This window comes from Mus musculus, chromosome 4, assembly GCF_000001635.26.
Source record: "Mus musculus strain C57BL/6J chromosome 4, GRCm38.p6 C57BL/6J".
NCBI classification, from domain to species: domain Eukaryota; kingdom Metazoa; phylum Chordata; class Mammalia; order Rodentia; family Muridae; genus Mus; species Mus musculus.
Window position 1 is genome coordinate 133,281,595 of NC_000070.6, and position 141,928 is coordinate 133,423,522.

The window sequence follows — 141,928 nt, forward strand, 5'->3', positions numbered from 1 at the left end:
GTCTTCCATTTCTGTAAACCGAGTGCCTAGCTAGTATAGTGCATAGTGTTTTTAAACTAATGTTCACTAAACCAGATTCGTATAACAAATACTTACAGGCTTGGCATAATATTTTGGTAACAGATTGTCTGAGCAAAGGGACCTAGCTTATCATTTGCTACTTCCTTCCTTGTGCTCCTAGCCCTTTTAAGGGGTTCCTAAAGGCTGTTGGGCACAGTGCTTTAGTAGAACCCTAGCTTGCTTCTTACAGCATGCATTATCCGTGCTTTGCCTTCAGTAGCTACAGAAGCCAGGACACGAAGGTCGTGTAGCTGGAGAGAGAAGCCAGCGCCATCACTGACTCCTGTGAGGGCTTGTCTCCCAGGCTTGGCTTCCACTACCACCCCCTCACAGGGCCCCTCCTCTCGTACACATCACCTCAGTTCTCACCCAGGGCTCCCTGGCCTGTGTCCTTTCCTCCTCTGCCTGTCTCCCTTGCCCCCCCCCCCCAAACCAGATGGATAATCTCCATCAAAGACTATCTCTGCCTCCCAGGCTCAGAGGATCACAGCGGGGCCTGGAAGAAGCTCCTCTTACACAGAGAGTTTGTTTGAGGATTGGTGGGGTTCAGAGCCACCCCTCCCCCAACACATACACTACCGAAAATAGGAATGACCATCTGGATCCATTTATGGGGCTGCCTGGGGGAGGGGTGGGTGGGATGGCAGAGTGGAAACTGTCAGGCTGGTAAACCTTAGAGGCTAAGATGCTGCTTGTTAGAAGACTAAGCCTAGGGCGCTCCCTCTCCCAGTGCGAGTCTCCTCAGCTGACTCCATGTAGGACTCCCCAGGGCTCACAAGCCTCCTCCCTTGGGCATTTCAGTCACTCTGGCATCCAAAGTTCTCCCTGGGCTGATCCCAAATTTCCTTTCCAGACTCACCTCTGTGTCCTTGTGATTTTATGGCACTGGCCTCCCCGTACCTTATACCTCCTGTCCTTGCTTATGTCATTCCAATCAGGAATACCCTTTGCCTCCCTGTCCTGCACCACGTTCAAGGTTCCAGCCTAATGCTTCCTTGGTGCTTCCAGAGCACGAAGGCTGTTTCCACCTATTGAATATTCATGTGTACTTGCATTAGCATTAGCTGTTTACCGGGCTGTCTCCCCCTGGAGCTTGTAAACTCCTTGAGAGAGGGACTGACTGGATCTACTGGTCCCTAAAGTCAGCTGGGTGAGAGGGCTTGTTCAAGGACTGCCCCAGGAGCTATTTGTTGACCATATATGGTCTCCTTTCTGGGGAAGCTGCATCTCAGACAGTAAACCTGCAAAGGTGACATGGGACAGAGCCGGGGACTGCCGTGGCTGCTGGTTGGAGGGTCTCCTGGACCACATCCATGGTGTGGTACACCAGGGGGCAGTGTCTTTGATTTTGTGGATTTTTCAGTCTTCCTGTTCAGCTCCATCATCACACCTTGCCTCCTGGAGACTGGATGCCTTTCTTTCTCCCTCTCACCTCTCCTTCTCCCTGTTTCTCCCTCTCTTCCTCTCCCCTCCCCCTCCTTTTTTCACCTTGCCATCCCCATTCGGGCTGTGAAACTTTCCACAACTGAGAGGGGACTGAAGGGGGCTGGCCAGTCATTTAATGAAGAAACCATTTGGCAACTAAGTCTGACTCTTCAGGTATCATAGTACAACTTCCTATTCTCCTCCCTTGTAGGGGCAAATGTACCCCAGGAGGTTACAGACTGTACAGCTAGGGCCAGAATCTAAGTCTCCTACTTCAGGATGAATAGCAAAGCATGGCATTAAACATGTGGACTCGGGAGATGGCCAGTGGGTTTAGGGTCTGAGGCCTAGCTGTCAGGAGCTATTGAAAGCAACCAAAATAGGGCATCAGTTTTCTCCTACCTACAGGAGGAAACAGCTGGAGTATTGCTCATTAGGTGTAGATCCTCTGTGGCATAGACGAAGCCATGGATTCAGCCCCCGTAAAACTGGGCATGGAGCTAGGTGGGGTGGTGCGCACCTTTAATCCCAGTGCTCTGGAAGGAGATGCAGAAGGATCTCTGGAGTTTGGGGCCAGCCTGGTCTACATATCGTGTTCTAGATAACCAGGACTGCAAAGAGAAACCTGTTTCAAAAAACAAACAAACAAACAAACAAACAAACAAAAATACTGGGCATAGTGACACAAGCCTGCAATCTCAGTACCAGGAGATCTTGACTGGAAAGAAAGAAAGAAAGAAAGAAAGAAAGAAAGAAAGAAAGAAAGAAAGAAAGAAAGAAAGAAAGAAAGAAAGAAAGAAAGAAAGAAAGAAAGAAAGAGAGAGAGAGAAAAGAGAGAGAGAGAAAGAAAGAAAGAAAGAAAGAAAGAAAGAAAGAAAGAGAGAGAGAGAAAAGAGAGAGAGAAGGAAAGAAAGAAAGAAAGAAAGAAAGAAAGAAAGGAAGGAAGGAAGGAAGGAAGGAAGGAAGGAAGGAAGGAAGGAAGGAAGGTAGGTTGTGTACATCTTGTGCCATCGTTCTCTGGTTGTCCTGGAACTTGAGGAGACTCCCCTGCACCTCTAGACCATGAAGGCGTTTCCCCAACTGAAGCTCCTTTCTTTGTGATAACTCCAGCCTGTGTCAAGTTGACACACAAAACCAGCCAGTACAAGGATTCAATGTTAATCAGCAGCGATTAAAACTGTGCGCCACTAGTGAAAAACCCTTACCCACCTATTCGCTCACCATCATTTAGGGCCTCCTTACAATGAAGGAAGATAACCAGATAACACTCTCCGTTTTGCTGCAAGAATACATCCAAAGAGTGGCGGGGGTGGGGGTAGGGGGATGGGGTAAGGGGTGGGGTCAGAAGTGTACAAGATGGACTTGTCTGAGGTATAAGCACAGATTGGAGTCCAAGCCACATTTGCCTGTCTCTACCAGAAAGGGAGAATAACAAGAACAGAGAGAGTAAACTGAAACGGGGAACTACCATTTACTAGGACTAGGACTTATTCTCCTTTAAAGAAATGTGGCAGCAGAGGGCAGAGCAGTCCTGCCTTAGAGCGGGATGCCTTCTGTAGCATTTGGCCTGAGTCTGGATAGAGAGCACCTAGGCGTCTCTGAACTCAGAAATCCGCCTGCCTCTGCCTCCCGAGTGCTGGGATTAAAGGTGTGCGCCACCACGTCCAGCTTGAAGCAGCCTTTTGTCAGGGATTGTTACTAAGACTTTGTGGGCTTGTTCCTTTGAAGGATTCTCAGAGCCTTTCTGTAACTTAGTCTGGAGACCTGTCTGGCAAACCAGACGTTCTCCCAGGGCTGAGAATTGCTTAGGTGGTGGTTCCTTCTAGACATCCCTTAGATCAGATAAGAGGTTTTGGTATGCGGAAGTTGACTTACTAAAAGTGCTTTTTGTGCAACAATAAAAAGCATAAAAGGCACTTCCAGGAAGCTGGGGGTCAGTCTAAGAGGGGCATCCCTGCTGCTTTAGAAGCCTAAGCTCACCCTGCAGTGTCTCTTTCCAATCTTCCTGCCTTAACCCTGAATACCAACAGCCTTCTGCCTGCCCCGTGTCCACATTGCTATCCTTAGGCCTGAGCCTGACACACGGTCGGAGACATCGATTGAACAGTACCTAAGGGGATCTTGTTTCCCATTGAAGGCCAATGCTCAGGGGCCAAATACAATCCCCTAACTTGCTATTCCACAACTCCCAGATAATCTGGAAGCTCTGAGCTGGCAGGAACAGTCAGGAACCAGGAATCAGGAACCAGGAACGAGGTCTATTGTGTGCATTCTTATTGAGCTAGTGGCCAGCCCAATGCCAGGCATACCGAAAAGCTGAAACACATATCAGGAGTACTAACATAAGAAAATGTAGTGTTTTAGTGAAGATAAAAACCCAGGGCCTTGGGCATGCTAAGACAATGACTTAACATTTTTGTTATTTTGCCTGTATGTTTATCTGTGCACTGTGTGTGTGCTTAGTGTCCTTAGAGGCCAGAAGAGCACGTTGGATCCCCTGGAACTAGAGTTACAGATGGTTCTGAGCCACCACATGAGGGCTGGAAGTGAGATGGAGTTCCCTGAAAGAGGAATTCACCAACTGCTGAGCCATCTCTCCAGTCCCTAGAAAATGACTCAAGGAACTTAACCAGGAACCAGAGATCAGGGATTTTTGCCCCAGCCATTGCTTCATTTGCTATGTGGCCTGGGGCCACTCACTCTTTTCCTCCTCGTTCTCTTTGGAATTCATTGTCTATGCTCATATAGTTTGAACATGGCCAGATTATTGTTCTCACCTCTGGCTTCCCCATAGAAAGAACATGAATAGGTTCAAAGAAATACATAGCTTGCTGGGCTCCACTTCAGCCAAATCAATACAGAAGCTCTGGGTAGGGGACAAGGGAAATATTTAAGAGACCCTAGGCAGTCCTGATTATGGCCAGGCCTGAGACTCACTGAACTAAGAAACTGTTAGGTTCTGCAACCACATTTTGGCATCACCTGTACGGAGCACCATGGTAGCTCTCTGGGGCTACACCTGCCCACACATCAGTTTGTGATGTCTGCTTTGCTGTGTCTTTCCGCCACGTGGGCTTATCTGAACCTCCAGGCTGCCTTATCAGCAGGGCCAGTGAGGGCTTTGGAAGAGTCACACGTGTGCAGAGCTTTAAAAATGGAACTCCACCAATCTCCCTTTCTTTCCTGTCTGTATACTTTTGTCCTTCCAGAACCCCATAGCTAGAATTGTAAAATGCGTCACCTTTACTGATTTCACAGTGCCTTTATTTCATGCACATTAAAATATTTTATATGTATTATGGGTGCTTTGTCTGCACAGGTCTATGTACCACATGTGAGCCTGGAACCCTCTGAGGCCAGAATAGAGCTTGGGATCTCCTGGGTCTGTACAGATGGTTTGGGGCTGGCTTGTATTAGGTGCTGAACCTGGCCAATCTTCTGGAAGAGCAGCCAGTGCTCTGAACTGATGTGCCATGTCTCCAGCCCCTCCCACTTTTTTTTTTTCCTGAGATGGGATAGATCCTGTATCTGCTGACCTTGAACACTGAGCTCCTGGCATGCTCCTTCCGTTTCCTTGCTAGTGTGACCACTGGTGCCAGCCACAGCACACGGCCAGATCTGTTACCTCTCTTGTTACTTACAGAGATTTGCCTGCCTCTGCATCTTGAGTACTGAGGTTAAAGGCTTGCCACGCCTGGCTTTTTTTTATTTTCATGTGTAGGAAAAAGGGTGTGTCCCCCCCCCACCCCTTCAGGGAGATTCCATTGTATGGTTGTATCTGCTTGTAACTAGTTTATCCTCTGACCTTTGGAAGTACTCTCTGGGAGATTGCAGCTTAGACAAACATGAACCAAACATCTATAAACATCCAGGCATGTGGTTTTTGTACAGATGATTTTGCCTCATTTTGGTGAATGCCAAGAAGTACATCTGGTTTAATTCCAGCACTTGGGAGGCAGAGGCAGGTGGATTTCTGAGTTCGAGGCCAGCTTGGTCTACAAAGTGAGTTCCAGGACAGCCAGGGCTACACAGAGAAACCCTGTCTCAGAAAACCAAAACCAAACAAAACAAAACAAAAAAGTTCATCTGGACGGTGTAGTAGACTACGTTTGGCTTTGTAAGAACTGCATTCTCTCCCTAAAAGTGAGTATATTACTTAAGTGGTGTGGTAGCCACTGCTTATAATCCCAGCATGTGGGAGACTGAAATAGAAGGTTCACAAATCTGGGCTACATGAAGTTCCAAGCCAGCTTAGGCTATGTAGAAGGACCCTGTTTCTGATTATAATTTTGCCTTTTTAGGAGCAACGGATCAAGCTACAGTTGCCCCACATCCTTGCTAGCCTTTCGTATTGCCCATTGTTTCAGCCCTCCTGATAGATGTGGAGAGTGTTCTGTTATTTTGCTATTCTGTAGGGACGTGTTGACTTTTTAAAGATGTAATGACTGTTGACTGTTTTTTAAGATAGGGTCTAAGATGCACTGGCTAGTCTGGAACTCTGTATATGGACCAGGGTAGCCTCAAATTCAGAGATCCTCCTGCCTCTGCATCTTTTTTTTTTTTTTTTTTTTCCTAGACAGGGTTTCTTTGTGTAGCCCTGGCTGTTCTGTTACTTGCTCTGTAGACCAGGCTGATCTCAAATTTCTTAGAGATCCGCCTGCTACCATGCCTGTCAGATTAGATATGCGTATAGCCAGAAAAAGGAGTCTAATCCCCAGCAATTAGAGTTGACAGCCACCATGTAGGTGCTGTGAGCTGAACCCAGGTCTTATGGAAGACAGCCAGTACTCTTTTTTTTTTAATTACGTATTTTCCTCAATGACATTTCCAATGCTATCCCAAAAGTCCCCCATACCCTCCCGACAGCCAGTACTCTTAAGCACTGAGCCACTACCACTCCAGCTCCTGTATCTTTGAGTTCTCCCAGAGAACACCTTTGAGACAAGGTCTTGTAGCTCAAGCTGGCCTTGAACTCCTGACTCTTGCTTTTATCCCCAGCTGCTGAGACTACAGGCACAAATGTCCTACCACGCCCGGCTCAGAACAGATGAGCTCTTTGGAGTGGAGTGTGACGGCTCATGCCTACAATTTCAGTACTTCAACTTGCAGAGAGTACCAGGCTGGCCTGGGCTACAGTGAGACCATCTCAAGAGATAAAACAAAAATAGCAAGTTGGGCTCAGTGGTATATACCTGTAATCCCAGTACTTGGGAGGTCAAGGCAAAGATCAGGGAGTTCAAAGCCAGCCTAGGCTATGAGAGACCCTGTCTCAAAATGTAGGACCTGCGTATTTCAGACTCAAATCCTTTCCCTAGTGTTTTGGCACTATTTCCTCATAATCTCTGGTTTGAGTCTTCATTCACTAACAGTGCCCTTTGCCGAGCCCAAGTTTTTAAGTTGGATGAAGTCTTACTACCGACTGTATCCATTGACACCTTACTTTTGATGTTACATCTAAAACCTCAGAACAGAACTCAAGTTCACATGGCTTTTCTTGTTATTTTCTACCTGTCTCACTCTGTTGGACAGTTGGGCAGATGTATGTGAAACCCAGAAGATGGCATCAGATTCCCTGGAGCTGGAGTCTGGGTTTCTGAGCTGCCCAGGGAGGACGCAGGGAACCTGCAGGAAGTGCTCTTAAATGATGAGCCACCTCTCTACCCCAATTGCTAAAGACAAAAAAAAAAAAAAAAAAAAAAGGTAGCCAAGAGGGAGATGGCAGTGGTGCATTCCTTTAATCCCAGCAGAGGCAGACAGATCTGAGTTTGAGGCCAGCCTGGTCTACAGAGTGAATTCCAGGACAGCCAGGGCTACACAGAGAAACCTTGTCTTTTTTTTTTTTTAAAGATTTATTTTAGGTATTGAGTACACTGTCGCTGTCTTCAGACACACCAGAAAGGGGCATCAGATCCCATTACAGATGGTTGTGAGTCACCATGTGGTTGCTGGGAATTGAACTCAGAACCTCTGGAAGAGCAGTCAGTGCTCTTAAATGCTGAGCCATCTCTCCAGCCCCAAGAACCCCTGTCTTGAAAAACAAAACCAACAACCAACCAAAAAAAGCAAAACAGAAAGAAGTGAAGAGTGCACTTTGGCAATAGTGAAACTTTTCTGTGTGGCGGTGTAATAAAGATATATATATATATATATCGTAAGTATTTGTCTGTAATCTGTACAGGGCAATAATAAAAACAATACTGGCTCATTCACAGTAACACACATGTCAAGGTGGCACTGTGACATGGGTCTTGACGGTGCTAACTTTATCCACAGCTAATCCATCAATGCTGGGTTATTAAGAGAAGCTGCCTGACTGGAGGAGAGAGCTCCCTGGGTGTTTTCCTTTGTGTCTCTGCACTCTGGTTACTGTGAGGTGGGTAACTTCCCTCTGTCCCACCAGGTGTTTGCCTTGCCACACACACGCTGAAAGGCAATGGGACCATTTGACCATCACCTAAAGCCTATGAAACCATAACCAAAACAAACCATCCCGGGCTTAAGTTGATTTTCTCAGGTATTTTTGTCATAGCATTGAAAAAGTGACCAGTATGTAGACAAGCTCAGGGTACATATAACAGAGACCTAGCCAGGGAGAGAGGCACACGGAACTCACTGCGCTTTTGGTTTCTGTGCACAGTACACATGTGCATTGTGTGTGCGCACACATACATGTTGTATAGTCAGAAGCTGATGTTGGGTGTCCTCTTCTACTGCCCTTGGGTTTGGTCTTTTTATGGGACCTGGGGCTTATTGGCTCAGCTGCACTTCTGACTAGCAAAGGAACTTCCTGTCTCTGCAACCCCAGCCCTGGGACTACAGTTGCATCTGGGTCCTCATGGATCTTATCAAGTCATCCCATGACCCCTCAACTTTCCATAACCCTAAAACTATTCTAGGAAAAAAAATGGTTAAAGCCATCAACTAAGAGGAGAAAAAAGAGCACCAATGGCTAAGAAAAGAAGGCTACTGGTAAAACTGAAGACTTTCTTCCTCACTGAGCACCGTGGCGCTTAATCCCAGCACCAGGGAAGCAGAGGCTGGTGGATCTGTGTGTTCGAAGCCAGCCTCTGGTCTATTATGAATTCCAACACAGCTTCTCATTCACTCACTCTACTTTTTTTGGTTTGTTTTTTGTTTTTCCAAGACAGGGTTTCTCTGTACAGCCCTGTTCCTGTCCTGGAACTCACTTTGTAGACCAGGCTGGCCTCGAACTCAGAAATCTGCCTGCCTCTGCCTCCCAAGTGCTGGGATTAAAGGTGTGTGCCACCACCGCCTGGCTTAACTACTTATTTTTATTTTGTGGGTCTAGGTGTTTGTCTGCACATATATGTAGTGCCCACGAGGCCAGGAGAGAATGTTGGGTCCCCTGGAACTGGAGTTAGAGATAGTTGATTTGTATGCTAGGGACAGAACTTAGGTTCTCTGCAAAAACAAGTGCTTATAACTGTTCCTATCCTCTTGGTAAATTCTAATGGCTCCTTGTCATGGGAGCAAGCTCTAGTCTCTCACTGAGGATACGGATTGTCCCCTCCAGCCCACTATCTCTACCCCCCCCCCAGCCCCAATCTATCACTTCAGATCTCCAAACACAACCCTGCATTGCACTTCCTCGCCCTGGGACACTGCACCTCTCTTGCAGTCTGGAAACGCCTTGAAGCTTGTGGAGACTTTATTTGGGAACACAGGGTCTTTGTCTAGACCTGATGAGGCACAGCCAGCTATCCCAGCTTGGCTCTTCCCACAGCTACAAAGATTTTGTTGTTGTTGTTGTTTATTTTTTTGAGACAGGGTTTCTCTGTGTAGCCCTGGCTGTCCTTGGAACTCACTCTGTAGACCAGGCTGGCCTTGAACTCAGCCACAAAGATTCTTAGTTTCACAGTAGAACTGTTCTCGTGGCACTAGCAACCCCTAAACTGTATCAAGGATCTTACAGTGCCCTGGCAGGGTGCTGACAGCGAAGAGGAATGTTTTAAGTCTACTGACCATTACGAGAACAGTCAGCTTGAGGAAGCCTGCAGTCTAATTATGAGACTACATCACACTGCTTTTGACGATACCCTTTCAAGAAGCTGGGTTTTAGCTGGCTTTAGTAACAATACCTTTAACCCAGCACTGGGGAGGCAGCTGTATCTCTAAGTTCAAGATTCCTGGTCTACCAGGACAGCCAGAGCTACATAATACAGTGGCCCTGTCTCAAAAACAAATTTGGGTTTTTAGCAGTCACTTTAGTAAAAATGAATTGATGTGGAGTTGGAACTATGAGAGGTGGTATCTGCTTTGAATAAAAGTCTGAGAGGCTTCGAAGCACCCAGCAAGCACACAGATGCCAACTGGAACTGGCTATCAAAAGATAGGGCAAGGGTGTGACTCAGTGGAAAGTGCTCTGGGGTCCATCCCTACTGTGCAATAAACTGCATCACATTAACTAGGTGTGGTGGTGTATGCCCATGATCCCAGCACTCAGGGGACAGAGACAGGAGGATCATAAGTTAAAGATAACTATTGACTACCTAGTGAATTCAGAGAGCCTGTCTCAAAAGTGTCTCCTAATTTATGTGTATCATTTTTTTAAAACATAACTAATTTGCTAGGCCATAAAAACTCCTAAGCTTAAATACTTAATAAATTGAGCTCAGCTTTTTTTTTTTTTGCTTAGGAGGACCTATGAAAAATTACTATGATGATACTGTTATGAGCCAAGAAATTCTGGAATATTCTGGTTTAAGAAATCACCAGGGGCTGGTGAGATGGCTCAGTGGGTAAGAGCACTGACTGCTCTTCTGAATGTCCTGAGTTCAATTCCCAGCAACCACATGGTGGCTCACAACCATCTGTGATGGGATCTGATGCCCTCTTCTGGTGTGTCTGAAGACGGCTACAGTGTACTTAGATATAATAAATAAATCTTAAAAAAAGAAATCACCAGATAATCTAGGACACAAAACAAAAACAAAGCCCAAAGCAAAACTAAAACTAAAACTAACCCCCAGGTAGTAGGCTACAGACATACTTTTGTCTGTAGTACAGTAGAAAGGTACCTGCAGGGAAGGGTGAACACGACTGTGCAAAACATTCGCTTCTTGTAATACATAAGAACCGTGCACACCGTGGATCATAGGACGGGATGTGCACCTGCCTTGGGTTCCAGTTTAAAGAATCTGAAAACTACCAAGATTTGAAATCCTTCATTTCCAAGGGGAGAAAGCCCGAGAGTAAAAGCTGATGATGTCCAATCACAGCTATCGGCCGGCCGTGGGCTTTGTACCAGGCCTGCTGGGTTGAACGACCCATGCAAGGCAGGTCTCACTCTGCTCAGCAGAGGTGTGGTTGCTCCATGTCACAGAGCCATGGTGGGGAGGGCCCCAACAAATGCCACCAGTCACAGCTAGAACAAAATGGTTTTAATCAATTGTGTCACCCTCACTCTCCTGGGAGCAGAGCAACAAAAGGCTCGGCTCCTGCCCCAGAGGACAGTAAGGCTTATGTGTCTCTCCACACTGCAGGGTCCAGGCTAGGCAGGCGGGCGGGAGACAGGAGGATGGACAGGGGGGATGGCAGGTGGCTTGAACACAGGAAAGCAAAGGGACCCTGGCTAGTTCTTGTGCCCCAGGGCCCAGCTCAACACTCTCGCTACCCCTCCCTGGCTTGAGAAAGGTCATGAGGAAGAGACAGGGGAGCAAGTCCCAGCAGCAGGAGAAGCAGCAGAGCAGCTGTTTCCTTCACCAATAAATACACTTCATTACCAAGCTAGGAGAGAGGGTGGGAAGAGGACCTGGGGTGGGCAGGAAGGGGGAGAAGCTGCCACCTGTGTCGCTGAGATTAAAGCAATGAGATGGTGCCAGACCCCCCACCACTAGCCTCACCCCCCTCGTCTCCTTAAAACTGTGAAAAAGCTTTTAACATGGCCCTCCAGTCTCCAGGGCTGCTCAGAAGCTAGACTGAGAGGAGGCACCTGGCAGAGACAGGGGTGAGGGAGGGAGAGAGGACAGGAGAGAGAGGGAGGGATGGAGGGAGGGAGGGAAGGGAGGCTGCTTCTCCCCAGAGGCTGCAGCTGGAGGGCTGCCGCCCAGAGGAAGCACACAGGGCTGGGGGAGGCTGGCATGAACCAACTCCCGGCTCCAGAGCAGGAACCAAGGGGCCAGAGGGAGAGGGAGGCTTGGTGGTGGAGTGGCCGCTGTGTCCAGTGTAAAGCTCGGGGCTGCTGAGGGGGGATGGCTGAGCTAAGGACTTTCCCAACCCCTCCCCCCAGAGCAGCAGGGGACAGAGAAAAGCCATCACTTCTTTGGTCTTTGTGGCGGCTCAGCATGTGGGTGGGAAGGAGGGCGGAGAGGGTGCAAAGGGTCCTTAGGAAGAGCCACCTCAGCAGGGTAGGCCTGGCGGGGAGCTCTGGCAGAAAGGTCACAGTGAGGCCGAGAAGCGCCCCAGGAGAGCGGCCATGGCGCGTAAGGACTCGAATGGGCAGGTGGGTGGGGAGGGAGGGACCCCACCCCGTCACACTGTAGGAAAGGCAAGGCCCTCAGAGACAGCGAGACAGCCTAGGACAGGCCAGGAGCGGGGGAGGAAGCTCCACTGCCCCCAGGCAGGTGGCCTGACCTTGCCACTGCGGGATCCTGTTTCCTATGCTTCCACCCGAACACTGGTGGCTGTGGAGGGACCTTCCGGAAAGACCACAGGGGAGCTAGCCCGGGAGTCAGGAGAGTGGCAACAACAGGCCAGGCAAGCCTCGGCCAGCAGGGAGTTCCACTCCCTTTCTGTTGCCCGCGGAGGGGCTGGGCAGTCCGTAAAGACAGCTTCAGCTCTTGCCTCTCCACTGGAGGCTGAAGGATTTTGAGAAGGGCCAGAGCCTTCCAGAGACACCGAAGCAGGAGGTAAGGGCATACGGAGGGGCTTCCCCTCCTACTTTTCTGCTGGGGCTGGGGACAGTCAAGGGACAATCAGCCCGAGAGTCAGAAAGCCAGCAAGTTGCAGCAATCCCCACCCACAAAGTCAAACTAACAAACAAAACAGGGGGGGGGGGAGAATGAAAAATGGGGGTGGGAAAGACAAACCAAAACAGAGCCCAGCCCTCTGATCTCCTGCACAGGGCTGGGTACTGGGGCCAGGAGGGTCTAGCTGGGCCGGCACTGCACCTGGCCCTCTGCGCTGTCCTCGTCATCAGAGGCCCCGGCGCCCCCGCTGCTCAGGCCTGTGATCCGATAGCCCATGTCCAGCAGCATCGCCTCCAGGGGGTTGGCATTCATGCGCCGCTGGTTGGCCTGAGATGCACCCTCCATATCTTCCACAACTCGGCCTGTGAGGTCTTCACTCTGTCAAGAAAAGGCAGGTCTAGTGAGCTCAGGGTGGAGGGACCAGGGTGGAGGGACAGGCATGAGGGAGGCACAAGTGCTGTGGCATATGCATAGGGGCTAAGGAGGGAGGCACACACTGGGATATAATATATGAGGCCATGTAAGAAGAGCACACTGGGGTATCTAAGGTTAGGCACATGGGGAGAAGCGTGGCTGCAGGAATACAAGCCAGGGGGTGCCTCACCTGGGCTGGGCTGTCCCCCACCTCTAACATCCCTTTACACTTTCTCCCCCAGGGAAAGGGGTCCTCTTTATAAAAGTTACAGCAAACCGGTCCTGGATTTATTGAGACCCACCATGTGGACTTCAGTCTGCTAGCTGTCTCTGGAAGGCTTACCTGCCCATTGGCATTGAGAGCAGAGGAGGCCACACTGGCCTAAGTGCTCTGTGCCCAAGATTGCAAAGCAATCAACTCCAAAGTCTACGCACCCCCCACCCCCAATCCTTTAACAGCTTCTGCAGGACCCCTCGCAGTAGCATATGAAGCCTGAGGTGTTCCCACACGAGGCTGGTCTAGTTCTGTTCCTCCCCTTGCACACCTGCTCTTGGTATACGGGCATTTCGCCTTCAAGGCTAGTTCAAGGATACGCCCCAAGAATGCAAAAGCCAATCTCACCCCAGAAACGTCCACTGCATTAGAGCTTCCTAGGGCCTGGGGCTCCCACTTTGCGGCTTATCTTTCCTGGCAGTCTCTAGCCTGTACGGCTGCCCTCCCTTCCCTGGCACTGAAGCCCAGCTCCAAGCAGGCCCTATGCTCCTTGTGGCCTCACCTCTGGTCGTGGGTTCCACAGTCGCACAACAGGGTCGATGCCACTGGTGGCCAGGAAGCAGTAGCTGGGATGGGGCTGCAAGCAGTTGACAATGGACTCATCCCCCTGCAGCACTCGGACGAGGTTGGTGGTCTCCTTTTCCCAGATGAAGAAGGAGCCGTCATCAGAGCCGCTGACAATGTACTGAGCATTGCTGGTGAGGGGCAAAGGACGGGAGGTCAGGAGGGAGACTGAGGCTGAGGGAAAGGCTGGAGGGAAAGGGTGAGGCCTGGGACTACTCAGTTCCTCACAGTCAAGGGGCTACCCTCGACTCAGAACTCTCCTAAGCAAATGAGTTCCCACTTCCAAGCTGCATATACCAGTCATGATTGTACGAAAACCCAGCATCAGCTGCTGGGCATGGTGGTGCACTTTCAATCCCAGCACCTGGGAGGCAGAGGCAGGCAGATCTCTTGAGATTTTAAGGCTAGCCTGGTCTACAGAGTGAGTTCTAAGACAGCCAGGGCTACACAATAAAACCCTGTCTCAAAAAACAAAAACAAAACAGAACAACAACAACAACAAAAAACCAACATCAGTGCTGTCTGGGTCCCTCCAATGTGGCACGACAGTATCCACGAGGTCATTATTATCTCACTGGTGTAGGGCCATCTCTTGTATCTATCTCTCCAAAACTTCTTGGACGCCGACTAGCAAATCCTAAGTCCATTCATCCATAATATAGGCCTCTCACACTGTTGACAGTCAGAGGGGGTTTTGGAGAGAGACCCTCTGGATGTAAGTCCAAAGGGTATAAACAAAGCAAGGGTGGGGTTTGGGGTGGGAGTGTCTGAGAACACAGGCTGTGTCCCCTAGTCCCCAGGGCACGGTCTCAGATGCCCAGCCTCATAGTTCTAGCCTCCCTTTCAGGAGCAGACAAAAGCTCCAAGTGTCCAGATAAAGCCAGCAAGCTCTGGGCCACTGGACAGAGTGGGGAGGGGCAGAGGGAACTTCCCAACACAGCACTGATGCTGCTCAGCCCGGTCTGTTATGATTCCACGAGTGGTGTGGCTGCTTTCACTGTACAGACAAACAAACAGAGGCTACTGGAGGAACCTAAGGGTATAGAGGCAGTGCCAGACCACGAGTACCCTCAAATTATGTCTCCCACGTGGCGCAACCCCTCAAACCCTGCTGTCAACTGGGATGTGTGCCCTCCTCCTGCTCAGGGCCTCAGACCTGCCAAAGAAATTGGCCTCCTTGATATCCGTGGTGGTGTTGCAGTGCCCACAGTAGCGGAACTGATAGTCGTAGCTCCGTTCCCGTAGCACCATTTCGTCTTCTGAGATGGAGTCCTTGCGACTTGTGCTTCGAAGGCGAACTGGACCACCACCACCACCAGCTGCCTTCTTCTCCTCTGGGGCCGAAAGCAAGGAGAGATGAGAAAGAGGTGAGGAAGGAGAGATGTGAGGGAGGTGGGAGGCTTCCCTTCCCTCCCCCCCCCTCAGTGTCTCCTCTACCCCTGTGCTACAGTTTCCAACCCAGACCAGGCAATGCCAGGCCATCTGCCCCCAGGTTTACTCCCAAGAACTAAGAGAAGTCCGTAGGAATTTGCATCGCTGGCGTCAGCCTGAACACTACTCATGGAATGAGCGAATCCCGTGGCTAGTTATCTGCCTCCAGTGAGATCTATCCCACATAGTTCTCATAGTTGGAGACTCTCATAGTTGGTCACCATGACCCAGCTCGTCCTACAAATCTACAGAGGCACTGGGAAGGCTTGGTGTGCCCTTTGCAGACAAGACCGGTTTGGAGGCTGTGCTGGATCCATGGCCACACAGTTCGACCTGGTAGAGCTAAGCTGAGAACTAAGGCACTGTCCTAGACACCATGCCTGCTGCCCATGGCCAGACTGAGACAAAGACAACAAACAGCACTTGCCTCTGCCCAGTGTGCTCTGCCAAGGCCCGTCTGGGGACAGGTGGGAAGGCCCAGCTAGAGCTCACACAGCCTGACTGGGCTCTACCTGGTGCCTTGAATGCTAACATTAACTTTCAACAGAGTTTCACTGGGAGATGCTGACCGTCTCCTTCTTCAGCCATGAAAAGTGAGTTTCAGGGGTCAGACTGTCTTAAGTCCATGGAGTTTCATAATCAGCATCTGAAACCAGGGCTTCTAGATCAAAGCGCCAGGGCCTTTCTGGGTAGGGAACGGACAGCTGCGTCTCCTGGGCACACACTCACCACCATCACTTTTGGAGAAAAGGGCAGCTGTGATGTCCCGGCCTAATGCGTCACATGCACTGCTGTGGGCCTGCTCTGGGAACTTCCCTTTGAAGTCATCCAGGCACTCCAGAGCCTCGGCCACATACTTCAGTTCAAAGAGGCACCGGGCCAGACGGAAGTGTGCCTTCAGGTGGCAAGGGTTTAGGGAGATGGCCTTGAGGCAGTCCCGGAGGGCATCATAGTGGTCCCCGTCCCTGAGAAGGTACAGGAACATAGCTTAGAGGTGAGAGAGGCCCTGTGGCAGATACAAGGTTCCCACCATCTTCTGTGGCTACTTCTAGGCCATCTCTGACAACCCTCAGGGTGAGGAGATAAGGAGATGAAGCCTTGGCGAAGCCCACTGCTCCCTCCCTGGGAGCAGGAGTAAGCTGAGGCTCAAGCCAGGAGCCTGAGGCTTGGCGAGTAAAGAGCAGTGTCGGGCTGCCCTCTGCTGGGCGTAGGCTGCAACTGTGCACTGTTCACCTCAGGCACCCGCAGCTCTGCAGCAGAAGGCCTGGCATCCTGCCCACCGCAGACTCCCCAAGCCCTCCTTCTCTTTTCCTTCATCCACCTCCTCAAATCCCCCTGCTGGTCTTCAAAGCTATGTCCAAGGCAGGGGGCCCTCAAGGACAGTTCTGTGGCCTGGAGAAGCCAGAAGTGTTAGGCCAGGGACTCAGGGTCTGACCAGCATGCCCTCAGCCAGACCCCCCTCTGTCCTGGCTGACTGATCTGCAGCAGCTGTGGCCTCCACCTCCTGGGGCTGGAGGATGGGGCCTGACTGTCTGGCAAAGTCAGCTCTCTGGAAGCTGATGGTGAGGGGGCTGTGCACACCAGGAGCTCCAAATCCTCTCTACTCTTTTCTCCAATGGACAAGTATGGATAAAGGGGAGTGTAGGCTTTCTGTTGGAGGGGTAGAGGGAGACGCCCTCTTTTCCAGGCCCACCTCCCTGTTGCCAGAAACCCAATTTGGTTTCTCATCTGTACAGCCAAGCAGCAATGAGAGTCACTTTCCCCTTTAGAAACCTGTAAATGTTTGTATTTTCAATGCTGGGGATTGAACCTCCCCGCTTCCTACTGGGCTGGGGTGGGTCTACTATGCTTACAGCAAGCAGCACTCACTAATGCCAAGGGTCCCTTCACCAAGGGCACAGGTCACAGGTGTCTCCTGACCTCTCTCGCCATACAGTCAGGAGGAGCACCCAGCCCTTGGAGTAGCCACTTAAGACTCTAACCGACAGCTAAGCAATGTGGGGCAGGCAGGAAGCAGAGCTGCTTTGATGGTGTGCTCTGCGTCAGAACGAGTGCCTATGACGAAGGAGCAGGCGCTGTTTGGAAACCCAGTTACTGCCTGCAAGGTGCCCCTTTCTGAGCTCCTAGCAAGAGCCAGACCAGAGACCAGCCAGGAACCAGAGGGTGGTCTGTTTCCAGGAGCAGATGGTAGCCCTGGGGAGGCTGGCCTGGGACAGAACGTGACATTCTAGGGGTCACTGGCAGGCATGTGGGGATGGGGAAAAAAAAAGAGCAGGCTGGCCCCAGGGCTCACCCATCCTAGATGTACTGCCAGATCAATCTCCCTGAAAAGACAGCCCTCTGCACGTCCTCGCTCAAAGCTCTCCAGTAGCTGCCCATCACACACTGAATCAAGGCCAAATGCCACCCTCTGCATTCCAAGCCCTTTCCAGGCAAGCCCCAGGCTACCTCACAGACTCATCCCCTGCCAGTCCTTTCCAGAACCCTCTGCTCCAGCCAAATGGATTTGCTGTTCTGAGGCAGGCTCTTCAGTCAGTCCCCCGCCCCCACGCCTTTGTTCACACCATTTCCTCTCCCTGCAGTGTCCTTCCCCACAGTCCTCTCCTCCCCCTCATCTCCTTGTCTGAGCTGCCCACATTTAGAGCCCATTCAGACACGACATCTTTCTGAGGCTTCCCTGATCCTGAGCTGAGGTGACTCAACTCTTCTTGGTAACCCACAGCACTATACCTGACCATTTCCAAGACTTACTGCTTCCTGCATCTTTCCTATTTCATGCCGAACTATGCCAGAGAGTTTATTCTCGTTCAGTGGCTGGGCACTCTGGGGCACAGGGACTCAGAGTGATAGAACTCTGTCTCCCCAGTACCTAGCACACAGTGGGAACTCAGAAAACAAGCTGTGAATTCAGAAATCACCAACTTCTCTCAGCAAAAATACAGACACGAAGCTGAGCTCTCAGCCAAGTCAAGATGAAGGGGTTGTCACACCCTACCCAACCAGTGTAACAGAGGTGACACAACTCAGATGGCTGGGCCCCAGATAGTCCTCTTTTGAATGTGGGTGCCCCTTGATCCCTGGGGAAAGTCCCGAGGCTTCAGCTAACTGCTCTGTGTGTGGCATCTCCCCCACTCCCATCCTGCTGACTTGAGTGGGTTCCTTAAGCTTCCCCAGGCCTGCCTAGTTTCAGCCAGACGATGGCACACCAGCTGGCCTGTCTGTCTGGGCAGAGCCGACGGATGCCAGACGGAGCAGAAATGGCTGTGGGCCCAGCTCTATCCATCTCTAGTCTTGGCCCTGGCTGGGGGATGGGGTCTGCCTGCCTGCCTGTCTGATGGTGCTGCAGGCAGGGCTGGGACACTGATGATCTCTGCAGATGTGGGGCATCTTAGGATCCTGACCTGCCTATCCCATTATCACAGGCCAGTGTATGTCTGAGGTCTAGCTCGTATGTGGTCCAGTGATGGGTGTAAGAACCCAGAAAGCAGATTGCAGGGCCATTCAGCCTCAGACTCATTTTATAAAGGTACAAATGAGCTCTCCAAGCTCTGCAGTCGGATCTATCAAGGTCCCACTCTTCTCTCAAAAGTCCAACCCAAGCCTCAACTCTCCAGTAATTAGTATCACCACCCCTCTTAATCCCTACTTCCATTCACACCTTATAACAAAGCAACGTGTGAATCTCCCTCCCACACACTAAATGTCTTGTGCTACCTCAGCCTTAGGTAGAAAGGAGGGGGCCTATGTTCAAGAGGCCCCAAGAGCTGGGATGCCAATGCCACCTTCTGTGGATGCCCTAGCAACTTGGTCTCATGGCCCAGGTGCTTCAGCCCTTGTTCTGACCGAGAAACCCCTGCGGTTCCCACTCACCACTTGCGCTTCATGTAGGCGGCAGCTCGGTTGCCATAGAGCATAGCGTTGTGCGGGGCCTTCTGCACAGCCTGGCTGTAGAGCTGGATGGCCTGGGTCCACTGCTGGCAGGCGAAGGCTTCATTGGCCTGCTGCTTCACACGCTCCAGGTATGGGGGCAGCTCCACCTGGGGGCTGCGAGGGAAGGAGAGCCAAGTCAGACCACTTAAAGATTAGTAGCCCTACCCAAGGGCCACGCATGGTTTTGTGGACCCTGGCACCTCACTGCCATCTAGGAGATGGGGCCACTTTCATGCTGAGCTTGGGCCATTATCTATTACCATGAAAGAATATGCATAATTCCAAGTGCTTTGAGCCAGTAAAGGAGCGGCAGGAAAGCCATTACCAACCAAATGCTGGGGTTCGGGTGACAGCCACTGGTGCCACCTTCATCTGCACTGAACTAATCTTGTGACCACTCTACTTCCTCCTATGGGAAAAGTCTGTCTCAAGGACGAGACAACAGAGGGGTGGGAAGAGAACAGAGGCAGGGATGTACTGTAATGGGAACTACTGTAATGGGACGGATTATCTGCATGGGAGACCAAGTCAATACTCAGAGGCAGCTAGCCTCTGGACCCTTACCCCAGGGCTGGGGCAGAAGGACAAACTTCAATCTGGGTATGTTTGGCAGCCTCTCAGATAGAAGCTGCCTTTGGAACACTAGCTGCCCTCTAAGAAGCCCCTCTGGCCCAACCTCTACCATCTGGGATTCACAACTGGGTTGAGGTCAGGAGGGAGGGTTTTTTGTTTGTGTGTGTGTGTGTGTGTGTGTGTGTGTGTGTGCGTGCACATGCATACATGCATTGTATGTGTGTGTTTTGTTGAGATTTTTGTATTATGGATGTTTTTCCTCTATCAATGTCTGTGCACCAAATGTGTGCAGTGCCTGAGGAGGCCAGAGGAAGGCACTAGATCCACTGGAAATGGAGCTACAGACAGCTATGGCAGCTGTATAGGTTCTGGGAATGGAAGCTGGGTCCTCTGAAAGAGCAGCCAGTGTTCAACTGCTGAGTAGTCTCTCTCCAGCGCCACGAAGACAGGCTTATAGGGCATGCTTATCTCCCCGTCCACACACTGTCACTGAGACTGAAGGCCACTGAGGTCAGCTGGCCTCACCTGATGCACCCCTTGCTCTCTGGCAGCCGGAAGCCGTTGCTGTGAAGGTGTAGGCCATTCGACACGCCGTTGGACACCCCGTTAGTAGACATCTTGCCGTTCTGGACTTCTGGAAGAATGAGAAGAAAGTAAGAGTGATGCCTGAGGAGGAGGGCTTCACTTCTCTGCATCCCTTGGCTTCCATCATGGGACCTGATGGCTCCACTGTGAGACTATTCTCCCAGGTCAGATCCAGTCCCAGAAAACAAGTCAGGACAGGCAGGCAGTGGAATAAAGAAAAGCCCGTGCGCCCTCTGCTGGCTACAGAGGGTACAGCTCCTTTCTGTCTGCCATTCCCCACAGCTGAGGTCGGGGAGGGAATGAGGGGAGAAGAGGTTGGGGCTCAGCTGTGAGCCACAGGGAGAAATCCATGAACCAGGGTGAGAAGGGAAAGGGCAGCTACCTCAAGTGCTTAAGAGCCAGGGCACTGGAAGGGCCCATCTTCCATAAGCCTTGGACAGAGCTCTGACCCGTCTGACTATCCTTCTGATAAGGCCAGGGTAGAGATCTTCTCTTTTGGAGTGTGTAGACACAGGTCAGAGTAACGAGTGGGCTTCTCCTCAGAGGGACATAAGTACACAAGCCTCCACCCACCCCGTCATGGGTTCCCCAAGGGAGAACTTACCCACGGAGTGGCATTTTCTAGGCAAGAGGAAGGTATATGGCCGTTGCTTGTAAGTCAAGTCAAACAGATACACCTAGGATTGGGGAGAGATGGAGGCCGTGAGGCAAGGATGTGGCTGAAGCCTCGGTCAGATCTGGGCAGCTTTCAAGATCAGACTCCTCAACTCCCAGTGAGCACTGAGCACGGAGCCATAGAGCTCGCCAGATGGGACCATGAAAGGAACTCTAAACAGGAAAGTCCTCCAGGCTTTTGAGTCTTGGGGTGGGCGGGCTATGTGACTTACACAAAGCCCTTGCTGACACTGGACCTTCCCTGGGAGCACATATTTAAATCTGAAAGATCCTCAAAGGTGCAAATATCTTGTTTTATAGATGAGAAAAATGAGGTCTCAGAGAAGGGAAGCTACTAAAAGAGACACTGCCAATTTTCTCCTGTCAGTCAGCAAGTGTCATCTGTTATCTGAGTGCTTGCGCCTCGGTGCTTATTCTGTTCCAGAGCTCTGCTGGGCGTATGACCAAGGATAAGCTTTGACTTCTGATCCTCTGGTGTTTACCTCTCGCACAGTGGGACTTGAAGGCACAAATCACCATCCCTGTTTCCTGGCTTGTGTGGTGCTAGGGCTCAAGCTCAGGGTTTTGTGCACGTTAGGTGAGCACTCTGTTCAGTGACTAACACCCCTAGTCCTCTTCATTAGGCTGTGAGCGTGTGGTGTACCGGGAATCCCGGCAAGCACACACTACAGTGCTCATGGATGTCAGGATCGCTTCCTTCCGTTTGTTTTCCATCACTCCTGTTAGACTGGAATTCACTATGTAAGCAAGGCTGGTCTTAAACTCTCAGAGATCCACGTGCCTCTGCCTCCCAAGTGCTGGGAATAAAAAGTGTCCCAGAGGGGCAGCTGGAGAGTGGGTTCTCTCTTCTGCCTCAGGGTTTGGGGACTAAACTCAGGTTGTCTGGCATGAACAGCATGTTTACCTGAGGAGCCACTTTGCAGACCTTCTAGAGCATTCTTAACCAAAATGCCATGTCTGTCTAGTTCTCTAAAGAGAAGGCTAGGTTAGGGTAATGCTGGTCCCTCACATGTCACATGTCATTTACAAAGAAGATGTTACTTTTATCTGCCAAGACAGGGACTGTGGGTGAGAGTCTCACCAGGCAGGGGACCTACCTGCTCTCCTCCCATGTTGACTAGCAGCTCTGTGCCATTGGGGCTGAAGGTCACATAGGTGGCAACCAGCACTCTCAGACGGCTGTTATAGTCAGGCAGCTTCACCGGCAGGTGACCTGCCAAGAAGAGCACACGACCCTAGGATGAGACTTCAGCCCCTACTTAGAGAGCCAGGGCACGGTGTAAAGACAGCCAAATGGGAAAGGCTAGCCACCGACTGCATGGAGGCAGCTAGCTACAAGTGTTGAGCCTCAGGATAGTCAACAGGTCAGCAGCCTCAGGCTTGCCCTCGGTCATTTTGTGTGTGACACAGGGTCTTGCTGAGAAGTCCAGACTGATTTTATTATTAGCTCTTTCAGATTAATGTTGCGATTTTGAGCCTCCTGTCTTAGCCTCTCGAGTTCTGGGATTACAATCCCATTTTTAAAGAGAAGAAACTCCTCAGAGTTAAGTGATTTGTTGACAGTTACACAGCTGGTCAAAATGAGGAGTGAAGAAGAAGTCTAGACCCACCTGATTCTAGCCCCCAACCCCCAACCCCCAGCCCCCAGAAGTCCCAGAAAGAGCCAAGGTCCTGGCAAGAGCCAGGCTGGGCCCTACCTGCGACATAATACTGCGCTGCACCGTCCGGAAGGGGCTTCTGTCGGTCACAGAAGGTATGCACGCCTGCGGAAGGGCTCTGCCTCATGCTCTTTCTGATGGACGGAAAATTGGACAGGTTAAAACTGGCTAGCTATCCCTGGCTAGCTGGATCACACTCCAGAGAGAAAACCCAGGGTTATGTCCCTAGAGGTACAGAAGGACAGAAGTTGTCTTTCTTCCTGCTACAAGTGGCTCCAAGTTTGCTCTTTTAGATGGCTGTGGACATAGCCACCAGTGAAAGTAGGGCAGGCTAGACCTGTCCTAGGGCCAGGGATAGCCAAGGCTGTGAAGGATGCTTGCATTCTCCCAAGAGACTGCCCTCTCTCCCTTCTTTCTCTGAGACAGGGTCACATGAGCGGAGGCTGACTTCAGACTCAGCTCTGTAGAAAAGGACAGTCTTGAACCTCTGATCCTCTCTCCCTACGTCTCAAGTGCTGGGATTGCAGTAGTGTGCGACCATTCTCGATTTGACTTTTCCTTTTCTGTTTGTTTGTTTATTTACTTATTGTATGTAAGTACACTGTAGCTGTCTTCAGACACTCCAGAAGATGGCATCAGATTTCGTTACAGATGGTTGTGAGTCACCTGTGGTTGCTGGGATTTGAACTCAGGACCTTTGGAAGAGCAGTCAGCTCTCTTAACCGCTGAGCCATCTCACCAGCCCCCTCCTTTTCTGTTTTAAATATATATTTTATTTAAAAAATTCTGTGACTCTGTCTGAGTGAGGGTCTGAGCATGTGAGTGCAGGCACCGGAGGCAGCCAGATCCCCTGTGGCTAGAGTAGGGAGCTGCCAAGTGGACGTGGGAACCAAAAATATTAACCACTGAGCCATCTCGCCAGCCCCAATCTTTCAGTTTTTTTTTTTAAATAAAATAGGGACAGGCATGTAGTTCAGTGGTAGAGCACGTGTCTAGCACGTACAAGGCCGCATGATCTATCCCAGTATCATAATCAGCAAAACTGTATGTACAAAATATTACATGTGTAAGACCCTAACTCTGGGGTCAGGCATGCTGGCATGATCTTAGTACGTGGGAGGCAGAGTAGATCTCTATGAGTTCAAGGCCAGCCTGATTTACATAGTGGGTTCTAGGCCAGCCAAGATTATATAAACAAAACCCAGCGGTGGCGATCCACGCCTTTAATCCCCGCACTTAGGAGGCAGAGGCAGGTGGATCTGTGGTTTCTAGGCTAGCTTGGTCTACAGAGTGAGTTCCAGGCAGCCAGGGGCACACAGAGAAAAAGAAGGAAAAAGACTACATAATAAGAGATCTTGTCTCAAAAAAAAAAAAAAAATCAAGAAAAGGGAGCAGGAGGAGGAAAACACAAAAACCAAGCCTGACTCGGGCGCTAAACCGGCTTAGCTTGCAAATCTGATGGCCAGCGTTCCATTCCCCAGGACCCACAGGGTGGAGTCAGAGAACTAGCTCCCGAAAGGGCCTGTGACCTCTACGCATGCACCATGGCACATAAAGCTACCCCTGTCCCACTCTGCCCCCAGCCCCGATAAATGGTTGTAACTAAAAAGACTGTCACTCTATACGGATACTAACAGCACTGGGGTAACTAGCAGGAAATATACAGTGATTTTTGGGGTGGGGTGGGTGTTCCCAGTGTTGGCTGGCCGTACCTGTGGTTGTGGATCATTCGAATGTCATAGAGCCTCACAAAGGGCCCACTGGCCCCTACTGCCAGGCAGTTGTTATCCTGGGGGTTGACGGTGAGGCACTTGGCCTCCACCATCGGGCCACAGTATTCTGTTAGGTCAATCAGCACCTCTGAGTGTTTGCTGTTCTCCCGAAGGTCATACTGGCTGTAAGAGAGGATGGAATCAGAGGTCAGGTCCCTCTGTAGAAAGCAGGCGAGGGATCAAGTGCAAAAGGGGAGGTGTCCACTGCAAGCCAGGCGCCTACAACAGCCTTTGCTTTTTGTTTTTGTTTTTTTTTTTTAAAGATTTATTTATTATATGTAAGTACACTGTAGCTGTCTTCAGATGCACCAGAAGAGGGTGTCAGATCTCATTACATTACGGATGGTTGTGAGCCACCATGTGGTTGCTGGGATTTGATCTCAGGACCTTCGGAAGAGCAGTCAGTGCTCTTAACCACTGAGCCATCTCTCCAGCCCCGCTTTTTGTTTTTTAAAGATATGGTCTTACTATGTAGCTCTGACTGTCCAGGAACTCACTCTGTAGACCAGGCTAGCCTTCAACTCAGAGATCCATCTGCCTCCCAAAATGCTGGGATTAAAGGCATGCACCACTATGTCTGACTTAGCATATTATGACTTATCCTAAATTAACCCTTGAGGTAGCTCCTACATTTGAGATTTTATAGACATCAGCATTCCTGCTACTGTTACTCCAGCCGACTGCGAACATGTGCTGTTCATCAGATGCTGTTCATCAGACGCTGTCCTGAGTATCTCACAGGGACTATTAATTACAACCCCACCATCCCCAGACCACTACAACACTACTGGTCACAGACATTCAATAGACTATCTGGGATATCACAGCTTTGAAGTACAGAGCAGAACACCTGCTAAGACTATGGCATGTAAACTATGCTAGCTGGGAGTCATGGTACACGCTTGTAATCCTTGCATTCAGAAGGCTGAGGCAGGAGGATCATGACTTCAAGTCCTGTGCTACATAGTGAGGATAAGAACAACCTGAGGATTTATCTGGGATGTAAGAGGCCATGAGTTTGACTCCCAGTACCCCAAAGGGAAAAAGAAAAAAGGGCAATAATGCCATCCGTGTCTGAAGGGAACAGGGCAAACAGGCAAACACACAGGACACTGGAACAGGGAGGGAGACCCACTTCCTGTCTGCTGGGGGAAAGACCAGGTGAAAGGAGGCATAGTAAGATCTTTTCTTTTTTCTTTTTTTTTTTTTTCCATTTTTTATTAGGTATTTAGCTCATTTACGTAAGATCTTTTCTTAAAAACCAATCAATGAGGGGCTGGAGAGATGGCTCAGTGGTTAAGAGCAATGATTGCTCTTCCAGAGGTCCTGAGTTCAAATCTAGACAACCACATGGTGACTCACAAACATCCATAATAAGATCTGATGCCCTCTTCTGGGGTGTCTGAAGATAGCGACAGTGTACTTACATATAATAAATAAATAAATCTTTAAAAAAAAAAACAATCAATGAGCCAAACAAAAACCTCCAAGCTCCAAGGACCTGCTTTGTGATGGTCCATCCTAATCTACTTTCAGGGAACAAGGGCTACATGCAGGCAAGAGAACTGAGCTTACCTGAAAGCCAGGGCCAGTCCCTCAAGTCCTGCTAGGGCTGAGGGACAGTTCTGCTGCACTACACAGATCCTCCAGAAGGGGGCATGGCACCGCCCATTCACTCAGCCGCTTCTTGCCTAGCTGGCTCAAAAGCCTCACATAGTTAACTGGTTCTTCTCAGCCATCCTAACTGCAATACTCTTCCTAAAATAGTCTGACATCGTTCTGCCACTTGATACCTACAGCCTGAGTTAAGTTTATCAAACCCCACAGTCTGACTTTAAGACCCAGTCTCACACACCTCGCCTTCCTCAGCTTTCTATGTGGGCCAATTATAACTACAGCCTTTCTCTTCCCTCTCTCTGCACTAGGGTTGGATCTAGGGCTTCACATGTTGCATGTCACTCCCCCTGCCTGCACAGCACCTACTCGGGTGGGGAATCCACTCTTGTCTCTTCTTGCCCATCAACTGTCTGCTCTTGAAGCCCAGCTCATATTCACACACTGCTGGGATATTTCTGCTGCCTGTGGCTCTGCCCAGGTCGGTCCTCAGGATTCTTGCTGATGCTCAGGTTGCTTGGCTTCTGCTAGCTGGGCCTGACAGCAAGGCGGTCTGTTAGTCAGCAAGCGCCTCCTGAGCACGCCACGGATTAAGCACTGTGTGTTTTGCATGAACGTTTTCAGCTATCATACTCGGATCAACAAAGGAGATATCATGATTATTCCTATTTTACAGAGACTAAAGTTCTGGGGTGCGGTGGCCTTTTACACTTAACACTGAGAGAGATCTAGGGCTGGACTTGTTCTGCCTTGCTTCAGAGACCCGCTTGTAACCGCATTGAAATGAGTTTACTTAATGAATGGTGCATGCTCACACACCTAGCTGCTTAGGAAGCAGAGGGTGGATCCTCGCTCATAACAACAGAGCGGGGCAGACTGAGGTCGGGCACACATGGCATCTCAGGACTCCAGTAGCTGAGGAGCTGAACCCCAGCTCCAGAGCAAGCCCCATCTCAGCATCCAACCATCCTGTCAAACAGGGGTTTTGTCACTTAGCTCAGTGGTAGAAAATTTATCTGGGATGTAAGAGGCCATGAGTTTGACTCCCAGTACCCCAAAGGGAAAAAGAAAGAAGGGTAATAATGCCATCCGTGTCTGAAGGGAACAGGGCAAACAGGCAAACACACAGGACACTGGAACAGGGAGGAGACCCACTTCCTGTCTGCTGGGGGAAAGACCAGGTGGAAGGAAGCATTGCAGCAGAGCCACTGAAGCGGAGCACATACAGTAATTTCATGCAGAGATCCTTACCGGATAAGCCCATCCTCTGCGGCGCTCCAGAACGTGTTAGGCCACATGGGCGCCGTGGCAATGCGCTTCACCCGGTTTGTGTGGTCTCCAAACATGTGGATCGTCTCCTTTACCGTAAGGTCGTGGACGTGCACCTTGGAGTCAGCTGCCCCCGTGATCAAAATGCGGTCTCCAGCATGAGGCAGGAACTGCTCACAAGAGATCAAATGATTGGCAGGAGATAGGAGAGAGCTGGCTACTGAAGGAGAATGGCCTGGGTGTCAGCGCGCCTTCTCCCTCTCGTATCACTAAGTTTGTAAGAGCTCACCAAAGTGAGCCTGGCTATCGAGCAGCAGCCGATCAGCACAGAAGTTCAGTCAGGATCTGCACTTCGTGCAGTCGGAGTGGTCACCATGCACGCCGAGCTGCGCTGCCTAAGGAGCCCTTTTTTCTGACTCCTCTCCAGATAGGAACTGAGTGGATGATAATTCTCGCTATCCCTTACTAAGAATTCCCAAATTAGGGGCTGGGTGTGTCTCTTCGAGGTGAGCACCCACTTAGTATGTGTAAAAACCAAAGTTTAATCCTGAGCATAGGAGAAGGAGAAACCTTTAAGGGTCATGGCTAAGGGCATAGCTTACTGGCAGACCACATGTGTGACATCCTTGATGTTCTAGGTTCAATTCTAGCACCAAAATAAAGCAGAGCAAGCAACCAACCACTGAGTTTCAGAACACCGCAAGGCTGTTCAAACCCAGACTGGGGCTTTATATATCCACCCACCCACCCACCCACCTACATCTCAGTTCATCCACATGTCCGGCCATCCAGGTTTGGATTAAAAAGCAATTCCCATCTTTTGACCTAAACTCCTAATTCTATGAAAGATCCAAAGGATCCAAAAGAGAAAATGGGATCTAGGCAAAAAATGTTCAGCCAAATACTCCTTATAGAGCAAACAGTGGGAAGAGTGCAGATGTTGGGCTGTGGAGAAGGGCTGGCCACTATAAGACTACTACCATCACCCCAGTCAAGTGAAGAACGTAACATTCCAGATGACACGAAGAAAACCTCTCTCCCTCCCTGTCCCTTTGTGTGTGTCTGTTTGTCTATCTCCCCTCCTTCCTTCCCTGTACTGAAGACAGATCAGATACTGGCATGGAGAAAGGCAGGCAGCTGCTCTACCACAGAGCTATATCCCAGCTCTCCCTTTTGATTTTTATTTGGAAGAGAAAACAAAAATGCTCTTCTGCTTTGTCACTTAGAAATAGGAATATATAAACTTATTTTTAGGGGCATGCCTCAATCTTTATTCTTGTCTGGAGGCAGCATAGATTCCAGCCACAGCAAAAATAGGTGAAGTAAGCCCTCAGTGCTGCCTTGCTTGCAATGTGCCGCAGCTGCCACCAGGGGGAGCGCCTGGACGGAATATGATGAATGCCCAGAGGCAGTGTTTTCACTAAGTCCATGGAAAAGGAGGCTTTTCTTAAACAAACTGGAAAGAGTGCAGTGGGTGATGGCACTTGCCACACAAGCCTGGTGACTTGAAATCAAGCCTGGGGTCCCATAAAAAGGAAGGAGAGGATCAACTCCACCAAGCTGTCCTTTGGCTTCCTCACATTCCCCCGTCCCATATCACACACCTATATCATAATACATTGCTGAAAATGTATTTTTAGTGGGTGGTGGTGGTGCACCCCTTTAATCCCAGCACTCAGGAGGCAGAGCCAAGCAGATCTCTGTGTGTTCAAGGCCAGCTTAGTCTTTACAAAGCAAGTTCCAGGACAGCCAAAACTGTTGCACAGTGAAATCCTATCCCAAACAAACAAACAAACAAACAAACAAACAAAACAAAACCAAAAACAAAAAACCTACCACCACCACCAAAAACAAAAAAGAAAAAGAGGTGTTTTATTTAAACCACCAAAACTGGGCTGGTGAGATGGCTTAGCAGGTAAGAGGGACGGCTGCTCTTCTGAAGGTCCTGAGTTCAAATCCTAGCAACCACATGGTGGCTCACAAACATCTGTAATGAGATCTGACACCCTCTTCTGGTGTGTCTGAAGACAGGTACAGTGTACTTGTCTTTATTTATAATAATAAATCTTTGGGCCAGAGCAAGCAGGGATTAAGCAAGCGAGGCCGACCAGAGAGAGCAGAGGTCCTAAATTCAATTCCCAACAACCACATGAAGGTTCACAACCATCTGTACAGCTACAGTGTACTCATATACATAAAATAAATAAAATCTTAACACTAAAAACACTAGAAGGTTGTGAACAACTACTGTCAAAATATAATCTTGGAAGGTGACCACAGACGTACTGCAGCGTCTTTCCCACACATCAGAACCACAAACCAAGCTCCAGTTGTTCTGCTTCTAGAACAATCCCAGGCACTCACCCGCAGAGGTGAGAGAGAGGGAGTGAGGCAGAACTCAGGGTGATGAGGCTCAGAGCTCCCTGAGGTGGCTCTGGTTTCAGGTAGAGTCACTGCTCTTAAGGAGACAGCCGCACACTCGTGGGCCCACAGATATAAATAAATATACAACGGCAGGGCTGACAAGCCCTTTCCTCACAGGTCACTTCAGATCCAATGTGCCCAGCGACAGGTCACCTCAGTGCAAAAACCCTGCTTCTGGGAGTGGGGCACCAAGGCTCTGCACCCACAGATCTCCAAAGAAACAACGAATGATAAGCATGCAGGATTGTCCTTCCAAGCAAAGATGTAAAACCTGTTCTTTCATCTTGTGTTATCTGTTGGGCCAGGTCATGTTAAGCTACTACAATCAGGACAAGAGGTGGCTAGTAGTCTAAATGACCCTCACAGCCAGGGCCTCCCCAAGGCCCCGCAACCAGGACCAGAGGTGGCTAATAGCCTAAAAAAGCCCTATGCTATTTGTATGACTAAGACCAGGTCAGAGCACTGCTTAGGCCCTTAAGCTAGTGTAGGTAGCCGAGAACCAACCCATCCTCTTGGAAGAAATGGCATGTACCCCAAGTCGAGTTTCAATGTAATTACAATGTCCATGTACACCAGGGATTGTATTATACCAGGAAACTTTTTTTCCAGATTAAACTATGGTTAAATCTGAGGGCTAAAGCCCCTGGCATCAGACTTCCCAAATCTCCATCCAGGTTGATGGTCAATGGGAACCAGGTTCTCACCTCTTCGTGGTTCAAACTCCCTGCCTGACACCCCCCAGAGACCCCCTCCCTCTGACACTTCTCCAGAGGCTGTTCAGGCCAGACATGGTGGCACATGCCTTTAATCCTAGCATTCAGGAGGCAGAGGCAGGTGGATGTCTATGAGTTTGAGAGCAGCCTGGTCTACAGAGTGAAACCCTGCCTTAAAAAAGCAAATAAAAACAACTTTCTTCAATGACCCCACGCATTAGGGGCTCTTTCCTCTCCAGACCCACATGTAATTCTAAGGCCTAACAGCCACGGCTGGGTTTGCTCTCTGGGATCAAGACCTAACCTCTGTGCACAGGGATGAAAAGACTGTCAACTGTAGGCAGTAAAGTGCTGGCATCCATGAAGCCCTAGGTTCTGCCCTCAGCACCATATAAGCTTATGGTAAAGCACTCAGAGGAGGCCCAGCGGAGGGCTAGAAGTTCACAGTCATGCTCAGCCAAGGACCAGAGGTTCCAGCCTGGAATTAAAGGAGACTTGTCTCACAGGGACAGGGCTCCAAGGTCTGTAGGGTCCTCCCCACCTCCTCTCAGCTAAATTCCCTTTTATCAAGGGAAAAGATTCATTTCCTAGGGGCTGGAGAGATGGTTCAGCGGTTAAGAGCACCGACTGCTCTCCCAGAGGTCCTGAGTTCAAATCCCAGCAACCACATGGTGGCTCACAGCCATCTGTAATGGGATCTGATGCCCTCTTCTGGTGTGTCTGAAGACAGAGACAATGTATTTATTTATTTATTTTTAAAGATTTATTTATTATATGTAAATACACTGTAGCTGTCTTCAGACACACCAGAAAAGGGAGTCAGATCTCATTACAGATGGTTGTGAGCCACCATGTGGTTGCTGGGATTTGAACTCAGGACCTCTGGAAGAGCAGTTGGGTGCTCTTACCTGCTGAGCCATCTCACCAGCCCGAGACAGTGTATTTAAATAAAACAAACAAATAAATCTTTTTTTTTTTTTTTAAGATTCATTTCCTAGGCCAAGGTAGAAGATCTATGCTAGGTGTTTTTGTTTTTGTTTTCTCTAAGATCTATGAATGTTTTGCACGTCTGCCCTTGGAGGTCAGAAATGGAGTCCGATCTGCTGAACTGGATTAAGCCCCCATGGAGTTCTGGGAATAGGGCGAAAGGCAAGAACTGACTCATGCCAGTGTTCTCATGCCCTCCACATGTATGAGGACATACATGCACAGCATGGCAAATGTGTCCTCCCACACTAACAAATGTATACAGATTTAATAAATATAAATGGATCCTGAGTTGGCCCATGGTTTTGAGAAGAACAGAGAAAAAGAGACCACTCTCCAATGTTCACAGCACAGGACATGCTATACCATACAACCACCCCACAGCCCAGGCCTGCCACGGGGCTTGTTTGGCTCACCTTGACAGAGAAGATATTTGCTGTGTGTCCTGTGTGCATGGACAGCAGCTTCTTGTGGTGCAGTGGGTCCCACACAATGGTGTGCTGGTCGTCGGAACCAGACGCCAGCAGGCTGAGGGTAGAATTAGGAACTCTGACTTCTCAAGGTCCCCGCTACCTCTTCCCCATTCCCAGGGGATAGGAGTTGGGCACAGATAACTCAAAGGACAGTAGATGTTGCAGGTTAGCTTATAAATATTACTAGATTATATTTTACTTTGTTAAGAATCTCCAATATTCTCCCAATACATTGGCTTACAGTAAAACAGGGCTTGGATGTTACCCAAGCTTCTATCTATACTTGAGTTACTAGTCAAACTGTATTGACAGTCATGAGATAAGCTTAGGATGGCACAGAACGGAGCCCATCTCCGCTGCTCTGGCCCCTCCCTTGCCCCTGCAGGTCATACTTACTCTCCTTTCTCATTCCACTCCAGACAGTTGACACAGCCTGAGTGTCCCTGGGGGAGGAAACAGAGGGTTAAGAAATGCACAGTTCCCTGGGAAGCTCAATGCCAAGAGCTTAGGGTTAGGCAAGCAAACCACCCTACCTTCAGCATCTGCCAGGGACCTGTGGGGGGCAGAACGAAAATGCTCCCCTTTACAGCATATAAAGTGCTTTCCCACGCACTGTCAGTGGACACTCAACACGAGTTAGTAAGGCGGGTTTCTTCTATCCCACCTTGCAGGAAATTCATACATAGAAACTATAAAAGCTGAAAACTGTCTGTCCCTATCCCTGGAAGGCACAGGCACATCTCCTTCAAGGGACAAGTTTAGGGCCAGCATGCATGCAGCATCTTGAGGCTCCATTCCTGTATTCCTCTACCCTCACTCCCTACAAAAGGTGAATCCTAGAGATTAATGTAAAAAGATAATCTTGAGTTACCTTGAGGGGTTTACTTCAGAATCAGAAGAAGTGGGGCTGGAGAGATGGATTAGTGGGAGATAGCAGAGGACGCAGGTTCAATTCCCAGCACCCACATGGTTGGCTCACAAATGCCTGGAACTCCAGTTCCAGGGCATCTGTTGCCCTCTTCGAATCTTTGTGGGTACCAGCACATGAGGGCAAAATGCTCATTTGTATACATGAAATAAAACAAATCTTAAGAAACAGAGCCAGGCATGGTGGCACACACCTTTAACCTCAGCACGTGGGAGGCAGAGGCAGGTGGATTTCTGAGTCGGAGGCCAGCCTGGTCAACAGAGTGAGTTCCAGGACAGCCAGGGCTACACAGAGAAACTCTGTCTCAAAAAAAAAAAAAAAAAGAAAGAAAGAAAGAAAGGAAGGAAGAAAGAAAGGAAGGAAGGAAGGAAGGAAGGGAAGGAGGGAGGGAGGGAGGGAAAAACGAGGCAGTCAACAGTACATAATAAACTTGAACTTACAAAGAGCAGAAGGTATGAGGAGTGGACCCTAGGGTTTCTCGGCAAAGGAGATGACATGACTAGACCAGGCAGGCTTCTCTCTGTCTCTTCACTCTGCCCCTGCCTAAGGGCAGCAAGATTATCACTGACTGAACTACCAACTTCCTGCCTAAAATCAAACCAAGTGTCTTGGAAGCACAAATTCATTTTTCTTGCCACAGTAAGAGGTTTTGAGGTTTAGTTAGACCTAAACCAAACAGTACAGGGGAAACAGTAAAGCTTATTTGGCCATAGCAATCAGCTGAGAGATGAACCTTGACCTGGAATCAGATGCCAAGAGGGAAACAGGCACGTGAGTCCCATTCTCAGGAGCTCTGGATACACAGGTGCTTCCATGACGGCCAGGCATGTGGACGGATGGACGGCTGCCAGGCATGCAGATGGACGGACTGTTCCAAGTTGTTGCAATTCTGCCACCTCGAGGGCAAGCAGCCTGGGCGTGGAGTCAGCACCCAGAGGCAGGCCTATCCCATAGTTGTGGAAGATGGAGCCAGACTGACTATAGCAGCAGACCCTGACGCTGACCTTCTCCTGCCCCTCAGTCCATTTCTGTTTAGGAATTCAAACTGGGCAGCCCGTTATCTGTGGTATATAGCATCCAAACCAGCAATTGCAATCCATTCTTCAGGTATCCGAGAGCAGGACCTTCCTCCAAGGCGTCTTGCCTCTCCTGTGCTCGTGGGTGGGGGCAGGGCTGCTTTCCTGTTGGCTGTTATGCTATCCTACAGCTCCGCAGCTCTGTGACTTTTCCTCCACCAGATAGGCCTGAGAAAGCAGGCTTTGCGGATTACACTGCATCTCCGAAGCCAGCTACAGTGTCTAGCAGGTATCTGCTGCTTAACTGACTAGATGCATCTGTCCAGTGGGACTAGTGAGGAGAACTGAGAGGTAGAGACACACCTAATTCCCAGCTGAGACACCTCAGTTGTACATTCAAGGCTGCCAGTGCCCCTGCAGACCTAAGGCCTCTTGCCTTCTCAGACACTTGGTTGCAACCCCACACCTTTATCTGAGTCAAAATCATTTCTATCCTTGTGCCTGAAGCCACAGCTTCATCATGGAGCACCAATGGCCTTGAGTGACTGCTGCTTATAGTGAGGGCAAAGCTGAATACTGGTATAGGCAGAATAATGGTCTCTTATTGATGTCCTGCCATAATTCTGAAACCTGCAAACATCTAATATCTGAAGTGACAAAAAGAACTTTGCAGATATGATTAGGGTTAGGACCGTGCGATGGCCTGAGATCCTGGACTATCCAGGTAGGCTCAGTGCAGTTACATAAACACTTAAATTGATAGCTGGGTGTGCTGGCTACAGAGGAGCAGACACAGGTGTGAAAGGACCGGACCAGCCGCTGCTGGCTATGCAGCAGAAGGAAGGGCCAGGAGCCAAGTTTAAGAAACTGGGAATAGCAAGAAAAGAAATTCTACTCTACCCTACAGCCTCCTGGAGGGACAGAGCTGCCAACACCTTCTTTTAGCCTGGTGAGATTTGTGTTAGACAGTTCTGATTTACAGACCTGTAATGTAAGCCAGCTGTGGTGAAACAGCTCTATCTTAGCACTTGAGAGGCCGAGACAGGTTGATCTCAGAGAGAATTTGAGGCCAGCCAGAGCTACACAGCAAGACACCACCTCAAAACACTAAAAAACTAAAAACAAAGATGAAACAGGAGCTGACAGGAGGTGAAGAGAGAGTGCAGGGCTCCCAGATTCCAGGGTTGACTCTCAGCACCCACATGTTGACTAACAACTGCCTGGAACTCCAATTCTGTGAGATCCAACACCCTCTTCTAGCATATACTATTAGGTAAAACATGCATATACATAAAAATAAAATACGCTATTTAAAAACTATGCCAAGTATTTGTTTTCAAAGCACTCACTGTGGGTTTTTCTTTTTTCATTTACCATGTGTGTGTATCATGTCTTAATTCTTAGCCAGCCCATCCCTGCTTGGAGACAAGACTTTGATATTTAGCTCTGGCTGGCCTTGAATTCACAATTCTTCTGCCTTATCTTAATACTAGAATTAGTATTTTTTTAAACTATGTTTATGTATTTATCTTTAGGGAGAAGCTTTGGGGCCTAGGGAGTAGCTTTTGGGCCAAAGTGCATATACAGGGTCAAAGGACAACCTTCTCAAGCCAGCTCTTTCCTTCTGCCACAGGTAGCAGTTCTCTGGGCTTCGTAGTAAGGGCCTTTACCCACTGAGACATCTAGGCCTCCCCAGACCTATCTATTTATTTAGTGCCTGTGTCTGTATATGTGTGCCATGGCACAGGTGTGGGAGTCAGAGGACACCACCTCATGGAAGTTGATTTTCTTCTCACACCAAGTGGATTAATGTGCTCAGATTTGGCAGACAGGCAGCAGCATCCAGCTGGGTATAGTGGCACCAAGGGCAAACAGGCAGATCCCTGGATCTCCACAACCAGCCAGTCTAGCGTTAATCAGGGGCTCCAGGTTTAGTGAGACACCCTGTTTCAAAAAATAATGTAGAAGACCAGGTGTGGTGGCACACACCTCCAATCCCCAGCACTTGGTAGGCAGAGACAGGAGGATTTCTGTGAGTTTGAGGCCAGCCCAATCTACATAGTAAGTTCTAGAACACTTAGGATTTAATAGAGATCCTGCCTCAAAAAAACAAACAAAAAAATAATGTAGCAGGCTGGAGAGATGGCTAGAGCCCCGACTGCTCTTCCAAGGGAGAACCGCAGACGTTTAGTTATGATCTCATTATTTTTTCCTAAAGGTAAGACTGAGCTTCAGGGATATTAAATAACTCTTGTGTTAACATGACCTAAAAAGCATCACTACAAAGGGGAGAGGAGTGGAAAAGAAAAAAAGGAAATATTGACCAATGTCATCTACCTATCATCTATCTATCTATCTATCTATCTATCTATCGTCCGTCTGTCTGTCTATTATCTATCTATCTATCTATCTATCTATCTATCTATCTATCTATCTATCTATCTATCTATCTATCTATCTATCTATCTATCTATCTATCTATCTATCTATCTATCTATGGTAAAGTTCTTGCCTAGCACATGCAGGGTCCTAGGTTTAGTCACTACTACTGGACCGGACAGTGTGCTACACGCCCTTAGTCCCAGAAATCAGGAGGCAGATACAGGTGGATCTCTGAAATGGAAACTTGAAGGCTCTTTGGAAAATCAGTTGTGTTGAACACGTGAGGAATGTTTACCTGAAGTGGACACAGGTGAAAGACTAAGACAGACTCATGAAGGAACATTTTGCTACAGCAGATACAAAAGAGGGGATTGTTCTGCTAAAGCAAGCACATGAAAGGACACGTGATGAGGATTCTTTGCTAACCACACACATACAGGTCTGCCGTACATTGTGTAGTTAAGCTGCATTTGTTAGGACCCCATAGAGAAAAATAATGCACCAAAACCTTCTGGCGATGTGCTGAAGTTTCTTGCTATCTACAAGACCGTGTGTTGACTGGATGCATGAGCTGAAGCAAGACATATGCTGAACACTTAACATTTGGAGGGTGTATTAAAAAGCACTCGAAAGACAGTGACAGAGGCTGAGCTTGGCTTGTTTATAGCTGTGTAATGCTTGTAGGCCTCTCTGATCTTCACTTCCCTGAGAGAGGCACAGAACTTCTCCTGGTGATCCTCCTGGTCCCTCCTGCTGACTCATGCAAAGGCTGAGGCCTGACTGTCTCTGCTAGGTGTGTCACTGCTGTTGCTAACCCGACTCTACCAAACTGGACTGCTGGTGCATCCATCAAATGTTTGCGAGTGGATTGAGCTGCCACTGCTAATCTGTAAACTGAAATTTCCAGACAGAAGTTGTTCCAAAGAACTTTTCTAAACCAGGTCCACTTCCCCCTCCCCGCACCCCCCATCCTTTCTTTTCTACTACCTCTGGTGGGTGATGAGTTAAAAGGGGGGTTAAAACGTTTAAGAACCAGCAGGACAGTGGTGGCTCATGCCTTTAATCCTAGCACTTGGGAGGCAGAGGCAGGTGGATTTCTGAGTTCCAGGCCAGCCTGGTCTACAGAGTGAGTTCCAGGACAGCCAGGGCTACACAGAGAAACCCTGTCTCGAAAAAACAAAAAAACAAAACAAAACCAAAAAAAAGAACCATCATTAAAACTAGGATTTGAAAAAAATTAAAGTTATAGATCTCTGAATCCGAGGATAGCCTTGTCTACAGAGTGAGTTCCAGGACAGCCAGTTGAAATCCTGTCTCAACAAACTAAACTAAACCAAACCAAACCAACCAAAAATAAAAAATAAATAAATCACCACTATCATGAAGAATGATCTATCTATAGCTATATACATGCATCAATTTCTGATGTACCAGGCAGTACTGTACCTCACAACAGACTCCTCCCTTATACTAAGCCTACATCTAGTCTGCATCCCTGCAGTCTTTGTACTCACTGAGCACCTAGCATAGAATTCTTCTACCTGTAAATGCTATGGAACTCTAGAGGGAGAAAGGAAACCCCACATAGGGCAGTCAGGGAGTGACTAGGTGCTGAGAAGACTATAAAACACAGATGTAGCCGGGCGTGGTGGCTCACACCTTTAATCCCAGCAGTCGGGAGGCAGAGGCAGGTGGATTTCTGAGTTCAAGGCCAGCCTGGTCTACAGAGTGAGTTCCAGGGCAGCCAGAGCTATACAGAGAAACCCTGTCTCAAAAAAACAAAAACAAAACAAACAACAACAAAAAAACAGATGTGGGACATACTGCAAATGTACTGTACTGGTCAGAGAAGGCCTCTCTGAAAGGCAGAAACCATACTGCCGTCTCCACTGCTACACTCTTCTCCCAGGGTCTAGATATATTGCTGGCACCTAAGCCACACACTGCACACAGCACATCTTCCTTCTCTGACCGTGTGAAGGAATTAGAGGTGCTTTCATACTGTTGTTCTCGGGTGACTGAAACACCAATTTATTTCAATATCTAAAGCACGTGTTGACAACTTTTTCTGTAAGGGGCTAAACAATAGATATTTTAGGTTTTGCCTACCATATGGTCTCTGTATGAATCATTCACTTCTGCTGTTGAATCACTAGCACAGACAGACAATACATAAATGAATGAGTGTGGCCCTGCTCCAATAAAACTTTATTTATAAGCACAGGTGGCAGTACACTTGAGACTCATATGGAAATGCAAAGGACTTAGAAGAGCTAAACAACCTCGCAAACAGACAAATGTGGAAGATTCACATGCCCTAGTTTCCCAAGTTGCTACAAAGTGGTACTGGTATAAGAACAGATATTTTGATCAATGGCATGGGTTGGCAGTTAACAACAACAACAAAAATTCCATTTATGGGTATTTAATTTCTGCTAAGAGTGCCAAGACACTGTTAACAGTCTCTGCAACAAATGGTACTGGGACAACTGGACATTCAAAATAATTAAGTCTGGGGTGCAGCTCAGTGGTACAGTATTTGCTTGATTCCAGACACCACCATGAATGACCAAAGACTGAAGCGTCAGGGTCGGGAGAAGCCCCTCAGTATTGAAGGCTAAGATCACAACCGAACCCTAAGAATGAAGTGTGAACCCCCTTAGGGGCCTTAACTTTGCTCTCCACCAACTCCCTACTCTCTAAAACCATAAAACACTTGGAAGAAGCACAAATATAAACCTCCATGAGTTTGAGTCAACAGAGATGCCACAGATACAACACTGAAAGCCTAATGAGAAAGAGAAGAGGGTGGAGATGGGGGAGATGCAGCACAAGGCCCAGCCCAGTGACCTTAGTGTGATTCGGGGAATTGCATGGGAAACTGAATAGTGAGTGAACAGAGAGCTGACTCCAAGTTGTCATCTCACCTCCACATGTTCAAGAACAGTCTTTAGAATACATTCACAACAAATAAATGCAAAAACTTAAAAAAAAGAAAACCATGTAGCTGTCCGGGTGTGGCTGTGGGGCATCCGTCTAATCCCAGCATCTAATCTGCGGGCTGAGATGGAGGATTTGAAGCTCAAGGGCAGCTGGGGGTAGACTATGAAGTCTTGGCTCAAGAATGTATCAAATACTGAACTACCATGTAAATCAGCTACTCTACTCCTGGGTACATCCCAGAGAGATCTAAAAGTATGCCTCTACACAAAAATGTGTGCATGAATGTTCACACAGGCATACACACACACACACACACACACACACACACACACACACACACACACACACACAAGATATTTTAAGGCTCACCTTACATAAAACCCATGGCACTTCTGTGACATAACAACTTGACTTAATCTAATTTGAATTTACGCTCATTTTCACAAGAAACAAAATGGAATAAAAGGTATCAAAAGCAGGCAATGGTAGCCCATACCTGTAATTCCAACAGGAGTTCAATAACAGTCTTAGATACATATAAGTAAATTCAAGGCTAATCTATGCTACAAATAAATACTGTATCAAAACAGCAACAAGTGCCTGGCGGTGGTGGCGCACGCCTTTAATCCCAGCACTTGGGAAGCAGAGGCAGGCGGATTTCTGTGTTCAAGGCCAGCCTGGTCTACAAAGTGAGTTCCAGGACAGCCAGGAATATACAGAGAAACCCTGTCTCGAAAAAAAAAAACAAAAAAAAAAAAAACAAAAAACAGTAACAAGAGAAGGACAATAAAGGCAAACGGAGAGAGGTGAGACGTGTGACTGGCCCCAGTACTGGCAGCTTCCATATGGGTAGACTGAACCAAGCACAGAGGGAAAACATGAGTCAGGATTATGGCAGCTGCATATACACATTTTCCTCATCATCTTGGAAACCATACAGTATAATAACTATTACTCAGCATTTACACTATATTAGGCATTATAAACAATCTAGAGTTGGTGTGTTCAGAAATGTTTGTAGGTTATATGTAAATTGATACATTGTTTTATTAAAAACAAAAACAAACAAACCTGGGAGCTCTTGAAGATATTTGTTTGTGGGAAGTTCTAGAAAAATCCCCCAAGCATATCCAGGGATGACTGCATAATATACACAACTCACTGAAGCATACAAGTAAGGACCTCAAGCTGGGAGTTAACACCTTTAATTCTAGCGCTCCTGGGGCAGAGGCAGGAGGATCTCGGAGTTTGAGGCCAGCCTGGTCTACAGAGTGAGTTCCAGGACAGCAAAGGATACACAGAGAAACCCTGTCTCGAAAAACAGAAGGGAGGGGAGGGGAGGGGAGAAAAGAAAAGAAAAGAAAAAAAGAAAAAAAAAGAAAAGAAAAGAAAAGAAAAACCAACCTACTCACCCACACAAACCTAAGCTAAGCATGGTGTCCCACACCTGTAACTCCAGCACTGAGCAGCAGATGGACGTGCGCATGCAGAGGATGGGAAAGCAGGATGTGTGTCTAGGATGCAAACTGGATCTCTTACCTGAAGCTCCGCCTCCAGGCCCAGCCGTCGGATAAAGGGGTCTGTGACATGATATCGCCGTTCAAAGCTCAGGGCACCCCGCTCCTGGGAACAAACGCAAACTTATATTTCCTTTGATTCAATTCAATATTATTTAGTATCTACCTTTTTAAAAAAATTTAATATATGTGCATGGATGTTTTGTCTCCATGCACATCTGGACACCATGTGCATGCCTAGTGTCTACAGAGGTCAGAAGAGGGTGTCAGATGCCCTGGAAATAGAATTATAGCCGGTTGTAAGCTACCATATGGATACTGGGAATTAAATCTGAGCTCTCTGGAAGAGCAATGTACTCTAAACACAGCGAGCCAACCTCTCTAATCTCCAATATATCCAACTTTTCTATATTCAGCCCTATGCTGGACACAATAACAAACAGAAAAGGTAACGAAGAATTGAAAACAAAAAACAAAAAAAACAAAGATAAAAAAAAACAGATGAGGAGAGATTGTGTAGTTAGGATGGAAGGTGGTCATTTTTAGGACACACACTGTTAAGGCACAAATATACACACACCAAAATAACCTATGGACTATGAACTTCTAAAAATAGTTCTTTGTCTTTAAGGCCACCCAGTCCAATAAAATCTCCCAGAACCTCATAAAGGTAACACCACCTAACAGGTTCACTGGCACAAGGTAAGACAGACTAAGGCACACCAAGCACTTGGTTCCTGTCAGCGCCTACACTACACTCAGCCCATCCAGTTCACCCACATGACCACCAAAGCTTAAAACGCTTCGGTGGATAGTTCTGTATTTGAAAACAGGGTCTCATATGCAGCCCTAGTTGGAACTCTCTATGTAGATGAAGCTAGCTTTGAACTCATGGAGATCCACCTTCCTGAGGGCTGAGGTTAAAGGTATGCATGCATTAAAGACTAGAGCACAGGCAAGCAACATGAGCAGTCTGTAGGTGGCTTCACTACTCAGGGCAGTGGTGTATGGCGCTCAAAACACCAGCTTGGGGTTTTATTTATTTATTTATTTATTTTTGTTTTTTTGGAGACAGGGTTTCTCTGTGTGGCCCTGGCTGTCCTGGAACCAGGCTGGCCTCAAACTCAAAAACCCACCTGCCTCTGCCTCCCAAGTGCTGGGGCTAAAGGTCTAGCGTGAGGTTCTTACCGGAGGCACACATGCCTTGCTTTAAACTCTCAGCCTCTGCGGCTCCCATGCTGGACTCTCCAGCTGAGGCCGTGAAGAGGCTATCACCTATGCTCCTGTGTGCTCCCCTCGCATTGACTCCTTCTCTACACCGATGGCTCACCAGCCTACAGTAATCTTAGCGATGGAGGCACTAGTAGAGACGGGAGCCTCCATGAAGTCGGAGGGGCAGATGACCTTGAACTCATTCCCAGTATGCTACCAGCAAGCTCTAAGACGAGGTAAGTCACCAACTCTACAGCTGGCAGGCTGTTACAAGTTTTTGGCCTTTTTTCATCTTTAAGTGAATCTTGTAGGGCTGCTGTTCTCACTCTGTGGTCATGATCCCTCTGTGGGGGGAACAACCCTTCCGCAGGGGTCACCCAAGACCATAGGAAAACAGGGACACTTCCATGATGATTCCTAACAGGAGAAAAGCAATGGAGTGGCGGGAGGAAGGAAGGCCCCTTACCTTGACTTGCCTACGAATGAGGTCTCTAGTTATGTTGACTTTTGCCATCTTCTCTTAATAGTTCAACACAGGGAAGCTACGCAAGGATCCTCAAGACCCTTGCACATTCCAGCCAAGCCCAGGTCCACAAGACAAGCATTTAATTACCTAGGAGGGAAACAAAACATCCATCAAGCCTCGAGAAATGGACCAGGTGCCTTCAAAAGGCAGCCCACCAGCCCACTCGGCGACTTCTAGCATGGGGGGTTGGCCCTGCTCCGCTGCACTGAAGAACCCCTGAATGGGGAAAGATGGGGAACACTGTGACATACAACTATGGGGAGCACCGAGCAAGCACTTGAAGGAGTCACGATTCCTCCACAGACCTGTGGCAAACCATCTGAACCGTCAAGTCATTTTAGCACTGAGGCCTCAGCTAGACTCTGCCACAGCCACATCAGCACTACAGACAAAGACTCAACAAGGGAGTATTCATATTGTGTCCTTTGAAAAATCCTTCATAATAAACCAGCAAAGAGTTTTGAAGTATTATTACTACTCCTATTGTCTCTATGGAGACAGAGACTTCTCTGTGGGATTGGTCGTCCCTTTTCTCCTCCTGCCTTTATTCGGGTCTCAGGACTCCAACCCAGGTGACTAGGCTTGCTCTACCTACTGAGCCATCTCACCAGCCTTAATAAATTTTTTTAATTTAAAAATATGTTTTAAGTCTAAGTAAAGGAGTACTTCGCCTGCATGTATGTCTGTGCATTATGTGGAGACGAGAAGAGACCAGGAGAGTATCGGCTCCCCAGAAACTGCAGCTACAGTGGTTGTGAGCCACCATGTAGGAGTGTGGAACTGAGCGTGCACCCTCTGGAGAACTCAATCATTGAGCAATCTTTCCAAACCCATCCAGTAATTTTTTTTTTAGATTAATTTTTTAAAAAAAGATTTATTTATTATGTATACAATGTTCTGCCTGCATACCAGAAAAGGGCAACAGATCTCATTATAGACAGTTTTGAGATACTGTCTGGGTACTGGGAATTGAACTCAGGACCTTTGGAAGACCAGCCAGTGCTCTTAACCTCTGAGCCATCTCTCCAGCCCTAAGGTTTAATTTGTATTTTAGACTATGTGTGTGTTTCTGTGTAAGCATGTGCAATGAGTGCAGGCCAGCAGAGGCCAGAGTCAGATACCCCAGGAGCTGGAGTTACAAGCAGTTGTCATCAACGTGGTGCTAGAAACCAAACCAGGGTCTCCTGGAAGAGCAACTCCTGCTCCTAACTCCTGAGCCATTCCCCAGCCCCGAGCAAATGTTAGGCGAGGATATGACGACCATGGTCAAGCCTCGACTGAATAAAGACAGTCTTCTGCGGTATCTGGGTAGTTTAGCTTTTGTTCTGTCACCCCTCAAAGCTACTCTCCTATCATCTAATTCTGTTTAAAAGAACAAGCAGTCCAATTCTTTAGAATATAGCAAAAGGAAACACAAGATGCAAGAGGAAAGCTTCAGTATGCATCACAGATTTTGTAGAAGGGGAAAAACGGACAAGTTCTCACTGTTAGGAACGTATTGCCATAAAACATCACAGAGAGTTGAGGAATGATACTCCCAGGTCATCAAGACGGCTCAGCGTGTAAAGGTACTACTTTCCCTGGCAACCACACCATAGGAAGAGAAGTGAGGAGACTGGAACCCAAGCCTATGTGACTCCAAAGACCATGTCCTTAATCACAATGGTACGTTCTTTTCCAGAGTGATGGTCACAGTGAGAATCCAAAGAGCCAACCAAATCCTAATTACTTATTCATGAGTTTTCCCCGAGCAGTTGCAAGTGCTTATCAAGTCTGAAGCTCAGTTAGAATGGAGACTACAGAGATAAAAGACACAGTTCAGAGTTAGGGATGCAAGTGGTGTTAGTTAGGAAGGATATGTGGCTTGGAAGTGGAGGAAGTCAGGAGCATAGGAAACAAGTCAGTCAAGAAGGAAAATAAAATACAGATTTAAATCAGACTGCTTAGTCCCATCCAAAAGTCTCTCAAACATTATGCACGCCTTTGATCCCAGCACTTGGGAGGCAGAGCCAGGTGGATTTCTGTGAGCTTGAGGCCAGCCTGGTCTACAAAGTGAGTCCAGGAGAGTCAGGGCTGATTACACTGAGAAACTCTGTGTCTTGAAAAACAAAAACAAAAACAAAAACCTCTCAACCATAAAGAACTGGATCAATAAAACTTATTTTAAGCCGGGCGTGGTGGCGCACACCTTTGACTCCAGCACTTGGGAGGCAGAGGCAGGCGGATTTCTGAGTTCGAGGCCAGCCTGGTCTACAAAGTGAGTTCCAGGACAGCCAGGGCTACACAGAGAAACCCTGTCTCGATAAACCAAAAAAAAAAAAAAAAACAAAACAAAAAAAACCCCCCAAAAAACCGAAAAGAACAAAACTTTTTTTAAAACGAGAAGATGAAGTCATGGCCAATTTTTCAAGTGTTCAGTCACAATTCTTGAAATAGTCAACAAGTCACACACAGCAGCTTAGGAATGAGGGACCTGAAGTTGGCAACTGCAGTGACATACAGGATCAAACATTGGAGAAGACAACACCAAAGAGAATTCTGTTAGATGCAGTATGCAAATTAAATATTGGCTGGGATAAATAATTTCAAGAATTTTATCAAAAATTTTAATGAGCTGGACTTGGATTAGTTGAATCTTAGTTATACTAATTTATTCTTATGTCTTAGAAGAAATCACAGAAGACAGCAGGACATTAACCATAGGGAAGGATGTGGCAGCATGGAGTCACTAGAGAAGAGAACATGGACTCTTCACTCTGAGGCGGGATGGTGAATGCCACACCCTGACTTTCACAATCAACACTGGAAGAACATTGAGAGCTAATTTGTTCATTTGTTCATAGAAAATGAAAGCCCAATAAATAAAGACTTTCTCTACCTCGAGGACAAAGGTTGGCAGGGTATGAACTGTCATTAGGATGCTAAGGCCACCCCTGACAGACATCCATGAGAGGAGGAGCAAACGCATAGTAGACAGCGGCGACACAGAGGAAAACACATGACATAATGCTCAGACAGAAATGTGAGCTGTGCTTGTGTGCAGATGTTACACCTCTCTGAAGGTCTTCTCCCTCGGGCCTAAAATGGCTAGCATGGCATCTTTAACCCTATCCTGACTGCAAGTTTTGGGCTTAAGACTTCTAGGAAACTTTCTTCTACTAGGATAAGAAACTAATGAACTTAACTAAATTTGATTCCCAGAACCCATATGTAACACGGAAGGAGAAAACCAACTTCATGAAGTTGTTCTCTGACCTTTCTACACTCCAGGGCATGTGCACACCCACTTGTATAATCGTACACACACTGGGCATGAATTCCAGCCCCCTCTATAAGCCAAGAAGACAGGAACCTTCACAGGAGTTTCAGCTTGCATATCTGTAAAATGGAAATGGGACCAATATACCTACCTCAGGGAGCAGCTGCGAGGAACAAATAAAACAAATAGGAATGTCCCTAACAGTGCCTGGAACCCAGCGAGGGCTCAGCAAACCAGGTGTAAACTCTAAAACTTGCTTAATCCTGTTACACATGTGGGACAGCACAGGTTTCCCACATTTCTCTATCAACAAAGAAGCTGATGGGGGCTGGAGAGATGGCTCAGTGGTTAAGAGCACTGACTGCTCTTCCAGAGGTCCTGAGTTCAAATCCCAGCAACCATATGGTGGCTCACAGTCATCTGTAACGGGATCTGATGCCTTCTTCTGGTGTGTCTGAAGACAGCTACAGTGTACTCCTATAAATAAAATAAATCTTTGTACAGATATCTTGAAAAAAAAAAAGAAAACTGAAGCTGACATTGTGAAGCTCACATTGGGGATCTCACCACAGGACTGGAAGGCAACAAACAGCACGAAGTCCTGACATTAGCTTTAAGTTGGGAGCTCAACTCTAAAAGGAAACTCCACACAAAACCTTATGCAGAGGTGTTTATGGAAGCGCTGCACAAAAAGACAAACAAGTCAATGAATGCCTCAGCAGATAAACATAATGTAGAGATTGCCATTTGACCAGAAAAAGCAGCGAAAAGGCCAGGCTTGATGGTACATGCCTGTAAGGCTGAGGGGTTGCAGCAGGAGGATGGTGAGCTGAAGGCTGCCTGGGTTACGAAAGGGGTTGGGGCTGGGTGATAACTCAGCTAATAGAATGAAGTGCCTGCTAACAAGTTCAACTCCCAGAGCTCACAGAAACCACGGGTCTGGCAGCACACCCCTGTAATCCCTCGTGCTGGGAGGTGGGAGGCAGGAGGATTCCAGGAGCTTCCTAGCCAGCTGGCCTAGACTATATCTCAAAAGTGTGTGTGTTGGGGGGTGGGGAAAGACAACTTAGCAGGTAAACACACTTGGTATGCAAGCCTGACAACCCGAGTTTAACCCGGGAACCCACAGTGGAAGGAGAGAACTTCCTGAGTGGTCCTCTGACACACATTTCCTGGCATGATCGTAACCACACAGATAGTGGTCACACACACACATGTACAGAGAGTCGGCCACACCCGAGGTTGAGCTCTTGCCTCCATCCATAACTCTAAGGCATGCTCACACATCCCTACAACACACACGTGCACACACCAGCTCACAAACGAAAGAATCCTTTTAATATCAAGTGTTTAGAACTTGTAAATGGAGAACAGGTTAACAGTTGCTTAGGTTGGAAGAGATGGCAGAATAGAGGATGGCCGACGGATATAGCTTTTGTGGAACAACTCAGCAGCATCTAGGATACTCAGTGTTGTGCAACCACCACCCCTAGCTTGTTCCAGAACATTCCCATTACCCCACAGCCAGCAAATATACAAGTCCCATTTCCCCTCTGTTCCCAGCACCTGGCCAGCACCAGCCTCCACTGTCTCCAGGCATCTACCTACTCCAGATGATTCACTAACAACCTCTGGATCTGACTTTTTCCAATTATCACAACTTTGAGATCCTTCCATTCTTTGCTATCACTACTTCATTTCTTTTTATGCCTAAATAGTATTGCACTACACTGATATCCACTGTGTCCATCCACTACCTGGTGTTAACAATGCTGTGAACATCTGTGAGAAAGTTCCTGGCTGAGGAGAGTGCTCAGGGTAGAACATTTTCCTAGCACGTACAAGGACCGGAGTTCTTCATATAAGAGTTTTAACTCTTTCTCTCCAAGGCTGGGTGTGGTGGCACACACGTTTAATCCTACACTTAGTAGGCAAAGGCAGTGGGATACCTATGAGTTGGAGGCCAGCTGGTTCTACATACTGAGACTTTGTCTCTAAATAAATAAATAAATAAATAATTTTAAAGGTCTTGTGTAGAAGTGTGTGCACACCTGCAAGCCCTGAAATCAAGCTCTGTAGGCACAGGCAGGATGACTGAGGCCATTCTCAGCTACACAGCAAGTTCCAGACCAACCAGGGCTCCACCAGACTGTCTCAAACCTAAAAATCAACCAAACCAAATCTTCTTCCTCAGGAGGGAGTTATTATTGCATAATAGATGGGGCTACAAGAGACCTTGCCTCAAAAGTGACTGAGTAATAGTCTTTAAGAAGACATGTAGTTGGGGCTGAAGAGATGGCTCAGTGGTTAAGAGCGCTGACTGCTTTTCCGAAGGTCCTGAGTTCAAATCCCAGCAACCACATGGTGGCTCACAACCATCCATAATGAGATCTGATTCCCTCTTCTGGAGTGTCTGAAGACAGTTATAGTGTACTTAGATATAAAAAGAAGACATGTAGTTCTGGGGGCCACATGCTTACCATACTCGATACCCTGGGTTTGATCTCCAACATGAAAAGAATGAGTAAAAGCTTCACTGACATGGCAGGGTATAGCAGGGCGCCTTCAATTCTAGCACCTGCAAGGCAGAGGAAGGCAGATCCGCAGGCTAACCTGAACAACACAGGTCTAGGACAGTAAAGAGACCGTCCTCAAAAATTTAACTAATTAATTAAAAACAAATAAGAATATAAACTCTTGCCGGGCAGTGGTGGCACACGCCTTTAATCCCAGCACTTGGGAGGCAGAGGCAGGCAGATTTCTGAGTTTGAGGACAGCCAGGACTACACAGAGAAACCCTGTCTCAAAAAAACAAAAACAAACAAAGAATATAAACTCTTTCTAGATACAGGAATTTTCAAATGTGGGATACTGATTAGTTAAATAGAAAACCTGATATCGCCACACATTTAAACAATCAGGTCTAAGCATATATGGCGATACCAGCTGGGAGTGGGACTGGGAACCTGGCTCAGCAGGTTAAGGGTGTGCACTGCTCTGGCTGAGGACCTGAGTTCACAGCCACCTATAGCTCTAGTCCAAAGGGAGTCAGATACCTCTGGGCTCCTTACATGCCCACAGACACATAAACATAATTAAAATTAGAAAAACTAATAAGCAAAAGAAAAAAAAAAGCTAAACTGTAACTTTGATGTCAGGGCATTTCTGGAATTTCAGACTCTCTTCCTTTGTACTTCAAACTCACAACTCAACCGAAAAGCTGGTCCTTAACTGTTCCTGTCTCCTCCATAAACTCTGCAGCTTCTGTTCCCTCGAGGCCAGCCCTTCACCTGCTTCATCTCTTAATGGTCCCAAGTCTAACTGTGAACTGAGCAGGTGCCAATAACTACTGCTGAATTAACTGTGTGGCTTCCTGTGAACACATGACGCAGTCTGCCTACCAGAGGGCCTTTGTTCAGGCTTTTAATGTGCTTCACAACAACTCCACAAGGAAGCCATACGGCTATTACATAGATTGTTATCCCACTTAAGGAAGACTGAAGCATATTTTGTGGTGCTGAGGAAAGTCCATTGGGCTGGGATCCTAGGCTCTAGACCAGCCTCTGACTTAACTGACATGAACTTAGAGAGACCCCGCACTCTGTCCCCATCCATAGAATGAGAGGTACAAACTGGGAGTGGTGGTGCACACCTATAGTACCATTATTTGGGAGGAAGGTAGAGATCAGGCTAGCCTCAGTAAGAGTCAGCTAGAAGCTAGCCTGGGCTACATGAGCTACATCATCATGGCAGCAGGCAGGCAGGCATGGGTGCAGAGCAGTAGCTCAGAGTTTATATCTTGATCCACAGAGCTAATTGGAAATGGCATGAACTCAAAGCCCACCCCCAGTGACCCAGCTTCTCCCATAAAGCCACGCTTCCTTATCCTTTCCAAATAATTCCACCAACTGGGAACAGAATATTCAAATATCTGAGCCTACTGGGGTCCATTCTCATTCAAACCATCTCAAAAACAAAAAAACAAAAAAGGGCTAGCAAGATGGCTCAATGGGTAAGGGTACTTGCCACCTTTTACGACAACTTGAGCTCCATTTCCAGGACCCACAAGGTCAAAGGACAGGATTAACTTCCACACGTGTAGATGAGCTACAAAACCACTTCTACCAACTGGGTTCCAAGGAGACGCTGCTATTTAGCTGCAGGAGAAAGATGGAGCCTCAATCACACGTCCTCCCAAGTCCTTGGACATGCCACTCCCACAATCCAGAGGTTCCTCCAGCTCAAGTAACAACTGACTCCTTTCAACATTCTGCATTGTGCAAAGATATGAGTTTCCTTTTCTTCTGCTTGCAGTGGTGTCTCTGCTAGAGCAATCCTACAGGGGAAAGGGTACCACTGCACGTACCTACTTTCTGCACTGCATTTCTAAGCCTCGGTTTCCTAACCAGGTCCTAGGCTCCTGTGCAGGGTAGCCAGTGATGGGAGGATGTAGGAATAAAGGCTTGAAACTGAGCCGCTGCCTGATATTCTCTCAGCATTCTAAGCAGTTTACATGTGTTACAGCAGACCCCTAGAGCAATCCCATGAGACAGATGTTATTCTTATCCCAGATGCAGGATCTGAGACACAGAAAAGTTAATTTATCACAGCCATGAAGTTATTAAGTGGGGAGTCAACCTACTCTCACACCAGACCCCAGGCTACCCCAGGCCACAAAACAATTATTGCTACGATCTTTAATCAGACCATGTCCAAACAGTTGCCTAAAACCAATTTTATCTCTTACCATTCTTCAGAGCTAAGCAAGGAGGCAAACTTGTCGTGGCTGGGGTGTGACTTACCAATGAAGAATCTGTTTAACAGTGTGTGGCACTCTGATTCCACAACAGCACCAACACTCACAGGAAAGAAAAAAAAAAAAACAAAAAACACAAATTCATACAGGTGGGAGTGGCGCATGCCTTTAATCCTGGCACTCAAGGCTGAGGCAGGGGAATCTCAGGAGTTAGAGGCCAGCCTGGTCTATAGAGCAAGCTCCAGGACAGCCAGGGGGCTACACAGAGAAAACCCTGTCTTGAAAAACCAACAAACAAATAATAAAATTCAAGAGTGCTACTTCAGGCTGAAGTAGCAGCCCATGCTTGTTCCTCCAGCACTCAAAAAGGCCGAGGCAGGAAGAGCATGAGTTTGAAGCCAGCAGAGGCTACCCTGTGAAATGCTGCCCCCAAAACAAAACAAAACAAAAAACCCAAAACCCACCCCAAAAAAACCCAAAAACCAAAATACAAAAAAAAAAAAAAACCCAACAACCAAAAAAAAAAAAAAAAAAAAAAAAAAACCCCACCCCAAATCTGGCATAGCAGCACAGGCCTCTATCAGTGTAGGCTCACAGACCCCACATTTAGGTCATGGAGACAGAAAGATGAAAGCTGAGGGCACCCGGGCTTATATAGAAAGCCCCTGTCTCAAATAAAAGGGGGAGAGGGGCAGGACGCAATACACTCAACTTCATGTCATGGACAGCTTTAGAGAGAAGCGGGGTCTACACTCAGCGTGCTCTGTCCTATCAGCACAGAGCCTCCCTGGAAACACCTGAGTCTCCTGCCTCACAGAATCTCATGGGAGTCTGACACAAGTTTCTTCTGTGGAAGTCTTATCCAAATAAATGCTTCACTTCCTGGCAAGTATTGAGTGAAACTCACCTTGACATCGCCTCTGCCTGAATGAGATTTCTAATGACAGTTGGGCTGTGTGAACATTTTTCCTGAGTTTTCAGAGCACTGCTCTCCGTAGTTAGCCAATCTGACTTCTGTTGGGCCCGAAGCATACGGAGCATAAAGCAACAGAAGAGAACAAAGAGGCAAAGGGAAGCGTGCTCTGATAAATGCCATCCTCACTGGGTTCACCAGCAAACCCTGCCTTGGATTTGATCTGTAATTTGTGCTTTTCCAAACCCTGCCACGGTTTCCCGCCTTCTGCAGGCAAGGCCTGGAGGCTCCCACCCCTCTAACCCAGGGCTCCTGAAAGGCCAAGGGAAAGGAAGGTGATGGCATTAGAAGTCCTTCCTTCACAGTTGCCACTTCAGTCACATACAGATGCGAAGGAAAAGGCAGGCAGGAGAGCCGCCAGCACCCAGGCACAAGCGTTTTGACTGAAGGGCTCCTAAGCAGACTGGCTACATTCAAGAATAAGCAGTTTTACTCTGCGTGAAAACAGAACCTGGGGTTGTAAATAAAAGGGTACTAGGTTCTGGTCCTAGCACTGCCTGGGAGTTCACTGGGTAACACCCCGGGCAAGGTCCTACTCTGAAACCCTACCCCCACTCCAAGAAAACGGGGTTAATCCCTCCCTTGATGGCTGCGGGGAGGATTAAGGGTCATTATTCTTGGCACCCAGCTCTGGCACTGGCTCTAGTTGTGAGCTTGCTTATCCTAAAAGAAGGTACTTAATATAAAAATGTGAACAGTGACCCTTGACCCTCACCTAAGAATGTCTGGACATTTCTGGTCTTCCCCTCCGTAAGCAGCGCCAAGCTGGCCAGGACCTACTTCAGATCCTCTACCACTGACCTCCATCCTCAACACCAGGCTGCCAAGGCTGGCTGGCTTTGAACTCACTCTGGAGCCTAAGCAGATCCTCCCAGATCAGCCTCCCAAGCGACTGGAACGGGAGGCCTGTCCCACCAGGCCCACCAGGCTGACAACGTCCCTTGAGACCAGCGCCTCCTACGCTCTGACCTGCTGGCTACCCCCTTCCCTTGCTGGGGTTTCAAGGTTTTAGGTGTTGCTCAGTAACGCCACGAAGCTCTCTGAGTCTGAAGCTATTACTAATAGTACAAAGAATTAGCCCAAGGCTTCCAGGGTTCCCCTATTCAGGCCTGAACTCACCCTAAGGAAGCCAATAAACTGTACTCCTCTAAGTCCAAGCCTGGCTCCCAGGGAACCAAGGAGCTCCAGGCAAAAGACATACTGTCTTGGTCCTCATCAGCCCATTCACAGAGCGGGCACCCTCACAAGCTCGCTCTAGGGGCTAGGAGATGCAGCTCTAGCTCAGAGAAGAACTTCAACCTATGGACATCATTACTGGTCGAATGGCAGCCCCACCACTCCTGGCTGTGTAACCTCCGCATATTTCTCGACTTTGTGGAGTCGTTTCTTCAGGTGGGAATAATGATCATGTCGGCCTTGTGGGGGGACAGGGTTCTGATAGGATTAAGTGAGGTATTTCAGACAAAGTGCCTGGCAAGGGTCCAGGATAAAGCAGAAAATCAATACATGTCACCTTTTTACGGATCAAAGAGAAAGCAGTTGGATATTTTCGCAGGATAACAGTTTAAGACACCAAAAGACTGGTTAGTTCGATTACTTAAAAGTTTTAACCCTCTATCACACACTTGAGGGGCGGCTCTTGCCTTTAATTATGAAAACAGAGGCAGGTGAATCTCTTGAGTATTTGGAGGTTAAACAGGATCGTGGCCAGCTAAGGTTACCTGAGACTTTGCCCCTGCCCCAAGAGTTGTTTTTTGTTTGTTTGTTTTTGTTTTAATCAAACCAAAGCCAACCAACTCTTAAGAGATTTCTGTCCTTTAATCCTCATGGTGTCTTTTAGAATCCTGAGAAAGTCCAGTTCCCTCTCCACATAAGAATCCTTCAGGTATCTGAGGACAAGCACCAGGTCCCCATCCTGAGCCTTACTCTTTGCAGCTTGGGCTCCTAAACCAGTTAGAGGACGCACAGTATCGAAGAGCAGTAGCTGTGCGTTAACTTAAGAGGGTTTCTTCCCCCCCACTTCTTCTTTCCCTTCTCTCCTCTCCCCTCCCCTCCCTCCCTCCCTCCCTCCCTCCCCTCCCTTCCTTCCTTCCTTCCTTCCTTCCTTCCTTCCTTCCTTCCTTCCTTCCTTCCTTCTTTCCTTCCTTCCTTCCTCTCTTTCTTTTTCTAAAAGATTTTATTTCTTTATTTTATATACAGGATGAATACACTGCAGCTGTCTTCAGACACACCAGAAGAGGGCGTCAGATCACATTACAGATGGTTGTGAGCCACCATGTGGTTGCTGGGAATTGAACGCAGGACCTCTGGAAGAGCAGTCAGTGCTCTTAATTATTGAGCCATCTCTCCAGCCCCTTTTCTTTCTTTAAGACAGTGTTTCTGTGTGTAGCCCTGGCTGTTCTAGAACTCACTCTGTAGACCAGGCTGGTCTTGGAACTCAGAGATCTGCCTGCCTCTGTTTCCTGAGTGCTGGGATTAAGGCGTGTGCCACCTGCTTCAGTAAGTTTCTTATATCACCCAAATTGTGACCTCGTAACAATAAGGGTACTGATAGGTTTCTGGTGGCGATTTTCTTAATACACAACAGCTAAGAAGAAAGCACAGTTCACCAGTTCTGTGGGTCTAGCCATCTACAGCAGCAGCTCAAAGATGTATGGAGACTCTGTGAGGGTAAGAATGAAAGAAGAAAAAGGATAAGGCATTAAACCACTGACCCAAAGAAGAGCCAAGTATCACTAGATTACACTTGTCCAGGGCTGTCTCAGATGCAAAAGTGTACATGTAGCACACAGCCACTGCTGTCTCCAGTGTACCAACGAAATACAGCAACTCTGCTAAGGCCAAGAAGCAGGCCTCCAACTTCAGTGTTGCTCACGAAACTGAGGCTAAGAGACCACAGGTTCAAGGCCTGCACGGACTATGGAAGTTGAGCATGGGCAACTTATGGGCAGCCTATCTCAAAAACTTATAAAGGGCCAGCCATGTGGCTCAGTGAGCTCAAGCCTAAGAGACCAAGCTCAGTCCCCAGAGCCCACAGTGAAGAACAGTGAAAAATCATCTCACAGATGCAATTGGACATACACACATATATACCAGTACTTGCATATATGTGCGCGGCAGACATGCTGCGTGCATGTACTCTTACACAGAGTAATATATTTCACTTTTAAATTTAAAAAAGAAGCCTAAGTACAAAAACGAATAACCGGCGATATAGCTCTGTGGTGTAGAGAGCTTACCTAGCAAGTTCAAGGCCCTGGGTTTAATCTCCAGTGCTGCTAAAACCAAACCAAGATAAACAAGAACAGAAGAGAGGCAACTTTCTCAGAGAAGCCTCCATCCACTCTGAGGCATGTTTCTCCCAAGCACTTCTTTCCTTCTCTTAACGTTCATGCTTAAAATCTACATTGAGGGGCTGGAGAGATGGCTCAGGGGTTAAGAGCACTGACTGCTCTTTCAGAGATCCTGAGTTCAATTACCAGCAACCACATGGTAGCTCACAACCATCTGTAATGTAAACATCTTCTGGTGTGTCTGAAGACAGCTACAGTGTACTCATATAAATAATAAATAAATATTTTTTTATAAATCTATACTGAAAGCATTCTTTAGGGAAATGGAGAGGTGGCTGCTCTTCGAGAGGACCAGGGTTCAATTCTCAGCACCCACATGGCAGCTCACAATCGTGTGTCACTCCAGGATCCCAATGCCTTCACAGCAACATACACGTAGGCAAAACACCAATGCATATAAAATAAAAATAATTTTAAAAATTACTTAATAGACTAAAAGAAAAGGCCCCCAACTATTTATGCCAGACACGCTGACTCACACCTATAATCCCAGTGCTCAGGAGACTGGGGCAGGAGGATGATCTGCCTGGAGTTCCAGGCAAGCCTTGACTGGACTGCAATGAGCCTGTCTCAAAAAAAAAAAAAAAAAAAAAAAAAGAGAAAAATGAAATACAATTTAACAATGAGGAAATCAACTGTTAGCCTCAGAGTCAACCCTGCTAACTAATCCCTGGTCTGTTTTAGAAGATTTGGAGGACCTGGAGATATGGTCCAGTGATTAAAAGCATTGGCTGCTCTTGTAGAGGACTGAGGTCAATTCCTAGTACCCACATGGCAGCTCACAACTATCTGTAGCTTCAGTTCCAGAAAACCTGTCACCTTATTTTGGATTCCATGGGCACCGCACACATGTGGCGTACATACATACATACATGCAGGCAAAAGGCTCAACACCCGTAAAATAAAAACAAATTAAAAAAAATACTTGGGTATTATACTCAACAGCAAAATCCTAATTCTTAAAGATACAAGGCTTACAAGAAAAGAAAATACAGAACTCAAACCAGAACTAGTCCAAGGGTGCTCACTCACTGTCTGAGCATCGCCTGCCCACTCACAACTTAAGCAGCGAGCAGTGAGCACACCTGTGCCCTAGGTAGAGAGAACTTGGGACCAGGAGGCAGGAACATCTTTGCCTCAGAAGGTTCCTCAGAATGATTTTCTTTTCAAAACCGATTCAGGCTTTACTTATTTATTTATACTTGGGTTTTCAGACTGGGTCTCACTAGGTAGGCTCATAAAGAGATCCCGAAGGCTTTGTTTAAAAAGGAACACCTGGAGCCAGGTATGGTGGCACATGCCTTTAATCCCAGCACTCAGGAGGCAGAGGCAGGCAGATCTCTGAGTCTGAGGCCAGCCTGGTCTACAGAGTGAATACAAGGGCAGCCAGGGCTACATAGAGAAAGCCTATCTCCAAAATACAAAACAAAACAAAACAACTTTAGGGCCAAGGGAAATAGCATTATACCACTTAATCCCTGTACTTGGGACTTGGAGGCAGGAAAATAGTTTATAGCCAGCATGAATTACAAGATGATTTCAAGGCCTGCCTGAGCTACATGAAACTTTGTTTTAAAACCCACACATGAAAAAAAAAATGCTTATCTGACACTTTATCCCGATCATCCACCCCATCCTTGGAAGGAATGGAAAAGCTACAGTCACAGTACTCAGCTTCTAAACTCAAACTTGAGAAAACTTTCAAGTTGCTCCACCAACACATTTACCTCAAGAGATTTAAGAACACCAGAGACATTCACAAGAAATTAGTCACACTCAGCTGCTAAGATAAATCGTCTGTACTGCTCAGATAAATCGCATGTAAACCCTCATACTTTTTTTTTTTTAATTCTTATTAGTCCTGGTAATGCACCTGCAGCGGAGAGCAAACCATAAGTCGCCAAGAAACTCCAATCACCGGGCTTGGGATGGGGGGTGGGGGGTGGGGCGTGGGACGGGACGCTCCACTAAAGCTTTTCAGAAAGAGATCCTGCGGGTTTGCAGTTTATCTCTACCGATTCTTATTTACCCTTTGAAGTGGGTACTAATAGCCCACTCCCAAGCAGAGACCCTTTGTACTTAGCGCTACAGTCGATGATGCAAACACCTTGGCAAAGTTCAGTTTGGTGCCAGGATGAGCCACTGAAGGCATCTGCGACTGCCAGAAGCCTGAAAACTCACTCTCTTTCTCTCTCTCTCTCTCTCTCTCTCTCTCTCTCTCTCTCTCTCTCTATAGAGAGAGAGAGAGAGAGAGAGAGAGAGAGGAAGGAGAAGGAGAGAAAGAAAGAAAAGGAGTATGGGGTGACAGAAACAGAGAGCAAGAGAGGGAAAGAGAGGCAGAGAGACACGGAAAGAGCAGACCAGGTCATTGACCTCTTGAAACTTCCACCTGCCCCTTTCTTCCTGAGTGCGATCGGCGCCAGATCAGATGTCAAAAACTCCGCAAAAAATAAATAAATAAAAGTCCCGTGATAGGACGACTTCTACCTCTGCCCCGGTGGAGCCTGCGGGACTCCTACAGCCTTCCCCCACCCCCTCCCCCGACCTCCCAGCCAGTCCTCTTCTAGCCTCCCTTCCCCGGCCCTTTCTGCCCTTCCTCGCCGCCGAGGCCTGACCCCTTCCCGGGACACCCCGGAGTCCCGAGGCGATCGGGCTCAGGCCCCCAAGCAGGGAGCCGGCCCAGAGCGGACGGCCCCGGAGCCGGGGCTCTGGGAGCCGGTCCCCGACTCGACATCTGCGGCGGGGATGGGGCGGCGGCGACCCGTACCTGTCAGGTCTCTTCCCAGGACCAGCAGCGGAGCAACTTCAGGAGCCCATGTCGGTCCGGGGGGGCCCGGCCCCTCTCCCGGGAGCAGGGGTGCGGATCCCGGGAAGGGGGCTGGGGACCCGGGCAGCTCTAGCCTCTTCCCATGCTCCCCGCCCGGCGCCTGGCCGGGGCCGGACAGCGCCTCCGCCCGCCCCTGCGCACCGCCTCACACCCGCGCTCACACACACTCACACTCCCTCGCGCGCTCTCACACACGCACTCCCCTCCCTCCTCCTCTGTTTATCTCCTCCAGCTGTCTGGGGACCCAGGAGAAGTCCCGCACTGCGCCTGCGCCACGCAGTCTCCGCGCCGGCCCCGCGTCTCACGGTCCGCGGCTACGCTACGGCGATGGCGCTCGGCAGTTTCCTGAATAGTGAGCGCGGGCCCTAGTCCTCTCTGCCACCCTCACCCCCCCTCCATCGCGCGCCCGGTCAACGTCTGCTGCCGGTGGCGCCCACTAACCTGCTAGCGGGGGAGCCCCCCACTTCGCCGGGGCCAATCGGCTTCACCGCTCGCGGGAACGGCAGCCAGTGGGCGGGCGGAAAAGCGGGGCTCAGCTCTGGAGTATCATGGGAGTCGTAGTTTTTCGCCATCGCAGAGGTCCTGCGGCGTGGACTTGCCCCGCCCGGTTACCATTAGTTACCTGGACGCACCTCCCATCCCACTACACCTTTTCTGAGTCCCAATTCCACATGTTCTCCCAGGTCCAGTACAGACCCTCCAAGGGCTAAGAGCTCATCAAAATTGCTTTTGATGCTGTAAATTAGGGGACACCTAAGGCTAAGACCCTGAGTCCTCCCAGAGCAAAGCCTCAGCCTGCTCCTTGCTCTAGGGGGCTGCTGAAGTTACAGGTTCCATGCTCGAATCTTCAGGTGCTGGAAGGAAAAGGTCCTATGTTGAGTGACCTGGGAGCTCTAGGAACCCAGATCGATGGCAGACAAGGTCTATCTAATACTAGCCAAGTAATTGCTCTTCTGACTTTCAAGCTCCAAGTCAGAACGGAGACACCCTCCTCTCTAAGGGAGTTCCAAGGTGACAAAGGTGGCAGTAAAGATAACTTAAGGGAGAGAGACCAGGAGCTTCAACTCAAAAGCAATCACCTTACATTTCTCTTCTCTTAGAGTGGCAGATACACAGTATGCCAACGTCTAAGTAATAACACTTTTATTTTCACTGTATTGGGCATGCTCTCTTTGATAGATACAATTGTTCCTATGTTTTTAAAAAGAAGAAACAAGCATAAAGTAGTTAAAAAGATGCTAGCCCAGGGTCACACAACTGGTTAGAAAACAAGGAATGAAACCAGGCAGTGCTGGAGACTAAGTACAAACATTTAGCACTTAAGAGTGCTGGTCCAGGGTTGGAGAGATGGCTCAGCGGTTAAGAGCACTGACTGCTCTTCCGAAGGTCCTCAGTTCAAATCCCAGCAACCACTTGGTGGCTCATAACCATCCATAATGAGATATGATGCCCTCTTCTGGTGCCTCTAAGACAGTTACATTGTACTTATTTATAATAAATGAATCTTTGGGCTGGAGCTAGCAGGGCTGACTGGAGTGAGCTAAGGTCCTAAATTCAATTCCCAGCAACTACATGAGGGTTCATAACCATCTGTACAGCTACAGTGTACTCATATACATAAAAATAAACAAATCTTTAAAAGAGTGCTGGTCCTAAGTTTCTCTTCCCATAAGTGTCTGGTCTTTGCTCATTTCTGTTCGGACCACTTGTGATTTCTTTCTCTTGTGAATTCAGGTCAGTCTTCATCTTCTAGAAAGGTTGTGGGGCATGCCTCCTGACCTTTCCTGCTTAGCTGTATGGAGAGACAGAGACAGAGACAGAGACACGGAGAGACAGAATACTCAGCTGGGCACATACCTCCAGTATGTGGGGGTAGATGTGAGTGGTCCTGTATTAACTGAGGCTAGTAGCGAGTTCCAGCCTAGCTGGAGCTACACGGTGAAACTCTGTCTCAAAAAAACAAAAACTCCACAGATATTAAGACTTGAAGGTCTTGACATCATGTATCCACAGGTCCTAGCTTTAGGCCTACAGTCTTTGTTAGGGTGACTGGGTCAATAAAGCTACAAGGTAGCTAATATTTATCCTGCATCTTTCTCAAGACAAGTGTTTCCAGTGGGTAAAACAACACTCCCACAATCAGGCAGCAAACAGTAGAGGTCAGCATCAAAACTTAGATATGTCTAATCCATTACTAGTCGTTATTTAAAAAAAAAACCATTGATTTATGTGTATAAGTGTCATCTTCCTTTACACCTGCATGTTAGGAAATGGCATCAGATTCCATTACAGATAGTTATGAGTCGCCATAGAGTTGCTGGGAATTGAACTCAGGACGTCTGGAAGAACAACCAGGGCTCTTAGTCTCTGAACCATCTCTCCAGCCCTCCACATTATTTTAATTGGGAATTGTTCTAGGTGACAAGGTTGCAGAAATGACAAGAAAGAGGGGTGGATTGTGTTTCTGCGACAGTATATATCTGCATTCAGAATGAATGTTTGCTGGCAAGGGATGACCAGAAGTAATAATATCCACAGTCACTTGCTTATTTTCTGGCTGGTGTTCACTGGAGCACTCAAGCTTGGTAACTTATATAGTATTTGTATGTATGTATGCATATATACATTGACAAACACTAATTTATTAGACTTACATTAGAAAGGATACATATTTTCCTTACTCTGTGCTGACCAGTATTTTGTCACCTTCATACAAGGAAGCTCCCATCAGCTTGTCCTGGGAGACATTTTCTTGATTAATAATTGGTTTGAGAAGACCCAGGATGGCCCAGCATATTGTGGGTAGTGCTACCCATGGGCAGGTGGTCCTGAGTTGTAAAACAAAACAGGCTGAGCAAGCCCTGAGGGGCAAGGCAGAATGTAGCCCTCCTTTGGACTCTTCGTCAGTTTCTGCCTTGAGTTCCTGCCCTGACTTCCTTTCACGATGTTCTATGATCAGGACACGTTAGCTTTCCTCCTCATGTTGCTTTTGGTCATAGTGTTTTATCACAGCAATAGAAACCCTAACTAAGTCACTCATTTCCATAGGAAAAAAAAAAAACAGAGAAGGTAAGATACAGCTGATTGGCAAGGCACTTGCCTAACGTGCAAGACCCAAGCTTTGATTCACAAGACCACAGAGAAAAAAATGTTCAGTTCAGAATTTGACATATCTTCCAGCCAGGAGTGTACTCAGATTAACAGAAGAAAGCCACTCCAGCAGAGCTGGGCGACTTTGGGAACCCTTGAGATTAGTGGAAGTCTTCTGTCCAGTAGTAGGAACACTTGTGTTTCTATGACACTCTGGACCCAATTAAGGGAGGTGTAAGCAAAGGACCAATTCCAACAATCTCTGATTTTCTGGGGGACAGAGCATTTTCAAATATAGTTTATGGTAGTGAATATAGCTGTTTTTTTCCCTCCCCAAGACCATCAAAGGATGCCCCAACTGACGGCTGCCTCCGCAGAGATAGCTGCTGGATTGCTTTCATCTTATAAGACTCCAGGACAAACGCCACAGACGTCAACCTGAAATTGAAGATTCTCCTATTAACAACCCTCCATTCTTTCTTGCTTGCTTTGCTTACTGGCTTGCATGTAGGTGTGTGTGTGTGTGTGTGTGTGTGTGTGTGTGTGTGTGTGTGTGTGTGTGTGTGTGTGTGCGTGTGCGTGTGTGTGATGGGGGGTTGGGGGGGCTCATGGCAATGGCATGGTGTACCTTCGGGGACCAGAAGACAACTTTTAAAGTCAGTTCTGTCCTACCTCAACATGGTTCTGGGGTTCAAACTCAGGTTACTTCTTGAAAGCTATCTTACAGAGGAGGAAACCCATGCTACAAGACTGGAATTAGAATATACATGCAAGCTGTAACTGAGTCCATTTCTCAGGTCAGTACACTGTTCTCATCCTTCACGGCATGCCACGTTTTCTACTTCTGTTCTCAAAACATGAAGTATCAGTACTAGCTTGCTAACCTGATGGTCACCTGCCACTTATCCAGTGCTGCCATTAAGTCCTGATGATTGGCACTAACTGAAGGAAGCTGCAGCACTGAGAGCCACCGTCAGCACAACCTGGGCTACGCTTCATCCAAGTAAAGGAGAGACTGTGCTGTTCCCCTAACCTGTAGCTCTCCAACTCTAACATCTGCACAAACCCAGGGAGATGTGGGGCAGATGTGGCTCAGTGCTAGTGCTGAGCAAGCCCAAGTCCAGCTGGGGAATAGGGGTGGGAACACAGGACACGTCAGGAGGATCAACCCAGACAATCACAGATGTAGACTCTTAATTTAATACAGGGATATAAAGGGTGCTGTTAGAGGAAGCTGGGGGGCCTGAGCATAGAGAAAGAGGCTGGTGTACATCTGTAATCCCAGCACTTAGGAGGTAAAGGAACAAAGACCAAAGCTTGAAGTCATGCTTGCCTACAGAGCAGATTCAAGGTCAGCCTTAAATATGCGAGACCCTATCTCAGAAAGGAATTCAGGTTGAGAGATAGAAAGCCACATGCATTTAACATCCACACCTCCCCATCCCCCCATCTCTTGGCACCCAGGAGCACACAGGATAATGCTAGAAGCACCTTAAATACCATTCAATGCGGATACAACCAACCCCTCGATACTGGAAATGTCCTGCACTTTTGCTGGGTAGTAGTTACTGCCCACAACTGTCTGCTGAGCTATGGAAATGGGGCTAAGAACAGAATTTTAAATTACAAATAACTTTAATTTAAATTAGGATAGCCCTTAGCCCTACCATGACCTTCTTGACATCTCAAATATACAGCCCAATCCTTTATTCTGTGAACGAAGTCTGAGGCTTTCAAAGATGCCAGTGACTTCAACAAACTTACACCATGATGAGTGGATGGTGAAGGAATTTGTGTATGTCCTGTAATGGACATTGATGGGTAGATATACCACACTGAGAACAATCTGAGTTCCTAGGATTGCTCTAATCACAAAAGTGGGCGATGCAGATTACTTCTCCAGACCTCATGTCTCTTCTATAAAACAAGGAGTCTTAACCCAGGTACGGAGGCACATATTAGCAATCATATCATTTAGGGGCCTGAGGCAGGGAAATTGCTATGAGTTTTCAGAGCAAGACCATATTTCAAGAAACCCCCTCCCAAAAGGAAGCAAAACGCAAAAAAAAACAGAGTTTACATTTCGTGATCTGAAATCCCTTCTAATTAATTGATAGGTTCTACTATCCTAATTAGTGTGCCCGCCTTTCACAGTGCCACCTAGTGGTTGACTATGAACACTGCCTCTCCTCTAGGACAAGGAGAACAGAAGCAATCAGATTCGCCCCTCACCCCAATCCCCCCAACACACACACACACACACACACACACACACTTTCCCCACACAAAATGTGGGCAATACTTTAGTGGTAATTCTAGAAAATGTTCTAAGATGTTTCTTGACCTCTTACTTTTTGAACCCATAAAACCAGGGCTTTGTGGCAGTGCTGAGTAGTAGAGCCACAACTTTCATTTCAAAAATATCCAAAAGTTTTCTGTCTTAAGTCTTGCCTGTGCCTTGATGGATTCCTCCTTTCTTAGGCTCCTAGGTTGATTGTTTTTCTACTGAAAGTGTCAGCAAGTAGAAAGTCATGAACTTCCTTAATAATCTTGGATCAGTTCAGAAAGACCTCCAAAGTCCCTGCTTCCAGGGTCCAAAACAGTTCAGAGGAAGCTAATTTTGTGAACCTCAGGTTGCACAACAAAAATAAAAATTCCCAAACCCATCTCTAGGCTGGGCATTGTGGCATACACCATTAATCCTAGCACCTGGGAGGCAGAGGCAAGCAGATCTGAGTTTGAGGCCAGCCTGGTCTACAGAGTAAATCCTAGGATAGCCAGAGCTACACAGATAATCTCTGTCATAAAAGAAGGGGGAGGGGAAATACCCATCTTAGGACAATTAGAAATAATATATGTAAAAATACTTAGTGCATAATAAAGATCAATAAAGGGGGATGGGATGGTGGCTAGTAGATGGGTAGCTGGGAAGGGGATATCATCTGAAATATAAATGAATAAAATGATTTTAAAAATTTTTTTTTGTTTTTTGAGACAGGGTTTCTCTGTGTAGCCCTGGCTGTCCTGGAACTCACTCTGTAGACCAGACTGGCCTCAAACTCAAAAATCCACCTGCCTCTGCCTCCCAAGTACTGGAATTAAAGGTGTGTGCCACCACCACCCGGCAAGAGTTTATATTCTTATTTATTTTTAATTAATTAGTTAAGTTTTTGAGGAAGGTCTCTCTATTGTCCTAGACCTGTGTTGTTAGCCTGCAGATCTGTCTTCCTCTTTAAGGAAAAGACCCCCAAAGATCAATAAATGACTTTGACTCTAATCACTTTTATCATCTAGTTATTTGCTTAGTACCAATCTAGAATCTAAGATATTCAGAAGAACTAGTGTCTTAGTTAGAATTTCTATTGCATAACAAACAGCAGAACCAGTTTTCAGTGGGGGTTGAAGGATTAATTTCATGTTACAACTCTCAAGTCACACTTCATCACTGAGGGGGAAGTCAGGGCAAAAACTCAAAGCAAGAATCTGGAGGCAGGAGCTGACACAGAGACCATAAAGGAACTCCACTTTTTTGCTCAACTTGCTTTTTTATAACACCCGGGAGGACCACTGTCCCAGTGTGGCATCACTCACACAGAACTGGAGCCTCTCCTACCCACTATCAAGAAAGTGTATCATGGGCACTGGAGAGATGGCTCAGCGGTTAAGAGCATTGTCTGTTCTTCCAGAGGTTCTGTGTTCAATTTCCAGTAACCACATGGCATCTCACAGCCATCTGTAATGGGATCTGATGCCCTCTTCTGGCATGGAGGTGTACCCACATGGCAGCTCATGTTATTTCTTCTGATGCCTCTTGCTTCCTGATGCCCCATGTCAAAGCCGGAGCCACTCAAGAAAATCTGGGGGATGAAAAGACATCAGCCTCTGACTCAAGATGACTGGAATTGGAACATAAGCTTCGCCTTCATCACTTCGAGTGATGCTACCTTCAACGGCTTTGCCCTTAGAGTCTCAGTTTCATCAACACCCATTCCATAGTTATACAGATATAGAGCAGTAGCTAAGTGTAATATCTTGAAAGTCAGACTTATCTTCCTAGACTTGTGCTCTTCAGCACCACACAGGCTATGACCTCCTGGCTGCCGCAGCCAGTTTATTTCTTAGATAGAGTCACTCTGCATCCCAGGCTGGTCTGAAAGTAACTGTGTATCCCAGCCTGACCTCCATGTCCCCTTGCTTTAGCCTCTCAAGAACTGGGATTCCACGCATGAACCATTGTGCCAAATGTAACCATCTTTCCAGTCCCTACTTAGGATTTTTTCAAAACAAGGTTTCTCTGTGTAGCCCTGACTGTCCTAGAACACACTTGTAGACAAGGCTGGCCTTGAACTCCCACCTGCCTCTGCCTAGCTACTAAGGATTCTTAAGTCAGCCTGGTGACGTGGAAGCGCTAAGGGAGGACTTCCTGAACCAAGTGGTATCCAAGCTGAGACCAGAGTGACCTGAAGAAGCAAGGTTTGCAGGGGAAGAAATATCCTTGAGTTCATTTGAGGAACTAGTCCAACCAGGCAGGGCAGAGTGTGATTGAAAATGAGGCTGTGGGCAGATGAGAAGGATCTTAAAAAGCCACTCTAAGATCGTGAAGTCTGTCTCCGGCCATTTGAGCCACGGACCAATCACTTGAATTACGTTATGGAGAAACTGAACAGCATTGGCCAAACTGAAGGCAGGAAAGCTGACAGGAAGACAAACACAGTGACACAGGCAAAGAAGGAAAGTCCCTGGTAAAGGGGCAGATCTGGGAGATAATTAGGAGGTGGATAGACAGGTGGAATGAGTGACTTAACACAGAGAGGTAGGGGCAGAGGGAGGGAAACCGGAAGGCTCTTTTTTCATGGTGGCCATCTGTTGCAGCAGGATGAAGTGGTATCTCTTCCTGGCCATTGGCCACCGCAAAACTCACAATGTGGGTGACAAGCAAAAAATTCCACTTTATTTTTATAAACCATGTATGGTCACAGAAGTTGTTCTGGCTTAAGAAAGGACCGTCTGCTGGTGGTGGTGCACACCTTTAATCCCAGCACTGGGGAGGTAGAGGCAGGCAGATCTCTGAGCTGGCGGCCAGCCTGGTCTACTGGGGGAAGCCCAGGACAGCCAGGGCTACACAAAGAAAACCGTGTCTCAAAAAACAAAACAAAACATAAGGATTAAAAGGGCTGTGTGTGACCACAAACAAAGTTGCCTTAGAAAGTAGGGAGTCTTGTGGGGAGAGTGTATGCTAGAGACTGAACACACAGCTTTGTACGTACAAGCAAGTGCTCTACCACTAAGCTATGCCCTTAGCCATAATTAGTTTTCATTCTGTGCATATGGGTGTTTTGTCTGCATCTATGTCTGTGTAACATGTTATGTGGAGGTGCCCAAAGGAGACCAGAAAAGGGTGTCAAATCCCCTGCAATTAGAGTTACAGATGCTTCTACTGGTACTAGTGCTGATGATGCTACACGTGGTGCTGGGAATAGAACATAGATTCTCTGGAAGAGAGCCCCAGTGCTCTTACCCACAGAACCGTCTCTCTGGTCTCATTATTATTTTAAGATTTGTTTTATTTCATTTACATTCATATTTGTGCCTGTGTTTATGTGTGCCACATGTGGGTAAATGCCCACGGAGGTCAGAAGATGGCACCAGATCCCCAGGAGCTAGAGTTAGAGGCTGTTGTGAGCCGCCCAATGTGAGTGTGGGAAACTGACCTCAGGTCTTCCGGAAAAAAAAAGCAGTAATGTGGTCTTAATTGCTGAGTCATCTCCAATCCATCATTTCTATTTTTAGTTTGAGTCAAGGTCTCACTTAGATGCCATTACTGCCTTAGAGGGCTCTTGACCCACCCTGTCTCAGCTTGCTACCTAGTGAGGGGCATACCGGTTACAGTCTAGAACTAAAAGATCAACAAAGTTACCACAGTTACACTGTAGCCATCAGTCCCAGAAGTCTCAAAGTGGTTACTGTTATATGCTGGGGAGGTAGAAAAAGACTGATATCTCATGGGTCAAGTGACCTCACCGTGTCTGGTCATCTGCCGGCCCAAAGAACAAGCAGAATCCACACATTTGTCAAGCTCACTAAGAAAAAAATGAAATACGAAATGAGTTGTTCAAAAATCCCCTAAACTACCAGGCATGACTGTGCATGCCTGTAATCCTATACTAGAGCTGAGCAAGAGACCTGCTAGCATTTAAGACAACCTTGGCCAAACAGAGTTGTGTAATGAGATCACCTCTTAAAAAAAAAACTATCTCTATACTTCTAAAAAGGGGTCGGATCAGGGATTCTAGGAACACAGCCCAGTTAGTAGAACACTTGCCTAGCATGCACAAACCCAGGGGTTCATCCCCAGCACCGCATAAACCAGGATTGATGCCAAAGGTCCATTTCCCCACCAGTTGGAAGTAGAGGTGGGGGAGGTCAGAAGTTCAAGGTCACCCTTGGCTACTCAGCAAGTTTGATGCCTGTCTGGGCTACAGGAAATGTATCACAAAAAATAGGAGATGGAGGTGAGAGGAGAAAAGTAGGCATTATGGTATACATCTCTAATCCCAGCTCTTGGGAGGCAGAGTCCACCCTGGGCTACATGGAACCCTTTTATAGATGCAGAAAAGGCTTTTAATCAAGTTCAACACCCCAATCATGAGAAATTTCTAGAAGAAACTAGGAATAGAAGATACTTCTTCAAGCCAGACAATGGTGAAATATAAATCTGAAATATAAATGAATAAAATGAGTTTAAAAAAAATTTTTTTTTTGGTTTTTCGAGACAGAATTTCTCTGTGTAGCCCTGGCTGTCCTGGAACTCACTCTGTAGACCATGCTGGCCTCGATTCAGAAATCCTCCTGCCTCTGCCTCTGCCTCTGCCTCCCAAGTTCTGGGATTAAAGGTGTGTGCCACCACTGCCCGGCAAAATGGGTTTTCTTCAACTGTGTGTTTTAATTCCATGCTAGAATGTTAGACGGGAGATGGCCACGGGGCACATGTCATGTCGGACATCAAGCTTTTGAGTTTTATTTTTAAATAAAAAGGACAGTTTTGTTGCTTTGCATTAAAAACAAAGTTAAGAGACTTTAAAAAAAATTTTTTTTTCAGAGATGAGAACTGAACCCAGGGCCTTGTGCCTGCCAGGCAAGCGCTATACCACTGAGCTAAATCCCCAACCCCAATTTAAAATGTTTTAAGGAAATTACAAGAGTTCCTGCAGCTCAAACATGATTTTTAAAAATATTTTATTTTATGTGCATCGGTGTGAACGGGTCAAGAGCTGAGGTTGCAAAGGGTTGTGAGCTGCCACGTGGGTGCTGGGAACTGAACCTGGGTCCTTTGGAAGAGCAACCAGTGGCTCTTAACCACTGTGCCATCTCTCCAGCCCCTCAAACTATGCTTTCTAAATCTCTAAAAACTGGAATGACTTGGAACTAAAGATAAAATATTTGGGCAGGGTGACTGTAGCACACACCTTTGATCCCACCCACCCCTCAGGGACAAAACTCAGATACAGCTTCTAACTGATAGGTTGGCACACTAGAGAAATCACATATCATATTTACATTTGTTTTTTTTTAAATCCCTCTACAGGGTTACCAGAGAGACGGCTCATTTCCAGTAGGGACAGAAACAAAGAGCAGCTTTAAGCTCATCTCTGTGCATGCAACCCTGACCAATCTTGAACCAGATGATGTCCTAACTATGGATATCATATTTATTGATTAATTGCCAACTGGGAACCCTTCATAAAGCAAAAAGGAGTTCATTGGAACTTGCCTGTTGGCTTCTATTGCAAATGCTTTCCATATACAGAGAATAAATACTCTCTTTGAGACTCAAATCTGGACATTTTACCAGGCATGAAGAACCTTAGAGGGTGAACCTTACAATGATGGGTCGGGTCCATTCTTTATAAAGGCTTAGCCTTGGGGAAAAAAGGCATTAGAGTGAAGCTTAATTCCTTCAAGACAAGCTATAATACCAAAGGGGTCTGTCCCTTCCCTCACTGAGGAAATAGCTCAATTGTCTATAATCCCCATCCATAAAATTCTCACCTCTCCCCCCAACCCCCAAGAGGCATCTATGGAGCTGTGGGACCAACAGAATGGTCACAACATTTGGTTCACATCTGGTTTACTGATGGTTCATCAACCACTGATGAAACCCAAGCTAAGGGAAAGCAGCAGCCTAGAGACCAGGGGATGGAGTGGCCGAGACTGAGGAAGGAACAACAAAACCAGTGCAGCTCTATTGGCTAGAAAGTAAACAACTAGGAGAGCGAAAGAAAACTCTCTGTCCTCTCTAATCCATGGAGCACGTGCAATAGAATAGCGATATGGCCATCAAAACCGATAACCACTAACCAGCAGATAGATACCCAGTCACGGAACATATGAATGGAAGCAGCCAAATCTAGCAAAACTTAGTAGAGATATCAAATTTTAAGTAGCTCATACAGGCAAGACTGACAAAACACCTGAAAATAATGCAGTAGTGGACAAATCAGCATCATGTTTAAATAAAATTTGCCAATGAAAAATATTCAGAATAAATCAGCAAGAACGATAGATTACACATTGAAAGTTTACCCCTAATGCTAAAAAATAAGAGGTGGAGAACCAAATTAAACCAGAACAATCTTATGAGAATAACTTTGTTTGTTTGTTTGTTTGTTTTTCCCGAGGCAGGGTTTCTCTGTGTACCCCTGGCTGTCCTAGAACTCACTCTGTAGACCAGGCTGGCCTCGAACTCAGAAATCCACTTGCCTCTGCCTCTCAAGTGCTTGGATTAAAGGAATCCATATGCCAGGTGGTGGTGGCACACACTTTAGATCCCAGCACCTTTGATGCCCTCTTCTGGTGTGTCTGAAGACAGCTGCAATGTACTCATATAAATAAAATAAATTAAAAAAAAAAAAAAGAATCCATTGCCAGGCACTTGGGAGGCGCACACCTTTAATCCCAACATTTGGGAGGCAGAGGCATGCGCATAGAGTCGCCGTCATGGCCAGGCAGTGGTGGCACATGCCTTTAATCCCAGCACTAAATTTAGAAGCCACTTGCAAATGGCAGGTGAAATTCAAAGTGTATGTCCTTTTGGGATCTAAAAATAAATATATTTAAACCTTGAACATAGGTTTGTTTATCCACACATACTAAAACAACAGGTACTTGTTTGTAAATGTAACAGTGATGATGGAGTAGAGGCAGGGTGATGTCAGCAAGTTCAAGCAAGACCTGATCTACTCAGTGAGCTCTTGGTGGTGGCCTCTAATCCAAAGATTTAAGAAGCAGGGGGACCTCTAAGTCCCAGGCCAGCCTGGTCTACAGAGTGAGTTCCAGGACAGCCAGGACTGCACAGAGAAACCCTGTCTCAATACAAAACAAAACAAAAAATAACAACAAACAAATAATCTGGGGTTTTGGCATTTAAAACAATGTCTAGGGGCTAGAAAGATTGCTCAGTGGTTAAGAGCAGTGGCTGCTCTTCCAGAGAGCCAGGGTTTGAGTCTCAGCACTCACATGGTAGCTGAAAAACCTCCAGTTTCAGGACATCCAATGCCCACTTCTGGTCTCCACTGTTACCAGGCACACAGTGGTACAAAGATACATTCATGTAAAAATTCTCACACACATAAAATAAAATTTAGCCGGGCAGTGGTGGCACACGCCTTTAATCCCAGCACTTGGGAGGCAGAGGCAGGCGGATTTCTGAGTTAGAGGCCAGCCTGGTCTACAAAGTGAGTTCCAGGACAGCCAGGGATACACAGAGAAACCCTGTCTCGAAAAATCAAAAAAAAAAAAAAAAAGGAATTAACAAGCTAGGAGTGATGGCAGAGGCAGGTGTAACCTGTGTTTAAGCCAGCCAGGGCTACGTAGTGAGACACAATCTCAAACAAAACAGGCCAGATGTGGCAGTGCAAGCTTTTAATCCCAGCAGAACCAGTAGTATCTCCCTGAGTTCCAGGCTAACCAAAACTACACAGAGACAAACCTGTCTCAAAACAACAACAACAACAACAACAACAATATCCAAGAGCAAGAGATGGTAGATGGTGAGTCTAAAGCCCCCCAAATAGGAATCTATATGTAGATACCAGTAATTCCAGGATTTGGGGAAGGGTCAGGAAGAAGTGAAGATGTGCAGGACTCATGACACAGGGTCTGAAACCAACAGCCAGCCAGCCAGCTAGGCATGCATGACGGTGCTTACCTGTCACCCTAGTACTCCAGAGGCAGGCAGGGTGGTCCCTGTGAGTTCAAGGCCAGCCTGGTCTACAGAGTGAGTGCCAGGATAACCATGGTCACAAAGAGACACCCTGCCTCGAACGACCAAAACAAAACCAACCTCAAATGAATGAATAAAACAAGAATATTAACACAGAGATGCTGTGGGGACAGAACAAAGCTATACCTACAGGGTCCGGCGCCAAGCGTTGTTTAGTAACATGAGCCATTTGCTTTTCCACGAAGGGATAAAAGATATGGACACAGAAAACTGCTTCTAGTGAGCGATGAGGAGATCTAATCAATCTGATCATTGAACTCCGCTACTACTATTACTAGAAATTACACACCAACACCTCTCTTCTCATATCTCCTATCTCAAACCCCGCTCCATTCCCGCCACCCCTCGGGCTTCTGACCTGGACATATTTGTGACTCCGTGACGGTCCCGTGGAAGACAACTTGGCAATTCTCTTGATGGCACGAAAGCTTGCCTGCTTCTTGAAGACCCCTCTTCCTCTTCTGTTCCAGAATCTCCTTTCCCCGCCAATAGGTTGGCTTCTTCTCACTGGGGTGGGAGGGGCTAGAGACCACGGGTGAGCAAGGCTTTGCAAGGTTTTACAAAAGGCTCCGCCCAACTACTCCCAGCCTAGGAATCTCCCGCCAGTCTCCTTTAGTGGGTGTGGCTACTAAGAGCTTCTAAAGAAGGCTGAAACAGGCTGAGGAAGAGATTGGGGAGGTGGGCCACGAGGCGAACCTCTCTTGTCTTGTTTAGTTTGGTGGGGTTTTTTGTTTAGTTCTAGAGTTTGATTTGTGTGTGTGTGTGTGTGTGTGTGTGTGTGTGTGTGTGTGTGTGTGTGTGTGTGTGTGTGTGTGTTTTGAGATAGGCTACACTTATGTAGCCCAGATTGGCCTCAACTCACTGTGTAGCCCAGGCTGGCCTCGAACTTGCGTTGATTCTTCCAGCTTCAGCCTGCTGATTGCTGGGATCATGAGTCAGGCATGCACCACCACGCTGGTTTGATTTGCCTTTTCGAGACAGAGTCTCGGTATAGGTCTCCAGCTTCCCATGCAGCCCAGGCTAACTTCTAATCCCAGATCCTGCCCAAGGCCTCTGGAATACAAAGATTTACTGGGGAATTTGACCGCGCCCTACTGGGTGCTTGTGACGCAATTTATGTCAGCTGAAAGGGCTGGGTGGGGGAGGAGCAAGCTGGAGACATCGGGAAGTTACGACTGTGTGACTGGCTGAGTCACTGAGTAATCTGTCCACACCCTTGCTACATAGACTTCTGTGGCTTCCCTCATGTTAAAGTCCGGAGACCCAACCTTCAGTTTGAGTTAGGCAGGTACTTGCTCTAGACCCCCTTACATCTACCCGTACAATCTCACTGAAGTAATTACATAAAAATTATGCAGCCAGAACTGGGGTACCTCTCAGGTGGAGAGGTAGCTCTTGGCAAAATGAATTAATTGCTCCCTTGCTGGAAACCATGGTTTCAAGTCTCAGAACAACCACGATGACACACACACACACACCATTAAAATGAAGTCTAAGAAACGTGGGGAAATGCGAACTAGCCGGCAGATTTCCCAAGCAGGCTACTTTCAACCCGAATGATAGGTTTCCATTGCCTTTAATCTTATAGGTCTGTTACTTTCCCACTCTCCCTTCGCAGCGAGTAATTTTGAAGTGTTTGAATGACCAATCCCAGTCAATCCCAGCAATATTGGCATCTGCTGGTCCAAGCAATCCTCTTGCCTCTGCCTCCCTGGGAGAATGGCAGGAAGTACTCTCCTCCTCACATCTTATTAGGGGCACTAGTTGCTCACCGCTCTCGTAGGCGATGTTTAACCTTGATCACGTGGTGATATTTGCCAGGGCTCTGGGCACTATCCTGGTTACTCTAGCCACACGTGCTCCCTTTGTCTCTCCCTCTGGCTCCCTCTCATCCGTTGTCCTTTTTGGGTTTTTTTTTGTTGTTGTTGTTGTTTGGTTGGTTTGTTTTGTTTTTCGAGACAAGGTTTCTCTGTGTATCCTTGGCTATCCTGGAACTTACTTTGTAGACCAGGCTGGCCCCCAGCTCAGAAATCCTCCTGCCTCTGCCTCTGCCTCCCAAGTGCTGGGATTAAAGGTGTTTGCCACCACCGCCTGGCCCGTTGTCCTTTTTGGTAGCACATCTTTGTTGTTGTTGTTGTTGTTGTTGTTGTTGTTTTGGTTGATTGGTGGTAGTTGTTGTTGGTTTTGGTTTGGTGGTAGTGATCCTCCTCCTCCTCCTCCTCCTCTTCCTCCTCCTCCTCCTTTTTCTTTTGGTCCGGTTTGGTTTTGTTTTTCAGAGTCTATGTTCCACAAGCTGGACTCCACCTCTCTAGGTAGCAGGGAGGACCTTGAACTCCTGTTCTTCTTGCCTCTACCTCCCCATTGCTGGATCCACAGCCCAGGTCTTTGCCCCTGAGCCTGGCAGCTCCATACCATGTTCTTCTAATTCTCAAACTCCACCCTGCCCCTAGAGTTAGAAAATGGCAGCCCGGGGCTGACAAGATGGTTCAGTGGTTAAGAGCACCGCCTGCTCTTCCGAAGGTCCCGAGTTCAAATCCCAGCAAACCACATGGTGGCTCACAACCATCTGTAACGAAATCTGATGCCCTCTTCTGTAGTATCTGAGGATAGCTACAGTGTACTTACATATAACAAATAAATAAATCTTAAAAAAAAAAAAAAGAAAAAGAAAAAAGAAAATGGCTGCCCTTAAGTTCTGCTTCCTGGAAGGAATATAAACATTTAATTTTTCCCCTTTATTTAGTTATTCAAATTATTGATATCAGTGTAAACTCATGCATAGGTATTCTACAGTTTAGATTACAGCCCATACTCTCATTGATTCCATAGTTCAAATTGTTCCAGCTTTCTTTTTTTGTTGTTGTTTTGTTTTTGTTTTTGTTTGTTTTTTGAAACAGGATTTCTCTCTGTAGCCCTGGCTGTCCTGGAACTCACTCTGTAGACCAGGCTGGCCTTGAACTCAGAAATCCACCTGCCTCTGCCTCCCAAGTGCTGGGATTAAAGGCCTGCATCACCACGCCTGGCTTTGTTCCAGCTTTTTAAAGGGATTTTTAGGGTTATTTTTGTTCTGGTTTTTGTTGTTGATTTGGGTTTGGGTGGGGTATTTTGGGGGTTGTTGCTTGTTTTACTTTTTAATTAGGCATCCTTTCACTTCTTAAGCTCCTCCTTGCTCTCATGCACTATAGGATACTCTGGGTTTCTCTCTCATTTTTCCTTGCTCAAGTATAAGAATCAGTCATTTCTCCAAAAATTCCTGGTTCCTGTTATTAGAGAGGAATCGTATTTAGAAGCCACCTTCTGAGTGCTGGCTCATTGCTGGTTGCCACTGGGGAATATTCTTGTATTTTTATTTTTAGCTGTATTTTTTATTTTCATTATTTCAAAAAGTGTTTTGTTGAGACCCATCTCACTGTGTAACCAAGGCTGACCTTGCTCTCCTGATCCCTGTGCCTCAGCCTCCTGGCTGACCTCTGGGGTTACAGGCGTGTGCCACCTCACCCAGCTTTAGACCTGTATTTTTAAATTGTGTAATGTATCATATATAGACATCCAGCGTGTAAGTGCAGTTTAAAGAATAATTATAAACTAAACACAGCCAGATCTGTTTTTAGCATTAATTACGCTCAATCCTTTGTGTCTTCCTACTGAGACCTTTCCCTGACCTGCAAACCAGGACAAGGGGCCCTCTCTAAGAGCACCATATACCCATAGCACCTAATACTTATTCTAATCCTGATTATATAGTAAGACATGCCTGTGGCCAACAAGTCAGAAGGTGAAGAAACACTCAAAGAAGCCAAGTCAGCATTATTCGACTCTCCAGGGTAAAGCTCCCTAAGGCCTGGAGGGGTCTGAGGATACAGTGGTCTCTCTAGCTTGTGCGCTGGTAATCAGTCATGGGGCTGCTTGAGCATCTGAAGTAAGTTGCTATGCTTGGGAATTTAGTATAAGAAAAGCATATAGGCCAGGCTGTGGTGGTGCACGCCTTTAATCCCAACACTTGGGAGGCAGAGGCAGGGGGGGATATCTGAGTTCAAGGCCAGCCTGATCTACAAAGTGAGTGCCAGGACAGCCAGGGATACACAGAGAAACCCTGTCTCAAAAAAAAAACAAAAGAAAGAAAGGAAGAAAGGAAGAAAGGAAGAAAGGAAGAAAGGAAGAAAGGAAGAAAGGAAGAAAGGAAGAAAGGAAGAAAGGAAGAAAGGAAGAAAGGAAGAAAGAAAGAAAGAAAGAAAGAAAGAAAGAAAGAAAGAAAGAAAGAAAGAAAGAAAGAAAGAAAGAAAGAAAGAAAGAAAGAGCACATATAGGAGATTGCTCAGTTGGTGCAGTGCCTGTCTACGGTGCGCATGCCCTGGGTTTGGTCCCCAGCACCACATAAAGCCAGGTATGATGGCACATGTCTGTAATCACAGCATTTAGGAATATTGCCAAGTTCAAGAGCATCCTCAGCTATACAGCTCAGGCCAATCTTAGAATATATATATATATATATATATATATATATATATATATATACATATATAGTATATAACCTGAGTGTGTGTGTGTTTGTGTGTATATACATATATATATACATATACATATATATATACATACACACATATATAAAAACATATATATGTTATATACAATATATGTGTGTATATATATATATACACACACATATATAAACATATATGTTATATACAATATGTGTGTGTGTGTGTATATATATATTACAATAACTTTGGAAAGAAAGAAGGGAGAAAAAGTAAACTAATCTAATCTTATCTAATCTTTTCAATAACATTTTGGCCTTGGTGGTGATTCACACATGTAATCCTAACTGAGACTCAAGGATTACCCTTAATTTCCTGGCCAGCCTGGGTCACAAAGTGAGTTTCAGGCCAACTTGGCCTATAAAGTGAGACAGTGTTTTAAAAAATAAAAACAAGATCAGGCATGGTAATGCATTTCTCTAATCCCAGACTTGGAATGCAGATGGGAGGATTGAGAGTTCAAAGCCATTCTCAACTACACAGGGAGTTCAAGACCAACCTGGGCCGGGTGTGGTGGCACACACCTTTAATCCCAACACTAGGGAGGCAGAGGCAGGCAGATTTCTGAGTTCGAGAACAGCCTGGTCTACAAAGTGAGTTCCAGGACAGCCAGGACTATACAAAGAAACCCTGTCTCAACCCCCCCCCCCCAAAAAAAAAGAGACCAGCCTAGGCTGTATGAGAACCTGTTTCAAATAAACACCACAAAAATCAGGACTGGGGAAACAGGTCTATTATCGGTAAGGGGATCGCTGTTCAAGCATGAGGTTCCAAAATCCATCTCCAGCACCCATGTCTAATATCTAGGTTTTGCTACACTCCTGGAATCCTAGCTTTGTGGAGAAGACAGGGGGTCTCCAGGGCAAAGCTGTTTAGCTAGACTTGGAAACAGACCTTCACATACATGTACCTACATATGTGAATATTCATACACAAACATACACGGAATAAATAAAAAAGGCAGAGGGCATCTGAGGAACTACTACTACCACTTATCTCTGACCTACACACACACACACACTCACTCACACACACACACACACACACACACACACGAATGCATATACAGACACAATCACAGAGAGAGAGAAAGAGAGGCATAAATGCATGCACACATATATAGAAAGAGAGTGCGTACACACAACACCCCAAGAAGATTGAAAAAAACTCCAACTCCCCACATCATTTGACTCATAACAACTTTCCTGACCATCTCCAGTTGGAAATGAAGTAAGAATTCCTTCATTCACCAGGCCCTTAGCACAACCTCTATTGCATCCTTTTTAATTTTGTATTGTATTGTATTGTACTGTATTGTATTGTATTGTATTGTATTGTATTGTATTGTATTGTATTGTATTGTATTGTATTGTATTGTATTGTATTTTGAGACAGGGTCTTTCTATCTTTCTATGCAGCCTTTGATGTCCTAGAACCAGGCATAGCCTTAAATTCACAGAGGTCTATCTCTCCTCTGCTTCCATCTGAGTTCTGGGGCTAACACTGTCTAGCCCTCTGATAATTTACTAACCTCTGTCCACTGATAAACTAGAAATACTGCCACTGCTTACTCTACAGTCTTTTTGTTTGGTTGGTTTTGGTTTTTTTGAGACAGGGTTTCTCTGTGTCACCCAGGCTATCCTGGAGCTCACTTTGTAGACCAGGCTAGCATTGAAATACAGAGATCTGCCTGCCTCTGCCTCCCCAGTGCTGGCATTAAGGGTATGCACCACCAAAACCCAGATGATTTTTTTTCTTAAAGATTTATTAATTATTATATGTAAGTTCACTGTAGCTGTCTTAATGCACCGGAAGAGGTCATCGGATCTCATTAAGGGTGGTTGTGAGCCACCATGTGGTTGCTGGGATTTGAATTCAGGACCTTCAGAAGAGCAGTCAGTGCTCTTAACCACTGAGCCATCTCTCCAGCCCCTTGTTTTGTTTTCTAATCATGTGTATATGTGTGCGTTTAAGTGCGTGTGAGTACCTGAAGAGGCCGAAGGCAGCTGCCTGATGTGTGTAATGGGAATTGAACTCAGGTCATCTGGAATAGTAACAAATACTCTTAGCCACTGAGCCTTTTCTCCAGCCCTGTTTTGTCTTTGAAAAGAAGCAAGCCGGTGTATTCTGTACAAAGCATTAGACCCACAACCCTGTGTGATCCCACCATGTGACTGATGTATTTGGTCCAGGGAGAGGTTGCTCAAACAAGTGTATGGGAGAGCAAGGAGCACTAACTCACCTGTCCGTGGAGCCTCAGTGCCTGCTGACAGTTCCAGCAGAGCAGACCTGGTGTAAAGCCTGCTCAGTATCCATCCTTTGACAGGAGGACAATGGGACTGCACCTTACTGGGAAGAAGCTGAGCCCCCTGTGAACAGAGTTGTCTTTGTCTAGAGGTTCATTTTGTCCTCAGACTTTTAATTTTAAATTCTTTTCTGGTTATTGTGTCTGAAGCTGCCACATAGCTGTGTTCAATCTGCCCACTCATCTGAATCTAAACTCAGGAAAACAAAAATTTTCTACTTATTCTTATTCTTCCTGACTTCTTTTGATACTGACTAAAAAAAAGATTTCTCTCTCTCTCTCTCCCTTCTTTTTTTGTTTTTTTCTTTTCTTTTCTTTTCTTTTTTTTTTTTTTAATTTTGTGTGTGTGTGTGTGTGTGAGGGAACTGGTAGTCCCTTAAGTGCTGGTAATACACACTGTATCATGCCTGATGCTAAACTCTCTCTGATTCCCTCCCGGGAATACTCAACATTCTTCCCTCTGTTCCCTAGGGGCAAGGGTTACCTGTCCTTCTTTTGTCACTATTTAATCCACTGGTTCCTTCTTTTTGTTGCTGTTGGTTGGTTTTTCCAGACAGGGTTTCTCTGTGTAGCCCTGGCTGTCCTGGAATTCACTTTGTAGACCAGGCTGGCCTTGAACTCAGAAACCCACCTGCCTCTGCCTCCCAAGTGCTGGGATTAAAGGTGTAGGCTATCACTGCTACTGAGCTTAATTAATAGCTTTTAAGGGGGTTTTATTTATTATCATGAGTTGTTAGTTCAGGATCAGAGTGGGGCAATGAATGGATGTTTCAGAAAGCTAAGGCTAGCCCAAAATAAAGTAACTAGCCTCTAAACCTATAACATTGCAATCTCTCCGCAGTACTGAAATTCTGAGCATGCTATTAGTCGCTGCAGCCATAGAAACTTCTCCCAGGGGCTTTTCTTTGCAGCCAGACACTGCCTCTTTTGGGATTTTTTTATTCACATAGGTCAGGCAGCTCACAACTATATGTAGCTCCAGCTCCAGAAGATATAATGCACACTGGCTTCCGTGGGCACCTGCACACACACACACAGACACACACACAGACACACACACACACACACACAGACACAGACACAATTAAAAATATATCTTTTTAAAAACAAATATAAGTAGTCTTTTTTTTTTTTTTTTTTTTTTTTTTCGAGACAGGGTTTCTCTGTATAGCTCTGGCTGTCCTGGAACTCACTTTGTAGACCAGGCTGGCCTTGAACTCAGAAATCTGCCCAGCTCTAAATAGTCTTTTAAGAAAACAAAACAAAACAGGAATTATTAGGTCAGTGTGGTGAGCCTTTAATCCCAGCACTCAGGAGGAAGAAGCAAGTGGATCTTTGTGAGTTCGAGGCCAGCCTCATCTATAGAGCAAGTTCCAGGACAGCTGGAGAAGCAAGCAACCACAAAACTGTATTTATTTATTTATTTGGTTTTTCGAGACAGGGTTTTTCTGTGTAGCCCTGGCTGTCCTGGAACTCACTTTGTAGACGAGGCTGGCCTCGAACTCAGAAACCCAACTGCCTCTGCCTCCCAAGTGCTGGGATTAAAGGCATGCGCCACCAAGCCTGATTTATTTTCTTTTTATTTTAAGTGTTGAGTGTTTTGTCTGGATGTATGTCTGTGCACCACGTGATCCTGGTTCCTGAAGAGGACAGAAGAGGGTCTGCTGGGTCCCCTGGAACTAGAATTACAAATGGGGATGGCTGTGAGCCTCCATGTGGGTGTTGGAAACTGAACCAGTGTTCCACACAAGAACACCAAGTCCTCCTTTTTAAGTGTAAGAAAGTCAGTGCTGGGGCAGAGGCTTAAACCAGCCCGGAGACAGGAATAAGGGGACCCTTCTGAGACCACAGGCTTTCTCCCATCACAGCACACCTCTTTTGTTTCCATCTTAATGTTCGCCCATGGGGGGATGGGGGCGGGTGCCTGTCACAGGCAGGCCGAGGAAACCGATCAGGCCTTCAGCCTCTTTGTTCTCCTTCCTTCAGCACGTCTTCAGAAAACCGTTTCTGATAATATGTGGGTCTTTCTAACGTCCCTCTTCCATGCACACACTACAGAAATAAAACCTGAGAGCCAGGTACAGTGGCTCGCATCTGTAATTCCAGAATAAGCTCAAGACCAGCTTGGTCTACATAGTGAGTTCCTGGCAACACAGTGGAAGGTAGTGAGATTCTGTCCCAGAAAGGACAAGGGCGTGGGTATTGAGAGAGGAAGAAAAGGGGGAAGGAAAGGCAGGAGAACTTGAGCCTCCTAGCCCAGCCGTTTCTCCATTGCACCACCCAGGAAGTTCTAATTGTGCTGTCATTAAAAATATAATAATTGGGGGGGGGAATGTAGCTCACTTATCTCAAAACCAAAAATAATTAGTAGGGCTGGTGAGATGACTTCATGGTTAGAGGCTCTTGCCTGGAAACTCAAGTTCAACCTAGGAACCCATAAAGGGGCAAGGGAAGATCTGACCCCCGAAGTTGTGCCTGACTTCCTATCATGTCACAGCGCCCACACTCATCCCCATACACACACACTAGACATTTGCTCTCAAGGCTGAACAAATAAAAATGGGAAACTCTTTTGAGAAAATAAAAGCTATTCATATGAGCACTCAGGAGACTGAGACTGGAGGATTGCCATAAAGTGTTACCTGTCTGGACTATATAGTGAGCTCTAGGCCAGTTTGACTTATGGAGTAAGACCCTCTCTCAAAAAAAATTTTTTTTAATGAATATTTACAATATATTAGGACTTCTTTGGCAACATTTTACTTTTGGGGACCTGGGGGCGGGGCTTGACCCAGCAATGACTTGCATTTAAGAGGAAACCCCCCCCCCCAAACAGCTCTGTTGACCAGGCTGGCCTGAACTCAGACAGAGATCTCCATGCCTCTGTCTCCTTAATGCTAGGCATGCCCAACTACACATGGCTGCTGCTGCTTCTTTTCCTCCTCCTCCTCCTCCTCCTCCTCCTCCTCCTTCTTCTTCTTCTCCTTCTTCTTTTTTAAGATAAACATTTTCATAATGAAAGAAATTTAAAACTGAACATTTTCGTTGTCCACTTAAAAATGTGGCACAAGCCGGGCAGTGGTGGCTCACACCTTTAATCCCAGCACTGGGGAGGCAGAGGCAGGCGGATTTCTGAGTTGGAGGCCAGCCTGGTCTACAAAGTGAGTTCCAGGACAGCCAGGGCTACACAGAGAAACCCTGTCTCGAAAAACAAACAAACAAAAAAGTGGCACAAGAGCCTGGGGTGTTGGCTCAGTGTAAAAGTTTTTAGGGACTGGAGAGATGGCCCAGCTGGTAAGAGCACTGACTGCTCTTCTCAAGGTCCCGAGTTCAAATCCCAGCAACCACATTTTGGCTCACAACCATCTGTAATGAAATCTCATGTCTTCTTCTGGTGCGTCTGAAGACAGCTATAGTGTACTTAGATATAATAATAAATAAATCTTTTTTTAAAAAAAGAGTGAACACAGGTTTAAATATTAACTTTTTAAAAAAAAGTAGTTTTTTTTCTCCTGTAGTAATTGTTGTTTCTGAGGCTTACTGTCTCAGTCTGTTAACTAAGGCCTAGCGCTGGAAACTTCCAGCCTCCTTACAATCTTATCTAGGCCTAGAATGTTTTCAGCCTGAGACTTACTGCTGAATAAGCTCACCATTTTTGTCCTTTCTGAGCTCTAGCTGGCTTGTTCAACTCAGCTGTTCTGGCTGGAACTCCTCTCCAAACTGGCTGATCCAATCTGGCTTCTCTCTCTTGGCCTCATACTAACTTTTGGCAATCTGTTCTAATCTTCTGGTTCCTTCTCTCTCTCTCTCTCTCTCTTTTTTTCAGTTTTTTAGTTTTCGAAACAAGGTTTCTCTGTGTTGCCCTGGCTATCCTGGAACTCACTTTGTAGACCAGGCTGGCCTCGAACTCAGAAATCTGCCTGCCTCTGCCTCCCAAGTGCTGGGATTGATGGTATGTGCCACCACTGCCAGGCTTCTGGTTCCTTCTCATTCTTTGGCTCGTTCTGTCTTCACCTGTTGTCTAGCTTGTGCTCTCTGCAGCCTGCCTTTGTACAACTGTCCTGGTAAAATTGTTTCCTCTCCTTGCTCTGCAGTGCCCCTCAGGTAGCTTCCCTTTTCTCTCTCCTGAGGTGAGATAGGTGGGTCCTATTTTGTCAAATCTTTCTCTGATTCCTTACTTTGTCTGTCACTCAATTAGACAACACTTTCAAACAAGGATGCTTCCTTCTATAAACTAACTGTACCTTCATTGTTTGGGATTAAAGGTGTGTGCTAAGGGCTGAGCCACACCACAACTAGAAACAGGGTTTTTCAGTAAATAGCACAATTTCAGGGTTCACAGTGTGATCAAATATCCTGCAACAGTTCAGTGGATAACATGTTTGCTGTGACCTTCATTCAGGTTTCAGCATCCGTGTAAAAGCCAGGCATGTAAAAGCCAGGCACGGTATTGTGTATATCTGTAACCCCAATTTTGTGTGTGTGTGTGTGTGTGTGTGTGTGTGTGTGTGTGTGTATGTGTGTAAGAAAATTATATCAGCCAGGCAATGGTGGCACATGCATTTAATCCCAGCATCAGGGAGGCAGAGGCAGGTATATCTCTGAGTTCAAGGCCAGCCTGGTCTCCAGAGCAATTTCCAGGACAGCCAGGACTACAGGGAGAAGCCCTGTCTTAAAAAAGGAAAAAAAAAATATGTGTATATGTGTGTGTTTGTGTGTAGGTGTGTGCATTAGAGTGTGAGAGCAGGTACCCTTGGAGTCTGAAAAAACACACTGAATCTCTTAGAGCTAGATCTACAGACAGTTGTGAGTGACCAGGCACGGGGCTGGGAATCAAACCGGGGTCCTATGCAAGAGCAGCATTGACTCTTAACCACATAGCCAGTCCTCCAGCCCTCCTTGTTCCCTCTTGATCTATTTGTAATATAGTGTCTTACTATATGTTAACTAGGCTGGCTTCGAACCCATGAAAAGCCTCCTGCCTCAGCCTCCTTTTAGTTTTTGCAAGCATCCTACAAGGCTGACAATATGACATCATCCATTTGAGAGATACATGCATCTATACTAACGCACTGAGAGTCAGAAGCAAACATGAGTTACCCGTGATGCACAGCGGTCGAGTGGATCCTTTGTCAGCACCATACATTGTTATCTAAGGCAATGCCCCAGCTAGCAATTCCATAGGACTCACAGCATTTGTAGGGAGAGGATTCAGTGTGTGCTTTAGGTAGCAGATGTGTCCTGTGCAGGAAGAAATAGCGCACAGTGCACACAGGAAAGGCCTATAGACACTTCTTCTGAGTCAAGAGCAATGCTATGATAACAAGTGAGGATTTTGTTTGTTTGTTTTTTGTTTTTTCGAGACAGGGTTTCTCTGTGTAACCCAGGCTGTCCTGGAACTCACTCTGTAGACCAGGCTAGCCTCGAACTCAGAAATCTGCCTGCCTCTGCCTCCCAAGTGCTGACAAGTGAGGATTTTTAAAAAAACAAATACAGCAGTTTATATAATTGTGGTGCTAGGACTGAACCAAGAGTCTTGTGCAAGCTAGGTAAACTGTCCTATTGGACATTTTAACAGAATCTTTTTTTCTTTTGTCTTTTCTTTTCTTTCTTTCTTCTTTCTTTTTTTCTTTTTTTTTTTAAATTCTTTTTTTTTTTTTTTTTTTTTTTTTGGCTTTTCGAGACAGGGTTTCTCTGTATGTATAGCCCTGGCTGTACTGGAACTCACTTTGTAGACCAGGCTGGCCTCGAACTCAGAAATCCGCCTGCCTCTGCCTCCCAAGTGCTGGGATTAAAGGCGTGCGCCACCACGCCCGGCTTCTTTCTTTCTTTCTTTCTTTCTTTCTTTCTTTCTTTCTTTCTTTCTTTCTGTCTGTCTGTCTGTCTGTCTGTCTTTCTTTCTTTCTTTCTTTCTTTCTTTCTTTCTTTCTTTCTTTCTTTCTTTCTTTCTTTCTGAGACAGGGTTTCTCTGTGTAGCCTAGACCAGGCTAGCCTTGAACTCAGAACTCAGAGACCTACCTGTCTCTGTCTCCCAAGTGCTGGGATTAAAGGTATGAGCCGCCATCACCCAGCTAAATGGATGGTCTTTAACAAGATAAAGCTTATTTAGAAGTATTAGATTCAAAGCACGAGGCTGCAGTGATGGAACCAATCTGTGCAGGGCTCTTCTTTCTAGCCTATCCATCATCTCTGTGACTTTGTGGGCCAATTCAAAGGGTCCTTGAATCAAGGCTTCACCTGTAATATGAACACTCAGAAGGTTGAGGCAGGAGGACCATAAGTTTGATATTAACTTGGGCTACCTTAGAGAAGTCCTAGCTCAAAAAAAAAAAAAAAAAAATCAAAGTCAAACACAGTGGTGCATACATGTGAGCCTAGCATTCGTGTCTCTCTCTCTCTCTCTCTCTCTCTCTCTCTCTCTCTCTCTCTCTGTGTGTGTGTGTGTGTGTGTGAAATTGCAATTTCAAGGTCATTTCAGTTATTTAGTTTGAAAGCCAGTATTTGAGAGGAAGGCAGGAGGCCTGAAGAGATGGCTCAGTTGGTTAAGAACACTGGTTTCTCTTCCAGAGGTCCTGAGTTCAATTCCCAACAACCACATGGTGGCTCACAACCATCTGTAATGGGATCTGATGCCCTCTTCTGGTGTGTCTGAAGACAGCCACAGTGTAGTCATATACATAAAATAAATAAATCTTTAAAAGAAGAGAGATAGAGGAAGGCAGGAGTATAAATTTACAAGTGATTATGACACGGTATCAAAACAAACCCAAACAGACATGAAAGTCTAAGTTTAAGACTTCAAGATACCCGCAAGAAAGGTTGACAATGACAAATTCAGGTGGTGCCTGCTGGGCGCTGCTCTAAAGCTTTATTTATGTACATTCCCTAATATTCTGACTACAGCACCACAAGGTTGGCCCTGTTGCTTTATGGTGGAAGAACTTGGAACAGAGACTGATTACTCCAGGTCTCACGCCTGTGGTGGTGCTGGGACAGGGTCTAGACAGTGGCCATCTGTGTTAGGCAGCCCTGAAGCCTCCTGGGACTGTGCCCTAGCTACAAGCTAGGATTATTTCCTGATACTGTTAAGTTTTTATAACCTTCTCCATGTCCTGTAGGACCTCCACCAGGGGTGGTATTTCCTGGTTCTTCTCCGATCTGTTCTCTCTGGAGCTGGCACCAAAGACTTACTGAGGGCTGGAGGGGGTGGGGTGGGGGTGGGGAACACCAGTGACTGCCAGTGGCCTCAAGGCTTGGGAGTAAAGTGCCTACACTAGCCCTGCCCTTCCTCTCCCTTTAGTAATCCGTACTGAGTCTGCAGTGTAGATTAAAGCCTGGCTTTAAATGTTAGCACTGCTTCCCCACAGCTATGTGATCTTAGGCAAACAGCTTCAAGAATCCAAACCTTGGTGCTTTATCTGTCAAGTGAGAATGGGAATAATCACTACTGCATCCTGATTCTCTGTTATACGGCATAGCAGTTGGTTTTCAGTTCTCAGTGACTCCACAAGGCATTGTTGATTCTGATCCTCTGGGGTTTTAGTTATTGAGAACGGAACACAGTGCATTTTATATGCTAGGCAAGCACTCCAGTGCTGAGCTATGTTCCCACCACCTTATTTTATTATCATTATTATTAATATTATAGATTTATGTATTTATTTTATGTATATGAGTACACTGTCGCTGTCTTTAGACTCACCAGAAGAGGGCATCAGATCCCATTACAGATGGTTGTGAGCCATCCATGTGGTTGCTGGGAATTGAACTCAGGACCTCTGGAAGAGCAGTCAGTGCTCTTAACCTCTGAGCCCAGTCCTGCATTATCTTTTATATCATTTTATTTTGAGGCAAGCTCTCCAAAGTTGATCATGCTAGCTTTGAGCTCACTCTGTAGACCTTGCAGGGTTTGAACTTTCCATCCTCTTGACTCAGTCTCCTGAGAAGTCTCATCTCAATGCCAGATGGCAAGCCTGGCTTGTTCTGATCTGTGACCTAGAAGTCATTCCCTTTTCTCACCTCCATTGGAGCTACTGTTTGTCTTTCATCTGTTCTCAGTATTGTCTTAAAGTGTTGGGGATCGAACCCGGGGTGTTGCTCATGCTAGGACAGCTGCTCCATGATAGTCTCCGAATCCCATAACACACCCCTCATGTGTGTATGGGTATGGTATATGCATAGTGTGTTGTGTTGTGTGCAAGTGCATCAGCCTTGTACAGGCAGACGCCAAACTAGGAATCATGTTTCCTGTGACCTTTCCTTAGTCTCTCAAGATGGAGTCTCTCACTGAACCTGGAGCCAGGCTGGTGGGCAGCAAGCCCTAGCAATCTTTTTTGTCTCCATTCTCCAAGGTACGAGGGTTAAAGGTATGTGGGCATACTTGGCTTTCTTGTTCTTTTCTTTTAACTCTGAGAGCTGGGGATTTATTTGAATGATGGTCCTTAGCCACTAAAGCATCTTTCCAGGTCTGTTTCTGAATCTTCTCTTTCTTTCTTTCTTTCTTTCTTTCTTTCTTTCTTTCTTTCTTTCTTTTCTTTTCTTTTCTTCTTTCTTTCTTTCTTTCTTTCTTTCTTTCTTTCTTTCTTTCTTTCTTTCTTTCTTTCTTTCTTTCTTTTTCTTTTTTTTTTTTTCCGGTCACCTCCCAGTGTCTGAATCTATTCCTGGAAAAACGTGGCAAGGTTCAGAAAAGTCAGAAATGTTTTACACTTGGTTGTCATATCACACTCTTGTTACTTGAAAACACCTTTTTCCAGATGGAAAGTACACAAACTCTGAAGGCATGGTGAACTCCCACAACATAACTGCCTCTGAGTAACTGGGTATGGACCACCCAGTGAAGGAACAGGACACTCCCAGAGCTGGGAAGCTCACCTTGAGCTCTGGAGCTGACCCTAATCACCATTCACAGTCCCACTCCACGCCTCATGCCTATGTCCCTAGCTCAGCAGAAATCCTTGTCAAGAAAGTTCTGAAGAGATTTGTCAAACGAAAACAAACCCCTCTAACAGCCCCTTGAACAAATCACCTTGGATTTCTCGGCTTTAATTAACCTTTCCATGAAACAGGATGGCATTTGAAATGATTTAAAAACTTCTCAGTCTGGGCTCAGCGGTGGTGTGCTTACCTAGCACGCACAGGGTTCTGTGTTCAGATCCTACTTCTGAGGGGGGGGGGAAGAGTTCTCATGATTGCACCATGTAGACACAATGTCTCGACCTTTCTGAACTCTAATCAATATCATTCATTCAAATTCCAGTTCCGGCTGTGTGTGGTGGTGCATACCAGTAATCCCACTTGAGAGGGAGAGGCAGGAGGATTGCCAAAAATTAGAAGCCAGCTGGGCTACATTGTAAGAATGTAGCCTTTCGCACAAAACAGAACATGCCCCTTCTGGAAGCTGTTTTCTGTCTGCAGATAATAAAAATCCTTCTTTTCTCTTTAAACCAGACAGACAGACAGACAGATAGACAGACAGACAAAAACAATACCCAGCCTCTTACTTTTTGGTTGTTTCACTACTGTTATGAGTTGAAACACGCCCTTTCAAAAGAAGCTGAAGTCCTACCCCTGCCCACCCCTCAGTGCCCGAGAATGTGGCTTTATTTAGATGAGGGGTTTTGTTGTTGTTGTTGTTGTTTTAAATCTCTTTGAGACAGGGTCTCCCTACTGACCTCAGCCTGGTCTAGAACTCACTTTGTTACACAAGCTGACGTTGAGTTAAAAATTCCTCTTTCTTTAGTTTCCCAAATGCTGGAATTACAGTTTCCCACCGTTCGTGGCTCAGATTGGGTTTTTGAAGTTGATCAAGGTAAGGTACGCCATTAGGGCCAATTCCTAATTCAATTTGCTTGGAGTCCTTTTAAAGGGGGAAATTTGGACCTAAAGACGGATACAGGGAGGCTGGGGTTATGCCGCCACAGTCAAGGGAAGCCAATACATTGCCATCAAAGCACCTGTGGCTGGGATGCAGGAACGGATTTCAGCTCACACGGTCCTCAGCACAGGTCAATGCTTGGGAACATACAGAGTGCAGATTTCTAGCCCATTTCATTCATTCATTTAACTTTATTTTGTGACACTGGGCATAGGAACCAATGGTAGACAAGCACTCTACCTCTGAACCACGATCCCATCCCTTTCATTCTAAACATTTCTCATAGATCACCTCATTTAACCATCTTGTTATCCTTTTGTTATAGCTATCCATCTCCACCTTACAGTTGAGAAAGCTGTGAAACAGAGAGGCTAAATAACTTGTTCAAAGTCACATGCTAACAAGAAAACACTTTGTAGATAGTACAGTATGTCACTCGTGTTAGATTGTACTTTTTTTTTTTTTTTTTTTTTTCCAATTTAGGTCTCGGCTTCCTCTTCTTACGTGACACTTCCTTCCCTGGGCGACAGGGGCCGCTGCACCGCGCGGGCGCTGACAGGTCTCTCTAGCTTGCTGCGCCTGCTACTCGTTGGTGCCTATAAATGGCTGCGCTGTGCTCAGCGAGGCATCAGTCCGCTACCGCGGGACCCGGGGCTGTGTCAGGTCTGGAAGTGGAGCTGGAGCTGACCGAAGGAGCTGCCGCTGGGCCGGGGTGGAACACAGCTCTGCACCGGGGTCTTAAGGAGGGGTGTGTTGCTGCTGGCTCACTGCGAGCCGCCTCCAGCCTGCGCCGAGGCACCTTCCCGCCAGGCCGTCTGCCTCTGTCTTCCGCCTCCCTCCATTTCCCCGGAATCTCAGCCCGGCGCGGCTGGACCCTGGCTCTCCTGTGGGTGGGAAAGCCCCAGCCTTTTTCCTGCTATACTCCTTTATCCCAGGCTGGCCTTCCAGCCTTCTCTCGCCTTTCCCTGCGGAGTGGGTCTCACCCTTTTCCGTCTTTAGCCCAGGCTCCTTACCCCTCCCCTTTAGCCGAGTTCCAGCACCCTGGTGATTTTCCTTAGCCAAAGGTCCTATCCTTCTTCCTCCTTTCCCTTGCCCGTGGTCCAGCCTATCCGGCCCTTCCCCTCTCTTCAGGACGCAGTTTCCCCGATTTCCTTCTCTCAGCCTGAAGTTCTAGATCCTTTCGGTTTCCTCCTTAGTCCCTCCAAGGTACTTAACCCCTTTTTGCAGTTTGGACTTTGAGATTGTGAATCTCTAGAAAACGAAAATACTTCTCTAAAACATGAACTTTTCCTAGAGATTGCCCCAGTCTCACCCCATCTGCAGGACTCCTTGCTACCTATGTCCCAGGTCTTACACGCACTTCGCTAAGGGCTGAGGCCTCCTAGGCTGGGGGATCAGTATGATGCTTCGGTGGTCCGGCGTCTGGGGATTTCATCCACCTCGGATCTTCCCCTCCTTGCTGGTGGTGGTTGCCTTGGTGGGACTGCTACCTGTTCTCAGGAGCCACGGCCTCCAGCACAGCCCTACTGCCAGCACCATCAGAGGTTCTGAACCACCCCGGGAACGCTCAATTGGGGATGTCACCACGGCACCATCAGAGCCTCTCCATCGCCCAGATGACCACAATTTGACCAACTTAATCATTGAACATGGCGGTAAGCCATCTCGGAAGGCCTTCCCAGTCCTGGACATTGACTACCCTCACGTGCGCACACCCTTTGAGATCTCCCTCTGGATTCTCCTGGCCTGCCTCATGAAGATAGGTAAGTGCATGATGGTGCTGTTGCTGCCACCACCAGATAGGTGAGCTTCTTGCCCCACTTGTTACCAGGTTCTGCTTCTCAGGCTCTGAATGAACCACTTCTGCAACGCGGGCGGGCAGCCTCTCCCTCCTTTTTGTTGGTCCTTAAACTCCAGCTCTGGCCTGTGAGCTGGCATTATGTAGCAGGAGGGAGGGTCAGGAGCGTGCACGAGATGGGATGCTTCTGATATTGGTTTCAGAAAAGCTGCCAAGGCTTGGCTGGTCTCCTACAGCTGGGATGGGACCTAGAGAGGAGGCAGGTGCTTAGCTATGTGTAAGACAGGAATATCCTTTAGCAAGTGGCCCTTTCTGTCCTGTCAACAGGAATCAGTACGGATTTATTACATTCTTTGTGAAAGGGTGTTTTAGGACTTGGCCTGTCTAAGGATTTTGCGTAGAGTAAGGAACTAGGTACAAGGCACTTAGGTGTGTGGTAGAACACAGGGATCCCCAGAGACTTATTTACCTTCATCCCCAGAGTGATACCTCTCAGCTTTGCCTGCCAAGGCCAGTCAGAAGCCCCTGAGTCAGGTCCCAGTCCAGAAATGCCAACCGTTATCCAGTTCATAGGAATGGCTACAGCCAGCCATTTGGGGATGGCAAGAAAGTAGAGGAGGTTGAGGTTTGGTTCAGGTTTGTACCCAACTGACTAGAGACGGGGACCACCCATTGAAGGCAAAGAGATAGAGAAGAGCTGGGTCTAAAGAGATTTTAAAATATTCTTTTTGGAAGAATGACATGAAAATGCTGTTCCTTCTCCAAGGGTTGGGGTTCCTGCCCAGCCTGAGCACCCTGTTCTGCTGGGTGATTGGTGGGGTTCTCCCGAGGCTGCATAGCCCAGAAGTTCCTGGAGATGGTATCTAGGGGGCTTTTCAAGCTACCTTAAGTTTTCCAGCCCACTTTCAGCGAACTGAAAGTGGGAGCCACCGGGTCTCTCTCTGCTTCCCTCTTTGCTTGAGATTTGGGTTTTGAGGAGTTAGAGACTCTGGGCAGGAAGTCTCGCAGCTTCTTTTCCCAAGGACACCAAACTGGTGTGAGGCTGGCCCTGTGGCATGCTGCAGGAACTAACCAGTACCTCTGTTTTGATAGATCCAGGAGCTGGCTTCCTGGTATGGGGCTTTGGTGCTGAGGTGGTTACAGTGGCCGAGTTAGGGCATGGAGCTGGGCCATCAGCACCTACACCCTGATGGCAGCCAGCTTCCTGGGGGGGAAAAAAAAATCAAGGTCTGAGCAAGGGGAACCGTGGATACAGATTCAAACCTAAATGCATGACCTTGAACAGCTGAGTGTCTTCCTGAAGGTCTTTCTTGTGAAATAAGCATCGGAATTGCTATTTGACTATATCGATTGACTCATGACACCGTGTGTCTGTATTTGTTGTAAGACCCTGAAGTGACCATAATATGTCATTTGTCTGTAGGAGGCGAGGGAGAGACTGGAGAGACTTCATAAGTGCTGCCTGTAAATTAACACCTCCCTCAGCCCCGTGGTGTCCCAGTCCTGGGAGCTGGCACACACACTGCAGACCTGTGTCTGCTGTTAGTCAGTACACTAGCATGACCAGAAAGACCCCACTCTGGGAAGTCCCAACTTTGTTCCTGCAGACCTGATAGCTCTTGTCCTAATGTGTGCTGGCTGGCCCTGACCTGCTTTGTCAACAGACCCTGGGCCACTGGATACCATAGACGGTGCCGGCAAGGATATCAGTCAGGAAACTGAGTTCTCCTCCCCCCCTCCCCCCATGACCTTGACCAATCATGTCTCCTTAGCCTGCTGATCTTCAGGATCCTTTCCAGGTCTGACATTTCTGTTGTTGCTCCGATTCTGGAAACCCCGGTTAAGCTTTTGAAACTCGGACCTCAGTTTTCCTTCTGTAAAATGGGGAGGCTGAATCTGATCCCCCATGCAATCCCAAAGGCCTGTGTGTCTGGCTTGGAAAGGCGTTTTTTCTGCTTCTGAAAATGGGGGCCTTGGCACCTGGCCGTTCTGGGGCTAAAGAGTAGAGGGAATGGGGACGAAGGACCTCAAAGCGCTGTGCAGATGGCAGCCATGAAACTCCACTCTCCACCTGCGCCTTTGAGTTAAGGTTAGATGTGAGGTCGCTGTGTAGAATGCACCACCCACCCACCGGTTCACATTCTCTGAGCCTCTTTATCAGAAAATGAGAAGTGCAGGCTGGTGTGTAGTTCAGAGGTAGAGGACATTCGCAAAGTACAAGGTTCAAAAGTGTGTGAGTGCTAGCAGTGTGATGCATACAGTGCATAAAGTTGGCTTGCTGCACATGAGAGAGCAGGGTGAGGAGCCGCCACCTACGGCAGAATCCTACCTCCTATATTCTCTGAGATTGGAGCGCTACGCTATTCACTATTCCTTAGCCCTGGTCCACCGTCTGTCTTTCCTTAAGGTTTCAGATCTGTTTATCTGACTTATTCTGTCTGTCTGTCTGTCTGTGTGTGTCAGGGTTTCTCTGTGTGGCCTATCCTATCTTTTCTCTTGAGCTGCCTCCTTTTGGTGGTTGTCGGAAGATTCGGGGTGGTGCCTTGATAACAGGCTGGAGGGCTGGGGCAGTGAACTCTGCACTGTCTGCTGTCCAAGAGCTAGAGACTTTATTTCAGGGTCTTGGCTGTTTTCTCATTGTCCCAGAGAGGGTAGGGGTTTGGTGGAGCCCCCATCCCTTCTGCTGTGGCAGCTCCTTGCCACGCACGGTACTCCTCAGCTAAGAACAGAGAGTGCAGTGTGCAGTCTTCTTTCCCATCCTAGTTGTGTGCCAAAATCCAAAGGAGGATCTTGTGGAGATTGACATGGGAGAGACAAAGCAAGAGTTAATGCTCTAGAGTAATTGATGCCTCTGGACTGGGGAGGTGACCTCAGGCAAATCACCTCCCTTCTCCAGACACTGTTTCTCTCTTTTAGTCGAGGATTCTTTCCTCTTCTTGGTGGGAGGAGAATTAGTAGTTTAAGAGGGACTTAAATTATTGAGAGAACCAGAGCTGGGCATGTAGCTTAGTTGGTAGAGTGCTTGCCCACCATGCATGAGGCCCTGGGTTTGATTCCATATACCACATAAAAAAAGGACGGTTGATGTCAGTAAGCTTAGGACTTGGGAGGTAGAGGCAGGAAGATCAGAAGCTCAAGGCTGGCCACCCTCAGTTACAGAGTGAGTTTGAGGCCAGCCTGAGATACACGAGGCCCTGTCTCAAATAAGTAAATAATAAATAAATGTATGAATAAATGAATAATTGAGAGTTGTCCTGAACCCTTTGGGGTTGGGCCATTCTCTGCCTCCTTCCTGTACTGTGGTTTGGCTCTCGCATGAATTCTGCTTTGTCCCAGTTCACCTGACTCTCAGGCAGTGCATGTTCTCACTCAGGGAGAGCGCCTGTAACCAGCTCACCACTGGCAGCACCCCTGGTGTTTGCCCATATTCCTGACCTGGAATGCCTGGCAAGGCCCAGAAGCCTCCTATAAAGCAGGTATTCATCTTGTCTCCTGATTAGGGACAAAAAAGGCTTCTTTTGTCCCTTTAGATCTTATGACATTTCAGTTTTGGTCTTTGGTATATGCTGCTATTTCCTCCCTAGAACAAGTTTAGTTTATAGAGGGATAGATAGATAGTTTTTTATTGTTGTTGTTGGCTTTTTGTTTGTTTGTTTGTTTTTATTTTTATTTTTATTTTTTTGAGATAGGGTTTCTCTGTGTAGCTCTGGCTGTCCTGGAACTCGCTTTATAAACTGGGCTGGCCTTGAACTCAGAGATCCACTTGCTTCTGCCTCCCAAAGGTGTGGACCACCACAGCCCAGAGAGATACAGGATATTGTTTCTGCCCACTTCATGTAAGCAGTCATGACCCTGCCTGGTGGTCTGTTAAAGCAGGACCCAAACCTACCTTTTCTACTTCTCAAAAGGAAAGAAACAGCTTAAAGGTCACCTTGAAGCTGTCTCTATCCCAGATGCCACTCCAAAAAGAAAAGGATACCTTTTCCTCCCGGGAAAACCAGCTGCCTGACTGTGGGATGCTCTCAGGGACGTCAGCCAGCACGTGGGAAGGCCTGCGGTAGGGGCTTCCAGTTGTGCAGGGGCCTTGGAGGCCTGGGCTGCTCATATGGCCTGGACTTGATTCAGCTCCTCACCTGAGGTTCACCTTTCCTCTCAGCCCCAGGCAGCCTAGTCCGGCACATGCAGCCCAGCTCTAAGGAAAGCCCTGGTGGACACCTTGGTCTCTGTCCTTGACGCTCCCTTTGGTACATTTCTCTGGACTTGCCTTGCCTTGTTAGTGAAGTGAGGATACTATCTCCATCTTCTGAGTCTGAGGTAGAGATTGATGGGTGTGTGTGTGTGTGTGTGTGTGTGTGTGTGTGTGTGTGTGTGTGTGTGTTTGTGTGTGCGCGCGCGCGAGCGTGCGTGTGCATGCGTGTGTGCATGTGCCTGGCTCACTGGTGGCTTTTAGAGTTCATTAGCTTTCCCCCACTCTGTTACTCATCTAGGTTACTATACCAGAAATATCATATATAATCACTGCATGAGGAGAAACGTTTATTTTGGTTCACAGTTTTGGGGGCTCTGGGCCATGATTACATGGCCTGTTGTTTGCCTAGCGATGAGGTGACACCTGATGGCAGAAGTATGTAGTGAGGTACTGTCCTCCCTTCAAGGATATGCCATTAGACATAAAGACCTATTAGGCTTCTCAAATTCCCACAACTTCCCGATAGTGCCATTGGACCGTTGGGGACTATTCTAGATCTAGGGTTCTTTTCTTAGCACACTTCAGCCTGCTGCTCTCTCCTCTCCTGACCCTTCTCCCCATACTGTTTGTCCACAGCCTGGGCATTCTGTCTAGCCTGCCCTATGCCATCGCTTCTGTTATTGGGGTGTATGTTCTAATAATAATTACCATTTATCCAGTATCTACAGCGCAGTGTCAGGGACTTTATAAAAGTAATCTTTTAATCCCCACCAAAGTCTTGTGAGATAAAGGCTCCCTCTGTACCGTAGATGAGGAAACGGCTCAGGGGTTCTCTTCGGTGCGATGGTGAATTGCCCTTTATCTTCTGTTGGCGGCTTGGCATAGTCTCCTGGGGGAGGGGGTGCAGCTGCATCGCCTACCTCTCTCATTGCCCTGCTTGGAGTGGTGCCCAGCCCCCCCCTGCTTCTGCAGTCCACTAGGACTCCATCCGAGGGGCGTGCCTACCTGAGAGAGAGCTATAGGTGTTTTGGGCCTGGCTTTGGGCCTGTCCTTAAGAGTCTCTGAGCCTGTGTGAAAGCACACAGATCCTGTGGTAGCCTGAGCCTGTTCCTTGTTCTCAGGTAGTTTCCTACCTGGCACCTCTCTTAGCAGTCTGACAGACCTCCCTTCTCTCCTTTAAGAGCAAGACAATTGAAAGGGGATTTTCTTTAGCCAGAGGGGGGTGGCTAGCTTTGTGACTGTGACCTCCTGCCCTTGAGGAAGAATGTACCAGCCTGCTCTTGGTTGTCCTCAGGGCCCTGTGGCATCCTCTGAGAGGCATTTTCGGTGATGGGAGCAGGTGGCAGAGTTTTCTTTAGCTCTGGAAGCAGAAGTAGTAGTTCTTAGTAGTGCTGTGGTTTGTTTCCAGATCACTTGCATATACAATACTTAACTTTATTTTCTTTTATAGCTTAAGAACACTAAGTAGGATTGTGATCTGCCTGAGGTGGGGGGAAGGACACAATTCTTGGACTGCTAGCCATGGTGCTGTCTGTCTTCTTTCCTGCCTGGCCAGCAAACTGTGATTCTTTTTTTGTTTTATTTTTGTTTTTTTGTTTTTTGAAAAAAAAAATTTTTTTTTCCTGAGACAGGGTTTCTCTGTATAGCCCTGGCTGTCCTGGAACTCACTCTGTAGACCAGGCTGGCCTCGAACTCAGAAATCCGCCTGCCCCTGCCTCCCAAGTGCTGCGATTAAAGGTGTGCACCACCACTGCTTTGTGGCTTTGTTTTTGTTCTTAATTAACAGGGGGTTTCACTCTGTAGCTCTGGCTGGCCTCAGAGAGGTCTGTGGTCTGTGGCCTCTGCCTCCTGAGTACTTGGGTTAAAGTTGTATCCCTCCACCCCCAGCCATACTGAATGTTAGTAAAGATCCAGCTGGGCGGTGGTGACAGTGGCAGCGGTAGCAGTGGTGGTCTTGCAGGCCTTTAACTCCAGCAATCAGGAGGGAGGCAGAGACAGGCAGATGACTCCATAGTAACTTCCAGTACAGCCAGACTTTGTCTCAAGAAAGATTCAAAGTGGTGCTTTAAGAGAGAAAATGGGCTGGTGAGATGGCTCAGCCGGTAAGAGCACCGGACTGCTCTTCTGAAGGTCCGGAGTTCAAATCCCAGCAACCACATGGTGGCTCACAACCGTCCGTAATGTGATCTGACTCCCTCCTCTGGAGTGTTTGAAGACAACTACAGTGTACTTACATATAACCAATAAATAAATCTTTAAAAAAAAAAGAAAGAAAAAAAAAAGAGAGAGAAAATGATGGGACGCACCCACATCGGTAACCTGGGTGGTTGTTAAGAGGGACAGTGTCTCTCCCATGGGAAAGGAGGGCTGTAGGAGCTGGGCGGCCAGAGCTCTGGTCACTCAGCAAGGTTCTCAGCATCCTCTCATGCACCCATGTGGCTGTGAAGTCAGAGGGAGGCTTGCCTCCTCACCTCCTAGTGTGTGGAGCAGCAAACCTTAGAAATGAAGTAGGAGTGTTCTTTTTGTCAGCGTGTGGGAGGCTCTCCTCCACCCCAACCCGAGGAGAGGGGAAGGAGAGAAGCAACTGTCAGTGGGAACTCCGAGGAAGCAAGGAGAGTGAGGAGGGCTGACCTCAGATCTCAGGTGTTCTGCTTCTTTTGCTGTGGGGATTGAACCTGGGGCCTTGCCCACCTCCCACCCCCAGCTCTGGTCTTCTCTGACCTTGTGGCTGTAGATAAGGCAGACCTCTCAGCCCATCCCCTGGTGTGTGTGATCTGGTGGTTAATTATATTAGTGGGTTTTTTATTTTTATTTTCTAGCTGTTTCTTGTTAAATTCCTAGTTGAGAGATTCCTGGGTGCTTTGCTTGCACGGTGATAAACAAACCTAACTCAGGCCAACTTTGGAGCCTGTGATCTTCTAGTGTCATGTTCAAGGCCCTTTCAATTGAGAACTTCCATTTTCCCATCATCATTCTGAACTGGAGCCTTGAAAGCCTTGAATATTCTTCTGTCTTGCTCAGTTTTAAAAAAAGGGTTTAGGGAAAACTGACGCAGTCCAGGGTCCACGGTGAAGAAATAGCCATCTAAGAGGTAGCATTCATACACCCAGGAATGACTGGGACCTAGGGCAAAGGGGCCCCAGATGCCCTCTGGGGAGAGCCTGCACTCAGCCTGCAGCCGGGCTCCTCCCTCCTGTCAGCCCCCCACCTGCTTTTCTTCTGATCTAGGCAGAGAAGTCTCGCTCAGCACAGGCAGGGCCCGGGTTACTCCTGAGTCATCCCGCCCGCCTGCCCGCCCGCCCGCCGTGTGGGCTCCTCCTGCGGCTCTAGCTCCCTCTGCAAATGTCTGAGTCAGACGAGTCTCCCCAAGGTTGTCTGCACACACCGCACTGGGCCAAACCGTCTCTTTAGATGCCAATAAACATCAACTGATACTTTAGGCAGCCTGTGATTATATGTGGGTATTTTTAATCTTATGGGCTAATCTAATTTTAACTGAACTAAGTTTTAGGTTGGCCTGGATCAGTGGGCTGCCCCTCTTCTCTGGAATCCTGCTGATTTCATTTCCTCCCCCAAGCCCATCCAGCATGCAGGACTGGTTTTGGTTATCAGGCTGGACTGATCTCTGAATTCTAATACTGCTTCCCAGAAAGCAGGAGCTCCCCAGATCATCCCAGCAAATTCCTGTAAATACATGTCCTCTGGTGTTCTGACTGAGGGCTAGGGTGAGGAGTTCTGTTCCTTCCCAGGCCTCTCAAACTAGAGTGGCTCTTCTGTAATGAGAGGAGTCTGTCTGACATCACAGCTTTATGTGTGACAGAGCCCAGAAGTTTACCAAACCCAGTCAGTAGCCAGCACCACTTGTGTAGCCTTTGCTGCATGCAGGGTAAGGCTTGGGAAGGCTGTGTCTTTTGTGCTGGCTAGCCTGAAGAAAAGGAGGCAGGAGAGACAGCCGTGGTAGTCTGCCTGCAGGCTCTTAGCTTGCACTCCTCCATGCACTAGAAAAAGTAAAACTGGGCCCTGTTCAGCAGGCGCTCGCAGTGTGCTCAGGGCTGGACGAGATGAGACAAGACATAATAGATGTGATGTGTCTGAGGGCTGGGCAGACTCTTGGCAGAGGGCAAGTTGAGAGGGAGTGGGCAGTCCCTGAGAGCTGCAGTGGTAGAGGAGGTGAGGTGGGACCTGAGTGGAACCTTGGAGGGAACGAAAGCAGAGCAACGTGCTGTACTAGAGGCTGACCCCGTCCGTCCATGTGGGCGAGCATGGGAGCCCCTGGAAGGCAGGGCCTGTGTGCTTGCTTCCTTCTGCTATCCCTTCCACCCCTGCCCTCTCATTCTACCTCCTTTCTTTGTCTCTGTCCCCCCTCCCGCTTGTCTTTCTTTCTTTCTTTCTTTCTTTCTTTCTTTCTTTCTTTCTTTCTTTCTTTCTTTCTTTCTTTCTTTCTTTCTTTCTTTCTTTCTTTCTTTCTTTCTTTCTTTCTTTCTTTCTTTCTTTCTTGATATGGTACCAGTAAAAGCTAGGAACCTTGCTGGACAGATTTTAAATGAGCTGTAATACTCTGTATTTACTTTCTTATCTGTTTGCTTCTGGCACAAGGAAAGGCCTCTGTAAATATTGGGGAATGAATGGGGGAAGGAAGGAAGGAAGGAAGGAAGGAAGGAAGGAAGGAAGGAAGGAAGGAAGGAAGGAAGGAAGGAAGACGTACCTGACTTCCATGTGGAAAAGGGGTCCATACAGAGATTGGGGTAGACTAGAAACCAGGTTGCCCAGAGAGGAGGGGAAGGGAAGTTCCCAGCTCCTAGGTGGCAGGCTAGCTGTTAATGGAAAGTGACACTCATGCATGGTGTCGGCATCTGAGTGCCACTGTGGGCACAGCCTTCTTTGCTCTGCAAGGGCATCTGCGCTGGGCTGGGTGGGGTGTATCTGGGAGGATCTGCGTCTGTCTGGTCTGCCCTCTGTGTGTGAGTAAAAGTGAGATACCATAACTTCCACAGGGAGCTGCTGAGAGCTCTTAATTGAATTAGGCTTTTTCTGAGAAGATTCCTCAAGCCATAAACTGCACTGTGACTGAATTAATGAGACCAGTGGCCATAACCACATAAAACAGCATCTTGTTAGTTTATAGTCATACCTGAACAGGCTTAGTTATGGCTTCTCTTTGTGCATGTGGACTGGGTGTGGACTGGGACCCGACTCTTCCTTCTGTGCCAGATTTATTTTTACATAAATAAATAAAATAAGACCAGCATAGTAAAATTCAGCAACAGTCTAGGAGGGAGTTAAAGTAAACAATGAAAGTCTCCTAGCTCTCTGGCCACTGGCATTCAGTTCCCCAGATGTTCCTGATGTCGGCTGTACTATGCATCTTTTCTGGAAACTCTCCATGCTGTGTGGACTTACGTGCGATGGAGGGCAGATTTAGTTTTCATGAAGTCATTTTGTGGCTCTAGGCTGTGAACTGGGACTTGAGCCCTAGAACCAGCTTTGTCTCTTTCCTACCTAAGTCATTTGCTCTCTTGGGCCTTTAGTTCTCTTTCATTTTAATGTGAAAAGCTCTGTTGGGCCCCTGCTCCGCTGAGGCCTTGGGGGACTCAAACACTTGGAGGGTAAAGTCTACAAGGTCCATCCTCTGGGGGTGGGTCAGGGCTCCCGTAGTTCTCAGGCTGAAGAGCACAGAGTTCTCATGTATGGGCTCTGCGATTAAACCATCGGTTCCTAGAACTAAGACAGTGTATAAGGGAGGAGGCACAGCAGGGCACTGTGTGGTGTTGGTTGATGCTCGAACCTAAGGGGAGATGAAAAAAAGTGGTCTGGAGAGGTGGTGCAGGTCTGAGAGGAGATGGTCTGGAGAAGTGGTGCAGGGCACACACTCTCAAACTATGGGTTGAGCAACTGGATATGGTCATGAAACTTGATACATTTGGTAACAGTAGGTTTATAAACATAACACTAAAAATTAACTCAAAGGTGAATGTGTAATAAGCCCAGAGTTTCTCCAGAGCCCTCTGTATTGCACTGAGCATACTCAAAAAGAGCCCTGGTCTGGTTTCCTGTGTGCAGCATGCTCCGTTCTGCGTGTGTGCATTCCTGCTGCAGAGTCCTCAGCACTGCTTAAACATCTGGGCTCCTATTCTAGACTGCACTGTCATTCACTGTAGTACTGGCCGGTTTCTTCTTGTTTTGAGACAGGACCGATGACCTTGAACTCCCGATCCTCCTGGTTCTACTACCCATCAGGGAAGGGTTACAAGTATGTGCTGCCATAGCACTGCTGGCGTCAGAGGAGGTGCAGGCCAGGCCTTTTCTGCAAGGCAGGCGTGTCAGTTACTTTCTATTGCTGTGATCAAACACCATGATCAAAAGTGACGTCTAGAGGAGGCTGGAGTCCAATCCTCAGCACCCATGTGGTGGCTTACTACCATTTACAACTGTGTCCCATGTGCTCCAATGCCCTCTGCATATACATAAAAACACACAGGTAAACAAATCATTAAAAATTGACCTGTAGAAGAAAGTTTATTTTGGCTTCTCATTCCAGAGGGAAGAATGGCAGCAGGCAGGCAGCTGAAAGATCACATGTTCGACCACCCACAGGAAGCAGGGAGAGCAAACTGGGAGTGGAGTGAGACTATGAACTCGCTCTGTAGACCAGGCTAGCCTCAAACTTCACAGAGGTCCATCTGCCCCTGCCTCCAGAGTTCTGGGATTAATGACGTGAATTTTTTTAAAGAAAGATTTCTTTATTTTATGTATATGAGTACACTGTCACTCTCCTCAGACACACCAGAAGAGGGCATCAGATTCTGTTACAGATGCTTGTGAGCCACCATGTGGTTGCTGGGAATTGAACTCAGGACCTCTAGGGGAGCAGTCAGTGCTCTTAACCTCTGAGCCATCTCTCTAGCCCGAGGTTATGAGCTCTTTTTTTTTTTTAAGCTTTATTTATTTGTTATATATATGTAAATACACTGTAGCTGTCTTCAGACACCCCAGAAGAAGCATCAGATTTCATTACGGGTGGTTGCTGGGATTTGAACTCAGGACCTACAGAAGAGCAGTCAGTGCTCTTACCCGCTGAACCATCTCTCCAGCCCCCGGTTATGAGCTCTTAAAGCCTTCTTCAAATGGCATATTCTTTCTCCAAGGCTCCATGTCCTAATAGTTCTAAAACATTCCCAAACTTAGCACCTACTGGGAATCAGGTGTTCAATATGTGTGATCTTGTAGGAACGTTTCTCATTCAAACTATTGTACCAAGCAAGCACTTACCAACTGACCTGGATCCTGTCTCCCTCACTTTTTTTTAAAAAGGAAAAATTTATTTTTATGTTGTTATTTATGTGTTTGTGTCTATATGAGTCTTTGCCACATATATGTGGGTGTCTGCAGAGGCCAGAAGTAAGGTCAGAAGTAAGGTAGCTTCATCCCGGAGTTACAGGCGTTGTGAGTACCTAATGTGGGTGCCGAGAGCCGGACTCTGGTCCTCTAAAAGAACAGCAGTGCTTTAAACCTCTAAGCCAACTCTCTGGCCCCATCTCCTGCTGTGTGTGTGTGTGTGTGTGTGTGTGTGTGTGTGTGTGTGTGTGTGTGTGTGTATATGTATGCATGCATGCATGGATTTGAGGTAGTGTCTGACTGTATTCATGGCTGACCTGACACTTACTTTGTGGTCCAGGCTAGCTTTGAATTGAAAGCAGTCCCCCTGCCTCAGCCTCCCTAGTGTTGAGATTACAGGCATGCACCGTTCTCAGCTAATTGCAGTGCTTTCACTATATATAAAAACCTTTCTGGGGCTGGCGAAATGGCTAAGGTCGTGAGTTCAAATCCCAGCAACCACATGGTGGCTCACAACTATCCGTAATGAGATCTGACGCCCTCTTCTGGTGCATCTGAAGACAGCTACAGTGTACTAATGAATAATAATAAATAAATCTTTAAGCCGGGCGTGGTGGCGCACGCCTTTAATCCCAGGACTCAGGAGGCAGAGGCAGGCGGATTTCTGAGTTCGAGGCCAGCCTCGTCTACAAAGTGAGGTCCAGGACAGCCAGGGCTATACAGAGAAACCCTGTCTCGAAAAACCAAAAAAAAAAAAAAAAAAAAAAACCTTTCTGTTCTTATAGAAATATAATGGTTATAGAAAACAAAGACTTAATATTTCTCTACTATCCAGTTTCATAGCATATAAAGTCGCAAGTTAGTACATCCTTGGATCATATTGTGGTAAATTATTTGATTTTGAAATTGCTCTTTGAGTTGTTGGTTTGAATATCATTAAAAAAAAAAAAGAATACTGTAGTGATTTTTGGCCAGAGATTAGGACAGAATTTGCAACAACTTCTGAATGGCCCTATACAATGGGGTATTCTGCCATTTCATACTACAGTTAAACGTATTTATTTATTTAAAAAATTTAAAAGTCACGTTTATTCATTTGTGTGTGTGTATGTGTGTGTGTGTGTGTGTATGTATGCGCGTGTGCATGGATGGTTGCACACATGGAGGTCAAAGGACAACTCACAGGACTCTGCTTTCTTCAGCTATCATGTGGCTCCTGGGGATTGAGCTCAGGCTATAAGGTGTGGAGGCAGGTGCTTTCTTGTTCACCCCAAGGTATAGTGCAAGCTGGTCTGGAACTCATGAATTTCTTGCCTCTGCTTCTTCAGCGTAGTCTACTGGCATGTGCCACCACAATTGGTAGTGCTGTATATATTTATGCATAGCAACATTCTTAGCATTGATGATTATAAAATTAAAGTATTAATCAACTCAGAAAAACATTGAAGATGCTCCATATTCTTCAGTATCAAATATTCAGTGAGAATTTAATTCTTTAAAGATAAAATAAGCAAGTGCTAGGCATCTCATTAGTATGTATATTTGCTTTAATAAATAGTAAAATTACATGTATAATACTAAATAATTGTATTAAAGTAGATTTCTTTTTATTCCATGTGTGTGAGTCTTTGCCTGCTCTATGCACCACTGTGTGCCTGGTGCCTGTGGAGGCTGGAGGACGGCATGTGTCCTCTGGCACTGTGACAGCTGTGAGCTACAGTGCCGTGCTGGGATTGAACCTCAGTCCTTTAGAAGAGCAGCCAGTGCTATTGACCACTGAACTATCTCTCTAGCCCTCTTAAAATAAATTTCTTCATGATTTATCCGTAAATGTTTTGGTTTGTATAATTTTACATATTATATATACATAGGATTACATAAAAATTTCTCCAGCAAAAGAGTTACAATGAGGAAAGTTTAAGAAGCCTTACTCTAGGGGAGAAGAGAGGGTATGGCTAAGGGAGTCTAGCCTAGGTGGAAGAATGGACAGAATAACTTGTTGATTTGGACTCTTGTACAGACCAGGCTGGCCTCAAACTCACAGTCTGCCTGCCTCTGACTCCCAAGTATGAGGCTCAAAGCTGTGTGTCACCACACCTTGCTGTTTTACGCTTGGACTGTTACAGGGGGAGAAGGCCAGTACTGCCACGGATCCTAAAGGCTAAGTGCTCAAGTCTTATTTTATGGGGAATTAAAAAGGGATAAAGGACTGCTTGTCTGGGAGGGTGCCTCGGGCACTTTGGTACATCCTCCTGAGGTTGGTGTGCTTTCCCTAGCAAACTGTGGAACCTGCTCAAAGCGAGAGTGAGCCATGTCAAGAGTGGGCTATATCCTGGCAGAAGAGAAGAGCAAGTGACTCTGAGTAGAAAAAGCTTTTCTATACTGGGCATCAGAGTGATACAACAGGGTTCTCTTGCACTGTGCCTCAGGTTGCCATGGAGAGCCCAGCTCACACCTGAGGTGTGACTCAGTCCTTTCACATTCTTCCCTGAAATGCCTGGGATCCAAACACAGCTCTGAGACCCAGAAGAGGAAGCAGCCACCCTGGAGATGCCGACGGAAGGGATCCCCTCAGAAGGTGGGCAGTCTGGAGGTCACACACCGGTTCCGAGACCAGGACTCCTGCTCCCTGGTCTTGTCCTGCTTAGAGTCTTCATGGTCTGTGGCTCCCGGCCCCAACGGGAAGGAGACATTTTGATGCAGTCCCCTCATTCACTTGAGGCCAGGGAGGACTGGCCTTGGGCCACATGTAAATGGATGAGGGCAGAGACAGGCCTCCTTCCTGCTTTTTTAGCTAATACAGTGCTCTCTAGGTGGTGGGTCAGGAGGAGGCACTGTGGTCTGTGCCTGGATGCAATAAGCATTAACAAACTTATTTTTTCAAGCCTAGGAAAGACAGTGGTGGTCATTGTCAGGAACCAGGAAACTCGGGTATTGGCCACACTGGTCCTTACAGTAGAACTTTTCTGTGCTGATCCAAGGCCTTTGTCCTTACCCATCAAATCTTTTAGATCTTGTAGTTAATCACAAGCTAGTGTTGAACTAACAGATTCTGAGTCTGAGGCCAGCCTGGGTTACACCAGAGAGTCCAGAGTAGGTTGTTCTGTCCGGCCCCCCACCTTTTTCAGCATTTTAACCAACAAACTATCTCCTATCTCCTGGGCCCTGGGTCAGGCCCAGAAGAATCCAGATGTTGTACAAGGTAGGCAGGATGCCCACATGGGGCAAGAGCCAGTTTATATGTCCAAGTAAGTCCAAGACTGAGCTTACGGCTAGAGGGGGAAAGGGAAAAGGAAAAGGAGCAAGCGTCCACCCACCCTTCCTGAGCCCGCCCACCTGGCTGTACAGAGATGCAGAACCACTGCGAGGGTCAAGAGGCTTTGTGAGCTAGGCCCTGGAAGATAGCTAGTCTTCCATGGGATGTTTGTCGGGTTTACTGGGCGTCACTGGACAGGTCTACCTGAAGCAGAACCCCGAGCTTGCTGGAGTGCCCTAAGCAGCTCCCCGTGGAAATACGGTCATGGTGATGAGGAACACAGGCTCATCCTGCCACCTAGCTTCACACCTCAGATCTACTGAGTAACTGAGCCAGTCATCCTCAGTGAGTCTCAGTAGCCATCTGTAACACTGTGGCTAGCTGGAGGGTAATTCCAGGGGACCTGGTTCTACAGTTTGACACATTTAGAAGAGAGTGAACAGTGACTTGTAGGAGCAGGAGAAACAGGAATGCTGGCTGATGTCTCTTGCCACTGAGCAGCCACTCAGTAAGAGGCTTGGCGTCCTGCTGTGTGTCCAGTGTTGTGCTAAGCACTGGGATAGAAGATCCAGGTCTTCCCGAGGAGTGCACACACTCCAAAGGCATCCAGTCCCTGCAGAGCAGGGACCCTGTGTGTGTGTGTGTGTGTGTGTGTGTGTGTGTGTTGGATATTGGACCCGGGCTGCCTCTAGAATAAGCGTGAGTTCTACCCAGTGGAAGTTACAAGACGTGTTTCTCAAGACATTTGATGAAGGAAGCTTGATGTTAGCTGGCAAATGAATCTGTAGCTATAAAAACACTCAGCTTTACAGAACAGTTATTTTTGTTTGTGTGTTTTGTTTTCCTCAGGCAGGATTTTGCTCGGTGTTTCTTGCTAGTCTGGAACTCACTGTGCTTCCCAGGCTGGCCTGGGACTTGTTATCCTCTCAAGCGCTGAAATTATAGGTATGAGTCACTATACTCAGTTCACATAATATGTGTCTATGCTCTGTGTGTGTGTGTGTGTGTGTGTGTGTGTGTGTGTGTGTGTGTGTGTGTGTGTGTGTGTGTGTGTGTGAAGGACAGGGATCAATGCTCAGTGTCTTCTTCAGTTGCTCTGTACCTTACATTTTGAGGCAAGATCCTTTGAGCTGATATTACAGACATGGGTATTACATGGATATTACAGACATGGGTATTACATGGGTATTACAGACATGGGTCATCATGCCTGGTTTTTACATGAGTGTTGGGACTCGGAGTCAGGTCTTTAGGATTATCCAGCCAGCATGGCCTACTAAGCCTTCCTACCTACACACTCCCCTCTTCTTCCCTTCTCTTCCCTCCTCTCTTTCCCCCTCCCCTCCCCTCTCCTTTCTTCCCCTTCCCTTCCCTTTTCCCCCTGTGAGTTCAAGGCCAGACTGGGCTATATAGTGAACTGCAAGACACCATCAAATATTGTGTAGCCAAGAATGATTTCTGATTGCCTCCCCCTCCTACCTCTACCTCCTAGGTGCTGAGATTGTAGGTATGCCCCACCACACCTAGTTTTTATGGTGCTAGAGACTGAACTCAGGGCCATATACTTATCAGGTATGCATTCTGTCAACTGAGTTAGATCCTTAGCCCATGCTATAATAGTTTTTAACAGCCCACCTATGAGTGTAAGGTGTGTGTGTGTGCCAGTGTTAAGGGCAGAAACTTTTGCCTCTTTTTAGCTTAACCACCACACCTAAACCTCAGCTTTCTAGGTCAAATAGGGTGGTGTCTGAGCATTACTGAGCACATTGGGGGCTTCCCTATACTGTCCCTGTCACATTAAAAGAGGATGCCATTAGGTATATGGCCTTAGGGCACTGGGGTAGGCCTGAATATGATCAGTACTCAGGGTAGACTTGTAAATGAGAGAAAGAACTGAATTTGGTTTTCAGTTAGGAGTGGGGAGATGGCAAGGGTTGGTCTCTGCTGAAGACTGCTTGCTGACAATGGAAAGTTGAGTATGTACGCCTCAAGGAAGAAGCAGGGTGTATACAGGAGCGCAGGATCTGCTGTGAGTACTGCTGTGCAGGGCCCACGGGGCTTGGGGTGGTGTGTGTGTGTGTGTGTGTGTGTGTGTGTGTGTGTGTGTGTGTGTTGAACATGTGTGTGTGTGAGTGTGTGTGCTGAACATGTATGTTTGTATGTGTGTGTTTATGTGTGTATGAGTGTGTGTGAATGTGTGTGTGAGTATGTGTGTGTGTGTGCATCGAACTCATGTGAATGTGTGAGTTAGTGTGTGTGTGTATGAGTGTGTGTGAGAGTGTGTATGTGAGTATGTGTGTGCGTGTGTGAGTATGTGTGAATGTGTGTATGTGTTATGTATATGTGCATCGAACTCATGTGAATGTGTGAGTTAGTGTGTGTATGAGTATGTGTGAATGTGTGTGTGTATGTGTGTGTATGAGTGTGTGTGAGAGTGTGTATGTGAGTATGTATATGTGTGAGTGTGTTTGAATGTGTGTGTGTATGAGTGTGTGTGTATATATGAATGTGAGTGTGTGTGTGTGTGTGTGTGTGTGTGTGTGTGTGTGTTGGAGGGGGTGACTCACTTTCAGAGCATTGACCTAGGTCCTGAAGGGGAAGTGTTGGTTTGCTCTCTGACAGAGAGTGGGAGGAAGGCACGGCCGTGAGGTGATGATGGAAAGAGCCCCAAGTGATGCTGATTGCATTTGCTTAAAAAAAGACTGCCTCAGCCAGGGCGTGGTGGCGCACGCCTTTAATCCCAGCACTCGGGAGGCAGAGGCAGGTGGATCTCTGAGTTCGAGGCCAGCCTGATCTACAAAGTGAGTTCCAGGACAGCCAGGGCTATACAGAGAAACCCTGTCTCGAAAAACCAAAAAAAAAAAAAAAAAAAAAGATACCATTTAGGGCTGGAGAGGTGGCTCAGTGGTTAAGAGCACTGACTGCTCTTCTGAAGGTCCTGAGTTCAAATCCCAGCAACCACATGGTGGCTCACAACCATCTGTAATGAGATCTGATGCCCTCTTCTGGGATATCTGAAGACAGCTACAGTGTACTTACATATAATAAATAAATAAATAAATCTTAAATAAAAAAAAAAAGACTGCCTCTAGCGCTGTAGCCCAGTCTGTCCTTGAACTCACAGCAGGCTCTTGCCTTACCCTACTGACTGCTGTGTTCATGAGTAAGCCACCAGTCCAGATTGCCCTTTGCTTTTGAAACCCACTGGGACAGTGCCAATCCTTCCACCAAACAGCCAGCAGGGAAAGCAGAAGCCATTGTCAGGGTTGGTGAGAGTCTATGACGTGTGTTGCCCTGGACCAGGCTAGGGAGCCGCCGTGACTGCTCTCGCCAGTTCCTGGTCTTGTGCTGAGGATTCCACTTAGTGCATGGTTGTCCATTTCACGATGACCCTGAGCCGAGCATGCTGCAGTGTTTGCCTTTAGCCGGCTTATAACTATCTCAGGAAACCGACACTGGGTAACTTGGAGATTGCTGCACATGGGAAGCCTCTAGAGAGGGAAGAGATGTGGCTGGGAAGACCAGTGAGCAGATCCCGTAGGAAAGAGGCATCAAATCAGGAGGCCTGGGACACTGGCCAAGACTGAGCTGCTGACATGAGTAGACGCCCAGCTGAAAGAATCTGCGCTGGCATAGCGGGAAGCGACATTATTAAGTAGGTTGGGTTACACTGGGTTGCTGAGCAGCTGGAGCTCCAGCCTGTGGGGACTGTAGCCTAGGTCACGGGCTGCTCTTCATTCCTTCCACACCTAGTCTCTCTGTCCCTGCCTGAGCACCCTGTGGTGACTCTGGCCCCCAGCGCTGGCTGTAATGAGGTGACCATAGAGCAGCGAGGAGTTTGTAGGATGTAAACCGGAACATGGTGTTCCCTGCTGAAGCTCTTTTTGATGCTTCCTTTTGAACTTGAGACACAATCTCAGAGCTATAGCTTATACCATTCTCAATGTCATGTCCTGTTTCCCTTGCCAGCCCGCTTCCCCCTGAGACTGTAGTGTCTGCTTGTCCCCTAACCTAGAACACCGTCTGTATACCGCCTCAAACTAGCATTTTCCTTCAAGTCACATGTCCCCAGAGTGGCCTTCCTGATCACCCAGGCTAGTTAATGTCAGTACAAACCTTCCCAGCCAGTTCCATCCTCTTTGTGTCCGTTTCCTTAGGATGCAGCCAGCATCAAGGCAGAAGAGGATTTGGTGTCAAAGGGCTCACATCCAAGTATGGAGTGTTGAACAGTAAATCCAACAATGTCAGACAGGAGTATGTGTATAAAGGAAATAAACATAGGTCTGAAGGCTCTCCAAGGAGGCAGCTGAGTGACAGGAAAGAAGCAGTCCGCTCTTCAAAGACCAGGGTCCTGAAGAGAGTGTGATTAGAGAAGTGTGAAGAGAGAGTGGAGGAGACAGGGCCAGACCTCTGCTGGGTCTTGGGTTGGCTGCTAGAGTCAGTACTAAGTGTTGTGTGGTCCCATCAGGAGCAGGGTGACATGGTCTGACCTGCACTGGGGTATTAGGGAGATGTTTAAGACTGAGCTAGCTGCAGAGGCATCTGCGCAAAGCAGATTTCTGCTTATCTGTCCCTCAGCCTGGGACTGAGAGACAGTAGATCAGAGCTCCCCAGCAAAGCAGCTCTTGCCACACCATTGCTGTTGGAGTACCAGCCTAGGAGAGCCTCTAAGGGGGAGGGGCTGTGCTCAGATTCAGGCCAGTCAGTAGACAGGTCCTGAAGGAGGGCATGGCACCTCAGAGCGCTAGGACCTGATCATCTCTCCTCCTACACCAGCTCTGCTCGTAGCCTGTGGTCAGACCATGTAAGGAGCAAGTCAGATTTCAGAGCCTTTGGAGATTCTAGACTAAGTCTAGAATCCCGTGAGTGCAATGGGAGAGAGAGAAGTCGGCTCCTTCATTCTCAGCTACGTGGACCTCCTGCGCAGAGCTGGGGAGGTGAAATGAGCATACAAAGAGCACCCAGCAAGAAGGACTCTGGGAAACTGTAGACAGGACCTGGCCTGCTCTCCCATCTTACACAGGAGGAAGCAGAAGGCCAGGGCGGAAGTGACTTGCTCAAGGGCAGCAGGGTGGTGGCAAAACTGGGGTTGGGCTCAACTGTTTGACCCTAGCTAGGCCTTTCTGTGCTAACAGTAAATGACTGTCTTCCCTCCATTCCTGGCTCTTCTGCAGAGGGAGCTAGGTTTGCTCTGGAGTTCCACCTTTTCAGCTTGCCGCTGAGCACCTACCGTGCTTGGGCAGATGTGGTAGGAGATATAGCTATGACAGCTAACACACAAGTGCTTGTCATGAGGCAGGGGGCAGTACTATGGGTCCTGGTGGTACATGGGCCTTTGTGATGTTGCTCCTTAGAGTGTGTTGGCAACAGGTCTGCACTGGGGTTAGAACTGATTCTGAGTGGCCTCAGAGTCGGTGTAGAAGACAGGTCTGTGTGGATGGGGAACCGCAGGCGTCTTAGGTGGGGACGAGCACGGTGGGTCAGTGTTACACCACAGTTGTCCTGGAAGGCGCGGAGTGGAGATGAAGTTTTCTCTCCATGTTCTTGGCTCTGAGCGATTCCCGCCTCCTCCCTCTGTGGATAATTAGCTTCCTAAGAAACTGATCAGATGGGAAGCTGCAGGAAATGGTTTGGGACAGGGATTGTGTAGGAGTTGTGGGAAGAGTAGAGAGGAAATAGCTGCCTCCAAGCAGCAGGCGGTGGCTCCTTCAGAGATGGGGACGAGGAGAGGGAGAGGAGGGAAGCATAGTCTGGGCTGAGAATGCCAAACAGGATGGAAGCTGCTGTAAACTAAACGGCTGAGTCCTCCATACGTCTTGCCATACCAGGAGGTGTGCAAGACTGGCTGGCAGAATGTAGCCTTTCTGGGTTAACAGGTGCCGTCCTCATGGGAGTGGCAGGCCTTGTAGGCCAGAGGCCAGGCTGGTGGGTCCTCTGAGCTGCTTATGTCTTGTGTGGCCTGGCTCTTCACGTTGTAGACCAGGGTCTGTTGTGAATGTAGGGTGTGGCTGGGCACCCTGTCCCATCCTGTCCCAGCTAGCTTTCACCCTGCCATAGCTCCCAGCAGAATCTCAGCTTTAGTTGTGGGCCTGGCTTTTGATCCTGTTTTGGCCTCACTGGCAAAACGGCAGCTGTCGGTGTGCTGAGGCTTCTGGCAAGTCTAGTTTCCGGGAGTGGCTGAACCACAGTGCTAATGTCTGGCAGGAGGAGCAAGTGGGTCCCACATTAGAACTGAGGAATAAGCTGCCTGTGGAGAGCTGGGGCGGCTCTGCCGGTGGGGGTTCAAGGCATCCTTCTCTGCAGCCGGTCTCAGGGGTCAGCCCTGAAGGCCTAATTTAAGTACCAACTCTACTGTGTGCCAGCTCTGTGACTGTAGGTAGATAACCTGACTGCATGGGTGTTTTTTTAGCACCCTCCCATGTATTTAATTGTGAGGTAACTTGCCTATACACTGTAACAAATATGCATAATCTTTATGTGTGTGTTTTGCATGTAATCCTTAAATGTGCCATTTACAATGTGTGAGTTCACATGAACTACCCAGAAGAAGATACAGGACATCTTTGTGCATTCTGGATTCCTGTGGGCTCTGGTCTATAGTCCCCTGTGCCCCTGGAGTAACCACTATTCTGACATCTATCATCTTGGTTAGTTTTATATGGTTTTTTTTTCTTTTTTTGGAGATGGTCACATGTAACCCAAGCTGGCCTCCTAACTAGTGGGGATGGTCTTGAACTCCGCATCGCCTGCCTCTTTCTCCCACATGCTGTGATTACAGGCATCTGCCACCACTCCTGCCGTTTCATCTGTCTTTGAATGGCACTTGGGAGGCAGAGGCAGGCGGATTTCTGAGTTTGAGGCCAGCCTGGTCTACAAAGTAAGTTCCAGGACAGCCAGGGCTACACAGATGTCTCAAAAACCAAAAAAAAAAAAAAGAATAATAGGGACTCCTGTGTTTGACCTCCTGCTGAGCATATTTGTATATTTGTGAGATTCCTCTTTGTTGTCATGTCTACCAGAAGTTTGTTCTTTTCTTTTCTTTTTTTTTTTCTTTTCTTTGTTTTTGTTTGTTTGTTTGTTTGTTTGTTTGTTTTTTGTTTTTTCGAGACAGGGTTTCTCTGTATAGCCCTGGCTGTCCTGGAGCTCACTTTGTAGACCAGGCTGGCCTCGAACTCAGAAATCTGCCTGCCTCTGCCTCCCAAGTGCTGGGATTAAAGGCGTGTGCCACCACGCCCGGCTAGTTTGTTCTTTTCTATTGCTGGCCTTATGTATGTATGGTCACTGTATGTATGGTCGCACTGCAGTTGGCTCATTCTCCTGTTGATAAGCATTGAGTGGCTTTCCTTTTTTTTGACAATTATGAAGAAAGCTGCTTTGAGCATTCTTATACTCCATGGGTTTTGTGGGATTTAAATGAGATAATCTATTACAGTAAAGTGTTTAATGTTGAATTATGACTCAGAAAAACTGCCTCCCTGGTGGGGTTGTGGATTTTTATTTTATTTAATTTTTCTTGTTAGAAAAATTAAAACACCACTGTGTCCCATTGGGCTTTTCTCTATAGTGATGTGAACTATTTAATAAAAAAGTTGAGAACAACAATATGAACTAACCAGTACCCTCAGAGCTCATGTCTCTAGCTGCATATGTAGCAGAAGATGGCCTAGTCGGCCATCATTGGAAAGAGAGGCCCCTTGATCTTGCAAACTTTTTATGCCCAGTACAGGGGAACGCCAGGGCCAAGAAGTGGGAGTGGGTGGGTAGGGGAGCAGGACAGGGGGAGAATATAGGGGACTTTCAGGATAGCATTTGAAATGTAAATGAAGAAAATATCTAATGAAAAATTTTTAAAAATTAAAAAGTTGACATTAAAAACATGCTCAATGGAACTGGAAAAATATCTCAGCAGTTAAACGCACTGACTGCTCTTCCAGAGGTCCTGAGTTTAGTTCCCAGCAACCACATGGTGGCTCACAACCATCTGTAATGGGATCTGATGCCTTCTTCTGGTGTGTCTGAAGACAGCTATAGTGTACTCACATACATTAAATAAATAATATTTTAAAAAGCATGCTGAATGTTGCTGTTTATGTTTTGGTTTAGACAGGGTCTTTTTGTATAGTTTTGGCTGTCCTAGAACTCACTATGTTGCTGAGGCTGACCTTGAACTCACAGGGACTCATCTTCCTCTGCCTCTGAGATGCTGAAATTAAAGGCATGTGCTATGTGACCAATGAGAACAATGTCATGATGCATGTATACAATATATACTAACCAGATCAGGGTTGCATACAGTCAAACACCCTTATGCATAAATTTTAAATTAAACAAAATTAATTATAAAATATGGATATGCAAACTAAAAAGTTAATTTTATAAATCAAGAGTAGGCTAGTGATTACCAGAGCCTAGGAAGGGTTAAGTGGGAGAGGCACAGAGGCTAACTGGGAACAGCTGGACAGCTTATATACAATGTATCTAATTGTATGCAAGTGTCTATAGTATACTAATCCAGACAGCTGGATGCATGTGTCCCATATATACCAATCAGATTAGGGTTTTGGGTATATTACCTCTGATAGTTACCATTTCTTTGTACTAGGAATACTCAAAATCTTCTACTTTGGAAGATTGGATTAGTTATTAGCAACCTTGGGGATGTGGCTCTGTGGTAATATGTCTCTTATGCAAGGACCACAGTCCCCAGCACTTCGGAAAAATTGTTAATACCATAGTTATCCATAGAGCACTGGGAGTCACTCCTCCTGTCCCACTGCCTGCTGTCCAGCTGTACCCTGTGCACAGTCAGTCTCTGGGCCCAGGAAGCCTCCCTCCCCCCCCCCAGCAAGTAATGTGGCCAGAGCCAGCCAGCCATTTCTGATGTGTGGGAGCCTACTCGGCTACTTCAGGAACCAAGAGACCTCTGAGTGAGCCTGAGCTTTCCTCTGACCTGACACTTCCTGCGTGTGTGACTCCTTGCTAGGGAGGAAAGACACTAGGAGGTGGCCACTGCTTCAGCTGCCTCCCCTGCCCCTCATCCCGGCTGAGGCCCTGAATGTGCTCGTCAGCCTGCGCTCTTAGAAGGCACAACAGAGGTGCAGGGTTTGGATGATGTTGTCCTAGTCAGTCACAGCAACCTGGGCTTCTGCTTGTCCTCTGATCCAAGGAAGTTAAACTGGGCCTTCCGTTCCCCTCCTCTGAGGCAGACCCCCACAGGCCTGGCTTTGAATATCCTATCAGATTTTGCCTTAGGGACTGATCTGTAACCTTATAGCTCCAAGAGAACAAGGAAGCAGGCACCCCCAGATCTGTGTAGACTCTAGCCTAGACTGAGATCAAGAACCCAGGGACAAACCTGACTGGGAGGAAATCTCTGGGGCCTTAGCCACTCTCCTGGCCCTTTGCCAGGGAGCATTTGGCATGATAAGGGCTACACAGTGCCAGGCCAGGTGGGCCCTACTCCCCTACATGTTTAGCCACCACATTTGGTACCAGGCACATAGCTTTTTGTACCCTGGCTTCTGGCCTCTCTTGTGGCCACAGGCTTTTATAAGAAAGGCTTTGGTGATGATAATCAAGGAGCCAGGCGGCCTATCTGGGAGTGCCCTGTTGGCCCAGGGCGGGGGCTGAGGAGAGCCCTGGTATCTGCCTTCAGGGTGAGGTCTTGAAGTGACACTTGTCCTGGTGGCAGTGAGTGGCGATAGGAGATAGGCAGTGGGCACCAGCAGCTCATGATCCAGCCTCAGCTCACCTGGCTTCCTGTTAGGTTCTGTCTGCGCCTCTCAGGTGCTGCTCCCCTCACCCTGTGAGGTAGAGACCCCAAAATTCAGAGAGGGCAGCTAACCTGCTTAGGAAGGTGGTGGGACTGGACGGCTTTGAATCCTTGCGGGGATGGGAGGACAGGGACCGAGCAGAGCCAGGGCCAGTGTCACCTCTGGGTTCAGGATCTGGTCCTTATCATGGTGAAGCCTCACTTGTCCCTGTGGACACGCTCTGAGGCAGCCCAGGTTACGACTGTGGCTTTAGGATCATTGAGACACTTGTCACCCAGTGAATTTTCTGGTTGGTGCAAATGGGGAGCTGTTGAGAAACATGCTCGTGTGTGAGCATCAGCCCACACTGGGATCACTTCTGGGTCTTAAATCCAGCTTGGCCCCACCAGCTGGCTGGTCCTGAGCCTCTGGGAGCCTCAGCTTCCTTCATCTGTGGTGGAAATGTGCTGCAGCCTAGGCCCGTGGGCAGCTGTGAAGGCTCATGGCTTCAGTGACTGCTAGCTAGCACTGCCACCAGCATCTCCATCCCTTGAGGAACGGGGACTGAACTAATTAAAAACAACACCCCTCCCCCCAGGCTGACTCTTTGTGTCAGCCCCATGGTAGCTGCTCCTCCAGTCTGGATGCCACAAGCATCTTCTTTGCCCTGCCTCAGGGAGGCATAGGTACCCTTCCTCAGTAGACTGCAGTCTGTACAGTTAATGCGGCACCAGGCAGAAGCCAGTGCTGACAAAGGCTTCCCTCTCTCCTCCCCAGACATGCACACACTTAGGGGGTGGCTGACTGGCAAGCAAGTAGGCAGGGAGGCAGCTGTCATCCTGGCTGGGACCCTTGGGCCTCCATGCTTGGATGAAGGGATCCCAGCCTCTATCCTGGTACTCATTCCAGAAGACCAAGGTATCAACAGGAAACAGTGACCAGGCCTGGCATGATGGATTTGCTTCCTGTGTATGTCATTTGAGCGGATTCTTAACCTCTGAGCCTGCTGGTGGGTCTACTAGAAAATGGAACTAGTAGTGTCTACCTCCGTGGCCCTGCTGAGGGCCAAATGCCTGAGGCTTGCTGGTAGTTCTTCCCTTTGCTGGCAGTCTATAGCTAGAGGGTACACTGTCATGTCCCCACCTCCTCCACAAGTCAGTGCATGCTGGAATTGAGCAGAGACCTTTAGGCCAGACCCAGCAGGGCTCCATTCCTCTGTGTCAGGGTGGCAGGTGGCTCCTGCCTCACCCCAGGGTTTGTGTGTATTGCTGTGGATCTTAGAGGGGCCTGAGGTTTAGAGTGGGTCGGTGGTCTGCCTGAGAGCACACGAAAGAGTGAGAAGCCAACAGCAAACTCCAGCTCTTGCTTTCCACAATTCCTGTTTGTTTCCCAGCAAGACAAAAACCAGAGCCCAGCTTTTCAGGCAGCAGGAGACCGTGGCTCTGGAGTCCAAAAGGCCAGGCAGAAGGGCCGGGTTGAAACTCCACACTGAGACCAGGAGTGGTGCTACAGGCTTTTAATCCCAGCAGAGGCCAGAGGATCTCTGTGAGTTCGAGGCCAGCCTGGTGTACATACTTAGTTCTAGGACAGCCAGGGCTATGTAGAGAGACTTTGTCTCAACAAAACAAAACAAACCTCCTACCCTGAGTTTCCTCAGTTGCTGCATGAGGAAAGTGTTGGTCAGTGTGCTCAGGAGAGGATGGTTAAAATCAAACAGAGCAGGAGTGGTTTGCAGGGTTGGTGCACGTGTTCTGCGTGAGGACCAATTTCAGCGCAGACGAACCCGAGTGCTCGTCCAGCACTTTACCCCCACTTTGCTTCATGACCTTGACTCAGCCCCCCCCCCTTTGGGCTTCATTTGTATTATTTAAGCAGAGGTTAGGTTGGCTGTCTCTCCCTCATTTCCTATAGCATCTTTCTGCTTCTCTCCTTCAAGGAAGGATCCTGGCCCCTCCTGACTTTGGGACAAAACCTGCTGTTTCTTCATTTCTCTGCAGTGCCTTCTACAGCGCAGCCTTCTCTGGTCACGCTCATCTCCTATCTGCTCAGTCCAATTACTGCCCCTAGAGGCCTGAGTGACAAACTATCCCCATTGTCCCGGGGTGGGGGTGGAGTGGGGTGGGGGGAGGGACAGGGAAAGGTCCTCGAGCATGCCTCTCACCATGTCTACCACCGTTCTGGGGTTCTGTGTGGTCCCAAGCTCCTGCCACACCTGCCTGCAGGGACTCTGCTACCCAGGGCCCAGGCATCCTACGTCTGTCCGGGAGAGTGGAGTTTTTGCAAAGCCTAGCACATCCACGACTCTTGTGACCTGTAGGTTTGCTCCCTATAGGGGAGCTTTGTGGTTGTACAGGTCACAAGGACCTGGCCCCTTGGGGCCTCTAGAAGGTTTGTGCTCTATAGCCTCCCTCCAAAAACTAACAGGCACTGGGTGCTTATGTGGTGCTGCCTGTGTGCGGAGCCCAGGTCTCCTGGCCTCTGCTCCTTCTCCATAGCTCTATCCTCATGCTGGCAGTCTATTTTGGGTTAGAGGTGAGGTGTGCAGAGATGGGATGGTGCCCTTAGCTGACTATTTTGAGCTCTTCGGCTGCTTAGAACACAGCCCTCCCAGGTGGAAATGGTTGTGAGTTCCACTTCTCAAATGAGGAACTGAGTGAGAGCTTAAGTACCTGGCATAAAGCCGTTGCTAGTCAGTGGCGGGAGAGAGAGCATCCTGCCGGCCATGGAGCCTCCCTGATGCATCACTGGGTCTGGGGTGAAAGTCAGACCGGCTTGCTGCTTGTCCTGGTGACGTCTTCCTCCTCAGCCATCTTCACCAGCCCCTGCAGCTTGTACACGGGTCAGGTCTCCCGGCCCCAGAGTGCTGGCTGCCCTGGTCTGGAATAGCTGCCCCTGGGTTAGCTGCTTTGTTGACCCTTGAGTCCTGGCCTCTCTAGGGCCTGGCATGGAGCTGGCCTGAGTTTTCAGAGGTGTCAGGCAATGTATGAGCTCTGTTCCAGCAGAAAATGGGACCCTCTGCTTCTACACCCATGTTATGCTGCTGTTGAACCCAAGTCAGGGCTAGTGAGAGTCATGGCTGCAGAGAAGGCCACACTCTCTGATGTTCAGGGTGGACATCAGTGTCACCTTGAGTTTCAGAGCACTCAAGCCTGTTGGCTTCCCGGCTTCATTTTGAACCCTGGTTTCTATCCCTGAAAGCAGAACATTTGTCAGTGTGTGGGTCATGTTTTCTTCAGCTGCCTTGAGCCATAGACATTGCCTATATCTGCAGGAGAGGAAGAACGGAAGCTTAGAGAGGCAAGGTTTGTTATGAGCACCCAGTGTGTGGTAATCTAGAAACTGCGACCCAGGTTTCCGCTCACCAGTGTGGGCCTGTCTCTAGCCCTCTCTCCCTCTGACTGTAGCTGTAGTCTCTCAAGGCATCTGAATGGGGGGTTAGGGCCTCCTTCCTCGATCTGGTATCATGCAGGGGCCATTGCTGGTTTCCCTGGAGCCCAGACTTCATGACCATGTGACCAGACCTCTCTTTGAGATTCCAGGATGCTGAGCCTGGGTCGTTGGAGCCCTGTAGGCTGTCTTGCCTCCGTGGATTGATTGAGACTGTGCTCACAAAATGATGTTATACCCCTGTCTCTGGGTGAGCACTGGACTGGGAGTCAGCAGGCCTGGCTCTCTTTCTTCATCTGCTATCCACTGCCAAGGCTTCATGCGAGAACCAGAGAAAGTGGGGCTTCATACTCATCTAACTAACAACTTCCTCTCTAGCCTGTGTTGCCATGTGTTCCCAACAGAAATATTCTGCCTGTACCAGCACACTGTTCCTCTCCGTTCTGCCTGTTGGGTGACTCTCTGCTCTCACTAGCAAAGGACAGTTGCTAGGACAGATAGCAGTCTGGTTCCAAAGTGATCAGACAGGCTCAGCGGCCAAGCTTGAGCCTTCTCATCACGTGTCAGGATCTGAGCTTGGGGCTGGAGAGTGCAGTGGATGAAGGAGACTGAAGGATCCTGCTGCAGCAGGTCGCGGCAGCAGTCACAGCGACTTGGGTCAGTGAAGGGCTAAAGTCACAGGTCTAAAAGGAAGAGCCAGCTCTGCCCCTGACTAGCAGACTGATCTGTGAGGGACTAAGGGCTGCGGCTGTCTTCCTGAGTAAGCCAATACCACCCTAGTCTGGTTCCTTGCAACCCTCTGCCAATCTGTGTGGCAGCTGAAAGTGAGGCTCTGTGACTCACCTTCTGCAGGGGGTTTCCTGGAAAGGTTCTCTTTGTGCTGAGTCCTTTTTGCCACTCCTGTGCCACCTTGCCATCTGTGCACAAGTGCTGTGTGGCACGCACAGTGCGTTGAACTCACTGTGGTGCTTCTGACTTAGGCCAGCCTCAGCCTGAGAGGCCGACTTAGGAACCACAGGTATTTGGTGTGATCAACTTCCGTTCTGTCTTGTGTCTGCATTTTGCAGACTGTATCTTACCCCACCAGAAAGAAAAGAAAATCTAGCATTTCATAGCTCTGACATTTCTAACAAGCATTGGAAAGTTTTGAAACTTGAGAGCATTGTTTCTCCATAGCCCCTGCCACACCTCAGATATAAGGCAGAGTAGCGTGTGGAACTCCCACTACAGCCCCGAGACAGGCCAGGCCGGCACTGCAGTGGTTGTGGGAATGAGAGCCCAGCTGGGCAGCCACACAGTGAGCGGAGCAGGCCATGGGAATTAAAGGAGGACACAGTGGCTGACACTCGATCACTTCCAGGTTTTGTGTAAGCTCCAGCATTCTGCTTTCCCTCCTTCTCACCTCAAGGTTGAAAGCCGGGGAGCCGAGACAGCCTCCTCTGCCAGGAATGTCATTTAGATGTTTCCAGTGTCAGTGGTGCCATGAGGTGAAGGTGCATTGAAACCAGACACCAAGGCCGTGGGGTGATACTGCCAGTGCTGGCCCAGGCAGAGCCTGTGTGGGACTCTAGGTAGAGGATGTCCGAACCCCCCCCCCCCTTCACTCTTCACTAATGCCTCTGCAGGGAATTGCTCTGAAACTGTGGTCTGGGCACAGCCATACTACTGTAAGGTGTCTCCATAGGTGTGAGTATGACAGAGGACTAGGATCTCCCAGTGTCGGTCACCCCAAACACTCTGTAGCCTTGGCTGTGTGTCCTTGGGACAAGGAAGAGGGCATATTCTGGTCTTTTCCTCCTGTACCATTTGTTTGCTTGTTTGTTTTATATTTATTTATTTATTGTATGTATATGAGTACACTGTCACTCGAAAAGGGCATCAGATCGCATTACAGATGGTTGTGAGCCACCATGTGGTTGCTGGGAATTGAGCTCAGGACCTCTGGAAGAGCAGTCAGTGCTCTTAACCACTGAGCCATCTCTCCAGCCCCTCATTTGTTTGTTTCTTACAGGAACTTGCTTTGTATCCCAGGCTTAGTTGGAACTTACTATGGAGCCCAGACTGGCCTCAATTTCATGTTTCCAAATGGCTTACAGACACACACCATCACACAGTCATTTTATGATCTTTAAAAAAATTTTTAAATTACATTAAATTGGGGGGTGGTGGGGCATGAGTGCTGTGGTGCATGTGTAGGGGTCAAAGGGCAACTTTTGGGAATTGGCTCTTACCTCTCACTTGGTAGGAACCAGGGATAGAGCTTGGGTAGTTGGGCCTCCCAGCAACTGACTTAGCCTGAGCCACATTGGCAGTGGCCTGTTCTAGGTCTCTTTCTAACTGAGGATAATAATCGCACTATTGCGTTAGCTTCCCTGAGACAACCAAGTGCTTTGCAGTAACGTGCTTAGTGTCTGCTCCAGAGGGGTACTTAACCATTTATGCATAGCTTTATTTCAAGATACTTTGTTTTTGGTTTTATTTCTGTGTGTGAGTGTGTGAGTGTGTGTGTGTGTGTGTGTGTGTGTGTGTGTGTGTGTGTGTGTGTGTGTGTGTGTGTGTGTGTGTGTATGCGTATGTATAATACTTGAGGAGGCTGGAAGGCGTGAGATTTCCCTAAAGCTGGGATTAAAGGGGGTTGTGAGCCGCCTAATGTGAGTGCTAGAAGCTCAAATTGGGATCCCCTGACAGAGCAGAGCAGCAAGTGGTTTTTGTTGTTGCTGTTGTTGTTTTGTTTTGTTACTCCACAAGGTCTCAGTATGTAGTGTTGCCTGGAATTCACTTTGTAGACTAGGATAGCTTTGAACTCAGAGATCCACCTGCCTCTTCCTCTTGAATGCTGGGGTTGAAAGTATATACCTGTTCACCTGGCTGGGTTTTTTTTTTTAAGTAAATATTTATTTTATGTCTAAATGAGTGGGTATGCCGTGTGTGTCTACACTGTATACATGAAGGTGCCTACACCTGTCAGAAGAGGGGATTGAATCCCTTGGAGCTGAAATTTCCTGAAATGGGTTCTGGGAACCAAACCCAGGTCCTCTGCAAGAGGAACAAGTCTTCTCAACTGCTGAGCCATCTTTCCAGCCCCTTTTACATAATTTTAAAACTTAAATTTACTGTTTTAACTAATGCATGAAAAACTGGGACTCTGTAGTGGAGAGTTTGCATAGCGCACTAGAAGGTGCTGGACTCTATTCTCACACTTGAAAATAAAACAGAGCATAGCAAGAGAAGCTGAAAGGTTTTAAAGTCTCCAAGTAAACTCAGCGCTGGGGCTGGGCTGCTGTGTCAGCAGAGACTGACAGGAAGATAGCACGCACAGTTTTAAATTATCACGGGCCTGCTTAAAGTCGCCACAGCCGCCCCTGGAAGGAAATCGGTGTGTATCACGCGGTCCCCGACCAGCCCTGAGCCTCGGGAGCTTACTGAGCTGTCCCCACAGCCCCTGCTCTCTGTTCCAGGTACCGAGCCTGCTGGCTGCCGAAGCCTCCTGCAGTCCTGCACTGAAGAACCATCTCCTCCCTCCAAGCTGCTTTTTTTTTTCTTTTTTCTTTTTCTAAGATTTATTTATTTTATATATATGAGTATACTGTAGAGTTGTATTGATGGTTGAGAGCCATCATGTGGTTGCTGAGTAGTTCTGTTTCTTCTACAGGCAGTGTTTACTGCTGTCCTGGTCGCTGTCCTTCCTTCTCCCTGACACCTGCCCCACTGCAGGGGAACTCATTGCCTGTGACTTTACAGAGAGCTCTGGTGACTGGAGGCCCCAGGACAGCAGAAGCCTACACACACACACACACACACACACACACACACAGAGTTTGGGAAGAAGGTCCGCAGTGCCAGCCTGTGTCTTTTTCCCTTCCTGCTTCATTTCCAGTCCGGCAGCAAGCCTTAGAAGCCGCAGAAGGCTTCAGGTCATTGCTCTCTGCTTCTTTGTTCCTAAGTATGACCTTTAGGAAGCTCCCATGATCCCCTCAACCGTGTTTTCCTGAGTATCATCTGTTTAGGGTTCAGGGCTGTGCTGGGATGCCTGGCAGTAATGTAGAACACCTAGTACAGTTTGAAGTAACAGTAGATTCAATCTGGAGTGTGCAGGGAGGGCTTCCTAGAGTAGGTGACTGGGTTTTGGGAGGTAGGTAGAAGTTCAAGATGGAGCAAAGTTCTTCACTGTATATACAGAAGCAGGACTGGGAAACTTCTGGCAGCTGGAAAGAGGGATTGGTGGAGGTAGATGAGTAAAGACAAGAAAAAACAAAGGTTCCTTTAATCCCATCAAGTAGGAGGCCAAAAGAGGAGGCAGGAGGATTGCTGTGAGTTTGAGGCCAGCCTGGGTCACTTAGCTAACCCCTGTTTTTAAAACAAATGAAAAAACAAAAACAAAAAACAAAAAAACAACTCCTATAAACCATAAGAAGGTACACACACACACACACACACACACACTCACTCCTTGGGCACAGTTCTCTGCATCTAGAACAGCCTCTCCCACCCGGCCTCCCAGAGACAAATCCTGTCTTCACTGTGGGTTCCTCCAGGCTGCTGGCCCTCTCCCACTTGCCGTGGCCCATCTATTTGTTCCAAGGTTTTATCAGCTGCCTCTGCCACATCACGGTGTAAAGGTGCTTCAGTGTCTGGCCCACGGATTTTCACCTGACGAGACACAGAAACAGGTCCATCTGTAATGTGCCCCACAAGTGGGGAAGCCTCAAGACAACAGGGCCCGTGGTTATTAGAGGGCAGAGCCAGGCCTGGAACTGCCTCTGGGCTCCCTGGCTCAGCCTTCTCCTTCCTGGCCCAGAGAGGCCAGCATCACCAGCATGATTTCAGGTAGATCTGCAGCTGTTCTGTTATGTAGACTTTATTCCTGGAGCTGGGACCTTATGTGTCCTCCTTCCCCCACAACCTAGAAAGACTCTGACGTATGGATTCAAACAAGAGACAGCTGCTGTATGGAACTGCTGGGGAGAAGCACAGAGAAACTGGCTTTTCTGGGCACAGGGGTGGTTCCTGCCCAGGTACTGGGAGCAGATTTATTTCTGACTGTTTCTGTCGGGGAGGCATACTGGAGACTTGAATTCTTGTTCTGTTGATCCTGCCAGGCTTAGATTTCATGGCACTCACAAAACTGGCAGCTAGGAGCCCTAGACTGTGGTGACGGAAGCCCTTCCCGGTTATGTAGCCCTGTCAGGTCTCGTTGCCTCTCTGATCCTTTGCTTAGCCGTCAAGCAAGGATCAGGTGAAGGCCGAAGCCCGCTCCTTGCATCACGACTGTTGTGATTTCTCTGTGCTGGGTTTAGCTTGTGAATTGACTAAAGGTGTGAAGCCAGCTGAGTGAGGGGTAATATCAGCTCCTGTCTCTTTGATTTTTATATCCTATGGTGCTGGAGATCCGCTCAGGGCTTGGTATATGCTGGGCAAGCACTCCAGCGCTGAGCTACACCCTCCAGCCCTTAGTTTACAATTTTTTTTGTTTGTTTCTGTTTTTCAAGATTGGATTCTCTGTGTAACCATGGCTGTCCTGGAACTCACTCTGTAGTCCAGGCTGGCCTTGAACTCAGAGATCCGCTGGCCTCTGCCTCCTGAGTGCTGGGATTAAAGGTATGAATCACCATGCCCGACTGTGTTCTTTTTCGTGTGTGTGTGTGTGTGTGTGTGTGTGTGTGTGTGTGTGTGTGCTGAGATGCTGAGAACAGAACTCTGCAGAAGAAGACTGCATTCGTAACCACAGTCTCATCTCACCAGGCCCAATTCTTCTTCTGTTGTTTGTTTGTTTGTTTGTTTGTTTGTTTGTTTGTTTATTCAGCCTCCCACATGCTAGGCAAACACTTTACCCTTGTGCTACACTCTGAGCCTTAATATTTTATTTTTTATTCTCTGACGGGCTCTCATTTAGTTGCTGAGGAGGGACTAGAACTTGCCCTGTAGCCCAGACAATCCTTGAACCTGGATCCTCCTGCCTTAACCTCGAGCATAGTTACAGTTGATCCACAGCCGATCCAACCAGGCCCGGTTTATGAAGCTCTTTGGAGGATACAGGCCCTGATCCTTAGGCATGTGGTGGTGATTGTTGTTGTTGAACCTTTAAGTCCCAGCTCAGTTACCCTGCCCTAGGAACGCCACCTGCTCTTCCTCCCTTAGCACTGCTTTGTCTCAAGAGCTCAGAGTCCTCCTGCTCTCCTCCTTCCTCCGCTCACACCTGACAGCTCAGTCATACCTCAGTCACACGGAGTGAACGCTTGTTCTGGGCTGAAAACCCGAGTCTCAGATGGCTCTCCGGAGTTCCCAGCATCCGGAGCTTTCAGCCCAGCAGTGGGCCATGATGGCGTCTTTATATTACACTCAGCTGAGGAGGTTTTACTTCAAGTTTATTTACTATTGTTGTACATGTGTGCATTGATATGGGGGCCACTGCGCCTGTGCATGCGTAGGGTCCGAAGACAACTCCGTGTGATCGCTCCTCTCCTTCCACCTTTAGTAGGGTTCCAGGAATCCAGCTCAGGCCACCAGGCTTGAAGCACAGCACTACCCACAGGGCCATCTGCTAGGCCTTGGTGAGAACTTGACTAGAGCGGCTGCCCGTTTCCCATGGGCATCAGCATTATTTGGAGATGAACCCCCTGTTCTTTTTGAGATTAATTCCCACTGAGTTGCTCAGGCAGGTCTCAAACTTGTGGTCCTCCTGCCTCAGTCTCTCAAGTGGGTAGGATTATAGGAAGGCACTGCTACAGCTCCTTCATGGCTGGCATTCCTTACCTTTGTCATCTCTTTTACTGCGTCTCCTTCTACCCACTGCTGTTCTACAGGTCGGCAAACTGAGGACAGGGGCCATAAAGTAACTTTGCAAGGCCACCCTGCTGATCAGTGACTGTACCGCGATTGGGACCCAGTTTGCTGGCTGTGGAACACAGTATGGGTAGCCACTGCTACACAGCCTTGTCTCCTGCAGGTCTGTCTGGGAACCTGCTGAGACAGTGGCTGGATCTGAACCACTTTTGCTCTATGGGTCCCAGAGCTGAGGTGCTAGTAAGAAATCATGTCTGATGAACTCTGAGCTACTGCCCTAACAGCTGGCAGCCAAGACCCTCAGCTCACTGCATAGTTCTTAGGAGGATGCCTTCAAAAGCAGATGGTCTTCAAGAGAGCCATGAGAGAGGACAGACACTGTGCAAGGACTTCCCTGGGGAAGAAGGGCTCATGGAAAAAAAAAATGGCTGCCTCCGGTCTTCAGGGAACTGCTTTGGGCCTCTTTAGCCCTGGGCCGGTCCTCTGAGAAACCAGCTAGGAATGAAAGTAGGGGTAATGGTGCGAGTGACTAAGAACAGACTCCACATACTGACTGTCTAGATTTGAACTGAGTTGCTTAACCTTTCTATGGCTCAGTTTCCTTGTCTGTAAAACTGAGTCCCCTTACAGCCATGGTGAGGGGCAGATGAGGTCTAAGGGTCAGGGCGGACCCCTACACACCGTGTCACTATAGCTTCATGTGAGGCGTCACCTCTCAGTGCTGTGCCTGAGACTGCTTGGTTGCTGGGGCTACTGAAGAGGGAGATAAGAGACCGAATCACTGTGCAGTGAACAAAGGCATCCCCAGGGCCCCAGAGCTGCCCTCAGGCCTGGAAGTAGAGTGTCAGAGTCCCCAGCCACCACCCCGTCCCAGGTGACCTCACACTGGTAGGCCTCTGAGGCTCCTCTACCCAGCATTCCTCTCTAACTTCCCAGGCCAGAGAGGCCTGTGGGAAGTGCAGCCATGGGTAACATGGGGCAGGCTTGTCAGTTCTACTGTGCCCACCCAAGCAGATGGGGACAGCTTGAGAAATGTGAGTACAATGTTTCGTGGTGAAGGGCAGAGCAGCTGCAGAGAGCCTTGAGAGTTCCCAGTGAGTCCAAAATCTGGTGACATTTCTGTCAGCATGCACTTGTGCACACACATGTTCAGACGAGCACTTACAGGAAGGAGTGAGCCCCCCCTCTCCTCCCTGCCCCCCAGCTACTTCCCACAGGGAGGCCAGCTGGGAGCTGTTTTCAAGATTTGTGCAAGGCTGGGATGTGGAGTCCCACACTTTCCTGCCTCGTCCCTCTGGGTGGACCGGATGCCTGGAAGGACAAGACAGCACAGGGCTTGAGGACCTTGAGGAACTCCTTTTGTTGTTGTTGTTTTGTTCTTTTGAGACAGGGTTTCTCTGTATAGTCCTGGCTGTCCTGGAACTCACTTTGTAGATCAGGCTGGCTTTGAACTCAGAAATCTGCCTGCCTCTGCCTCCCAAGTGCTGGGATTAAAGGCATGCGCCACCACTGCCCGGCCTTGAGGAACTCTTGTGGAACTGGTTCTGTGGCCATTGACAGGTCACTTGCTCTCTCTGACCCTCCACATTATGGAGCGTTAAATGCTGTCTGAGGTCCATTCTGGCTCCCTTGTCTCTAGATCTGGTTCTAACTATGTGTGCCCTACCCAAATTCCATCGTGGCTAAGTCACTGCTGTCCTCATCTGCACCCTGGAGGGGCCTGTTTCTTGAGATCTTGCCTCAACGCTGGTTTTTCTCACTACACCAGGTACCCCATCTGTCATTGCTGCCTCCTTCATCATAGGTGTCAGCTAGTTTCCTGTGTTTCAGGACTCTTGAGGGATACAGGATGGGAATAACTGGAATCAAGGCCTTGGGAGGGGACAGGCTAGGACAGATCTCAGGCAGGCCTTGGGAGTGGGGCATGCTAGGATGATCTCAGGAAGGCCTTGGGAGGGGACACACTATGACAGATGTCAGGCAGGCACACTCCTTTCCCTGAGGAGGCTGCCTCCTGATAGACTCCCTCCCCCAAGCACTTTCCCGTAATGTGCTGCCCACTGCAGGCAAGAAGCCAAGAGAGAACAGAGCCAGCCCTTCCCTGCAGCCTGTGTTCAGCCTAGAGGCCCCTCAGGCCTGGAACCCCGGCAGAAAACTAGAAAGCAGGGCCAAACAGGAGAGCAGGGAGAAGTGGGAAGAAAGGGTTGCAGGGACATGTCTGCAGCCCAAGTGCCCTGGGAGCTGTCTTAAGTAGAAGACAGCATGCTGTCCCCTGGTCAGAAGACCCCAAGCCCATCCTGCCTCTCAGAGCTCCAGCTTGCCACCTGTCCACCAGCCATGGAGGACTCGTCTTCAAGAAAAGCATGGCCATCCCCAGGGGCCAGCAGAGCAGGCTCAGGGAAGATACTGACTCTGTGGCTGATGGCTGAGAGCTCCTTACCCTAGCTTCAGACTCCTGTGCTAGAGTGGGACCCTTCCCTGCAGAGCCGGAGCTTGCCCTCTGCAGCACAGGAACAAAACCAGACTGTCAGGAGTGAGTGATGGCACGTGCTTCCAGCACAGTGCTGGCTTGTGGGACGCCCTCAGGAACAGTGAACACCCTTCCCGTTACTGCTCTCAGCTTGCTCCACACACACCCTCTCCAGGCAAGATGCTGGCTCACGGTCTGGCATTTCAAGGACCAGGCCAGTTCTGTGAATACAGAGGACGAGAGGCATCTTCCAGCCTTCTGCTAGGTAAAGGTGCACGCTCTCCTCTGCTTACTCTGGGCTGTCTCCTGCACCTCTGCCTTCTCCTAAGGCAGCTGTTGTTGCTGACTCTACAGAGGACCCCAGGCACTCAAATACTTATTTGTGTGTGTATATGTGCTTACCTGTGTGCCATAGCCTGCCCCTGGGGACCAGAAGACAACCTCTAAGAGTTGGGTCTCTCTCTGTGTGGCCCCAGGGATCCAGCTCAGGTTGTCAGGCTTGGTAACAGGTACCTGACTCACAGAACCGCTTTCCCAGTCCCTAGAGCTGCATTCCTGACCGTGGGAAGCTGCTTTCTGGCCCATTAGAAGGATTATACTCCCTTAACCTTAGTCGGTCCACTTTCCTATGACTGACTGCACATTTAAAGAGAATTTTTAAACTTTTTAAAAAGGCATTTATTTATTTATTATATGTAAGTACACTGTAGCTGTCTTCAGACACCCCAGAAGAGGGCATCAGATCTCATTACAGATGGTTGTGAGCCACCATGTGGTTGCTGGGATTTGAACTCAGCTTTTAATCGCTGAGCCATCTCTCCAGCCCTGAGAATTTTTAAACTTTTAAACTCAGCTTTAGAGGGTTGTATTTTTGCTTTGTGTGTGTATGTGTTTACATTGTATGTGAGTGTGCATGTGCATGTTTATATTGTGTGTGGATGTGGGTTTATGTGTTTACAGTGTGTGTGTGTGTGTGTGTGTATGTGTGTGTGTGTGTGCTAGGATCTGAACTACAGTCCTCTTGTTGGATCAGCAGACACTTTTACCTACCGAGCCATCATCCCCACCCCAGTCTGAGAGGTTTTAATCTAAGACTGAGTGATCCTCTTGCCTTGGGTCTGTGGTGAGGCAGCATATTGTGGGCGCAGCACATGGCGGAACAACATGCTTATATCATGAACCAAAGAGCAAAGAGAGCAAGGAGAGAACCTCGGAGGTCTTTCTCTCTCCCCTTGAGGGACACACTTTCAGTGACCTAAAAACATCTCCTAGATCACACATCATAAAGGTTCTGTCATCTTCCTGGTGTTATTAACTCTTTATGACTTAAGGTATCGAAAACTTCAAGATCCACAGTGTAGCAGGCCCTATAGTCTCCCCTTCAGGGCAGTGCAGATCTCTGGGTAAGGTGCAGCAGCCTTGTCTCCACTCTTTAGCTGGTTGCCTGACCTCTGAGGTCACCGGGGGAAAGGTGATGGCTGTGGCTTTAAGGTTGTAAGAGGAGGAGGCACAAGAGAGGCAGGATGGTCAGGGAAGACTTCCTGGAAGAGGAGGCAGCACCACACTTGACCAGCTGCAGAGTTGGGAGCCTATCTGCTGAAACAGGGAGGGGTTCCTTTGAGGCAATTGCAAAGAATCTGAATATTAGGAGCTGGGAAGGAGAGTGGGGTAAGAGATGTACCTGCTGGCTGAACACTGGTGTTGCTAGGTATATTAGCTAGGGTTTTACTGCTGTGAACAGACACCATGACCAAGGCAAGTCTTATAAAAACAACATTTAATTGGGTCTGGCTTACAGGTTCAGCGGTTCAGTCCATTATCATCAAGGCAGGAACATGTCAGCATCCAGGCAGGCATGGTGCAGGAGGAGCTGAGAGTTCTACATCTTCATCCAAAGGCTGCTAGTGGAAGACTGACTTCCAGGCAACTAGGGTGAGGATATTAAGTCCACACCCACAGTGACACACCTACTCCAACCAGGTCACACCTACTCCAACAAGGCCACATCTCCAAATGGTGCCACTCCCTGGCCCAAGAATCTACAACCCAGCACACTAGGGGGCTCTCTGACCCAGGCAGCTTTTCAGCACAAGAAGTGACTTTTGTAGTAGGAACACGTACAAGGTTGCTTTGAGATTTCTTCCTACCCTAAGACCCATGTTTTTCCCTAATATGTTTTTAGTGTCTCTGGGAGCTTGGCGTCATGGGCACGTAGTGCTATCCTAGCGTTGCCTAGGTCAGTACCTGAACAGAGGAGGGGCTTTGCCATAGGAAGAAATGTCCTTCCTTCCACAGGTCTAGGGGTAATGATGGCAAAGATCTGGCCAGGCAGGTCCTGAAGCTCACGAGATGTGTCCCTTCCCTTTGTGTCCAGCCAGCAGGCGTGTGCTAAGCTCCTCAGGTAGCCTCAGCCCTGGGCATATACTATAGGGTTCGCCAGCTCAGAACTTGCTTGGCAGGGAGAGGAGAGAGCATCGGTCTTGAGCAAAGGCCTCGCTACCTTTTGACCAAGTTGGCTTTGGGGACTGAGTACCCAGCATGCATTTGGGTGCTCAGGTCTTCACCCACCTTCCTACTCCAAAAGCAAACCAAAGAGCTCATAGGGAATGTGGGGTTCTGACCAAAGGCTAGGTATCCTCAGAAGCCTGGGTCTGGAGCCTTAGCATGGGCCACAACAGAGGATGGCCAACACTACGTGGGGTTGACAGATGTCACAGTGGATGTGGAGGGAGGCAAGGAGAACTAAACTTTCAGAACTATGGAGTTTGCTGGGAGCTGGGCTTCAGACCTAGGCTCCCTCCTGGTCCTGCTGTTGATTTGCTCTGACTTTGGGCAAATCCCTTCACCTTTCACTTGCCCAAAGTGACTGATGGCCTTTGACTTCTTGGGATCTTCTGGAGCAGCCGCCTGGTGTGCCTCAGTTGCGTACAGCTGCCTGCTGCTTGCGTGTCTAGGGCTGGAGGTCGCTGAATGTGCTCTGCAGGTGTGCAGGCCCGGGCCTGTTGTCCCCAAATTCTCCTGGCACTGACGCTCCTTGATTCTCCTGTCTCTCTCACATCCCCGCTTTAACACCACCCAGTGTCAGCCTGCAGCTTATACACCCCGATGGCACGGAGCCTGCCGCCTGCCCCGAGACGGGATTGTTAGACTGTACCTGTGGTTGTCTCTGTGTGGGATGTAAGCCAGGTGCCTGAGGAAGTGCCGTGGGTTCAGGGTAGCTTGATGCCGTGGAAACTTTTTGCACCTTGATTATCAGTTTGATTTCTGTCTGTCAGAGGCATGCAGAGCTGCTGCTCTGTAACGGACAGTTGGCGAATACTCTGTGAAAACAGCAGGTAAAGGCGCTTGCCGCCAAGCCTGAAGACTTGAGTTCAGTACCCAGGACCTGGTTAAAGGAAAGACCCAACTCCCACAAGTTGTCCTCTGACATCCACCCATGTGTCATGGTACATGCATATCTGTGCACATGCGTGCACGCGCGCGCACACACACTATAAATTTTAAAATAATTATTTTATGCCACAGCCCTGTGAAGCTGGTATTATCCCTTCCGTTTTACAGGCAAGGAACCCGAGCTCAGAGAGTTAACAGAGCGGCCTTCTGAGACCAAGCCTGTGCACCTCTCGCCAGCTGCTTTCCTGGTCCCCAGTCCTGTCCCCAACCTTCTGTTCTTCTGGCTCCCCTGAAAAGCCCACGGCCTCCCGTTCTCTCGCCCTTCACAGGTTTCCATGTGATCCCCACCATCTCAAGCATCGTCCCGGAGAGCTGCCTGCTGATCGTAGTGGGGCTGCTGGTGGGGGGCCTGATCAAGGGCGTCGGAGAGACGCCCCCCTTCCTGCAATCAGACGTCTTCTTCCTCTTCCTGCTGCCACCCATCATCCTGGATGCAGGCTACTTCCTGCCTCTGCGGCAGTTCACGGAGAACCTGGGCACCATCCTGATCTTTGCTGTGGTGGGCACACTGTGGAATGCGTTCTTCCTGGGTGGCCTCCTGTACGCCGTGTGCCTGGTGGGCGGCGAGCAGATCAACAACATTGGCCTGCTGGACACCCTGCTCTTTGGCAGCATCATCTCTGCCGTGGACCCTGTGGCTGTGCTGGCCGTCTTCGAGGAGATCCACATCAACGAACTGCTACACATCCTTGTCTTCGGGGAGTCCCTGCTCAACGATGCCGTCACTGTGGTGAGGGGGCAGGGGTCACACCACACGCACATGGGGCACAGGCAATGCCTTATCCTTCCACTAGTGCTAATAAAGATGGCCAGGGTCCCTCCATGCTTTCTGTCAGGCACTGCTCTGAGCACTGGAACATGGATAACCCGAGGAGAGACGTATTTTCTTACCTTACAGAACTAGAAACAACCCACAGAAGTTAGCTTACTAGAGTGCGGCGGAACTGAGCTTTGAGGCAGTATGCTTGGCCAGTCTATGCCCTCTAGGACCTGAGCTGCTGGCCTAGCAGGTCATTTGCTTCCTGGCTAGCTTGCATTTGATACTGTGTTGCCCAGCCACTGGGCTTCTTCCTGCTTCTGTTCATAGCCCATTTAATCTCTGAGGAGGCTTTTAGCTCTTGTGTTGGCTGTTTAAGAATTGGTATGTGCAGGGTTCTGGGCAAAGGAAATGAAAAGGACTCGGTCCCCCCAAACCTCTAGGATGTGGGAAGTGAAATTAGTAGGTCTGGGCTGACTGTGTGGTTTTGTTGTTGTTTGTTCATTCGTTTGGTTGGTTGGTTTTTGGTTTCTTGCTTTTTTGTTTTAAGACGGTGTTTCTCTGTGTAGCCGTGGCTGTCCTGGGACTTCCTTCTGAGACCAGGCTGGCCTCAAACTCAGAGATCTGCCTGCCTTTGCCTCCTGAGTGTTGGGGCTAATGGTGTGTGCATCACCGCTGCCTGACTACCCAGCTGACTACTTGGTTTCCTGTGACTTTAAGTGAGAAATTCTTCCTCTTCCAGGCCCCTCCTTTGACAGACTTCAAGTGACCGAGTGGTAGTGCTGTTGTCCAAAGGCCAGGTGGGGTTTCCTGGGATTCCTGTTGGAATCCAGCTTGTACGTGTGCACCTGAAGTGTGGGTGCCTAATTTGAACCATCCCCCAGCTGAGTCTGGCTATGCATTCAGGTTGACGTACAGGAAACAATGGTGTGCTTGCATGGAGTTGATAACTCCATCTGTGTATAAGATCTATGCAGTCTCCTGACCGTGAGCAGCGCTGGGCTGGTCACGTGGCTGATGCTCAGACGCTCCCGGTTTGGATGCCTGCTACCCTATCTGGTTTGCACAGTGACTCTGTAGCTTTGTTATGGTTTCTGTTGCTGTGGCAGAACACCATGACCAGAAGCAGCCTGAGGAGGAAAGGGTGGATTTAGCTTTCAGTCAAGTCATGTGCCGTCGCTGAGGGGAGTCAGGAACTCGAGGCAGGAACCTGGAGGTAGGAGCTGAAGCCGAAATCCTGGAGGAGTGTTGCTTATTAGCTTGCTCAGGACCACCTGGCCAGAGCTGGGTTCTCCCTCATCAAGAACATGCCCCATGGCATTGGCCACAGGCAGTCTGAAGGAGTAGGTCTTCTCCCTGGGTGATTCTAGCTTGTGGAAAGATGACCCCTGCAAAACAAACCAAGCAGGACGATGGCACTCTTGAAGTGGAGGCATCAGGAGGTTCTTAGCTGAAGAGCTCACGTGACTGCTGGGGTCACATGACCCCCACAGGCCTACACCACATTGCTTTTCTTTTTCAATTATCATGTCACTGACGATAGCTCCAAGCGAGAAAAGAGGACCCAGCCTCAGTACCGTTCCTGTGACTCATGGCATAGCCTGTGGTCACTCATGAGCATCCCCAAGCTGGACTGAGGTTAGCCGATGGCGGAACACACTGCTGCTGAGGTCCAGCCTGGGTCCCAGAAAGCTGTGATCCACTGGTGCCTAGCCAGTGCCTAGCAGCCACCCTTTCTGCAGCCCATAGTGGGCCTTTGTCCAAGATAGGGTTTCTCTGTGTCGCCCTCCCGGCTGTCCTGGCTGTCCTGGAATTCACTCTGTAGACCAGGCTGCCCTCACAGAGATCTGCTTGCCTCTGCCTCCTGAGTGCTGGGATTAAAGGCATGCACCACCACTGCCCGGCCTTTCCTTCTTTCTTTCTGTTTTTATTTTTGTTTGTTTGGTTTTCTGTGTGTGTGTGTGTGTGTGTGTGTGTGTGTGTGTGTGTGTGTAGCCCTGACTCTCCTGGAACTAGCTCTGTAGGCCAAGCCAGCTTCAAACTCAGAGATTTGCCTACCTCTTGCTAGGATTAAAGGTGTGTGCTACGATTGCCTGGCAAATTGGGCCTTTTCTAGAGCTTAGTTCAGGTGTGAATGCCCCAGACAGTGAGGCTGCACCTGAGCTGCCTGGCATCAGCTCTGTCCTCTCACTCTTTCCTGCCTGTTGCCCCTTCTTTCCAGGCCTGGAACATCTCCCCTCCCCCAAAGCTGGTTTCTGGCAGAGCTCTCTAGGGCTAGACTTGATTAGACTGAGAGCAGCCGTGCCAGTCAGTCCCTCAGAAACTGAAGGAATAGGTTTTGGGCCTGCCTGAGCCTCCCTCTACCAAGGGCATAGGTTCTTGACCTGCATCCCAGTAGAGATTGTGCCCACCATGTGCAGGCTGTGGCCCATTCCAGGGCCTCCAGCTCCACAGCATGTGAGCCTGGCTGCCCATTGTAACCAGGCAGCTTGTTTAAATGGAGATTTCTCGGTCCTACTTGGTGGATCCCAGGTCACATATGACCTGGCCCCAGTTACTTTCAGAGATTGACTGGTCCTGTCCTGGTTTACTGTCTAAACTTGTGCTGAAGGAGAGTACCACAGGGAGTCCCAATCATGCTGAGTGCTTTACTTAGTTCTTATGACAGCCCTGTGATGTGAGCACCCCAATTGTCCCCCACCTTGTGGAAAACTGAAGCACGGGAAAATGAGGCCATGTGTGCAAAGGATTGTAGCTTTAAGAGTGTATGTTGATTACCAGCAGGGGGTGCTGCAGGCCCCCAGTGTGCTCCTCTAGCACGTGCCGCTCCGTAAGCCCCAGGCTAGGTTCTACACACTTAGCACTTAGCTGCCTTGAGGTCTGAATCCATGGTTGTGAATTGTGGAAGGACAGTGTCAGGGAGCCATGGGGCCAGGGCCCTGCCCTCCTGCCTACCAGCCTGTGTGCTCTCCCCAGGTCCTCTATCACCTCTTTGAGGAATTTGCCAGCTATGACTCTGTGGGCATCTCGGACATCTTCCTCGGCTTCCTGAGCTTCTTCGTGGTGGCCCTCGGTGGGGTGTTTGTGGGCGTGGTCTACGGGGTAATCGCAGCTTTCACCTCCCGATTTACCTCTCACATCCGGGTCATCGAGCCGCTCTTCGTCTTCCTCTACAGCTACATGGCTTACCTGTCAGCTGAGCTCTTCCACCTGTCCGGAATCATGGCGTGAGTCGGAGTGGCAGGTGACGGGCTTGGTGGGGTAGTTACTTACCATGGAGTCTCCGGATCTCTGTGGTCACGAAGGAGCGCCCCAGCACCTGAGGCTCCAGGCTTGCATGGTAGACGCTGACGTGGCCCAGGTCATTAGAGGCCTTCCATAAGAAGCCACTTCCATTGGACTCCTGGGATTCAGGAATCTGAACATTATGGGCAGAATCTACTACTACCCTAGGAAACTGAGCTGGAAGTCTTAGGTCTCAGTCCTACTTCCTCCCATTTTCTTAAAGATGGAAGCCGACAAGGCTCCCCAGAAGGGCTCACCAGGCATCTTCCACGCCTGAATCTCAGAGGCCCCTGAGAAGAGTCAGTGAGGCACAAGGAAAGTAGAAGTGTGCAGGCCAACCTAGACCGGGGACTCTGGGAAGCGGGGAAGGAGCCAGCACAGCTCCCTAGAGGAACCCTGTGTGTTGGGAACTTTATACTGGGAAGGGGTGAACCCAAAAGACCACAGAGTGTGGCCCTGGCTGTCGGGGCAGACGCAGTGTGCACAGTGGAGGTGACTTAATTCTTCTAAAACTCCCGTGTCTCGTCTGAATTTGCTGGCCCTGTGTACTTGGTGTGAGGATCAAGGGAAAACCATGGGCGTTTGGCCCTCACAGTTGTCCAGTGAGCTAGTGCTTGCTCAGCCTGGACTGTCAGCCTGTAACCTTGCACCCCGTTCTTCTTCACCCCAAGCCTCATCGCCTCAGGAGTAGTGATGCGCCCCTATGTGGAGGCCAACATCTCCCACAAATCCCACACCACCATCAAGTACTTCCTGAAGATGTGGAGCAGCGTCAGTGAGACCCTCATCTTCATCTTCCTCGGCGTCTCCACTGTGGCCGGCTCCCACCAGTGGAACTGGACCTTCGTCATCAGCACCCTGCTCTTCTGCCTCATCGCCCGGGTGCTGGGTAAGGGCCAGGCCCAGGCCAGGGAGGGGAGAGAGAGAGAGAGAGGGAGAGAGAGAGAGAGAGAGAGAGAGAGAGAGAGAGAGAGAGAGAGAGAGAGAGAGAAACAGTATACACGTGACTGTAGGGAGAGGAGCTGGGCTATGGAGTAGCTATGTGTAATATAGTGTGGGGCTAGGTTGTGGGTTTGTAAGTGTGTTGATGTTTCTAAGAGCTGCACTGTGTCTGTGTGTAGTACTGTTTGTGTCTACGTAGTAATGTGTCTAAGAGCTGGGCTGTATTGTATGGTATCATATCATATGTAGAGAGGATAGGCTGAGTGCCCACTACGGTGTATTGAGGGGCTGGCCTGTGGGGTCTCTATAGTACAGTGTGTGGAGGAACTAAGTGCGGGTGTCTAGTACAGTGTGTCGGGGTGTCTGTAGTATAGCATATGGAGGGGCTGGTGAGATATGTAGAGTGCAGTATGTCCCTGTCCCTGTCCCTTCTGAATGGCTCTGGGTGCTCCCATTGCTTCTCTGCAACGCTGACACCATTTGAGAGCATTAGGGAGAAGCCGCATGCCTGCCTCCTGCTCACGTGGAGGCTCCGCAGACACTGTCGCAGAAAGTTATGGTGAAGGGCCTCTAGACTCTCCAAAAGCCTGGTGGCTCTCAGGTCCTCAACCCAGCCTGGAACCCTGAGCCAAGTGTTCTGTTGTCATGGCGCACGTGTCCAAAGCTACCAGGCTAGTGTCACCCATGGAATCGGGTCTGTGGGCTCTGCCCTTGTGCTAGATTCTCCTGGCCTCCATGGCCAGGCCGCTGCTGCATTCTCTATCTTACTCCCTTTTCCGCACACGTGCACTTAGGAGCCAGAGGTCCACCGTATGTTCCCCCATCCACAGTTTTTAAGGTTTGTTTGTTTGTTTGTTTAGGGTTGTTAGTTGTTTGTGACGGGATCTTACTATACAGATCAGGCTGGCCTAGAACTCTTGGTGATTCTTTTGCCTCAGCCTCCCAAGTGCTGGGATCTCAGCTGTGAACTGCCCAGATCCAGGGCAAGCACTCTCTGCATCCCTCCTCACAGCCTACACTTCGAAACAGTGGTTCACTATGAACAATTCCCAGTCTCTAGAAAAGTAGAGACAATAGGGTAATTATTTCCCACCTGTTTTAATAAGTTCAAACTCAGTACCAGGATTGTTTCCTCCAGTCCCTTGACCTGTACCCCGTGAAGGCCTCTGGGATATTCAGAACAAATGCAGGTTGAGGAACCCTTTAAAGACCTACCAAGGTTTTGGATGAGTGAGCTGGAGTTCCTGGGCTGCGGGACCCAGGAACCGAGTGAGCTGGTTGGACGGTTGGACGTAGTGGGAGGAGCTTCCTGGACCGCCTGACCTCTCCTCCGCCTGCTCCCTGGCAGGTGTCCTGGTCCTGACCTGGTTCATCAACAAGTTCCGCATTGTCAAGCTGACCCCCAAGGACCAGTTCATCATTGCCTATGGGGGCCTGCGAGGGGCCATCGCCTTCTCGCTGGGCTACCTCCTGGACAAGAAGCACTTCCCCATGTGTGACCTGTTCCTCACCGCCATCATCACCGTCATCTTTTTCACCGTCTTTGTGCAGGTGCTGGGCCTGGGGTGGGCAGACCCCTGCCTGGGGGCCCCGACTTTTGTGGTAGAAAAAAAAAAGGCTGTGGGCATGCTGTCACTAGCTTGCCGCATGACTTTGGGCAAGCCGTCCCCCTTTGAGGCCTCAGTTCTCAGCTGTGACAATGAGAAGTCAATCAGTATATGAAGTGACGAATGTTGCCCAACTTGAGTAAGAGCCACTGGAGTGACGTGGGTAGCAGCCGGCAGGCCCAAGATCTACTGCCCCATCATGGTAGGGCTGAGTGGCATCATGGTTTAGCATCTGCAGCAGTTCAGCATAGGCGGCCGGACAGTCTCCTGAGTCAGGAAGGCCTGGACTCAGCCTAACGTTCTACTAGCTGTTTCCTGGGAAGGCGTGCCTGTCTGCAGTGAGGAGTCGGGGCTAGCTGGTTACAGCCCCTACAGCCTGCTGGCCCATGACTTCTGGGCTTTAAATGACCCAGGCTTAGCAGGCTTCCGCCCTGTCTCTAGCTGTCCACGAGGGAGGCCTGTGTGTGATAGTGCATACTGCTGACCCTCGGCTGACTGGCCCAGAGCAGGTGAGAGGCTGTTGGGCCTCTGTTTCTCTCCCATCCTCTACCTCCCACCCTGGGCACAAGCACTCATGGTGTGAGGTGCGACACACCTCTGCCTTCTCATGAGAAAAGACATGGGGAGACCTCTTGGAAGGGGGTGCAGTTCCTGTCCTTTTGCAGGAGAGAGCTCCTCCATGCCCTCCTGCGCTATCCTCAGAAACCCTGCTTCCCCTCAGCTTTGCTGTGGGTGTTCCATGGGTGACAGTACCATCACGGTGACCCAGCCAGCCTGACTCGGGGTCTGCTGCTTCTGTGGGGCCATAGGGAATCACTCAGCCCCGCTGCCACTCAGTTTCCACAGCTGTAAAATGGGAGCATCTCTCAGGGATAGTGCAGATACTGAGGCACAGATACTAGTCAATCGTGGAGAGTCTGACGGAGGCAGGGCAGAGGGGCTCCGTCTACAGGGCCTGACCCCAGCAGTGAGGCTGGGAGCATCTCTCAGGGATAGTGCAGATACTGAGGCACAGATACTAGTCAATCGTGGAGAGTCTGACGGAGGCAGGGCAGAGGGGCTCCGTCTACAGGGCCTGACCCCAGCAGTGAGGCTTGGTCCACTGGCTGACCTATCAGGAAGAAGTGGCCTTTAAAGGCCTGCCTTGCTTTGCATGCTGAGGTAGGGAGACTGAGAACCTCAAAGGGGAGACCCTCCTTGCCTGGGGGTGGGGGGCCTTCGAGGAGAAGGGTGGTTCCTCCACCTCTCTGTCAGGAGAGCAGAACCAGATTGTCTGACACCCACCTGCCCTCCAGGGCATGACCATTCGGCCCCTGGTCGACCTGTTGGCCGTGAAGAAAAAGCAAGAAACAAAGCGCTCCATCAACGAGGAGATCCACACACAGGTACCGGGGGCTGGGCTGGGCCTTGGGTTGCAGAGGTTTGTGGAGCCGAGGCAGAGCTGGGCCTTAAGCCCGCCTTCCCTTATCTCAGTGCCAGGTTGTCTTGGCCCCTTGGGCCCCCTTCCAGGCTCTAGCTGAAGGGACAGTGTGGTGTGAGCGCTTGGGAGCCCAGGAGGCTCTGTCATTAGGTTCAAGTGGGTTCTGAGAAGGGGACTCACCAGAGTGTGGCCTGGGCTTCAGGAGGAGTAACGGGAAGGCGCCACCTCCTGGCTCTTCCTGGAACTGTAGGGGGCAGGCTAAGCGGAGCCATAGTTGGGGAAAAGGTGGGTGGAGTGGGGAAGGAGGCCAGCAGTAAGGCTTGACCTGGCCCTGGGCCCATTTCAGTTCCTGGACCACCTTCTGACAGGCATCGAGGACATCTGTGGTCATTATGGCCACCATCACTGGAAGGACAAGTAGGTGAAGGTCTGGTGGGCAGGAGGGTGGGAAGGACATTTAAGGGTCCTTGGGGAACGTCCTCGTGCCTAGGAACTAGCCCCCTCCGTCTCCCTCGTCCCACAGGCTCAACCGTTTTAATAAGAAGTATGTGAAGAAGTGCCTGATAGCAGGAGAGCGCTCCAAAGAGCCCCAGCTCATTGCCTTCTACCACAAGATGGAGATGAAGCAGGCCATTGAGCTGGTGGAGAGCGGAGGCATGGGCAAGATCCCATCTGCTGTCTCCACTGTCTCTATGCAGTGAGTACCACTGGCAGATCTGGGCAGCATCTCTACCCCATGCTAGCTCCCTCAGCCTAGCCTGAGATGGACTCCAGGGCTACGCTGTTGCCTAGCTGGTCAAGTTGGGCTTGAGGTCCTTGCGGCCATTCTAAGGACTTGGGACATTGGCAACCCACCCCTGGGCTTTTGACCCCAGCATGGCCTTGTGCTGTCAAAGAGAGACCTAACCTGTGTTCTGTTGTCCCAGGAACATCCACCCCAAGGCTGTGACTTCAGACCGCATCTTGCCAGCACTGTCCAAGGACAAGGAGGAAGAGATCCGCAAAATCTTGAGGAGCAATCTGCAGAAAACCCGGCAACGGGTGAGGTCCCGTCTCAGCCTGGCCCTCCTTAGCTTCTCTCCTGTGTGCACCCTCGGCACCTCCTCCGCCCTTCTCCTGCCTCCCACACCGCCAGAGCCTCTCTGGCTCTGGCCTCCCAGCCTGGATTCTGAGCCCTCTCCTGCTCTGATGGCTGTTCCCCCCTCAGCTGCGGTCCTATAACAGACACACGCTGGTGGCCGACCCCTACGAGGAAGCCTGGAACCAGATGCTGCTCCGGAGGCAGAAGGCCCGGCAGCTGGAGCAGAAGGTGCGTTGCCGGGCTCTGTCCAGCTCCTCTTCGGGCACGCACCGAGCTACTTTAGAAACAGACAGGGAGGTTTGTTAACGGGGTAAGAGTTTGGGCTTTATCCTAGAGGAGTGACTGTCGGGGAAAGAGAAAGGAGTGAGCGTGAGGGACACAGGAAGGGACACTAGTAAGACGTGGTGACTGGGTTACCAGTTTGAAGTGGGGCCACTGGGGAGGTAGAGGTCCAGCGTGGCCAAGAAGGAGCACCGTGTGCTGAAAAGCAAGGCGCTGAGCTCAGTCTCGGTGCGCTGGGTTTGCGACACCCAGGGTGCACAGGACTTAGGTATGCTGCCTGGGTTGGTTTTTGTTTTTATTGTTATTGTTCTATTTTTGTTTTAATCTGAAACCTTGGGGATCAGGTGTGGGGTGGAGGCAAAGCTAGAGAAGAATCGATGTGTCTGAGATTCTCAGAAAGCTAGCACGGCTTTCTGGGAGCCTGGGACAAGGCCCTGGAAGGCCCTGAAGCGCCGGTGTGGGTGGCCAGCACACTCTCAGTGAGAGCCTGCTGCCTGCGTGTCTGGCAGAGGACTTCTGCCAGCCCACCGTCCACTCAACCTGTCCTCTCTCTCTGTCAGATCACCAACTACCTGACAGTACCGGCCCACAAGCTGGACTCGCCCACCCTGTCTCGGGCCCGCATAGGCTCAGGTAAAGAGCTAAAGAAGGGCCCTCAGGCGGGACAGGCCTCAGAGAGGCAACGGGAAGTTAGTTTTTCCCCAGGAGCTTCATTTGTATCTAGAGGGCTGGGTGTGTTAACAGAGAGGGCAGCATAGCCTACCTGTCAAACCCGGGCACAAAGGGACTGCCTGGGTTCAGGATGGGGACTGTGATGGAGCTGTGACACAGAGCACCATGGCAGGGATGGAGAGGCAGTGGGAGTCCTTGTCCAGGGGGAAGAGCATCTGGTAACAGAGCGGTCACTCAGGAAACTGTGGATCCCAGAGACATGATTGCCTTCATTGGAAGGTCTGAGGGACACTAGCACAGGCTGAGGGCTGTTGAGGTGTGGCCATCCCATCAGGGCTCAGGGACAGAACCTGTCTATGCTCTCAATCCACAGACCCACTGGCCTATGAACCCAAGGCAGACCTGCCTGTCATCACCATTGACCCGGCCTCCCCACAGTCCCCTGAGTCTGTGGACCTGGTGAACGAGGAGTTGAAGGGCAAGGTCCTAGGGCTAAACCGGGGTCCCAGGGTGACTCCGGAGGAGGAGGAGGAAGATGAGGACGGCATCATCATGATTCGGAGCAAGGAGCCCTCATCCCCAGGCACCGACGACGTCTTCACCCCTGGATCAAGTGACAGCCCCAGCTCCCAGAGAATACAACGCTGCCTCAGTGACCCAGGCCCCCACCCTGAGCCTGGGGAGGGAGAGCCTTTCATCCCCAAAGGACAGTAGAGCCAGGCTAGTGGGTGTCCCACAGACTCTCCCACGAGAGTGGGGGCTGGGCGCTCCTCTTGTCTCCTGACCTGGATTGGCTCTGCCCCCTTCCTCCGCATGGCAGCTGGGCCCACAGCCCCCACTGCAGCACGGCTTGCCCCTGCCTCCTGGGAAGGGTCCTCTCCTACAGAACTGCCTTCCCAATCCATCCATTTGGCGGACGGCTGGGCTGCTGAGGCAGGCCCCGCCCCATCTCTAGATCCAGGCTCTCCCATAGTGGAACCAGGGCTCCTCAAGGCCCTCCTTCCCTCCAGCCCCTCCTCATCCAGACCAACTCTCCATCCTTGATCATCATTTCTAACCAAAGAGCCACTGGCTCCACTGTGGTCCCAGCAGGAAAGGAGGGAGCTGAGCCTTCCGTGGCCGTGACTGGGCCCCTGTATCAGAGGACAGCAGGCCTGTGGCTGGGAAACAGACCCGTGACCCATAGCAGAGCTGCCCACGGCAGCGCCACGGTTCTCCCGCTAGCCTCGGTGCTCTGGCCACCACCCGAGCTGTCCTTACTCAGAGCTGCGGGCTGAGGGCGTCTCTGAGCTTCTCTGCTGGGCGCTGGGGCACATTCGACAGTGACATGATTGGGGTGATGAGGACCACTGGGCCTTAGTGGGGCTTACACGGGAGGGACTGTCCGAGGCGCTGGAAAGTGTCCTCTACTTACACTTGGCTTATTTGCACCTCACTGTAAGTATGATTCTGTTTGCACAGAGGCACTCTTGTTTTCAGACCCTTTGAGTCCCCCATGCCAGTCAGAGCTCTGCCCTTTCCCCCTCGTCCTTCCTCGTGTCTAACACCGTCCCTTAAATGGAACCTCTGCTGCTGGGGGCCCTTGCCCACAGCACCGATTCTGATGTGGCCCAACCTGTCATGACTCAAGCTCACCAGCAGGGGGCCTCCTGGTACCTCCTTTGCTCTTGGGCCTGCTTTTACTTCTGTTGGCCAGTTCTACCACCACCCCTTATCTGGACCACTCTCTTTCCTGCATTCTGTAGAGTAGAAAGTACTGGACCCCCTAGAGGCCTTTGCTCACAGGCACACACTCCCTACCGCCACCATGGCTGGGGCCAAGCCCATGGGTATCTGCCCAACCCCTGGGCACTCCCTCCCCAGGATCGTGCAATAATAGTCAGAGGGTCCCTCCCAGGGGATGGGGCCA

The 141,928-nt window shown here is 48.4% G+C and overlaps 2 protein-coding genes and 1 non-coding gene across 11 annotated transcripts in view; 2 read left to right on the forward strand and 1 right to left on the reverse strand.

Moving 5' to 3' along the window:
• Positions 1–10,871: 10,871 nt before the first annotated feature.
• Positions 10,872–71,875, reverse strand: Wdtc1 (WD and tetratricopeptide repeats 1). Of its 6 annotated transcripts, XM_006538744.4 has the most exons (17): positions 71,696–71,875; positions 71,192–71,355; positions 42,234–42,380; positions 40,578–40,661; positions 32,166–32,212; positions 31,713–31,824; positions 27,155–27,342; positions 24,230–24,412; positions 22,557–22,651; positions 21,957–22,072; positions 20,789–20,861; positions 20,125–20,233; positions 18,967–19,140; positions 15,826–16,061; positions 14,822–14,999; positions 13,604–13,796; positions 10,872–12,791 (listed from the first exon to the last, which is right to left on the reverse strand). In XM_006538744.4, the coding sequence occupies exons 3-17, from the start codon at positions 42,279–42,281 to the stop codon at positions 12,594–12,596; spliced, it is 2,034 nt and encodes a 677-aa protein (XP_006538807.1). In that variant the 5' UTR covers positions 42,282–42,380; positions 71,192–71,355; positions 71,696–71,875; the 3' UTR covers positions 10,872–12,593. The 6 variants fall into 6 exon arrangements, with proteins under 6 accessions (XP_006538807.1, XP_006538806.1, XP_006538808.1 ...); XM_006538743.3 differs by lacking the exons at positions 71,192–71,355; positions 71,696–71,875 and adding an exon at positions 57,903–57,983; XM_006538745.2 differs by lacking the exons at positions 71,192–71,355; positions 71,696–71,875 and adding an exon at positions 57,402–57,914 and having other exon boundaries at positions 20,125–20,230.
• A 16,241-nt stretch (positions 71,876–88,116) lies between these two features.
• Positions 88,117–141,928, forward strand: part of Slc9a1 (solute carrier family 9 (sodium/hydrogen exchanger), member 1) — a 53,992-nt gene continuing 180 nt past the window's right edge. The window contains exons 1-12 of one of the 4 annotated variants that reach the window (NM_001358455.1): positions 88,141–89,313; positions 130,082–130,703; positions 133,707–133,957; positions 134,687–134,904; positions 136,306–136,508; positions 137,860–137,949; positions 138,331–138,401; positions 138,508–138,681; positions 138,911–139,025; positions 139,192–139,293; positions 139,908–139,980; positions 140,393–141,928. The exon at positions 140,393–141,928 is cut by the window's right edge and continues 180 nt beyond it. In NM_001358455.1, coding sequence (NP_001345384.1) covers positions 133,911–133,957; positions 134,687–134,904; positions 136,306–136,508; positions 137,860–137,949; positions 138,331–138,401; positions 138,508–138,681; positions 138,911–139,025; positions 139,192–139,293; positions 139,908–139,980; positions 140,393–140,733 — 1,434 coding nt within the window. In that variant the 5' untranslated portion in view covers positions 88,141–89,313; positions 130,082–130,703; positions 133,707–133,910 and the 3' untranslated portion in view covers positions 140,734–141,928. Of the gene's footprint in view, positions 89,314–124,693; positions 125,085–130,081; positions 130,704–133,706; positions 133,958–134,686; positions 134,905–136,305; positions 136,509–137,859; positions 137,950–138,330; positions 138,402–138,507; positions 138,682–138,910; positions 139,026–139,191; positions 139,294–139,907; positions 139,981–140,392 lie in introns of those variants that run through there. The other 3 variants (NM_016981.3, XM_006538686.3, XM_017320089.2) reach the window with 3 other exon arrangements.
• Positions 88,182–88,270, forward strand: Mir5122 (microRNA 5122). Its single transcript, NR_039582.1, has one exon. It is a non-coding gene; the product is annotated as a microRNA 5122 (primary transcript).

Coding starts and splice junctions, on each gene's coding strand:
- Wdtc1 (XM_006538744.4), bottom strand. CDS start 42,281: ATGGCAAAAGTCAACATAACTAGAGACCTCATTCGTAGGCAAGTCAAG. Junction 32,213..40,577: donor GCCTGGAGGCGGAGCTTCAG/GTAAGAGATCCA, acceptor TTCCTCCCCCAG/GGACACTCAGGCTGTGTCAA. Junction 15,000..15,825: donor TTTCTCCAAAAGTGATGGTG/GTGAGTGTGTGC, acceptor TTTCGGCCCCAG/AGGAGAAGAAGGCAGCTGGT.